Source organism: Ochotona curzoniae, unplaced genomic scaffold (assembly GCF_017591425.1).
Source record: "Ochotona curzoniae isolate NIBS_2020 unplaced genomic scaffold, NIBS_Ocur_1.0 contig_1014, whole genome shotgun sequence".
Classification (NCBI taxonomy): domain Eukaryota; kingdom Metazoa; phylum Chordata; class Mammalia; order Lagomorpha; family Ochotonidae; genus Ochotona; species Ochotona curzoniae.
In genome coordinates, this window is record NW_024464920.1 from 40,097,093 (window position 1) to 40,241,271 (window position 144,179).

Sequence of the window (144,179 nt, forward strand, 5' to 3'; positions counted from 1 at the left end):
GAAAAGAGAAAGAAAATTTCCACTTTTTTTCCTGTGTGCTAGCTGAAGAACACAGCTGGTATCACAGAGAAATTTAGAATCATATTGACTTTACCCAGTAATAATTAATTGCTCCTTTGTCAGAATCCAACGCAAACTGAATAACCCAGGAAGCTTTGAATATTACTGCTTGCATTCCTCATCCCAGAAACGCTGGCTTGGTGGTTCTGGGGTAGGGGCGGGCATTAGGAAAGTGTTTTAAGCTCCCCTAGGATTTTAAGGTGTAGCCAAGGTTGGGAATTCCATGCTAAAGGATTTTAAGAACTTCATCACCTGCCTTCACATTTAGATCTCTGGGTTAACCCCGGAGAGGCCTGTGAGGTTGGGAGAGGGTCAGAAGTCACTGGTCAGTAGAATGTGGTCCCGAAAGTGTGAGAAACTTTGTAGGGAAGGAACGATCCTTGAACCCAAGACCTGCTTCTGTGTGAGCTTCCTGGTCGTTACTGTCATGAAATGTTCCTTCTGGTACCTGCGCTGTTGACAAGTCTAGGTTTAATCCTTCCTAGTCTTCAAATGGACACTTTATTTTTTTTTTTAAGTCATGCATTTCAATTGGTCGGAAAACTCCACCTGCTCTTTCTTTACTCATTGAGTACTTACTGTTCTCAGCAATACAGGGGAGTGATGAATTGAGCTTGAATCGCCTTGTGACCTTGGATAAGTTCCATAACCTCTCTCAGTTTCTTCATCTGTAAAATGGGTATATCAATCCTTTTTCACTGAGCGTGAGGCCTAACCGGATAAATTCCTGGAGAAGTCTAGAATAGCGAGCAGCAGAGTAAGTTTTCAGCAAATGCTGGCTACTACTAATGTCTATGATTTCCTAAGCGCAGTTCTGCAGTTCTCTGCCTAGGGTTTGAGGAGCATAGAGAAGGGTAAAGCTAGGCCTCTCCCCTCCAGAGCGTCACAGTCAGGCATCTGAGACATACGGATGTCTCGTGAGGGGGGTGGCTGGGCTTTCGCCGTGTTATATGCAAGCTTCTGGGAGAGTCTTCAGGGAGGCGTTTTAGAAGATATGGCATTAGGTCTGGTATAAGAGTTAGATCGGACCTGCAGGCTTGGTCATTTGCTGCTTTAGTGACATGGGAGAGGAGAAAGCCCAAATATCCACAGCTCAAAGGAGACACGTAAGTAGATTCCCCTGACCCTCTGCCACCCACCTCCCGCAGGATAAAACCACCACATTCTTCCATGCCATGACCTGGGATTTGGTGACCTTCCTGCTGTGCCTGGGATTAGGCTTACTATGGGCAGTTCCACAACCATGGCCTGACAGCAATCCCAGCTGTACAGAAAGGCCTGTGGTGACTGCGGAAACGCCAGGAGGACCGTTGGTCAGCAGCGGTCAGGAGCAGAGGTGAGGTGAGCAGAGTAGTGAGGAGGCAATAACTGCGCTTGAGAGTTTCACAAGGCACCAAGAGCCAGGGTCATGTCTCTCCACCGCAGCCCTTTCAGGATATCCTGTCATTCAGCCAGGACATATATACAGTTCAGAGTGGTCCATTGCACCGAGACCCCAGCATCTGACACTTTTCCTGTCTGGGAAGGCAGCTCTCACATATCCTCTGGCTCAGTTCAGGAAAAGGAAAAGAAAAGATTTAAAAGCAGACATTGAAATGAGAAATAATTCACCAAGAGTTCATCAAACTGAGATAAAATAGCTAGACTTCAGACAGGTGCCTGGCACGGGGGAGGCGAGCTCGTCATGCTGCAATACCTCGCCATCCTTTCTCTTGGACTGGTCGCACAGACGCTCTGCAATGTGATTGTACTCAGACCGAAGGTAAGATGAGACGTCAATATTTCTATTCATTCATCTTCGTGGTGTGTTAGAAAGCCTTGGCTTTTCAGCATTGCTTGGGGAAAAGAGAGAACTTGTAAAGAAGAGATCCTAAATGTAGAAACATTTCCGCAGGTGTGATAACCAAGCGAGCTGGTTTTTTTTTTTTTTAAGTAAAAAGCTGGTTATCCTGCGCTGAAATCTGCCAACATCCCTCCTTCTATTGTGGATATTGGCATCTTCTGCCTGTTTCAGTCCTCTTTTCACGGTCAGTGCCTCCTCTCTCATCTCTCAGATCATAGAAAGTATCCAGAGCCACACTGAGACGTTTTTGCAGGAATTGCAGAGTGGATAATATCTTATAGAGGGACTATCAGAAGGGTCAGAAATAATGACAGGGAAGGCCAGACAGTCATCTAGTCCACCTGCCACAGGGTTGCAGCAAAGTCTCCAGGACAACCTTGTAAGTATCTGTACCTTTTCAGTCCTGCAGTGCAGTGAGCCCTTGAGCAGGTTCACCCAAGTTGTTATCACAAAGTGATGGCAAGCATTGCTGAGACCCAATCCGGGGTGATTTAGGTAAAATATATTTCACACTATCTAATTTCTATGCTACTAGGAATGAATTGTCTTTGCTTTTATTTATGTAAAGGGAACACATTTCATGCTGCTTATATACCATTTTGAGAACATAGTGAAACTTCCAAGGCTCTCCTCTCTCCTTCCCTCCCTACAACTCTCCTTCTCTCTCCTTCTGCCTTTTTTGTTTTGATTTTTTTTCAATGACCTACTTTATTTTTTTCAATTTAATTTATAATCATGAGTTTAACCCTCCACTGTATACAGAACTCGACAAGGAGCAAGCAGGAAAAAAAAAAAACCACTGTTCTTCAAGCGTATAGACAAGGACCATAAACAATGACCAGATCTCCAAATGATGATTTCGCTGACTTATCATTTTTTGGTACTCTGTGTATCAGTTACCACACATGAGTCTGTGTCTGTCTCAGGCAACTGTTTACCAATGCCAGTTTACACTCCAGTTGGCTCTATTCTGGTGATACCCATCATGAAAACACAGGCAGATGGCACAGTGGTTAACATCTCAGCTATGAAGTAGGCAGATGTGGACTTGAACTATGGCTGTATTTTGTGTTTTACAAACGTGTCTAAGACCCAGTCTCAGTGCTCCACAGATTATAACTGCTTAACCTTGAGCAAGCTACTTGAGCCCTTTGATCCTCAGTTTTCTCCTCTGACGGTGAGGGTTGTCGCCGCTGTCATCTCCATTAGTAGCCTCAGCAGGCGGTGCCTATGTTACAGAAACCGGGTCTTGGCAGGTGTTGAAAGCTGAGTTTACCATTCAGAGGGGACAGTGTTACCAACACTGCATGAGAGGCAGAATGAGTCATCTTGCTTAGAAAGGGCAACTTAAAGGTCAAGGAATTTCTTTAAAAGTGACGTTGAATTTGATCTATGAAGAAATCAAAGACAGAGTCAAGTCACCTTATACGCTTATCCAGCTGAGAGATTTTAATGTAAAGAAAAGCTGCATTTTAAAAATAAAGATGCATCACAGTAGTTAAAGGGGATTCATTCAATTCAAATTATACATATAGGGGTAGATTTTTATTACCCTATAAGTAATAACTATATCTATGTATATATAAAACTACACCTCAATATACTTTTTATAGGTTTTTTTAAAAGTTTTTCAAGGTCTCTTTTATTATTCCAAAAGGAGTAATAATACTGTGTTGGTTAATAACAATAACCAGATGAAAACCTTCTTATATGTTAATTGAGTGTAGGGAAGGGAAAAAGCTAATGAAAAAAGTGGATCAGAACCTCAGAGTGTGTCATTGGGCAAGTCCCTGCACCATCTTTCAGATCATTTTTCTCCCCCCTAAATGGAGACTATCCCTGGAGCTGAGAAAATTGGACAGAATGATGCGGTTGCACTTACATACAGCAATAAATTGTTCCATAAGTACAAGGCTTCTTGCTATGCAGATTTGACAAATCTCAATGAATGCAAATGTAATGGTGACACATCTACTGCTCTAGACCTGGGGCTGGGCTCTTAAGGTAAACTATAGGGAAACAGAACTACTGGACAGGTGTGTCTGCTTCTTAGCGGGCTTAAGTGAACAGCAAAATTTAAATGGGCCCCCTTGGGTTGGCCAGAGGAAGAATAAAAGCTTTAGAAAGGAGTGTGTTTTTGTGGAAGAGGTGGTGTGAAGCGGGACTTTGAAGGTTTGTGTTGAAAGGCCAAAGAGATGAGGGGCACATTCCTAGCAGGAAAGGCAACAAGCCAAGCACTGAGATGGTTGGAGAAGACCCACAGGAGCCAGAATGCCCTGCCTATGCTAGTCCAGACACCATGCAGGCAGTTCTCACCATTGGCATCAGTGAAAGGTCTTCATAAGCTGAACAGTGGCTCTTGATGGCTCCTTTTTCAGGAATTCATTCAAAATTTTGCACACTCAGCTGGAGTCAAAGTGAGTCTGGATCATTTATTTTAGAGCTGATTCTCTGCCTGATATTCGTCAGTCTGATAGCTCTAATTCTTCACTTGATGCTACCGTTCATCTACCACTATAACTACCACCACTGTTTCCAGGGCTTAGACTACAACAATGTACAAAACAGAGAAGATATCTGCTCTCACAGAGCCTACTTTCCAGTTGGATCGTCACCTAATATCTTTGTATAGCAATTAATATGGTGTTGTCTCCAGAACAGATACTCCTGTGGAATCAATGCTGAAAGATTTTTAAAAGGTGTTCATCTATAACCAATTGACTGGGAATAACCTGTTTTATTAGCTACCATGTGAAAGGAATATGCTGCAATATACTTCAGGTCCTTTATTTGGATAAGTGTAATGACTTTAGAAAGTTACCTTGTTGAGCACAAGAACCAAGACAGAGAACAGTCCAGACCAGGCCAGGTAACAGTACCACCAGCAGACATTTGGCCCAGGTCGGAGACATGCCAGGCTGGGCCAGCCATATCATCCACTGGCAAATCCAAGAACCAAAATGGTGTGTGGGTCATGCCAGGTCAGGCCACAACACAAGCCAGTTCACTTTAGAACTGGGACTGGGGGCTGACTGGGCTGGCCTCAACACCTATTGGTTTGCATAGTAGACAGGGCTGGAGATAGAACTGACCCTGCAATTGCAACCTCCAGTGTGTGTGTAGGCTGATTTGGACATTGGACTATGCCTGTATTAGCAAGCACACACAAGAACCAGATCTGGGATCACCTCAGATGAGGTTTCTTTAGGGATCCTCCCAACTGAACCGTAGACTCAGAACTCTAACCATGGAGAGAATTGAAGGTTCCATGGTCTGACCGTGGAGTGGCAGAGCTGAGCCTCCTCAGTAGCTTAGATGAAGCAGTGGACAGCATATTCAGTTCTACATGGAGGATATGGCAATTCATTGGAGCCTCTAGAGGACACCCAGTACCATAACAGAGGATGGAGGACAAAAGAAATTGATCAATTACCCCAGCCACGGGTTGGCAGTGAAAAATCTGGGGAAATGGAGACTGTAAGGTGGACTAAGTCAGCCAGTGGATTCTGGAGAGATTTCATTGTGCTTGGGGTGGTGAAATCAGCAGCAATTCAGAACAGTTGAACTATCAAAATCACTTGAACAGGACCCTTGGCGCATGCCCCACATCGGGGACCCTGGATGGTTGGGAGGCTGGGTGTGGCTTCTCCCCTTATCTCCCTCTTTCCCCCAAATATAGGGAAAAAAAGAGACTGTGGAAAGAATGATCTCGCCCACTTCCCTCTAGCCCTTGACCCTTCACACCCTAAGCAACTATGTAAAAATCATCACAAATAAAGTTTAAATACACATATATATGTATTATTTTTAAAAACTCAGGAAAAAGAGAAGAAAAGGAACACTCTTGTGTGCACTCTAAAATACAGAACAGGGATGATAAATGTGCAGTAGAAGCAGTGCTTCTCCCCTCTCAGCCCAGCTAGGGCGGACCCTGCTGGGGATCACAACCCACTTTCCCAATGAGGTTGCAAGTAGCATTCCATTCATTTCCATTCAACCTCATTGCCATCATTAATATTCTATTGAGGTGAAGCCCATGGAGAAGATTGACCAGAGTCAGAAAGTTTGCAAAGCTCTCATGATGAAACTGATGTTCTTCTCACTGTTTTCACAGGAGGGAAGATGTGATAGGCCAACTTTTCTCTTAGCAAAGACTGAGTGTCGATCCTGTGTGCTCAATCTTAACGTGAAGTGCCCGGATGGTTACGACAAGCTTACCAACGCTGAAGGATTTCGAGATTGCAGGTACTTAACAAAAAAATATGTTCCAGACTTGGAAGTCAAGGGGTAGTGAACTCAAACTGAAACTTCCAGTCTCAAAAAATTGCAAAGCATTGTCATGGTTTTTCACTTCTTCTGAAACTACACTGAGTCTGCACCGAAGTGACTTAGAAAATACAAACTTGGGTCAAAATCACATATTGTTACTGACTCACACCATAAGGCACAGTTGATTCATTGCAATGCATATATACATTCTCTCTTCAACCTGTATCTATTTATATTGACAATCTGGGTTACATCTGGGACTGTCAGCTCGAGCGTGAACATGCTTAAAGCACTGGGTCTCGTAGTCATCGCGTGAACTAGCTATAGACCACAATACTAACCAATTCAGCTCAAATATATGGGACATATAAATGATTCCACAGCTTGATTTTTGTAAATGTTGCATTCTTGAGGACTTGCTATGATTCAAAACTTTCATCATTTAAGATGAATCTCAACAGTGGGTTACAAGTGGCTTTGTCCAGTAGCTACGGAATGAAGTGAGACTCAAAGAAACTTTTTTTATTCCTTCAGTCTACTAATTTAGAAACTAGACATTGCTCAGTGAGTTCATTTTAATTTAGTGAAGAATTCATTTTTTTAGATTTTCTGTGGCAAAAAACTTGATGCTCTTCACACTATTTTAAATTATTAAATTTATTCAACATTATTTTATGTATCACTTTATGACAATTATTTTGAAAATCCACATGAAATGGAAGCCCCTTTTTGAGACATATTTATCAACCCTGACACCCACATTTCCTTAATTTGACCATGCAATACTATAAAACCAAAACTGTTATTTTTAATGGAAGTTTTTCAACATTAACTAATAGAATTAACAAGCACATCAACAGTGGTTACTGTCAGTCAGCTTCATTTCAGGGATTGGTTTGGGAGAACAAACTTGACCTCTGTTCTTAGTAGCAGTGCAGTTGAAAGAAATAAGATTGTCTCCAAATTCAGTAACATCTAACACAATATTAAGCTATGCCTACAGAGATCCCTGCAAATAGGCAATAGTGTTTGATCCCTGTAGAATTGCCGTTCCAGAACTGTACCTTAGCCAGTACTAGAAAATGTTCTAACTCCCAAAAAGATATTGTGATAATGTTGTCCACTACATTATACCACTTCTGCCACAGAAATCTCTACAGTCATAGTTTCTGTAATAAAAATACTAATCCTGGACAATGGGTTATTTTAAATCCATGGATATTATCCCTCTGTGCTGAATTTACTGCTGGGACAGTCAGTGACACTTTGCAATACTTCTAGCACGTGCCAAGATCTACCACCATTTACCTTATCCACTAACTCCTGATGTAACTTTAGATGTTTTCCCCCTTTTCATTTGATTCCTTTATCTAAGAATTAAAAAGTCATGGTGAAGTTTTACTCAGTCCTGAAATGCAAATGTGTTTAATCCATACTGTTGTACATGTGGGAAAGTACAAAGACTAAAATAGAACTCTCAGAAAATTCCGACACCTGGAGCTAACCGCGCGTCACCAGCCTCTCTTTACCCTTCCAGGTATACCTTCAAGGTCAAACAGTCCTCCCTGCTTCTCCCTGGATGCCGCCATGTCTGTAAGAAGATCTATGCGGAACCTCGGTGTTGCTCAGGCCGCTGGGGCCCGGATTGCACGGGTAAGGGATCTCACACTGGGCTTTCAGTCCTTGCTTCTTGATGTCCCTTTCCTCAGAAAACGGAATTGATGGAAGTCCAATAAAAGAAGAGCAGATGCATTTTCTAGAAATGTCCATTTTAGTCTAACTGTCCTTACCCTGTCAAGTTTTATAAAGAAGCCCACATTTTGCAGTTAGAGATCTCTTCTTAAGTAAGAAAAGGGAATAACGGAATGGATATCCTTAAAACACACACACACACACGGAAGAAAACTGGTTAGGGAAAGGAAGCAATCATGCTGGGCTATGATGATCCCAAATAGAGTTTTACTTAAGAAGCTATATTATTTCAGCATTTCTTTTCCTCTCAAAGACTGTATTCACTGTTTGGCAAACAGGACATACATTCAATCTTTTTTTTTTTTTCAAATTTTAGGATGGAAAGCAAACCGTAAAATGCTGGATTTAATATACCTTTGTGCAAAAAAAAAAAAAAAAATCTACAAAGTTACATGCAAAGACACTTACATAAAAAGCAATGTGTGATGGTCAGATTTAAAAGTAAGAAAACGTTTTTTTAAAGTCTGAACCAATGATATAATCTCCTGTGACAAAGGACACAATCTACCCTTGATCCTGAATCTATTCCATCCAAAATCTAGATGCTAACACTCAAACAGCAACAGAGTCCTCGAAAAGATACACAGGTTATGTGGGGGTTAGTAGGAGGTTAAAAACCAAATATTTTAACTCATGAATTTGCCATTTGTTTTCCATCTCCTAAGAGTGCAATGAAAACTCGGGGGCAACATTGGCACTCTTTTGCTTTTCTTCTTTTTTTTTTCTTTGTTTTTTTCTTTCTTCCTTCTTTTTTTTCTTTACTGATTAAACAAGCTAACATGCTGCTAAAACACTTGATAGATCAGAGAAGGCTTTCTATAAGATGCAGTACAAAAGCCAGAATGTTCCAAGAGTGAATGGCAGACCAGTGCGACAGGCCGAAAGAACACTAGGACTGCAACCAATAGTGTTAGGTTTGCACTTGGCTCCATCACGTGATGGTTCGGGCCAACAACTTTCTGATTACGCCTCGGTTTCCTCCACTATCAAATGAAGGTAGAAAGTGTAACCTTACACAACTGCTATAGAGATTTTAACACCTTAATCTAGGGGAGAGGATGTGCAGAGTACATGGCACCAGGAAGGCACCTTGTCAGTGACCTGTGAATGAGTGGACCAGAACCAAATAGTCCTCTGATCATGAAAGAAAACCACAATATTTTCCCTAAGTCCCCTCCCCCTCCTTTTTTTTTTTAACAGTGATAACTGATAAAACATGACTTGTGTGGGTTTCGTGCCATTGTACTGTGCTCCCTGCAGGTGAATATAGCAAGCTTCCCAGCCGCTCCCCCAAGAGTTTGCAAGGGATCCTGTGCTTTTGGATTCGTCTGGAGGGCAGAGAAGCAAAACTGACGACCACAGATCTCTGCCCTGCTTCTGCCGTCCTCCGGTGATGGCAAAAGCTTGCTTCGCTTTATCTGCACCTTCCAAGCACTCTGCATGTCATGAGAGGCTTCCTTCCTTTTGCTCAGGAAAAAACTAAATGCCCCAGCTGGCCACGAAGTTCACCTCTCCCATTTGGCGGTGATGACAAGCAAGACCTTGACTCTTGCTTTACATTTCCGCGAGGATAAGGCCGTTTGGGAGCTGCTGACACATGCCCGCCCTCCTCGGGAGGAAGCACATCCCCAAGTCCCAGAGGGCCTTGTTTCTAAGACACACAGTAGCCTCCACTTCCTTCCTGGTGCATCAACAAACACACCCAAAACCAACACCTCTAGATCCCTTCAAAATCCAGTCTAAAAGCACCTTACTCAAACTAGGAACCAACTCCATGGTCAATCCTGAAACTCTGGAAAACACAAAAAAGACATTGAGGAAAACATTACTAGTAATCTCAAATTAAGAACCAAGGCATGAATTCTCACACAGGGGGAAAAACATCACCCTGACATAAGGCAGGCGTCTCTAGCCAGATTGAACCAGACTCTCCCTAATTTAAACATTGCACTGCTTTCCCAAATGCACATATGGAAATCTTTTCTTGTCAGCACAAAAATATATTTCTAATCCTAAAACTTGATCATATTTGAACAGCCAGTATTTTACTTAAGATAAAACTATCTTTTTTTGATTTGAGCAAATTTTTGTATTTCACAAAAATTTCATGAAATTGAATAACAAACCAAAGTAATGGCAAACCAATGAGTGCCAGGGGGAAACCCTGAATTTTCTTACGTTCAGAACGTGATGAGCTTAAGGAGCACTGACAGTGTTTTTTCTGTGTTAGGTCATTGTCATTTCTATTTTTCAGATGTTATTTTCATTTGCTGCTTCACTTGTCTTTCCTATTACATATGCCTTATCATTTCCTGCAAAGGTTGTCAATAGCAGACCACAGGGGCTTGAAACCAATTGTTAGGCTTTTTGTTGGTAGCAGGGTTTTGTGGTTGGATTGAGGTGGGGGCGGTGGGGAGGCGGAAAGTTAGGCTTATTTTGCTTTGAGTGACAAATAATGCTGAGTTCATATGAAAAACATATATCACTTCAGTTTCCCGGACAGACAATTCCACAAGAGCTCTAAATAGAACGCCAGGACTTATCTCCCGCCACCACTGTGCACCAAGCTTTTAAACAAAGGTGGTGATTGCAACGGGCACCTCTAGAACTCTGACACGATAAGTCACAGGGAGGCCCTTGGCCTCTGGCAGGCAGGAAGCGAGTTACCTTCCTTTAAGGAGTAGACCAACTGATGATTTGCTGATGGTGTAATGGTTACTGCTCTTGCAAGGAAAGTCAGAAGCAAGAGACCACCGAGCAGGAATGCCAAAGGGAAATGTGATAACAACCTACAATGCCTTGTCAGTGCCTCGGCCTCCCAGTACATCAGACACACACTTAGGGCAAACTCAGTCATCTCATCTTCAAGCCTGGTGACTGAGAAAGTCACCATTTGACCATGGCATTTACTAATCAAGGTCTGAAGTTAGAAAACGCCAGGCGAGCATGGGAGGAGAGGGAGGGAGGTAAACTTTCCCTTTACAATCTTTATTTTAAAACCCGACACAAGTAGCTTGCACAAATTGCAAAAGTCATTCTATGAGGGCCATTCAAAATCTTCATAAAGGTATTTATGATGGGAGCCAGCTTCAGTTCTCCTCGGTGGGTAGCAAGGACAGATACACCTGGGCCAGCTTCCACTACTCTCCCAGACCTGTTAACACGGAGCTAGATAGAAGCAGAGAGGCCTGGAGACGGACTTTCTGTTAAGGGAATGTTAAGAGTTCTTCCAACTCTTTCAGAGTTAGAAGAAGCATAATTTACAGTTCCCCTCCTGAACTTCTTAACACGCATTAACCAAAGTTTCTCCATCCTTCCCTCCTCCCTGCTCTCCTCAACCTCAGACAAGCCCATTACACTCCTAATTGTGAGCTCAGCTTCTGTAGATTCCACATGATTCAGAACAGCTGGTCTAGGAAATCCCCTAACAGGAATACGCGCCTAAACTGTTAAAAGCAGACACAGAGGCCTGCTGGGTAGAAGCCTGACTCCTCGGTGGCTGGCCTGTAGCCTGGAATGCGGTCATTCTCCCTCGGTGAGTGGGCCCTGTTTTCTGCTGCCATGTGTGAAAGCAAGGCAGAGCTGCATGGAACAGACACCCAAGGGACAGCAAAGTCACTCCTGCCTCCCAGGGGGACTGGGCAGTGTATCAGAGGTGGGCAGGACACGCCTGGAAGAGGAGGAGGAAATTGGCTGGTGCTAGACTGCAGTAAAGAGGAAAGTGAGATGGGGAGGGGAGCTGGCTGCTTTGCTGAGAAAACCGGGGAGTGGAATGGGAACCTGGAATTCAGCCCTGCACATGTGGGCAGGCCAGGGAGGACAGTTGTGTGAGCTGCCACTCATAGCTGAGCCGGCTGGGTGTCTCCCAGAAAGCACCTTGCTCTTTAGGCTCTGAGGGGTGTCATGGGGACCAAGAGAAGGAACCAGTGGAAGGGTAGCTACTTCTTCACCTTCCTAGTACTTGCCATGGCTGCTCCTGGTCCCCAAAATTCCATCTCGCCCTGAGAAGGCCTAGTAAAAAACCAATGAGAGAAGAAGTATGTGATAGTAGATGATATAGCTAAAGGAAAAGTAAAGTTCTCTCCACACCCTGGCTCGATCCTGTGACCATCAAGGGGTTCAATTGCTTTCAGGTGAGCTTCGGGGACTTACCTGGCCTGAGCTGATGAAGCTCTTGGTCTTCCCCTTCATCCTCAACACCTGCTGCTCTCCCACACAGAAAGACCAGCATATTTAACAAAGCCCATCCTTAGTGACGCTGGTTGCTGCTATCTGCTAAGGCAAGCTCTAAAGCAACTTGGCCTTTTGGGCTTGGGTTATTTTTGGCAAATGTTGGGCAGCATCCAGTAGAGGGAGTCATGGGAATTCTAGCTCTGACAACCCTTATCCTGGTTTGTAAATCAGTTCTCTAGTTGGTCCCTGATCAGTGGCTCCCTCCTCCCTGAACTGGCAGGACCACGGAACTAGGGACCAGGTCTCTATGTTCACTCTTCTTCCTGAACTTTACACAGTGCTTGATTCCAACCCTGTGTCCCACAACATAGTATTGTGATCTGTTGCTTTATGGCAGTCTGAAAGAACAAACACAAGAGATGGGGGAATCTATCAGAATCAAAGCAGCTGTCATCAACTGTATGCCTAATATGAGAGTGTTTCAATACACTCGTGGAAATGGAATGCAAAGATGCTTATTTTGATACAGAATTAAAGTTCATGCATACGTTTTTCTTCACATGCATTTTTCATGAGCAGTTGCCATACCTCAGCTCCAGCTTTGTCTGACCAAGTTTCTCACCCTTCCCAGAGCAAATCATGCCTTTCTACAACCCTGAGACTTTACAGTGCCGTTCCCTCTACCTACCACGCCCTTCCCTTTAAAGCATGATCAACTCCTGCCACATCTACAAAACCTGTACAAAACCTGTAGAAACACCTGTTGGGTGTTTCTCAGACTACCCATGACAGCATGAATGCTCATGGCTTCCTTCATAAGACTCCCTTTTCTAGCATGTTGTTTAAGAGGCCTGAATTTAGAGTTTTGTGAAGGGCTGGGCTAAAAATTATCAGCTTTGCAACTGTGAGACCCTGGGCAAATTAAGACTATTATGAGTGCCAGGTTCTTTGCCTGTCGGCTACACCAATATCAACTACCACTGGAAGTTGCTGCAGGAATGACTTCATTCGTTGACAACAAAGCCTATGACACATGCTTAATCAAAGGTTGAGTGGGGATGGAAGAATGAGAGGAAAAGGGGAGAAAACCCCTATACTTACAAAAACTGTGTTAGGGTTCAAAAATGGGTTGATGCCTCCTGTGACAGGACCTGTCTGGATTAGCATTCACTCACTTACATGTATACCTCCATGACACCCTAGGCGGCCCCAACAGGTTTTCAATTGCTTCTTTTCCTTGGCAAGTAGCACACTAAATGCCACATCATAGGCACTGCATGCCTCCTGGAAGAATTTTTGTGTGCAGTTATCAATGAGTGATCCTGAGCTGTTTGACTCCCTAGAGTGCCCAGGAGGATGGCGGTCTCCCTGCAGTGGCCGGGGCACCTGTGCTGAAGGCATGGACGGGAGTGGGACGTGCTCCTGCCAGGTAAGCTCTGTCTATCCATCACCCCCGCTCCCCTTCTCCCCTGCTGAATCTCTTAAACCCACGCATGCCATGGGGGATATCTAAAAGGTCGTTTACAAACATAAGATGCGATCTGAGCAGTCGCCACCGGTAGCCTACTGCCCCTCAGCCTCTCCTCGGCATCCTTTGTGAACCCCTGGTCTGTCAATGGAAGAGTTTCTTCTTTGCTATCTTCTGAAAGTGGCTGTCGGCAAGTTTCAAGTCTTGGAGAGTTTAAATACAAAGAATTCCTTCTGAATGGGATTGAGCTCCCCTTTCTACAGAAATGCAAAGCTGAGAGTTTTCATGTCACCCTTGGGTGACACTGGGATGTAACTGGGTGCACCTGCTGTCTGTTTATAACTGGCTTTCCAAGCAGCCTTCTTCTGCACGGCTACAAAGCCTTCATGGGAAAGAGCGCAAAACCAGCAGGGACAAAGGAAGGCGGGGCGCGGGGGAGGATTGGCCCCGGGCACAGAGCAGTGTGTTTGAGAAAGACACATACTGTTCAGAGTATTGGTGGGAAGTTCAAGGGCTCCTTGAGTCACACAGATCCTGTTGGGTCTAACGTCACATTCCTGCGTGTTTTACAGCAAGGATTTGGTGGGACAGCCTGTGAAACCTGTGCTAATGACAACTTATATGGACTGAACTGTTCACAAGGTAGATGCGATTTCCATGTGATTAATACCTTTTTAAGGGGATGGGAAAACTTTTTAGCAGGGGGAGAAGGAAAGAGTCATTGAAAAGTTATATGTAATCAAGTCTACGCGGGGAATACAAAAGGTTGGACATTTGATGAAATGCGGTCAGTGGAGAGAGTCGGCGTGTGCTGTGGCTCTCAAACTCGCAGCCCAGCCCTCCCCCAGCAAGCCCTTCTGGCATGGGCAAGTTGGCATACTTGCCCAAGAGAAGGTTTCTTCTCTTGGGGTTTCAGGCCAGGGAATGAGTGGATGAAGGAAGGAATGGGTGAGTGGGTCAGTAATGGCTATTCATGTTTGCAAAAGAACCCAGAAACCTCTTCAGCCAGTTGTCCTCTAGGTGGCAGTGTTGTTTCATCCAACGTGATGGTAGCCCTAGCACAAGGCAGTTCTGCCTGCAAGTGGGACAGCTCTATTAGGTGTGGTTTGTTTCTAACAATAACTGCCCTGCCACAGGAGCAAGCTCCTCCCAGACTGTTTATTGGTTTGGAGACGACTGAGAGGTGCACCAGCCAATGCCAACACTCTATCCTAGCCCGTGCCCAGCTCCCAGTCAACACAGTCTGCAAAGCCCATTTTCTTTGACATGGCTCCCAAATCGGTCCCATAAAGGCACTGCTCATCCGAAGAGCTAGCATCTGCTGGATGCCTAGTGGTATACATAACCCCCTTGGGTGCTCATTATATCCTAAGTGAAGGATCCCATTCTCCAGACAAAGCAGAGGTCGCTCAAGGCTATGTGGCAGAAATGAGTGCAGAATCAGGATTGGCCCTCCAGGGGTCTGACTCCAGCTCTTAGGACCCCAACAACTGCCCTAGATGGCCTCTCATCGCGTGTCTGCCCTCAGACTGGTGATAGGAATCCTCCCATGGAGAGAGTAAGTCCTCATCACTGAGCAGTTAGACGTGTAGTCAATAATTACGCTACAAAGTCACAGACGGACCAGCAGCTCCCACGGTCACGAGACCCATCTCAGGGCTGCATGGTCCAGCCCTCTCATTAACATGACCATGACTCTAAGCATTTCAGTGTCACACATGTCTCTAGAGGTTTGCAGAGGCCAGCTCACAAAGTGCCAAGGGCCCTTTCAAGGAGACTCCGAGACTCTTTCTGCCGTTCTCCTGCCCAAGGACACGTTCTTGGCAGTGGCTGGCAGCCCTGCAATGCAGTGTAGTGGCACAAGCTCCCCAAAGCAGCCTGTGCCAGGTCAGCTAATCTGGTACAGAGGGTTTCCTGGAATGAAAAGGGGACACAGGCAGAGGTTTCTGCCAGAGTCTCTCAGCCTGGAGTGCGACTGTGCACTCCAGGTAACAGGTGCAGTCAGCATCCCAGCTAGGAGCAGAGCCCAAGTCACCTGGCAAGTCCCTATGGTACCACTCGCCCTCTTCCAATAGCTGTGGGACCGTATGTACTTAAGGCATCAAATGTCATTGTGTCTCTGAGGCTAGCCTCACCCCTACACTGTGGACTACTTTCATTTAAATATTGTGAGTATGTGTGTGTTCCTAAAACCTAAAACATTGTCTGCTGCTAGGAGGATCTAGGCAAGCACTTTAATATTTTATTTTCATTTGCTTGACTAGGAGAGAGAGACAAAGAAGGAAAGACTGTCTCCCATCCACTGTCCATTCTCAAAATGTTCACAAAGGCCTGGGCTGAGCCAGACAAAAGCCCAGAGCTCAGAACATCCAGGATGCACACACTGCAGGCAGGATCCATGTGTCCCAGGATGCAGTAGCAGGCAGCTGCAGGAGAGGAACCAGGACGGTGACCAGCATCCCAATATGGAATTTGGGGATCCCTAGTGGTGGCTTCACCGACTTGCCACAAAACCCATCCCTGCATTTTTAGTTGAATTGAATCTTGTCTGTTGAATCCATTCAGTGTGTCCCACTCCATAACCAACTTCTCTCAAAAATTTGTCATTTCCAAAAAGTTAGAGCTGTAGGTGGACCTCATAGTGTTTTACCATAATGGAAACCGTGGCAGTGGAGTTAGGAGAAAGAATGACAGTTAAAGAAAGGCTGACAAGTGCAAATGCAAGTTCATTATTGAAATACTTCCCTCATGGGGGTTGCGATCATTGAAGTAGGCCATACACGTGCAGCACCTGGTGAGAGGCCTGGGGGGTAGTAAATGTTGACCCTAAGGGAAGGGCCACTTCTGGAAAGAGGGCAGTGAGAGGCACACCTCAGGCGCAAAACTTAAGAAGAATCCAAAAGCCTCGATGAAGATAATTGTATGAGCTTCGTAGGATGGTTATAACAAAATATAGCAAACTGGGTATCTCAAAAATCTTATTATCTCACTTCTGGAGCTAGAACCTCAAAGTCAGCATTGCCTCTCGAAGCCTCTGGAAGGGAATCCTTCCTCTGGAAGGGAATCTGCCCTTTCCTCTCCAGCTGCTGGCAGCTCCAAGCGCTCCTTGGCTGTGGCGACATCACCCCGTCTGTCTCTGTGTCACATGGCCTCATTTCCCTTCAGTGGTTTTGAAATCTTTAGAGTTTTTTTCTTTTCATAGTGCATGTTTTCTATGAATCTGCAAAGACTTGTTATTTTAAAGGCAGAGTGAACAGAAACTGAGATCTACTAACGGCCAGAGCTAAGCCAAACCAAACCAAAACCCAGCACTCCATCTGGGCCTCTCGCATGAAGGGCGGGATCCAAGCACCTGAGCCATCTTCTGCTACCAGGCCCGCCTATGGGCTGCTGGCAGTTTAGGCAATGGCTCAGTCTGTTGTGCCATAATTCCAGCTCCTTTCATGACCTTTTTAAGACTCCTTCCAGTGGGTTTCAATCTAACAGGGATGAAAAGCATAAATTGAGAAAGTGCAACCACTGGTAGTTGATCTAGTTGCTGCCAGATGGAGCACAGTGTCACCCAGCTGAAGACAACCTCACAGAACATCACCAGGAGGCAAGCTCACAGCATCCGGGATGCCAAGAGCCAAAACCAGGCCACTGCTTAAGTGTGGCCACTGCTTAAGTGTGCCTGAATAGAGAAGAGATATGACAATGGAAAGCCATAAGCATAAAGTGTAATGCAGTCATGTGGCACTTAACAATGAGGGTCTGTTCTGAGCCATGCCCACATACACAGTTTCATTGTATGAATGTCAGAATGTGAATGTAGAGATGTGGCAGATGGGTTATTAGCATCCTGAAGTTATATCTAAAATACATTTAAAAACAAAGTGAAAGTGATAATGGACCAGTGTAGTGGCTCAACAGGCTAACCCTCTACCTACATGCTGGCATTCCATATGGATGCTGGTTCTACTGTAGTTGCTCAGTGTCTGAAATAGCTACATGCTTATGGCCTGAAAAGCAGTAGAGCATGGCTCAGGTCCTTGAGTCCCAGCACCCACGGCAGGGACCCAGAAGGGGCTTCAGGCTCCTAGCTTTGGATCAACTCCCGTCACTGTGGCTGTTTGGAGAGTAAAACAGTGAATGGAAGATCTTTCTGTCTCTCCTTCTCTCTGTAAACCTGTCTTTCAAATAAAAATAAATACATCTTTAGAAAAATTTGAGACTGATACAAGGATAAGCCTGAGTCTCCAAGGCTTCCAGCCTGTGATTGCCTCCAGCTCAGTAAGGGCATTGGAAAATGTTGCCCTTGCAGAAGCCTTAGAAGCAGACTCTAGCGGCTAACGAGTGCTCTCCATCCTCTGCCTGCAGTGTGCAACTGTGTGCATGGCGTGTGCGACAGTGGACTCCATGGCAACGGGACCTGCCAGTGTTACTCGGCATACACTGGCCCCAGCTGTGACAAGCGTAAGTACCATGGGTTCCTTAACACTGCACTAAGGACAGGTGCGCACATTTCAACCCTGTATGCATTGCTGGAGCTCTTCGGGGTCACGGCACTTTGGATCCACTGAAGGAAAAACAAAAGTCAAAGAGAAGGGGTGGGCTGAGCCCTTTGGTAAAGTGGTTAAGATGCCTCTTGAATCCCCATGTCCTATGTTGAGTCCCAGCTCCAATTTCAGTCCACGTCCCTGCTAATATATGCCCTGGGAGGCAGAGTGTGATGGATCAAGTTGTTGGAGTGGGGTGGAGAAGGGACAGCAATAAACATAGTGATGTGACCACAGCTGTGAAACTGTGACAGTGTGAAGGGTAACATGGAGAGACACTGGGGCTGAGGAGTCCCAGAAAAAGACACGATGGGTTACCACCTAGTGGATTAGACAAGGGATGTTCTTATGAGTCCCAGAGGCAGAACACATGAATAGCCCCTAGGAAGGTGGGCTTTGCATCAACAGATGTTCTTTCAGCAATGTATTACACTGGGTCCATGTACCAGATACCAGACACACTCAACAGAGAAATGTAGGTGACTGTGATAGAAGGGCAAATGTAAAGACGTAGATGGAAGACAGGTGTGATGGAGTGTGAACAAATGTTGAAGAAGCTGTGCTCAGGCCTTTCTGGGGCAGGTGTAGCGGCAGCTGAAGAGGCAGCAGAGAAGTTGGCTGTTTTTCCCAGCCCAGTACTGGACTACAGTCACCAAGCAAGGACAGGGCACTGCTGAGTGGAAGTTAGGGACTTTCCAAATGCATAACCTGTGGTATGCAATGATTGTGCAAGGAAGTTGGCAGGAAAGTGATGGGTAGTTCTGGGCCAAGGATTCTAAGTCATCCAGGGACGATAGGGCACCCTGGGTGCACAGCTGGGCAGAACATTCCTGGGCGTGTTATACAAGAACAGCAGTAATAACAGAACTGCCTTCTGGTTCCAGGAAGAGCCCTACCTCCTGCCATGGCCCTCTGGAGCCCTCTACTGGCAAGGTTTAATATCAGCCTCGTGGCAGAGAGCATCTGAAGGGTTAGGTTGGTGCTGGAAAGGTAGAGAAAATCATCATTCTGACCATAAGCATAGCCTCATTTAACTTGACCTCTAGATTTTAGTATAGGTAAGAAATTGATCCACTTTCTCTGTAATAATACCAGCGTCAGTCAATCCTTTTGGTTTTTGTCTCCTATAAAATAGAGAGGAGTAGTGGCTGAAGTTGTCATCTTGCATGTGCCAGGATCTCATGTGATTGCTGGTTTGTGTGCCAGCTACTCCACTTCTCAGCCAGTTCCCCGTTTGTGGCCTGGCAAATCAGTGGAGGATGGCCCAAAGCCTTGGGACCCTGCACCTGTGTGGGAGACCCAGAGAAGCTCCTGGCTTTGGATTGGCTCAGCTCTAGCTGTTGTGGCCACTTGGGGAGTGAACCAATGAAAGGAAGATCTTTCTCTCTCTTTCTCTCTGTAAATTTGCCTTTCCAATAAAAATAGATAAATTCTTAAGAGAAAGAAAGATACTGCCATGCTACGACCAGTTCAAATGCAGAGCGAGGAGGGTTTAGCCACTGATCCATCACACTGGGTCCCTCCACTCTTATTTCTTTATAATAACACTTGTCCTGTTCAAGTAATTCTCTCTCTTATCTTAGTTGTTAACAAACCTTTGCCCATTATAAAACATTAAAGTTCCTCCTCTAATAAAACCCCCTTCATGATCAGGAGTCTGCTTGGCTCTCTGCCTGGCTCTGCAGAAACTGGGCTTGGAAAAACAGGTAGCTAGACACTGACTGGCTGGCTACCACTCCTGATGTAATATCTGTCCTCCCCCCCGACCCAGGAGTTTCATCTCTCCCATCAATCCAACTGCTTAGCTTTGCAAGTTGGCTCTTTATAAACTTTTGAAAACTGCGTATGCCACACGTGTATCATGAAATGTCATGTAGTTCTTGGCCATTACGGAAGATGAAATTTTCTCTACTATTTTGTTAATTTAAAAAATCAGTTTAATAAAAGTTTTTACAGGATCCTATTGCATTACAGTATCATAAAAATTCATAAAAGATTTTCTATTGGTTGCCGACATGGTTACTTTGGGAATGCTATGAGCATGAGGATAAAAAGATAATTTTGCCTTACATACTATGTATTTTTGAAATCCTAATGAGTCTGTACTACTTGTATTAGAGTTAGTTATTCAAAAGGTAAAGTGACAGAGAAAGAGAAAGCAATCTTGCACCTGCTGATTTATTCTCCCAATGGCTGCAGCACCTGCGACAGGGCCAGGCTAAAGCCAGTCGCCAGAAACTCCATGGCAGCCTTCCATGTGTGTAGCGGGGACTCATGTACGTAGGCTACTTCTCATTGCATTAGCACGGACCTGAATCAGAGGCAGACTCGCTGGGACTCGAATAGGCATGGGATGAGACTCTCACTGCTCAACACCCACCCCTTGTATTTTAATAAAGGAGAATATTACAATTTGGTGGTGGTTTTGTAAAGAATTGGTTATTTTACTCATACAAGCACTTTGATGATATTCCTGTACAGCCATCCCCGAATGTGCCGCCTTGCTCTGCCCAGAAAATTCCAGATGTTCACCTTCCAGCAAAGATGCAAGCAAACTGGAATGCAAATGCCTTCCCAATTACAAAAGCAATGGCAAAGTCTGCGAGCGTGAGTAGAATGGAGAGCCTGCTGGGTTAGCTCAGTGAGACACAGCATTATGCAAGAGGAGGAAAAATACCTCATAACCTCCTTAGTATTAACACAATGATCATTTCTATTTCTCTCTATGTAGCTGAACAAAATACATGGTAATACTCACTAATTAACAGTTTGTCCTTCTGTAATCAATGCACATATGTAAGCTTTTAACATGTGCTTTTATAGCATCTTAACGTTCATTTCCTTTCCAAAATCTGAATTGTGTATTGATTAAGAAAATGAACTCTACATCCAGACCATCTGGATTTAAACCCAAATATGTCTTTTACTAACTTTATAGTCTTCATCGTGTCTATGCCTCCATTTTCTTATCTATCAAATGGGAATAAAAAGGAAAAGTACCTACCTTTGGGGATTGGGATGGTTATAAGGATTAGATTAGTTAATATATGGTGAATGCTTAGAACAGAACAGTATACATATAAGGAATCTTCATAATATTGATGTTTCATAGAATATGGTATTTATTTTCTTGGCCACGTGTGGATCTCTTTTGTAAAGGAAGTGGTCAAATGCAATGAGCTGAATAGTTCCTTTCTCTATTCCAACTGTTGACCTGCCTTGCCAGTTGTGATGAGCTGTGGCCACACAGATTTCCTTCTCCAGCCCTGAAGGTCCTAAAAGCCTCTGCTCTTGTCATTGTCCTTCCAGCCATCAACCCATGTCTGCAGAATGTCTGCCACCCTCATGCTCACTGCACATACCTGGGACCAAATCGGCACAGTTGCACCTGCCAAAAAGGATACCATGGGGATGGCCAAGTGTGCCTAGTATTAGACCCTTGTCAAGTTAACTTTGGAAACTGCCCTAAACAGTCTACAGTGTGCAGATATGACAGACCTGGACAGGTGAGCTAATGCATGATGCCTGCGTGCCTAGAACAGTGCATAGGAGGTAAGCTTGTACTGTTGTTACCATTCATCCTCTTTCTGGTCTCTCATGTAAGTGTAGAGGCAAAGCACTTGAGCCATTGTCTGCTGCTTAACCAGGTGCTCTGGCAAGGAGCTAGAGGAGAAGTAGAGCAGCCAGGATTCAGACTAGCTAGTGCCCAGTGGGATGCCAGTGATGGTTTTACTTGCTATGCCACATCGCTGGCCCCAAATTCTTCTCTGAAGCACCAGTTCAGACAGACTAGCAATATGGATCAAGAATTCCCACTGAAGGACTAACTGGGATGGTTTTTTATTTCTCTCCCTGCCTTGCCAAGTCTTTCTGTGAGTGTAAGGAACACTACCACAAGTTTGTGCCAGGAGTCGGGTGCAGTATGATCAACCTCTGTGAAATCGATAACCCATGTCACAAGAGTGCAAACTGTACCACCACCGCGCCAGGCAAAACTGAGTAAGTCCTTCTCAATTCTGCCCCTTTGTTCTCCGAGTGATGAAAGCAATAGCTGGTATATGCACAGCGTTCCTCAAGGAGCAGGGATTGGGGGAGGGAATGAGTACTAGTCTTTGTCCACTGCCATTCCATAAAATAGGAGTAAAGGGCACAGTAGGTATTTAATATGTCTGTATGTAATTGGTAACTCACTCAGCTACTATTTCCTTTATAATGATCCTTAGAACATTCTAGAATATTGATCTGGCCTCCACCTTGCTAAGAAGGGGTCAAAACATGGGAGAAGGAAACCAATATGACTGAGAAGCCAAATGGCTGCTGACACTCCACAATGTGCCTGTTCACGTTTTGTTACTGGTGAACTACTACTGCGTGTTGTTGGCACAAGCTAGATTTGGAAAAGAGGATTAAGCATAAATGCTGTTTCTTGGGCTCCAGGTTTCAGAGCAGGCGTCCCTCAAAGAGAATACATTCGTATGTGAAGATTCCTGAAGCAGACAGAGGCAGCTGATGTGATGGGAGGGGATCGTACTCAGAGCCTGGCTTGGTTAAGTGACAGTGGAGAAGTGGTGGCATCCTCTCCATGATCTTAGGCATGGATGGTCCGTTCCACAAGGCAGTGGTGGCTATTCCAAGGTAGAATGGTTCTGAAAACTGCTGTACAGGTGAATGTAGGTTTTGTAGTGATGAGACTAAGAACATGATTCTTTTGACTCCCAGGCTGATGTTTCTCTCGATGCCTTCCTCTGTCCTCACTGCCTTCAGTGCCTGCACAGGACTGAACCTGCCACTGTGAGCACAATTCCCTAGCAGACACCAAGCCAAGCAAACAGAACACCATTTCTGTGCTTCCACAGCCCCTTTCTACCTTCCATTTATGGCTGGTTTTCTGTGGGTGTGTTAGCTCCGTGGGTAATCATGGGGTGCCTGAACAAATGAGTTCATCTGCCACAGGTGGAGGAGGAAGAAAGTCTCAGAACCCCTGGGTTCAAATCCCAGCTCTGGCATTGACCTTGTGTTTCTTCAACCATTAGGGGGGGGATCATATCTCCTACCAAAACTCTGATGACAATCAGTAAGATTATATTCACTGATCCCTAGGCAGAATCGGGCATGCTGACCACTCCTTACCTGCTGAGTATACACGTGGTACACCTTGGCTTGCAGAGATGCTCAAACACCCATCACACGTGCACATACAGGCACATCTTCTCCCTACCCATACATTCTGGCAGAGCAAATGACTAAACAAGCCAGTGCACACATATTTTGCCATCCTCACAAAGAGTATGAAACATTCAACAATTTATCTTGACAAGATGAAAAAAATCAGAATAGTGTGAACTGCATCCAAATGTGTTAAAATATCATTGGGAATACTACTGGATTATAGAGATATAGCTATAAGCCTACAAACTTTCTTCCTTAGCTGGGAAGAGACCTAAGTAAAAATATTTGGAGCAGGCAAATGCCCTGGCAGTTAAAAATACCTATGACTGTATCCCATGTTGGAATGTTTGAGTATAAACCCTGGCTCCCCCTGTAAATCAACTTTGCAACTAACCCACACTCTGGGAGACGTTAAGTGGCGCCTCAAGCATTCGAGTCTCTGCCACCCGTATGGGAGACCTAGACTAAGATCAGGCTACTGGCTTCAGCCTGGGACTGCCCTGGCTTGTTTTTGTTGTTTTTGCTTTATGGGCATCTGGGGAGTAAGCAAGGAAAAGAGTAGTAATTTTGTGCATGTGTGTTTCTCTCCAGGTCCCTCTGACTTGATTTTTTTAAATAAGTTATCATGATAAACAGTGAAGCTGTCAAGCCTAGCCCATGGGAGATAGATCCTCCAGATGGCAAGTAGTGTGTGCAGAATCTTCAAACACATGCTGTGTTGGTCACTCCAGGCCACCCAATCAAGTACAAGTTCAAGTGTGCATGCCACATACCACTAGGGAGACCTTAGACAAGTCTAAACTTTTCAAAATCACAGTAACAACCCCTGACAAGTGGGACCAGAGAACAAACTGTGCCCTGGTAAGATCTGATAAGTTGCTGTATGTCAGCATGCATTGTGTGTAACTCCCTTCCACTTTGATAAAAAAAAAAATCTTTATGCTTTTACCAACTATACCCCATCTTTTTAGATTTATTTTCTTTTTATTTGAAATGCATATTTGCAGTGAAAGTTGGATAAACAGTAAGAATCTTCTTCCACCCACTCTTTCACTCTCCAAATGACCCCATCAGCTGAAGCTGAGCAGATCCACAGTCAGGAACAGGAACTTCTTCCAGGTCTCCCACATAGGTGCAGGGGCTCAGGTACTTGGGCCATCTTCCATTGCTTTCCAAAACCTTTAGCAGGGAGCTAGATCAGAAGTGGAGCACCCAGGACATGAATCAGTGCCCACATGGAATGCCAGTGCTGCAGGCAGCAACTTAGCCTACTACCTGCCATGGCTGTAGCCCCCCAGTTATAACTTTTCTGTGGGTTTAGCAAAAATATGAAGTACAGAGCAATATGAGGACACTTATAAAACCCCATTAGGAAAAAATGGAATGTAAAAATAAGTTCATGTGGGCGCAGAAGATTTTGATATATATGTAACTCCAGGATGCCTCTGAGCCAGGGTAGTTCACGGGTCCTTCAATGCTCAGCGCGCGCGCGCGCACACACACACACACACACACACACACACACACACACACACCCCCACCCCACCCACCCGGATGCCTCTCCAGTTCTCCAAGTCTACTGCTCTCCCTGTGAGTTCCTAGAAGATTCTAAAAATGCTTCCATATTAGCATTTATGGCTTAGAACTTGATGAGTACATTGTACAGGGTTGAGGGGAACAGGCACAGCCATTGACAGGCTCTCTGATCTGGAGTGAGACACTTCTTTGTGCCTTATCTAAAATGTTTCCTCATTGAAAATGTGTCAGAATTGACCACATAGGGTTCTTTTTTTTATTATTATTATTCTTAAACATACAATGATGAGGATCTTGGGAGAGTACCTCACCTGGGAACTATTGGTAAATGCTGGTTATTATACTCATCACTATTGTCAAAATAAAACTTCTGTGTGGTTCATATCATGATGGTCTTTGTGCCGACACCTGCTATCACAATTCAGACAAAAATTAGGTGAGAGTGTAGAGGGGCAAATGACTCAGTGAAGGAATGATGTGTACTATCTTATACTATTGAAGAAATGAAGGACACCAGGAACACTCTACATTTCATTGAGCATTAAATGCAGCGAATGCCAAATCACAACAAAATGGCTTTCCAGGGATTGTTAAAGTCTCCAGACAGCAGGAGACATTTATTCATGGTGTTTTTGTGTTTTTAATTTACACAAAAAGGCAAGACTACATGTGTGCCCAGGAACAATTGAAAATATTTTGGGGGTCAGGATTTGAAATAAAAATATTCTCATACATTCCACGTAGCTCTAACACCACTAAGATTTACTTCTCTCAGTACACAGAACAGATCATCGACCTTGTAACAACTTAAGGAACTTTAGTTTGTAAGGTTACTTGTTTGGCTATCAGCAGTTGCTTTCCAGGGAAACTTCTGTCATTCATACCAGGATATCTATTCAGTAATGACTACTGTATCACCTTTTTAAAAAGATTTATTTACTTTAAACACAAAGCAAGAGGGGGGAGATCTTCTACCTGCTAATTCACTCCCTAAATGACCACAATGGCTGAAGCCACGAGCCAGGAGCTTCCTCCAAGTCTGGGCACAAGTGTTCAAAAGATTGGACCATCTTCCTTGCTTTTCGGGCACAGTAGCAGGGAGTTAAATCAGAAGTAGGAGAAACAAGACTCAAACCAGTGTCTGCATGAGATGCCAACATTGCAGACGGCGAGTTAACCCTCTTTGTCATGATGCTGGCCATGTACCAGTTTTCAGTACTGCCGACCTTCTTAAATCATCAGGCACAGTACTTGCAGAGGAAGTTGAAGTAGGGAGCTGATTTCATTATTTTCATGTACTGTGGTTTCATCCTTAGGGCTATGTTAACATTTCCTTATCACAAGGTCTCTTGATGTTACCCTACTGATATTTGGGAGAAGAAGGGGCGGTTCTTTGTTCTTTTCTTGGGTCGGAAGCTATTGGGTGCAGGCTATAGGGTGTTTAGTAGCATTCTCAGCTTCTACGTACTAGAGACCAGGAATCCCCTGCTCCAGTCGTGACAACCAAAAATTACCCCCAGACGTTGTCAGATACTCTCTAGGGGGCAGAATTGTCCCTGCTCGAGAGCCACCACTTTATAAAATCCCCCAATTCTCCATAAGTAAATGTTCTTCCCATCATTTGTGCCACGAGGAGGGTTACCTTCTAGAATTAGCTTTAATGCTGACTTCCCTGGAAGCCACCCTTTGCTTCTCCAGGAGAATCACCCACCTTCTCTCCCACAGTGTACAACATCCTCTTCTGTCTTCTACTCTGGCTTGCTGGGTCCGCCCTGCTGTATCCCAGCACCTCCTTGTATCCATTGCCCTCAGACGCTCCACTGCCATCATTGCGGTATTCCTTGACGTGGTTGCCATTGTCAACTGAGTGCTGAACTCTTTTCCATGGCCTGGTAGCTGTGCTGTCTGTCTTCATTGTCTCTTCTATCACTGAAGTACTATTAAACCCATTTTATCAATAAGAAAACTGGGACTAGGATGATTAAGTGATCTCAGCCAGCTATAATTATTTGTTTTTAGATCTTCCTCAGCATATGAGAATATGAAAGGACAAGATTAACATTATCTTCACATTCCTCTTATCAAGCAAGTTTCCTTGGATTAAGTAGATTATTAGTAACCGTGGTAGCCACGAAGTGCTGTTCCAGCTGCTGGATGTGATGAAGAATAGGAGTTATCTGTGTTGTAGGACAGTTTCCTGTCTAGCAAAGGAGTAGGTGGGTGAGTTTTGCAAGGAAGGGTTGTAATGGTGGCAGCATCTACAGGAGACTCCAACAATGCTCAGCCCAGCCAGGGAGAAGGAGGCTAGATGACGCTGCCCCGATCAGGCCACCCGTGAGCCACCAGGTGAGGTTAGAGGGACAACCACAATAGGACAGACAACCAGGGAAAGCCTCAGAGTCTTCACAAGAAGGCAGCTTGGGGTGGCTGGAACTGGCAGTGGGCAGGAGGAAGAAGGCAAGGTACAAGCCCTCCACTTGCACCTTGTCCTGCACAGGAGAAGTCTTGAAGCACGCAGGTGAAGCTTTCTCCTTCAGAGACACCACTCAGCAACTGAGCAGTGCATCAGGCTGAGGGAAGAAAGATCTGTGAGGAGGCCAGGGCAGCAAGCCGGTGGCCAAGGGGAATTTGTTCAACAAACTGGCTGAAAAGACCATATTTGGAAACCTTGCCAGGTTAACCGTCCTTTGAAAAGCTCTCCTAACATGAGTCATAGCTGTGGTATTGTATGACCACAATAAAATTGTAATGTAGTCACAACCCATCATTGGTTCCCTGCATCCCTCCCCCTTCTGGAATGTTCTTCCCCTAACTCCCATTTGGTTCCTCACTCATCCTCAGGATCCTGGTGAGGATCACTTTCCTGGGTACCGTGTCAGCTTCAGCCAGCTGTCAGTCCCTTTCCTAGGTAGCGGTAGGATGCTGCCGCCAGGGGTTACTGTCTCACAAGAGGACAGTGTTGCATTTTAGGAATTTTACAAGCTCCCTGGAATCGTATGGGTAGTTTGAAATTGGCCAGGATTAGAGTTAGAAATTGGCAAAGCTTTCAAATTGGCTTTTGATCCCTCCAGGACAATTGGCTGTTAAATGTTGGCTCACACACCACTGATAGTAGACCTTTCACTATTTGTCTCTTACAAAAAGCTCACTGCTGTATAAACGTCTTATGACTTTGCTTTATGGTTTCCATATATTGAGATTTCGTTGTTTGATTTTTTTTTTAAGCTCAGTTTCTTCTTATTGTATAAGCAGCAATTCAGTGCCTGCTATGGACATAGGCCTGTATTCGAATTAGCTTCTATACTAATGAACTCACACAGCTTTTTCCTTCATTTACTTCTGAAATGAGATAGGGAAGCCAGGACAGAGCAAGTAGTCACACGCATCATGACAATTACAGCCGTGATGGCAGCTGCAGAAAAGGGCTTGCTCTCCCAGAGGAGTGTAGAGAGCCAACTTTCCTGACAGCCTTTGTTGTAGGGCTGTCCTTTCTCTAGAGAATGGTTTTGGCTCATTTGTCAAAGATTAGTTGGTTATAGATGTGGGGATTCATTTGTGGGTTCCCTAGTCTATTTCATTGATTGGTATGTGTATTCTTGTGCCAATACCAAGTTACTTTTTATTATAACTGCCCTGTAATATGTCTTAAAATATGGTATTATGATGCCTCCAGCTTTCTACTGTTTAGCATTACTTCAACTACTTGGGGTCTCTTGTGACTTGATATGAAATTTAGAGTCATTTTTTTTTCCTGAGATCTGTACATCACTTGGGGAATTGTGAACATTTTGAAATGAGACTTACAATCCGTGAACATAACGGTTTTTTTCTTATGTTTCATTTCTATTTCCTTCCTTAATGTTTTGCAATTTTCATTTTAAACATCTTTTGTATTCTTCATTACATGTATCCCAATGTATTAACTTTTTTTTTCAGTTATTGTAAATGGGACTGATTTTTTTGGAGAGGAACTTAGCTGAGTTTTTACTTTTTTGTAAAGATTTATTTATTTTTATTGCACAGTCAGATATACAGAGAGGAATAGAGATAGAGAGGAAGATCTTCCGTCCAATGATTCACTCCCCCAAGTGACCACAATGGCCAGAGCTGCGCCAATACGAAGCCAAGGACCAGGAGCTCTTCTGGGTCTTCCACACGGGTGCAGGGTCCCAAGGTTTTGGGCTGTCCTTGACTGCTTTTCCAGGTCACAAGCAGGGAGCTGGATGTTATCATCTCAACATTTGATGGCTTCAAGACTCTGACAATGTGTTTTCATGATCTCTATAGATGTACTTGCCAGAAAGGCTACGTGGGTGATGGCTTAGCATGTTATGGAAATATCATGGAACGACTCAGAGAATTAAATACGGAACCCAGAGGAAAATGGCAAGGAAGTCTGACCTCTTTCATTGCACTCCTAGGTATGTAGCTGTGGGTATAAATTCCCACACAGAAATCAGCCCTCCCAGAGATGAAGGCATCTACAAGACAGTCATTCAGAAATGAATAGACATGTGTTGTCTGTGGGGATCAGGTCTTCTAGAGAGAGGCTATACAGATCAGAAGGGAAGGTGTTCAACAGCTGTTTCCAAGGAGATGAGCAGGAATTCGCACCAGTGCAGTAACTGGTGGACAATGTCCTGGGATCACCATGGACTAACCAGATCTGCAAAAGCCGTAAGATAAGAAGAGCTACTAATGTAAGGATGGGTGCCATCTCCTTCAAGTGTGACTATTTAGTACCTTCAAGTGTGAACAAAGAATAGCTAGTGAAATTGGGAATGGGAAGTGACTGTGACCCTGGGGGCATTCTCCATGTTTCTCAGTGGAGGAATTATTTGAACTTAAGGACAAAGGACAGGCTTGCACACGTGTAGCCGTCTCAACACCCTTGTTGCCCAAACACTGATTGTCTATGCTGCTGCTGCTTCCTCCAGGCCACCTAGTAGGGAACAGCCTAAAACATGCTTGGGTGTGAGTCCTGAAGAAGAAAATATTATTCACCACAGCCTTAGCCAAGACTTCCAACTAAGCACAAATGTTTCCAGTGAACAGATAATAAAATATTGACTTGGTCAATCAATACTAGCCTTAAAATGTCAGCAACTATATTAAAATTTACCAGACACCAAAGTTGATGCCACAGAAAGAATACATGCAATGAAGCATATTGATGAGTTCTGGAAGCTCTGTTTCTTGCGTAAATGTTCTCCTCTTTCCAATGCATCTTACAGAGTTAAGCTGGCATTGCTGGGCTCAGGGCAATGTGAGCTCAGCAGTCTTCCTCTAAGGACTCTTAGACTACCAAAAAGGAAGCAACAGCAATGATGGATTGTCCTTTGCAAACCGGGACTTCAACTGAACAATCTTTTTTTGACTCTGCTTTTTGACTTTTTTAACTATCCTCATTGCAAGGTGCTAGTATGCACCACTTCCTGTGTAAGAGTACAGTGTGTCTTGCTGTCCCAGCTGCCCTGGGACTACGTAAAAAGCTCTGGCTGTGTAACCCATAGGACCTAGCACAAAATGAAAATGGGGGCTTTTTGCTAAAAAACAATTCAACATTTCGAGGTGGCAGCCACAAAGCCTTCTATGTGGTAGGGAGCCCTGCTGAGATGGTGTGGATGGAAATCAGGATTATGTCTTTTCTCACCAAAATGGTGACTGCTTGGAAAGTCAGACATAGAGACTGGGACCTTGGGGTTGTCAGAGGATGTTGTCCTGTGTGAACTACTCATCCCAGCATGTCCTTGAGATCAAGGCAGTGTCTTCATGGAAACTTCTAGAAGTATGTGGAATATATTGAGGCCCTGCATTCACAGGGTCTTTTCAGAGAGTTTCAATATTTCCAAAAGCCTGTATGCAGCAATTGCAGCAAAGAACACTTACAGGAGGCAACCATGACATAACACCACGGCCTGGTTTTGTTCCTTATATACTGATGACCATTTGGTGTTTTCTTTCTTTTTGTATTTTGACTCCTAAGACAAAGTTTATGCCTGGCCACTAAGTAACCTGGGACCATTTACTGTGCTGCTGCCCACAGACAAGGGACTAAAAGGATTCAACGTGAGTACTTGAAAGAACCCTCTACTGAGCGGTGAATGTAGCAAGTTTTAATTGGTGGCACCCTCTTTAAAGTGGGAAACTAGGGGTGAGCATTTGGCAAAGCAGCTAAGGTGCCACTTAAAGCACATGCATCCCACGTGGATGCCTCTGTCTCAGTCTGGTCTCCACTCCTGACTTCTACCTTGCTGCTAATGTGCACCCTGGGAGAAAGCAGGTCATGGCTCAAGTACTTGGGCTTCTGACAGTCGCATGGGAGACCTGGATGGAATTTCCAACTGCTGTCTCTTCAACACAGGCCCGGCTATTTCAGAGGATGAAGCATAGAATTCGAGATCTCTGACTCTCTCTCTCTCTTCCTCCCCCTTCTCTCCTTTCTCCCCTCTTCCTCCTCACTCTCCCTTTAGTGGTCTTCTCACTTGCCCTCTCTCTCACCCTGTTGCTCTCTTTGCCTCCCAAGTCTACCTTTGAAATAAATGCATTTTTAAGAATGTGGGTTATCTTAATCCAGGATATTTTGTGATAAATTTCCCAGCACTGAGTCAAAACCCAGTAAGTTTCATACTCTTTCACCCAGCATACCCATCCCACTAATTTGTCAGAGATGAGTGACAGCTAGTTCTCTGATCTGCCAGAGCTCATCCTGCCTACTGTACACCAACAGAGATGATCTTACAGGTGTCCTGCTGGGAAACAGAGCTAGCCAACACAGCTTGCCTTCAGGCTAGGCATTTTACTGTGGCCTCTTGTCTAATGTGTCAATGAAGGGTATGTCAAGTTTGAATGTTTATTAAGTTCTTCCAAGTTTAATAAAACATGGCTATTATCAGTGACTCTGGAGTTGTGTTAAAATGCAGTTTTGACAAAATCTGGCTTTACTAATTCAAAGTGCTGGCAGTCACTCTATCTGCTCTCTGCTCAAAGCTCCATATTTCCTTTCAGCCTTCTTGCTGGACTTTAGTTCAACTCCTGGGTGGCACTCCCTCCTCTCCCCACAGCATCAGGACCATTTCCCCCACTGAGCTGACTTCAGTGTATGAGCAACTTCCCATGATCCGAGAGTATGTCATGCGTCACTTCCCAAACTCCCCATTTCTGCTCCCTTTATGGCCTGCCCCAAAGAGGTGGTGCCAGGGAAAAGTTATCTGCAAAAAGCCCCAAACCAATGTAGGTCACACAGATTTGGATATGTCTGATGTGAAACAAGGCACAGCCTGCACTACAAAACTCATTTTCTCCTTTAAGCAACAGTCACACCAGTTCTCTTTCCTTAGATGAAAGCACTCCTGCTGGATAAGGAAGCTGCTGAATACTTTGTGAAACTCCACATCATTGCTGGGCAGATGAGCACCACAAGGATGAACGCCACAGACACATTCTACACCTTGACCGGGAAGTCAGGGGAAATCTTCATCGATGATACGGTGAGGGGTTGGATTTTTCACTCCCAGAACTGCACCATCCCCAAGCCAAGCTGTAGCCTCCTCTTTCTTTGTATTTGGGGTTTTTGAAAGGCTCCAAAGAACTTATTTTTCACTCTTTGTTTGCCAAAACTTTCCAACATAGGAAGAAGCAAATGAAACATGAGACAGGGTATTGCCAGGTGTTTAATTTGAGTCCAGTCTGATTTCATTTTCAGGGCAGCCATCACTCAGCTGCCAGCAGTAAGAGCAACTGCTGTAACCCATTTCCTGGAAATATCAGCACAAAACCACATCAGCATTCCTTTTAGTGAGGGAAATGGATGATGTTTGTTTTAGATTGCTTGAGGTAATCCATCTTCTCCGACTTAACATTCTCTCCCAGTGCCTCTCGTTCTGTTTGCTTTTTAAAACAGTCCTCTGCTCTCCTTGTGTGACTTTAGCTGGAGGCAAGTGATTAATTTCAGAATGTGTGTGGGGGGACTGTGACCTACACCGCTGTCTCAACAGATAGCCATAGTTCAAAACAAAGTCCTGAGATAACGGTTTGTGTTGTATAAGATGACAAACAATCGTGTGAAGGAAGTCCTATCAGCGGTCCCATTTTTCCCATGGGAAAATGGAGAGCTCGCACAGTAAATACCACAGCCAGGATTGAACTATGAATCTACCGAACTCCAAAGGCTGAGTTCTTAATCAGGGCTATTTGTATGTTTGAGGATGAATGTGTGGATGAAGAGGTGAGCTTTTGCAGAGGTGGGTGGATGAATGGGTCGATGGATAGGTAGAAAATCAGCAAATGAGAGGATTATATTGGATGAGTGTACTCATTCTGTGAATGAGTACACAGAAAAGATGATGAAAAGATGGGAATGAATATTTGGCCTCCTCTTTTAAAAGGATATACATGCATTTGCACATTCATTCAACAGATACTAAGTCTATAATTTACAGGAAATACTTGGGAAGAAGAGATTAGTTTTAACTATTCATTCAACAACTGTGTTTTTAGTTTTAATTATTCATTCAACAACTATGTTTTTGTCGTTTGCCCCTCTGTGCAAGGCACATGATGAATTCACAGCAAATTGAAGGGTTTCGTCCTCACAGATTCTGCAATCTACTGAAGGATAGTTTTGTACAACCTTGCGCACAATTAGATATGATACTCATTGATAACTTTCATCTGACCTTGATGAAAACCTATGAGGCCAAGCAAGCAAATATAACCCTTTTGTTAGATTAAATCACTTATCCAGAACCACATTGTCTTTAAGTAACAGGACCTAAAGACTCAGGACTTCTGACTTCGAGCTCAGTGCCTGCTCTTTCCAGGATATCACATGAGTTTTATTATTGTTTGGTGTTTTAGGGGAATCAACTAAAACTTTATGAGGCCAAGAATAGGGTAAAAATTATACAAGGAAATATAATTGCTTCCAATGGACTCTTGCACATCCTGGATAGAGCCATGGATGAGCTAGCACCCACACTGAAGAGCAACACTGAGGTAAGACACTCCAGACACAAGTATCTGGACCCATCTTCCATTTGCTCCCTGGAGAGTCACATTGTGCTTGCCCTTCCCCAGGAACAGGCTATCAAGCATTAAGGGATGGCATGAATGGCCTGCTTCCCATAGAATTCTCAGTATTTCTGTCTATTAAAAAAAAAAAAAGATACATAGTACTAATGTAACAAAGTGCTGGATTTGTTTTAACCTCTCTATGCTCTAGTAGACAACTCTGCCCAATAATCAATTGTCATGATAATGTGTTCTCTCCTGATTTATGGAGAAGGGCAGTCTTGATGAGATAAAATTTGTTCCTTCTGACCACATGGTGATGACCAAAAGCTCCGTCAGAACCCACAGGTCTGAACAGCACCAAACCTTTGTATAACACAACGCTGTAAAGCCTGATTCTTTAATACATGCCCTTCACTGACAAAACTCTGTCATCAGGATTTTAATGTTAGAGGATGTGTTTCCTAAACTACATTTTTTAACCTGTGCTTAAGCAATACATCTTTTTTTTTAAGCAAACCATAATGGAAATGCTACAACCAAGATATAGCAAATTCAGATCTTTATTGGAGGTATGTAATGTTCAAACATTCCTAGAAAATATCTGTGTCACATTCTTTGTAAGACAGGGAAATTAATTCTAAATATTCTGTGGGGAATGATTGCATTTGTCAAAAACAAGTTGGAGATGTGAAATTTTATTTCTCAAATGCAGGAAACCAGTGTGGGACATGCCTTAGATGAGGACAGATTTGGTGAAGCATACACCATTTTTGTTCCAAGTAATGAAGCCCTGGAAAACATGAAGGACGGCACTCTTGATTATCTCCGTTCCCCAGAGGTATTGTGGATCCCAATGTCTGTGATGATAGTGAGTCAGCATGGCTGCCCCAGTCTGTGGCTGCCCCAGTGTGTGTCCTTATAGGCTTTTCGTAAGCTGGGGACAGAAAATAAACAGCACACGTACCACTACCACACTCCCACTACCAAGGCAGACATCACTAACCAATCCCAGTATTCTAGCACTCATCCTAGATATGGCTTCAATCTCCTCAGAGTTCCAAGTGACTACTGTCAGTGTTGGCACAACAAATAAAAGCTACTTGCTAGTCCAGATCCATGCAGTTGATTTGATTTCCAATGTTCCCCCATAGTGAAACTAACATTTTAAGTTTTCTACATCTAAAACCACCTAGGAAATGAAACCTAAACTGGACCATCCAAAGCCAGGTCTTAGCTTAATTGTAAAGGTAATAAGTGATGTTTTTAAATGTTCTGAACTTTTCTTTCTGTGCTTCGGTCTGTCTCCATGATAACTCTCTCCTTATGTTCCGTGGGATTTCAGTTCCCACAGTTCCACTCTAAAAGATGATTGACTGCTTCACTCTAGGGTATAAATGACCGAAACCATTGAAAGGGCTTCTGCTCCAGGGAATAACGGCGCTTACACTCCTAGCTAATATTTCCTATACCAACCATCCCAGGGCCATGTTGCAGGCAATCCGAGCCTGCTGAAATTATTTAAGTTAGCCAATTGCAAACCTGCTTACCCTGCCACATCCATTCCTTCTTAAGGAAAACAAAATTAAGATCTAAGCAGAAGGATTTCCAATTAATGAACTATGTCGTTAGACCATACAACAAACAGTGAGATTATGTGAAGGGCTTAGGTTTATTAGGAATAAACCGTGGAGCATGTCCAATAGACAAATTCTAGACTTTTAGGCTTCCAGTTAAGTAGTGCTAGCAGCAGGCCCAGAAATAGATTTGCTCACCAGCACTGACCATCTAGGTCAACTAGCTTCAGGCCAAACTGGGGTATCTTGGCATTATTGCCTATTTCGTTTAGAGCTCACATATATATGTACCTTCCCAGAACACTTCTAAGTATCTACAAGAATATCTTGCTTTTGAAAATCTTTGAATTAAAAGAAACTTATCAAGGAGATAAATCAGAAGGTATTTCTTTTATAGCAAACAGATGTTCATTTTGTGAAAACATTCGCTATCAGTTTCTATTGAAAATTGAAAACTCCCAAGCTGTTCCAAATTAGGTGTGATTTTAAAGAAGTTTTCTGAAACATTGAGGAAAACCATTAAACTTCAGCTTAGAACTCACATTTAAGTTACCTAAGAAAATGATGTTGTTCTCTGGGTACTAATTAAAATCCTGAGCTGGTATGGCTTTCTTGGAAGCAAGCATTCAATTTGATAGAAATGATTTTAAAACAATAATACCAGAGTTTGGGGGCAACTCTTCCATATTTGAGGTTAAAATGAAACATTTTTATTTGAAAATTTTTACTCACATAAGGTGAACAAATTTTATGCATTTCGTACATATAGCTTTAAGAGCATAATGATATTTCCCATGCACCCACACTCCCTCTCCGCTCCTTTCCTATCTCCTTTGAAGTTTAACATCTTAAATTTTGACATCTTAAAATTAGCCACCTCCTTTTTCTGTCATGTGTCTTTGCATTCTTGTGCCCAGAGACTTGCTCTCCTGCTACAAAACTGCTTTTCTAGCTCAACATTGCTACTGGCTCTGTTTTGTTTCTCTCAAAAGGCTTATCTTTCTACCAGCAAAGACTCTGTAATTTGAAATCTCTGGTTCTGAGTCCAAACCTGCTTTCCACTTCAATTTCTAGAAGAGCAGTAGAGGGATCATTTCTGCCTTTCTGCCTGTTCAGAGCCTGTGAGAGTTAAAGCTTCCCAACCAGAATCAGCAGGCAGTTCCCTTCCCCCTCCATCTCCTACCATCACCCTTTAGTGCAATCTCTAGGAAAGAAAGGATCTCAATTAGAGGCTGTGGGTTCTCCAAGGAACATGCCTAGGAGTTGGGGAAGAAACTGGTTTCACTGGAAGGAAACCTTCCCCTTCTGCTTTCAGAACACCACGTTTCCTTCCAACGGTGACTTTGCCTGAGGTCAACATTCTAGTCTAGAAACCCGCTGGTCCCTGTAGAGACCACAAGCCCCAGAGTATGTCTTCATTACCAATCCATATAGAAATGCAAACAATGGGAGCAGCAGACCTCACTTTGCCAATTCACAGATAGCATGCCACTTAAATACGATGAGGGGATGTGGTTTTACACAATTTAAAGTCATTTTCACAATATGGCAAGAAAGCTCTCTTGTACTACCTTTTTGCTCAAGCTACAAGGGCAGGGAGAGATACATGTCCCCATAAGGAAAAGAATGCACTACACGAAAGGCTCTTCTGCAACGACAGCACCTACAAGTACATCATGTTGATGTGAGCCAGTCTGGGGTAAATTCTAACTGAATGACAGAGCCATGGCTCTTGGCCAGCCGAGGCTGTGGGCATGCACAGTGGCAGGGGGGATGGATTCCTTGTCCTTTCCATTTCCTCTTGTTGGAGTTGGGGGAGGGAGGAACCCAACACCAATTATTTTCGTAGGCTTTAGAAATATATTATTCAATGAATAAATGATTTGCTATTGGGCTTGAGGGCTAGAAGAGATCCATATCACAGCCTCTATGTGGCAGACCAAATGTGGTTCGGAGGTAGGTGACTTGCTCTGGATCACACAGAAATAGAACCAGAATTAGAACTCAGGCTCCTGACATCCAGCCCAGTGGTCCCCCCAGGATCCCCTCCTTCCTCCTCTTGACTCAGATAGGCCAGGAGGACCCACTCTGTGCTCGCTGGAGATAGTGATTAATAAGCCAGAAAGACCCAGAACCTGCCTTTAAGGATTTGTAGTCCAGTTTTTTTGTTTTGTTTTGTTTTTTGTTAGAAAGTCAGATATATAGAGAGGAGGAGAGACAGAGAGGAACTTCCATCCACCCTAGCAGCCAGAGCTGAACCATTCTGAAGCCAGTAGCCTTTTCCGGGTCTCTGACATGGATGCAGAGTCCCAAGGCTTTGGGCCATCCTTGCCTGTCCTCCCAGGCCACAAGCAGGGAGCCAGATGGAAAGCAGGGCCACTGACTAGATCCTAGATCCTGCTGCATGCAAGACAAGGACTTTAGCCACTAGACTACCACCCCAGACCCTTATGGTTCAATTTGATCTGACATGTCTCAGGAGTGCCCGCTTTGTTGCTCAGTGGTCCTGCATCTCAGAGCATATCCTAGCATTGCTTCTGTCTGCAGATCCCCGCTCTGGATGCCATAAAATTAGCATAGAGGCCAAGAACCTTATTCAAGGTCACATGATAACAGAACCACGGTTGCAGAAACAGCACTTGCAGAGCAGGCTGGTCAGTGTCAGCATTCTTTGAGAGAACTCTGTCCTGTACATAATTTTGTTGTTGTATAGATATGGTGGCAATAGAGTTAATCATCTACACCAGGATACTTTCAAAAGTGAGTATAATAGTCAAGACAATAGGTGTATACCAAGGTAGTGCCAGATATCTCAGCATATGTGTTTACCCTTCTTACTTGTGACTGGCAAAATGACCAAGGTCAGGTAGACAGGAGACTGAGAGAGGAAAGTTCAAGTTCAGCAGGGCTTTCTTTCAGTCCTAGAATGACCAGCCTACTGGCAGTTAACCAGCTGTGTCACTTAGGTAGCATTGTTCCAAATCTAAGTTCAGGCTCAGCTGGGAAAAGACTGCAAGTGTCTCCCACTGCCAATACCATTTTTCTCCAAGAGGGGACATCCACCTGTTTATTCTGTAGGATCCCTCCATACTCCAATGAGGTGTAGCCATGCCATATGCTCCAGAACCCTCATTCTCCCCCTTTTTGCTACTTCAGTTTTCTGCGCATGAGAAACTTAGAAATGGTATTGAAGGAACAATGACCTTGGAAAGGTTGTCAGGGTCCCTATAGCCATGTATCCAAAAATGACCAGTGTGTGCTTGACCAGCAAGTATTTATTTATGGAACAAGTGAAACTTAGACCACCTTTGAACACAGGTAACATTAGACACTCAGTAACATAATGAGCGCAATGGGCAAAATTTAAGGCACATATACATCATGCTTTTGGACATGAATTTGAAATTCAGTGTCACCATGCACAAAATAGGTTGATAGTACCCCCTATCCCACAAAGCCTTTGGGAGACTAGACAAGGTATGCATGTTGGGTTTTTATAAGAGCTTCTGCACACAGTAGGAATTTTGTGAAGGCTTGGCAATAGGATTTTACTCACTCTAGATTTCCCAATTAATATATTCTGAGTCATTTTTTTATTAATTGCCCAAGTTACTTGAAGAGACTCTGAAAGAAGGGATTGCTATGTTTTCTTCATTGACTAAAAGTCTTTTGGTTCCTTTGCAGGGAGCTCGGAAGCTTCTGGAACTTGTCCGATATCACATTGTCCCATTTACCCAGGTTAGCCCAACTTTTCCTGCTGTTACATTCCCCTGCTTTAAGGAAATCTGACCTAGTCTTCAATCCCACTGTTTTATACTAGGAAACTTGCGACACTTATTCTCTTCTGTAGCTTGGAGGCAAACTTTCAGCCATGACTCATAAGAAAACTGTGAGAAAGACTGTGACCTCCAAAACTGTGACCTCAGAGCTCCCATTATTTATTTTGTATATTTGTAAGGACAGTTTTTTTCTGTGAGGATTACAGGAAAACATTACTCTGAATGTCTCTGTTCTCTCCTTGTTACAGCTTAAAGTGGTTACTCTCATTGCAACCCCTCACATCAAGAGCATGGCCAACCAGATGATCCAGTTTAACACGATGGAAAATGTAAGAAAGAACCTTGCTATGGAAGTCATCACCCATGTGCACCCAGGGTGGCTAATCAGTTTAATCTGCCAGTCCACAAATGCAGACTTCAAATGCTTGAGGTCACTGCATTCATTCTCTACCTGTCCCAGCAGACATCTGCTGAGCAACCACTTAGGCAAGAGTCTGAGCTCCGGGCCAGGGTTAACAGTGAACAAGACAGACTTAAGTTCCAACAGGGAAAACCAGCTTTGAACAATTCATTAGGCATCAGTTAGGATCATAACAGCAGTGAATCCCATCAAGAAGTTCAGGGGTCTGGGTGAAAATGCAGATGGAGTCTCGGTAAGTCTGTGGGTGACCTAGGATTGAATTCCATGCTTTCAAAGACACAGATAAACTTGGGCAGAGATGAGTAAAAGAGAGTTGAGCGCAGAAGGGATAGTATGTTTGAATGACTGAAGTATGACTGACTTTTAAAAATGCATAGAAAACAGGGTTATTTAGTTAAGTCCCTGTGACTGTGATATAAGCAAAAGTTGGTGGTGTCAAGATTGTTTCCTGTTGAGTTGCTTTTGAAGCTTTTGATGCTGATGGTCTTATCCTCTCAACAGAGAGATACTGGGTCCCAGATACCAGTATATATCTTAAAAAGAGATCCATGAACAAACAGGTGGAAATCCTTGGTTGTGGGGAGTTTTTGTTCTAGTAGGCAGGGATATGGACAAAAAGCAATTTAAGTAAGTATGCACTCAGTAAATATTATTAACATATGATTTAGTATACAAGTACTAATATGACAGAATACCCAGAAGAAAAGCAGCAAAACTGGGAAGGGAAGTGGGAGCAAAGGTAGGGCTGGTCATCTAGCACAGCAGTTGGAAAACCACTTGGGACACCCACATCTCACACTGGATACCTTGATTCACAGCTTGGCTCCATTTCAGGTCCATCTTCCTTCTAATGCACTTCATGGGAGGCAGTGATAATAGGCCAAGTACTTAGATTTCTTCCATCAATGTAGGAAAATCAGATTGGGCTCCAGGTTCCTGTCTTTAGCCTGTGGCTGTTGTGGGCATTTGGGGAGAGGACTAAGAGATGGAATTCTGTTCCTTTTGTTTAAGATTGATTTTTGTTTTTATTTGAAATGCAGAGCTAGAGAATGAGAAGATTCAGGAAGAGAGCTCTTCCACCTGCTGGTTCATTCCCTTAATGGCTGCAATGGCCAGATCTGAGACAATCTGAAGCCAGGATCCAGGAGCTTCCTCTAGGTCTCCCCCATGAACGTAGGGGCCCAAGGACTTGAGCCATCCTCTGCTCTTTTCCTTGACCATAAGCAGGGAGCTGGATCAGAAGTGGAGCAGGACACAAACTGGTGACAATATGGGATGCTGGCACTATAGGAGGAGACTTTAGCCTACCACTCTGGCACCAACCCCAGATGGAATATTTTTTTACAGAAGGAAAGTGGGATAGGGCTCATATTTTAGATAATGTGCCCAGGAAGTCCTCACAGAGAAGAGAACATTTGAAGAAACTTGGAGAAACTGGGAGAACGAGCAGTGTGAGCATCCAAGGAAAGATCATGCTGGGGAGGGGGAAACAGCAAGAGCAAAGGCATGGAGCAAGCAGCAGAGATGTGAGAGACACAGCCAGGTCTGTGTGGCTGGCCTAGAGGTGACAAAAGATGGAGAGAGCAGGCAGATGAAGGAGGGGCGGGCCCACACAGCCCAAGACATCGAGGTAAGGAGACAGGCTCTGTCCTCGGATGAAATGAGAAGCTGTGGGAGCATTTTGAACAGAGGTGTGACGTGGTCAAGAGTAAGCCTTGGGAGAGCAGTCAGGAGTTTTGACTGCAATCATCTAGAGGAGATCATTTCTTATGTGGGGCTGTGCTGGGATGGTGACAGAGATGTGATCAGAGGTCACTGGAGGTATTTTAAAGGTAACCCAACAGCATTTGCTAATGAATTTGATGAGTGGTAATCACCGAGGCAGCCCGGAATGAACCCTGGACTTTCCATTTGAGCAATCAAAGATGACTATGCCATTCATGCTTTGGGGAGCAAATCTGAGGAAAGGGGCAGATTATAAATGCTTCTAGTGTAAATTCCTACTCCCTCCACGAGAACACAGGATCTTGCCTAATTCAAGGTCAATGAACGTGTTGAGTGTACCCCTGTTTTGTCACAGAAACATAAAACAAGTGGCCCAAAGTCACCTAGAAAATACATTGTGAAGTTCACATGGTTATGCGTTTGCCCCTGCCCAGCTCCTGCAAGGGCATCCTTGAGTGATGTCCACCAGGAAGTTCTTGAGCAGATTCAATCTTCTCCCGGCAGCCAACTCTTCTAACAGCAATCTTCCACTCAATAACAGGCCAAATGGCAGTGAGGACCTTGAGAGAGGTTGCCCTGGGAACCACTGGAGCTCCTGTAGGACAAAATAAAAAATGTTGTCACTTCTTTCCAGGGACAGATTCTAGCAAATGGAGTGGCAATTGAAGAAACTGAGATCTCTGCCAAAAATGGCCTGATTTACACACTGAGCGGAGTTCTCATTCCTCCTTCCATCATCCCGATTCTGCCCCATCGATGTGATGAGACGAAAAGAGAGATGACACTGGTAAGATGACTAGGAAAGTAAGGTGCCCCTGCAGCCCACTGCAGCACACAGCGTTCCAGTACTCCAGATTCTGAGAAAGCCAACAAGGAATGTCTGACTCCATGATTCTCATCCGTGAGGGAGGAGAAGAGACAGAGGACTGGAGGTCCTGGCTCCTAAGTTGTGAGCCAAGATTCCTTGGGGGAATTTCCAATGATAGGAGCTTTCCATGCTTCTCAGGAGCTTCTAGGAGTCTGTTTTCACCAGGCAGAGTCCAAAGATGCCTGTGGGTGTGTGTATTTGGATTTTTAACGGTTTAGTGCTAGTCCTGTGGGAAAATATTTACCCACAGTGGTTCAAAGGAAGAGACTTCAGTGAAGAAGCCAACTTGGAGGTCTAGGCAGGGCCAGGGAAACAAACAATTCATGCTGAATTTCGCATGGGGGTGCCACAGTAAGAAACCATTACTAAAAAGGACCATAGGAATCCCATGGCAGGGTTCAGACTTATTTGAAATCAGTAAAAGCCAGCGAACAGGGAGCAATGACACTACAGACCTGCAGAGTATAGTGTTGGAGCAGGGAGGAAATGGTGGGGGTAGTAATCCTGATGGTGCTTTGAGTTAGCAAAAATCAATCAGAAGCTGCAAGAAAGTCCAAAAGATGGACCAGAGGAAATGGGTCAGAGGAAATTTAGAGGCACAGATACCACTGAATTTCTTCCTGAACTTAAAACCAATGGAAGAAAACCCAAGAGATGGAAAGGCAGATACTCAACATTCAGCATTGTTACCACTGAGCTCGTGGGAGAACATAGCCTTCAGTCTATAGCCAGTGCTAATACATCACACCTGACACAGAGAAAGTGCCTCCCAGCAGAAAGCCAAGGCCTATAGACAGGCTCTGTTGAGAAAGACAGAAAGCAGTGCTCTGAGCAGGTTCCTCTCCTCCCACCTACCCCTGTCTGCCCGACACTAGCTTCATTCCTTCTCCCTGTAGAACAGTAGAGCAGCCAGGAGTGACACCATGGGGCAAACCTCAGGCCAGCAAGGAGCTGACTGCCCTGCTCTTCTTCACAGGAACACTGGTACTGACTGCTGCCTTTCCTTCCAGGGCTCCTGTGTGAGCTGTCACACGATGTATCAAAGCCAATGTCCCGCAGACTCGGAGCCCACAGTGAGTACAACACTTTCAGGGAACCAGAGATCACCCGAGCAGTCAACCGGTGTGATCTCTCACTAGTTCTATTTTCCTTCTTGAAAAGATAATTCACTGCAACTTGTTCAACATAGGATTAGCTCTTAGCCTACTGTGTGGGAGAATGGTAAAAAGAGAACTCAGAGGGGCTTGGTTTGAATCCTTGCTCGTTGATCCTGGACAAGTTATTTCACCTTGAAACTCCAAGTTTCTTCATATGTAAGTAAGAATAGCAGCAACAGAATTAGCATTGATTAAAAAACCCAACCACAATTCCAAAATCAAGCAGTCACTCAGAATACTTCTCTCCCACTTTTCCCTCTTCAGTAAAATCCAGTGTTTGTGTCTGTTCTTCCCAAGGGATACTCTGGAGAACGCAGAATGTGTCAGGAAAATGACACTGGGATAATGAAAAGCTCTTCAGTTTCACTGGATTCTGTACATGTGTGCCAGAGATTGGTCCTATGTTAGACATACTGTTTGATCTGGGGGACAGAGATTAATTCAATGTTTTGTTTGTCTTGGGAAGGTCAGTCTTATAAGGAAAATATTTTTTAAAAAGTGCAACGAGAATGGTCCTGGCCAGTAGACAGCCCACGCAGGTAATGTGGTATAGCAGTGGTACCCCTTTGCAAAGAAGTCACTGGAGACAGTTACAGTGAACATGTCTGATTACTGGTCATCAAGGACAAGCTTATATAGGGTGGGGTGAGAAAAATAAACCTCAGGGTAATAGCAACATTCCTCTGGGGTACAAATACACACCACTTATAATAAACCTAGCCAATAGCCTTAAGGTTGTATATTCCTCTGGGTGGCATAATGTGACCTGCCCACATCCTGAAGCGATTTTTGACAGGACAGGAAAAGGTAGTTGGGGGAGGGAGGTATATTGGGGGCTCTGGTCTCCTGCCAACTACACAGGCCAAGGCCATGGGGGCCTCTAGGCATGCACCCAGGCCTGAGCCAGGACCTGTAGCGCTTCATGTAGGCCAGGTAGGCAGAGACCCATCTGGGAACCAACTCACCAACAGCACAAGAGTCTATAACATCTCAGGTACGCAATTGGCAGCAAAACCTCTTAACCAGAAGTTTCACTTAAAAAAAAAAAGCCGGCAAGCTCTATAACACAATCCTGTTTTGAAGTATCTAACAAAGCAATACGTTGACATTAAATAGATGTTTGCAGGGGTTCAGAGCAATACTGTGCTTCATGAAGCTGTCCTTTACCGACTGTGAATGAGGAATTGGATAGGGAGGAAGGCATGTTGACTGGTCTCACAATGATTGCTGCATGTCACATTGTCATCACGACCACTGTGCAATCAGGGAACTGAGGCTAGGAAACATGGACCACCTTGCACAAGGTGCAAGAGCTGTGCTTTGATCCCTTGTCCACTGTGTTGGACTCTCACAGCACAGAAAATTGAAAGGCAAATGAGATGTAGGCAAGAGCCAGAGAGCCTCCAAATTACCCCTTCACCATCACGTAAGTCACAGCTGGGTCATTTTCTTGAGACCCAGCAAGAGAATGTTCTATACAAGGACACTTTGAAAAGTTCATGGGAAAGCGGAATTGAAAGCTAGTTTAGTATACCATGTCTGGCCCAGAGTTGAATTTTTGAACAATGATAGTTCTGGATAGTGATGAGTGTGAATCAGGGGGTTAACACGTTGAAGTCTACCCCAGCTCCTAGCAGAACACCTTCCAATGACTGCTATTTTCAATGGTGAATTTTTCCACAAAGTAGGGTAGCTTCTTAATGGGTTCCAAAGTTTCTATGTAAAAGGAGTTTAAGGATAGCTACAGATGGGAGGAGTATGGCAGGCCACAACCAGGACAGAAAAGGAAGTGTTCTCTGCACCACTGGAGAAGTCTGCCGTGGCGTGGGAGTGGACCACAGATAGCTGTACCTCAGCTCCTGCAAGTCCTGCTCTGTTTCTTGGATGCAGGTGTGCTGGCATGGCCTCTTGCTCTTTCCTGCCACCAGAGTTGAAAACAAAAGTGGGATGGCAGCAAGGTGAAGAGTCTGGGTGATGCCCCAAGGACCAGGACAGCAGGCTGAAACTATGTCTCGTTGGCTTTCCTGCAGTCACTCTTCAAACACAGATGTGTCTACAGCAGAATGAGGATCTTGAAGCTCGGCTGTGCCCGGTTCTGTAATGCCACCAGGAAGGTGAGGAGTGTGTGGCTGAGCCCTAGGCTGGGTCACAGCATAAGGCACCTGCAGGGTCTTGCTCTGCATTGGAGGCTCTGAAGGGTCACAGGTGGCCAGGGGTGGGCAGCTCTGATGGTGTCTTCGTACAAGGGAATCTCATGATAGAGCTGCCTTGATGGCTGCACCTTCATCTGTAAAAGAAAGGGGCAAACTCCTGAGGAATGGCTAAAGCTGTTAGTCCCAATGGGGAGAGTCAAGTCTGTTTCCTGAGGCAGGTGCTTGGCACAGGGGATAAACTACCATCTGAAAGGCCCATATGCCACATCAGAGTACCTGGGCCCTCATCTCGCCTCTGCTTCCAATTCTAGCTTTCTACTAAGGTGCACCCTGAGATGCAGAAATCACATAGCAAAAAGGTAGTTGGGGCCCTGTCACCCATGTGGGAGACCCACACTGAGTTGTCAGCTCCTAGCTGCAGCCTGGCCCAGCCCAGCTGTTACAGACATTTAGAGGTAAATCAGTAGATAGCATCAGTCCCCAGTCCCTCTCTCTCTCTCTTTATCTTCCCTCCAACTCTCGAACCCCCCAACAACCTTCCTTCTGCTCTCTGGTCCTGTACCCTGTATCTATCTTCAAAATAGATAAATAAGTAAAATGTAAGTATATAGACAGATTGCTTTGAGGAATGGGTGCTCAGTGTGGGACAATAAAGAACAATGTGCATTGTGCTCCTCAGGTGCTGAAGTGCTGCAAAGGCTTCTATGGACCTGACTGCAGCCAGTGCCCAGGAGGCTTCTTGAATCCGTGCTCAGGAAATGGACAGGTGAGCGGGACAATCCCTGATGCATGCTTTCTTGTGAATGCTGAAGGTTGACCTGTCATGAGCCAAGTCACACAGCCCTGTTTAAGACTGTTAAGCCCAAAACCAATATGCTGCCCATCGCTATCCTCAGGAATAGACCATGGGCATTTGGGGCAGCACTTAAGCCATCACTTGGGACACCCACTGCCCATGCCCGGGAACCTGGGATTTTTAGTCCTGATTCCACTCCCCAACCCAGCTTCTTGCTTGTGCACAGCATGGGAGGCAGCAGGTGATGGCTCAAGTGCTTGGGTCTCTGCCACCCACAAATGAGACTTTAATAGAGTTCCCAGCTCCTGGCTTTGGCATGGCCCAATCCTACCGACTGTGGACATTTAGGGAGTAAACCACCAAATGGGAAATCACTCCCTGTCTCTCTGCCTTACAAAAAAAAATAATAAATTCCTAATTATTTTTTTGAAAAGAGAAAGACCATTTGCTGAAAGCCAAAGGCAGAAGATCTCCACAGTAGGAAAAACCGTGGTCTAGGACCAGGCCAGGGCAAGCCCATGACTTCTGGTCTTTGCTCTCTAGATGCTGGAGCAGATCATGGGCATCTTGAGACTTTCTGAGCTCACTGTCCTGTGTGAGACATGAGAAGTGGCCTGCACACACCTCCAAGACCCCCTCCAGGGCAAGATTTTAATCACATGTAAAAAAAAAATGATTGCTTGTTTTTAAATCCATCTGTGAAACTTGGTGGAATGTAGATGCCGACATTGATTCACCTGGCTTGGAGGTCACAGCCATGCATTGGAGGCAAACATAGTCATGATTCTTCTGGGGAAATCATAGGCCTGGGCATTGGATAAACCCAAAGCTGTAACTGGGTTTTTCAAAAGGGACAGGAAACTACACAACCATGAGTAAGTGATACCACTTACTCGAATGGGGAGCAGCCAGCACTAATGCCTATGGCCAAGCAGCTGGAGGGACAGCCTTGCCAAACTCTGATGCCCACTAAATTACAGAAAACTGGCCTTGCTGCTTCCTGCTGCAGGAGTCATAGAGCATGTGGTAATACAGAGTGACAAGTGCAGACATTCGTTGTGCAGGTCCATGTCTGATCACCTGACATCCCACTGTGACTCTTAAACCATCTCCCTTTGAGGTCCAAATCCTGGCTTGGAATACCCAAGCTCCTCCCTATTCAGCATCCTACTTGGTACAATGACAAGGCCACTTGCTCCAAGGAATCTTTTTAAGGGATGTTTTCAAGTGGGATTGGGTCTGTGTTCTGGGACCCCTTTGCTGGTGCATGCGTGCTAATAGCCCACAGGGCCCGCCTTGGTTCCCAGTGTGCAGACGGCCTTGATGGCAATGGAACATGTAGCTGCAAGAATGGCTTCAAAGGCTCCCATTGTCAGTTCTGCTCTGACCCCAACCGATACGGACCTCGCTGTGACAAAAGTAAGTGGTGCCTCCAGAGCTTCTTCCCCTGGGGTCCTTCTCACCCTGCATCTGTGAGCTAGTTACCTAGGCAATGCCATTCTAACAGGGTTCTTGTGGACAGCTGCTCTCAGCAGCAGTCCACACCAGATGACTCTGCCCCATCCGAGTCAGGTGGCAGTGATGGGCCTAAGAATGCACATATCTGACAAGTTCCCTGGGGATGCAAATATTACTGGTTCTGGAATCACAATTTGAAAGCCTTCCTCTCCAAGCATCTACTTCTACCTGAAGTGACTGGGTTCTAATTCAAGATACAGACTCACTCCCTACATATTAAATAGTCTTGTTTCATCCCCTGCTGCATTTGCAAGATGTGTGACCTTGGGCAAGTTACTTCTGTAGACCTTGGTTGCTTCATCTGTAGTGTGGGTGTGACAATAATAACTACTTTGCAAAATTAGTTCACGTTAGACATGGAGAGCATTTGCCAGAGAACAGTGTCCAACACAGCATTTGCTCCAAGAAGCATGTAGATATGCAGAACGTTCCACAACATTTCAAACATGCAATTATAGACTCATTGGAAATGTATTATGTTCTCTCTCTTTCTGCTTTATTTATTCACTTGAGAGACAATTGTGTACAGAGGAGGAGATACAGAGAGGAAGATCTTCCAACCGTTAGTTCACTTCCTAAATAGCCACAATTGCTAGAGCTGGGCTTGGATGAAGCCAGAATCCTGGGACTCCATCCAGGTCTCCCACATGAAATCAGGGATCCAAGCATTTGTACCATGTTCTGCTGGTTTCTCAGGAGTATTAGCAGGGAGCTGGATTGGAAATGGAGCTGACCAGGATTCAAACTGGTACCTGATGGAATGCTGATTTCTCAGACAGTAGCTTAACCAGCCATACCAAAATGCCAGGCCCAGCCCCCACATTATGTTCTCTAGAATGACACTCTCTCTATATATATTTTTTTCCATTTTCTTGTGTCCTCTTTTTTTTTTAATTGTTAATAACATTGTATTATGTGATACAGTTTTATAGGCACTGGGATTCCCCCCACACCTCCCACATCTATATTTAAATATATGTATTATGTATATATGTGTGTGGTGAGTATATATATATATATATATGTATTATATGTGTGTTATGTGTTGAGTAAATCTATGTATTATATATGTATTATATGTGTGTGTGCTAAGTATATGTATGGATATATATGTGTGTGTATATATATATCAGATTACCTGCAGTTGAATTCCCACTCTGCAACTTCCTGTCTGTGCAACTTTAGACATAGTCTTCCATTTCTCCCTCTACAAAGGAAAGGTAACCCTGTTGCAATTTTCTTTAGGATGGGGGACATTTCCACCAGCCCACCCTCTCCACCACCAAAATCCACTGATATTTCAGTTCCTTATGTGGAAGGGTGCAGCATTCTCGTGTAACCTACACACATCCTCCCATATGTATTGTCACCTGTAGATTCTCTACTGTGTCTAATACAATGTTAAGGTTCTATTAATTGTTGTTATACTGTATTCTTTATGTAATAATGACCCTCACGGTATACACATGTTCAGCAATGATACAATGTTTTTCCAGATGTTTTTGATCCATCATTCATACCTGGAGCTGACTGTACCTACCCCACAGCTTGTTGACAGCATTAAATTAGATTGTAACTGGGTGCTTGCACCTAGCAAGTCATCAGTAAGAACCCATCACTGGGGTCTGGTGTGGTGGCCTAGCAGCTAAAAATCCTCACCTTGAATATGCCAGAATCCCATATGGGCAACAGTCCTAATCCTGAAAGCCCCGCTTCCCATCCAGCTCCCTGCTTGTGGCCTGGAAAAACAGCTGAAAACAGCCCAAAACCTTGGGACCCTGCACCCACATGGGAGACCCAGAAGAAACCCCTGGCTCCTAGCTTTGGATCAGTTCAGCTCCAGCCATTGCAGTCACTTGGGGAGTAAATCACTGGACAGAAGATCTTCCTCTCTGTCTCTCCTCCTCTCTGTATATCTGACTTTCCAATAAAAATAAAATAAGAACCCATCACTGTCACCACTCACTGCATGTACTTGTCACAAACACTTACCTTGTTTACTCCTCTCAAGAGACAGCAAAGTAGGGCACAGCAGTGACTTGTCTGCTGCATCCTGTTGTATTGTCCTTTTCCACCAAAGATTTCTGAGAGCTGTGGGTGTCTGACCCACATTGGAAGCACCCACATCCCACATCAGAGAGCTGTGTTTAGTTCCCACCTTACTGCCTGTAAAGACCCTTGTAGGCAGCAAGTGAAGGCTTAAGTATGTGGGTCCCTGCCACCCACATGGGAGACCTGGACTGAGTTCATGGCTCCTGGTTCCAGACGGACCCAAACCCTATTGCTGCCATGGTAGACATTTGGGAAGTGAACGAGCCAACAGGAGCTTAATCATCTCAGTGTGTCTGTCCACAGCCCCCTTTGCCAATAACTAAATTTTGAATAAATAAGATCTCTGAGACAAAAATAAAGCTTTATTCCATGGTTTCTCACATTTTATGCCCAGACTATGGGCAGGGATACTCTTCTGTTTCTAATGGCCTTTGTTCCTCACCTGTGGAACCCCATGAGCTCACACTGCAGCCTTGTCTCTTGAAACTTCTGTCCTGACCTACTCAATATTTTATGAAAATCTCTTGTGTTTAATCCAGCAGTGATCTTTCAGCCCCTTCACTGTGCCCGTCTTCTCTGTCCTGGACTTGGCGCCCAACCACCCGAATCAGTTCCTCTCCCATGATCAGCCCCAGCTGAAGCAATCCCAGAGTCCTTCGTTTCTGATCATTTTTCAAACCCTCAAGTCCTGACCCACCTTCCTTTGAGAATCTCCGTGTCCTTCCTACTCCTAGAGGTGTAAGAGCCTAAGTCTGACAAGCTGGCTATTGCAGTTGCCAAGTACCTGTAAACAGAGGCAAATCCCGCACCTGAAGTTCATGATGATGTTGAGGTGTGGAAATACCAGTTAATGGAAAGACCTATTATGTTTACATATGGCCACTGACAGAAATGGACTTTGAAGGTTCAAGTCCCTGCTTGGGACTCAGATAGTAAATTAGCTAGTTAACTTTACCTCCCTGGCACTCTTTTTCCTCATCTGGAAAGAGGGCATTATAAAGGTCTCTACCTCTGAAAAGCAGTGATTGTTACTGAGATGGCTGACCCAGTGGCTTAAATGAAGTCAGGGCCCAAATACAGGTCATTGGTTGTCATTGTGATTGAAAACAAAGAGCAAACACATTAGCTATACAGCAGGGTTCTGTTAGCATGAGAAGTAGCTTCTATTTATTCCAGCATGTCTTCATGAACACGTGAACTCTCCCCCCACAGAGTGTTAGAGCATTGAGTTCCTTAGCCTCTTTCACATATCACAACTCATTCCATTTTCATACATACAAAGCAACCCTGAGACCAGGTGCTCCCCCTGAGTGGGAAATCAAGCTTGCCAAAGGCTGTCCCAGGCCCTCAGAGGAAAGCTTGAGACCCTAAGAAGTTAGCAGCCCAAGACATATCATAGCCTGTTTTCCCAAGTGTGGAATTGGGGATGCCCAGAGGTGGCCATTCCCCTAACCCCGAACGGCCCTTTTCCTTGTCTTCCAGGATGCCTGTGTGTTAAAGGAACATGCAATAACAGGGTAGACAGTGATGGGTCCTGCCACTCCGGCACATGCAGGGACGGCTCTGCTGGGAGGTTCTGTGACAAGCAAACCTCAGTCTGTGGGCCCTATGTGCATTTCTGTCACATCCACGCCACCTGTGAAAACAGCAACGGCACAGTCAGGTAGGTCTGTGAGGAGAAGGCTTGTCACAGCCATGGCTCGACCAGGGCCTTAGGTCGAGCCAGTCCATACCTGGAGCCTGTAATTAGCAAGGATCTGGCGTTTTTCTGTGTCTGATTTTATGCACTCTCTTTGGCAGCTGTGTGTGCAAGGCAGGCTATGAAGGAGATGGATTTGTCTGTTCTGAAATAGACCCCTGCATGAGATCAACCCCAGGAGGCTGCAGCCCTAATGTGAGTGTTGACCTTTGTTTCTAAGTTGATTGGTGTTTCTGAACAAAGCCAGATACCAGGAGCCTACTGCGAGCTTCAGCTTCCTATATCCAGACAGGCAGGGGACTAGGAGTTCTTAAAAACCATATAGTTTGGGCCCAGTGCAGTAGCCTAATGCCTAAGGGTCTTCGCCTTGCATGCACCAGGATCCCATATGGGCACAGGTTCTAATCCCAGTGTCCCTACTGTCCATCCAGCTCCCTTCTTCTGGCCTGAGAAAGCAGTCGAGGACTTTCCAAGTCCTTGGGATCCTGTACCCACGAGGGACCCAGAAGAAGCTCCTGGCTCCAGATCAGCACAACTCTGGCCATTGTAGCAGCTTAGGGAGTGAATCAATGAATGGGAGGTCTTCCTCTCTCTCTCCTCCTCTCTGCTCCAATAGAAAAATAAAATTAATGTTTAAAAAAAGGAGTTCTTAAAAAAAAAAAACAGCCTGAGAACCAGAGCTAGGGACTAATGGCAACAACTCATTCCACCCGACAGCTGTTGAGAGACTCCAAGGCTTCAAGGTGCCTGATGCCATTGGCTGAAGTGGCTATTGTTGACCCATTTTACAGATTAGGAAATGGACTCGGTGAAGGTTAATTGCTTTGTCCTGAGTTCTGTATTTACCAGGAGTACAGCCAAAATTCACCACTGCTTTTGCTTATAATAGCTTTTAAATATTTGCACCACCACCTGAGCCTGTTCATCCTCATTCTTTTTTTTATTATTATTATTAATTGTATTGCATTATGTGACGCAGTGTTATGGGCACTGTAATTCCCCCCACCCCTCCCCGAAACCTCTCCCCATGGTGGATTTCTCCACCTTGTTGCATTACTACAGTTCTAATTCAGTTGTGGTTCTTTCATTGGAAATATTTACCAAGCATAAAGTCCAGTGTCTTATTGTCCTAGTGGGTTCAACGATTTCTTGGTGAGACCATCTCTGGTCTGAAGGTAAGTCCAGCTAAGCTTCATCCCAAATGATTAAAGGCCCCAACATGCCCTCAACAGCCATTTACAACCTCATGGCATCAATTGACATGACATTGATTAATAGTATGTTGATGGGGAAGATGTGGTTTCTTAACTACATCCTGTGACTTCTTCATAGACATTTCAATTTTGGTTTGTATTCAACCTGTTTCCATACAGTTATCAGTTTAGGTACAATACTTTTTTTTTAAATTTAGGATGGATGTGCAGAGAAATCCCCAATATCCCTCACTCTTAACCTGCAGTTCCCTTTGACTCCTCTCTTGCCTTTGCTACAGTGTGTTGCCCATCCCTAGCCAGGACAACATGAAATAAATCAGAGTCTGTGTCTGTCGGGTTTCAACCCCTTTGGAATTCAGACTAAAATCTAGACACAAGTTTGCTCAGCCCAGCCCAAGAGATTCACCTGGGGACAGGTGAATTTCAATAGCTTCATTTCAACCATGGACCTTGTGTCTTGCTTGCCTTCTGCCCCATCCTTCAGCCTCCTGTGTTGTCGCCCTGAGAGTTCTGGAGGTTGGTATAGTGGTTAGGAGCCTGTGTGTTGACTTTTTAAAGAAATACCTGGATTCCTGCCACTTTGTAGTGATGTGATCTTGAACAACCCCTTATTCTTACCTGTAAAAGTGGAGATGATAATAATGCCTTTCCTGAGATGATTATTTATAGCTGCAAAACAAAAGTGGTGCCTGGTTTTCAATGACACCGATGTGTGTGGTAATGGTTATCACCTGCACAGTTCCAAGCAATTTGGCTCTTTCAGAGATTGACCTTTTCATGGATCTCCATGCAAATGTGTTTCTACAAGACGCTCCAGGAAGTCCTCTTGACTTTTTAAATTGTGTGGCTAGATGGAGGTATCAGGAATCTCGTTTTTGCTTTTTCTCCTGCAGGCAGAATGCGTGCAAACTAGCTCCGGGACACACAGCTGTGTGTGCCAGCAGGGGTGGACAGGTAATGGAAGAGACTGCGTGGAGATCAACAACTGCCTGCTTCCTGGTGCAGGTGGCTGCCACAGCAATGCAACCTGTCTGTATGTTGGCCCTGGGCAGGTAGGTGGCTGTGTGGAGAACAAAGAGGAAGTGACTTTTTCTAGTACTCCAGTGCTAGACTTTGACTAGATCTTACTGCAGATTTTTTTAATTATCTGTGATAACAAGAATGGGCAATTGTCATGGCAGACTGTGACAAGCTATTCTCCCATCTTACAGACAGAGGAAATTGAGGCACTTTGAGGGCAATCATCTCCCATCGCAGAAAATCAATCATGGTGTGAGATTTGCACCAAGACACTCTGACTCAAGAGCTTTCTGCTTAGTCTACACTCTAGAACTCGCTGTATGAGAGTCTTCACAAAGTTTCATAGAAAATACACATTATAAAAATAAGCTCTTATTGGATTGCAAAAATGTTGGCACCAAAGTAAGCGTATCTTTTAATCCCATTTTTCACATGTCCCTTGGATGTGTCTGCAATACTCTACAGCTTATTTTTTTTATTTATATAAGCTGAACAAGCTCTGTAGTTTACTAAAGGCAAAGTGATCAGCTCTAGGAAAACGGATTCCAGCAGTTCTAGGACTGTGGCCATATGAAAGAAGAGGTGGTTAGTAAGGACCCCACACCCCATCTGTCCTTCCTGCTCACACCCCTTCTCAGAGAGAAGACCAACAGATGTTCTCTGTGAGTTTGAGGCATCAGAAAACACGGAAGATGAGAACTAGGCCATATAAATTCCTGTCTTTTGAGTCTGACTATAGCTTCTCATACATATACTTTAAGGGTGAGCTTATTTCAAAAAGCTCCAAGTTATTTTTTACCTGTTGGTGTTTCTTCCCATGGTGATGGATACTGTCCATGGCAAAGCCTAGCCTTGCTCACCCTGAACCTCTTGGTCTCCCCTCCCTGGGTCTCTTTGTTCTTTGACCTCTCATTTCCGTGCACATGCTGTTATCAGAGAGACACAGAGCTTGTGTGATGGCACATCAGAGCCCACCTGATGATGCCTTCAGAGGGGACTTCACCCAGAGCGACATAAAGCCCACTTAAGGGTGTCAGGGCTTGAGGTCTCCAGCACCACCCCACCACCACAGGTCTCCTCTGCTGCTTCAGCAGCAAGTGATTAAGCATCTGAGAGGCGAGATAGGCTGGCCTTGTGCAGCTGTCCATGGATGGCCGGAGTGTAGGGGCAGCTCAGGAACTATAATCACCAAACCCGGGGCTCTCCTTGGAGATCTTTCTAAGGAGCGCCCACAGGAAGGTCTATAGTAGTAAACATTAGGAGAAAGAATCAAAGGAAACGGGACCACTGACCAAGAACACAGTGTGATATCACCACAATCCCTCCCACTGCTAAAACTTAGGGGAGACTGAAGTACTTTCTTCTCTCCCGCAACCAAAGTCTCAAGTTTGAAGTGTATATACAGCTAAAGAATAATTGTCTTGGTATACCATAGAGGCATAATAAGTATATATGAAGTATATTGTTTGGGAAGTTACAATGGTCTTGAGGCAGGGATTGGAGAGAGGGTGAAATCTTTTATGTGCAGCAGGAAATCCAATTCTTATGCACAGTAGATTGTGGCAAAGCGGTATGGCCACTGTGGGAACCAGTCTGGAGGTTTCCCACAAATAAAGTTTAAAAATAAAATTATGCTATGATTCATCATACTGGATATACAGATATGCCAAAGTATTAATGAGAAATGGAATCAAAGTGTAAGGATTTCATGCAAAAAAATTTAATAGATGTAAATAAGAGAGCAATAAAATGTTTATGAGAACATAATTATTGAAAAAATTGTAGATTTCACTTTTCATGCCGAAATAAGCTATCCGTTAATCCCATTCCTCAACAAGCATTTTGAATATCGTTGAACATTCAAAAGACTAGAAAATGGGTACTCAAAACAAGTGTGTATGCCTTTAAGTGCACGGCAGCATTATTCACAGTAATCAAAAAATGGAAGCAACTTAAGTCCCTATAAACAGCTGTGTGGATAAGCAAGGTGTGGTTGATTCATGCAATGACATATTAATCAGCCCTGAAAAGGAAGTTCTGACATGTGGCATGCCATGAATAAACTTGAAGACGTCATGCCAAGGGAAATAAGATGATGATGGGAGGACAGATATTATGTAGCTCCACTTCTATGAGATCCCAGATATGGACCATTCACAGAAAACAAAAATAGCGCGGCGGGTTGAGAGAGAGGAGGGGTTACTGTTTGTTGAGTTTTAATTTGAGAAAATGAAGAGCATCTGGAAATACAGGGGATAGTTGTGGAGCCATATGAGTGTCCTTAATACTATCAATGTGCATCCTTAAAATGATGAGCATGACAAATGTGCCTGTGACTGTAAAACCCCCTTTTCATAAAAATCTCATCCATATTCGATTGATACATCAAGTGCCAACGTAACCTCATTCTGACTGACGGCTTAATAGCTTTCTTTCCAAATAAGGTCACAGTCTGGAGTACTGTGGGACACCATTTCAACCCAGGAATTTGAAGGAACACAATCCAGCCTAGGCAGTTGTGGTTGCTTCTCTGCTCTGTCTTCCTTTCTGCAAACAAGTTAGGACTGCGTATTGGGGAGATGAAGGAAGAGGAGCATCTCCTTATGGCACTGTGCATGAAACAGACTGGTCACATCTAGGATTGCCCTCATTACATAGGCTTGCAAACTTCTGGACACTCCACTAGGTGCAAATCCTGGTTACCATGTATGTTGCTTTAAGAAATTGTGGGGGAGAGAAGAGAGACTTTAGCCTAGTGATTAAGATACCTATTATATCTGCTCTCATTGCAGAGTACTTTCACTGGGTTCCCAGCTCAGACTCCCAACTCCAGCCTTCTGCTCTTACAGATCCTGGGAGAAGAAAGTTGATGTCTCAAGTACTTGGGTTCCCACCACACCCATGTGAGAGAGACAGATGGAATCCCTGGCCTCTAACCTTGGTCTAGCCTGTCCTTTGCAGTTACATGCATTTATGGGGTGAACCAGTGAATGAGAGCATTTGCCCTCACTCTAAAATAAACAAATATATTTAATAGTTAAGAACAAGGCAAAACAAGTTTAGGCTAAATGGGAGAGGAGATTGTCAAGGTGGGAGGTGCATGGCAGAACTACCCAACACCAGGTGAAGATGACTAGGCACCATTGTCAATAGGATCTCATCCTGTCGTGTTCAGCCATGTATGCCTGTTCCAGTGTAAAACACCCGTGCTTGTCCAAAACACACAAAGGCAACCTTATAAGATAAAAAAAAAAAAATCCCAAATAGAAATTCTGCTGAATTCTTCCCATAACTTAATGGGTTTGTTACAAGTCACCCCTGGGGTATCTGCATCTTGTTTTCAGACCAGCTCCTAAACAGCTCTAATCAAATACACATGCTTTCCCCACTCTGTGCCTTTATCCCAACATCCATCTTCAGCATAAATGCCTTCCCCACCTCTCCTGTCCTCAACCAGAGTCCATCTGCATCCCTTGCCCCTTGTCCAGAAGAACCTGCTCTGAGCAACCATGGCCCTCATTGCATAAGCACCACATGTGCCAGCTGATCCATAAAACTCAGGACATTGCTTGTTTCCTGGAGTTTGCTAAGGTCGGATCTTTTCTTGTTTACTTTATACTTCACATGTCTTGAGATTTATTATTAGTTCCATAGTAGTCCTTTTATTTAATTCATTTTATTTAATCCACTGGAGGAATTATTCCTTTTTAAATTTTCAAATTTCAAAATACTCAAAACTTTTAGAAAACACAGGAAGATGAAAATCACAGTGCCCCCACAATCACCATTTATTTTGTGTTAGGTTTTTTCCATCTCACCTTTTTGTTTCCTTTCCATTGCTGTAACCTGCTATATATTTCTTGGTTCCAAGATTGCACCCAATACAGACCTCCCACTGTTTTGTCATAGCATCATCATACTGCATAACTGCGTGGTCAGGGCCACTGCTGCCATGATTTAGTTTGTGATCAGCCTATGTAGAACGGGACTGACCTGCAGCCTGCTCAGTGTGGGCCTCACCCTTCACAGAGCAAGGGGCTGTGACGATCATGCATTCATCTGCTGAGCCATGTGCCTGTGCGTTGTCTGGTAAGGTGAACCCTGACCCAAGGTTCCCTGTTCAGAGGGGATACTTTTCTAAATTGAACCCTGTGCTTTCTAGAATAACAGTGAACTTGTGATTGGGTCTCCACCAAGTAGCTGCAACTTGGCTTGCTTGACTTTTTCTAGGGCAGAAAGATCAGCCTTTCCAAAGTCAAGGTTTTTAGGTCTAAGATCTCTGAGAATCCATCTCCTTAGGCTCTTCTGGGGTAAAGAATTAAAAGGAGCTGTCAGGTTGGAGAGCTTTATGTGGGACATGAAGACTAACAGCTCTGGATTCTAAATTGTAACAGACAAAAGACATTAACACTGCTTTCTGGGTAGGCTGAACAGGCCCACTCTTGACGGTCACATCAGAGGGCAAGGGGAATAAGGTGCTTGTTGTCAAGATTGCCCTCTGACTCTACTCTTGACATTTCCAGAATGCCTGTGAGTGCAAGAAAGGGTTTCGAGGAAGTGGCATCAACTGTGAACCGATCATTTCTTGCTTGGAACAAACTGGGACGTGTCATCCGTTGGTGAGTTCCCTCACTACTCTTTCATTACTTCTTTTTTGAAGTTGAGAAAATGAATTAGATTATTCCTAGCTAATTTGGGCTAGGCCATGAACAAAATCTCTCTTATCCCTAAAGGGAGTCTCCGAGCAGAATGTGAGAACTTCCCTCTGCTTCTACGCCAGGGTCTGCATCAACCATCCTATGATTACCCAATAAGACACAGCATATGATAACCCAATAAGATACAGTTAGATTTGACTGTGAAATAAAAATATTCCAGCATAAGTCAGTCCCAGATATCTCATGAGACTAAATATTATTCACCTGAAACTCAAATGTTCCTATGTGCCCTGTGTTTTTTTAATTTACCAAGTCATGCACAAATGAGAAGTGTTTCAATGTGATTAAATAAGAGTGCGCTGAGCACGCACACAGCAGAAGCCTATGGTTGCTGCACCTGGGCTCCAAGCTGCTCCCACCATCTTCCAGCCCTAAATTTGCAGCTCACACTGTGGAGGGAGCCCATGGCTGCAGGGTCGTGACAGCAGGAAAACAAACTGCATCTTCTCCCTTGGTCTGATCAGGCGACCTGTCAGTCTACTGCGTCAGGTGTCTGGAGCTGCGTGTGTCGGGAGGGCTATGAAGGCAACGGGCTCCTGTGCTATGGGAACGCAGCAGTGGTAAGTCGTCAGCCACAGCAGAAACAGGTGATGCTTGAAGGGAACAGGAACCGCTGAGCTGAGACGCTTGTCAAGTGTGTCTCAACAGAGCATTTGCTCTGAGCGGTGAGGGACTCTTCCCAGGGGGACTGGCACACTCTGTGGGCTGAAGGGGGCATACTTGGATCTGGAACCTTCTGTGTGCCAAGTCATTCTGACATCTCTTTCTAGGCACTGTACCTAACTAGCTCTGGGCTCTCCTATCCAGGTTTGGTGCCTGGATTCCCAATGTACCTTGTGCTTGCACCCACCTTTGAGAACATGTGTACACATGAAAGCGTGACCCAGACACACAATCGTATGTGTGCATGTGTGAACAGCTTTCTGTATGAGGAACACATACATGCATGTGTCCTTGTGTGAGGACTTTCTATACACCAAACACATGTTCGCATGAGAATGGCATTTGTGAACCAGGCACATGCATATGTGCATGTATGAGCACCTACTGTGTACAAAGCACAAACTGCATGCAAAGATGTATTTACAAACTCTCTGCACCAAGCACCTTCCATGCAACACAATTCGATTTAAACCTCACGACAGCCCTGTAATAGTGAACAAAGTGAGAAACCAAGTGAACTGACACACTTTCTCATCACTCACTCTGTCCAGTCCCCTGCAATTGGTTCCTGCCCCCCTTTCCTCTTGAAAGCACTGACCCAGTGATACCCCAGGATCCTAGCCCTGGTCCAGTTGAGAGCCTCATCCCCCCAACTGCCCGCAGCCTCCTTGGACGTCGTCATCTTGCCCATTCAGGCTCTCCTGCTCTCAGTTTTCACTGTTAACTGGTGTTTCTCACCACATCAGGCCAAGGAGCCACCATCTCCTCACACTAGAGCAAGGCAAACAGGATTGCCCCTTAATGCCTCCTAACACCCCCTAACACCTGCCTGCCCATCACCGTCTCCTAACACCAGATCAGGGCACACAGACTCCAGAATTGCTTCCCACCACCTGTGGGCCACATTTTCAGAAACACTAAAATTGCTGTGATAAACAAGATGGAATCCAAATGCTCAGCCTGGAACCTCACCTGCCTGCCCATCATATTCAATTCACTTTTCCAAACACCTTCCTCCTACATTAACTGTCACTGTCCCAGCTCCACACCTGGACCCAGTCTCCAGCCTTGCCCAGCTCAGTTCACACCCAACACAGGCCTCCACTCCCTAACCCGCCCCCTGCAAAGAGTTTCTCCACCATCTTGGCTATTGTACTTACTCGTTTATATAGAACTTGACCTCATAACTTGCAAGTACTAACTTATTTGATCATTTCAAGAACTTTCTGAAGGAATTAGATTGGTTCTCTGTGTTACTGTCTTTACGTATGGTTGCATGTAATTGTTATTGCCATTTATTGAGGCATTTCTTATAGCTTTAACATAATTTCACATACACTAATGGCCCTCATTTCCATAGCCCCAGGAGGAAAGCCTTATCTATTAACTTTTTAGACAAGGTTCTGGAGTTCTCAGAGAGGTTATGTCACCCAAGATCACACAGCCGGTAGCTGGCAGACCCAGGAACCCAACATTTTTTTACTCCAAGAACATCTTTATTCATTATTTCAACTCAATCAATCTTCAAATGCCATTAGTCCACTGGCAATGTTATCTTTTCAAATGGTGGGATGGTAATGGGAACCCAAGAGGTTGAGTCCACATCCCAGATTGCCACTCACCCTTGGCACTGAGAGGGATTGTTGGGTGGCCTGAACCCTGGTTTGGAGGGACTCAAGTCTTTGCTTCAGTTGAACTTTCTAGAATTAGTTCTTTGAATATAAGAGATACTTGAGCCACTTGCAAATGAAAGCATGTGAAGCTCCAGCAACACAGAAATTTGGTGCACTGGGCCTATGTACCCATGGGCTGATTCAGCAAGGCTGGCAGGAAGCACACCCAGCCTCAGGTCAGCAAGGTGCAGGTCACTCCGAAGGCACTACAATTCCGCTCCTCACTGTTCCTTCTCTCATATTTCTCTTGTCTCTCCACCTGCCGGCATGAATAAGGAATTGTCATCTCTCTCTGAAGCAGCTGCGTTTAACCAGTGGATATATGTGAGTATCTTCACAGGGATATATGATTGGGGATGCATAGCATATTTTAGAAATTTGTAATGCATATAATAGAAAGTGACACTGCATCTGGAAAGAGAGAGAGAGAGAGAGACTGTTCTCAACCCTGGCCATGTGTTGCAATCACAGAGGACATGTTTTTTATGAGTATCAGGCATAAGCTCCCACTCTGACACTCTGCTGGATTGGCAAGACATACGCCTGGACACTAGCATGTTTTGATAAGTTTCTCAGATAATTCATACCTGCATCAGGGCTGAGAATGTCTGGTTTAGGGTACGATGAGCAGTCAGCTTTCCAATCAATCAGATACATATATAGGATGCCATTTATCCCAGAAGTCTTAAGTCACATGATCCAAACTGTGATTCACTAAGTTCGATTTGAATGTATCATGGCCATCTGGGTGTGTGCTTAGCTCTCAGCCAGTGTGCCCAGTGCTTATGCTTAGCCCCTGGAAGTACAACAAAAAAATCCAAACCCTACATCACCCAGTTGTTTGAACCTCTGTCTTCTATGAATGATCCAAGGTGTCAGGCCCATGCAAACATGACAAATAATTTCCCCTTTCAATTAGCTTGTGCCAACTTAGGACAGACCTGCTCAGCTCCCACTCCAGCACTGCTCCCCTTCTTGACCCCTGGCATAAAGAAGGACCAAAGCTTAAGCCTGCCCACCTGGTAGTGGGTGGGACCGGGTTCCTGTTGGCTCAGTGGGGCCGATTGCATGTTCTTTTCTCCATTTCATTGTGCTCATCATGTTGGTGGTACAAGTATTTAGACCAGAGAAATCAGCAAATACTCACAGCCAAAGCTTTTTTTTTTTTCCTTCTGAAAAATCTTAAACGGAAGTATGTGTCTGCTTCTACACAGAATTGGCTTTCTCAACAAAAGCGAAATGTGGCTAGAGTTTGGTTTCTGGCGTCCAGTTTCTCCATGCTGCAGTTGTTAACTGTGGTCTCCCCAGAAAGCTACCCCAAAGTCATTCTTTGCACATCTCTCCCACACACATCCATCTCTCCCTTCTCTCTCTCTGTCTGTCTGTCTCTCTCTCCCTCTCTCTCTCTCATTACTCTGTTTTTCAAATACAAAGTAGGTGCAGCACCATGGTATAATAGGCTAAACCTCCACCTACAGTGCTGGCATCTCATATGGGTGCTGGTTCAAGCCCTGACTGCTCCCCTTCTAATCCATCTCCCTGCTCATGGCCTGGGGAAGCAGTAGGAAATTGCTCAAGTCCTTGGGCCCCTGAACCCACATGGGAGACCCTGAAGCTCTTGGATCCTGACTTTGGATCGGCTCAGCTGCAGCCATTGTAACCATTTGGGAGTGAACCTCCAGTGGATGGAGGATACTTCTCTTTGTCTCTCTCTCTCTCTTTCTCTTTATTCCCCTTCTCTCTTAACTATGCCTTTTCAAATAAAAAAATAAGTATTTAATTTTTGAAAACCTTCCTTGTAGCCATGAAATCATATCACAGGGAAAACTGAACTCTCCCACACCCATTTGCCCGGTTTGTCATCTAACACGGGCCAGACCACTTTGTCTTCCCTCTGTGTGTGATCCAGAATGCTTCTCTACAACCCATGCTGTCAACCACCTTGAACCTCACTCTTCTGGTGCCATCCCATCAAGCAATTGAGGACATGGACCAAGGTGCAAAGAGCTTTTGGCTGTCACAGAGCAATATTCCGGCCCTAATAAAGTAGGTATTATGTATTCTATTATTCATAGTATCTGACTGGCATCAGTGGGGCCATTCTGCAGAAGTTCAGGGGAGGAAAGTGAAAATGGACCTCTAGGCCATGGAATTGAAAAATGTCCTGGGATCCACCCCCTCCCACCACTGCCTCCTTGCTGCAGAACAGTACCCATCAACAATTACTGGCAGTACTGTTCCATCTGCTTTATATATATATATATACATACATACATTTTTAACAGATCTGTTTATTTGAAAGACAGAGTTATAGAGAGTCAGGGAGTGAAAGAAAGAGATCTTCCATTCACTAAATCACTCCCCACATAGCCACAGTGGCCAGAGCCAGGAGTTTATTCCTGTCTCCCATGTGGATGCAGAAACCCAAGTATTTTGGTCATCTGCTACTCTCCCAAGCCATTAGCAAAGACCTCGCTCAGAAGTGAAGCTGTTGGGTCATATACCAGCACCCATAGAGGATGCCAGCATCACAGATGGCAGCTTTTCCCATGATGCCACAATGCCAGCCCCTATACATGTAACTTATTTAATCCTCCGACCGCCAGAACCCCAGAGAACAATACTGTAATCATTCCCATATTACGGATGTAGAAACTGAAGCAAGGGTAGTGAAGTAGCTAACTCAAGTCAAGCTAACAGCTGCATGGGGAATTTGAGTTTTGAATATGGCTGACTGACCCTGAAGCCTATTCTCTAAGCTACTTCAGGGCACTGCCTCATGCATGGTATTTGCTTACAACCCTTGTGATGTGTCATATCAGGTACCACACACTTCTTGGCACATATGGAGTGGAAGACTTGCAGACCTTGTCGGCTTCTGAACAACTTGCCACATCCTTACAGGGCCACTTTCTGCGCCTGGAGAAGGTGGATGGGGTAAGAGAGCTCATGGTTTGCATGTTGCTGAATCATGACACGTTTTCTCACACTGCAAATTCCTAAATGTTTTCATCATGGATGCTTCCAAACAGGTACAAAAATAGAATGAAACCTTCATCTGAGGATTATACAGCTGCAACAATGCTCAATATATATACATGGAATCACATACACACATATTAATCTACAGAACTAATCGTATCAAATGTGACCTCTTCCCAAGGACTGGCTTCTCCCAATAGAAACTGACTGATCGAAAAAGGCTGAAGTTTGTGCACGTTCACAGCTTTTGTTCTGATACATAACAAACTAAGAAATTGTGTCTAGTAACCTATCAATTGAATCATCACAGATAACTTAAATTTTCTATTCCCTAAAGGTCATTCAAGTTTTTATTGGACACATATTATGAGGCAGGCATAAATGTGGGTGCTAAAAGCAAGGCAGTGCCCAAGAAAAAGTCCAGCCCTAGAAAAGATTCCATCCTCCTCTGGAACCTTCTATACTGAGTCAAATTTAAAATTCTATGCAGAAGTCCTGACTCAGTATAGAAGGTTCCAGGCTGAAGCCAAATCCTAGAACTTCATCCAGGTCTCCAATGTGGGTGGCAGTGACTCAAATGATTGGGCTATCTTCTGCTTTCCTAGGCACATTAGCAGGGAGCTGGATCTGAAATGGAGCTACTGGGACTTGAACCAGCACTCTAATACAGCATTGCAGGCTGTGGCTTGGTGTGCTGCACCCCAGCCAGTCCCATGTGTCTGAATTGCACAAGTTGAGAATGAAGCGTGCACTGGAAAGTGAGAACTGCTATGTCCATGGACCATGGGCCACAGTCAAAAATGAGAATTACACTTCTGTTCCCTTGGAATGAGCATTGTAGGAAAGATCGTGGATCATGTTGCTAGTCCCTATCTAAATGTGCTTCCTCAGACGATTTGCTTTAGAAAACAGAACAGTTACATATGCTCCCATGGGTTTTTTTTAAATCACATTATGATAATTATAGTGACATTGAGTTTCTTTTAAAATATACATATACATGTGTATATATAAATGTAAAGCATGTAACGTGGTTTTCATATGGGTGTTTGTAATGAGTACATTTCTACAATCATGCTAATCCACTGGTGTTTTACAACATTGATTCTCTTAGAATCAATTAACTGAATCATGAACTGAACACTCACCCCGAGAAGGTGTATCCCAGGTGCTATTGATTCAAAGCTAAATCAGATTCCTGATCGATATGAACTCACCAGGAAAGACCTCTTTTGTTAATCATTTCATTTGAAACACAGGCAGATGGCTCTCCCCTCCACTAGTTCAGTGCCAGAAGGCCCACAAGAGCTGGAGCTGGGCCAGGCCAAAGATAGGCACCAGGAACTCAATCCAGATCTCCCACATTGAGTAGCAGCGACCTGAGTACTTGAGCTGTCCTTGCTGCCTCACAAGGCACACATTAACAGGAATCTGGAATTCAGAGCAGAGCCAGGTCCTGAACTCAGGCACACTGACATCCCAGACAGTATCTTAACCTCTCCACCAAACACCTGCTCCCAGTGGTGCAAATTTTTTTTTTTTTTTGCATTTTGTTCTTCCTCTAATGCAAATATTTCCCATGAATCCAAAGCAATGTGCAAGCAGGCCAGGGATACTCTCAAGAGAGGCTCTAGAGCTGTGATTCAGGACTTGTTCAGAATGATACAACTGGCTTCTTCACTTAGGGTTCCTGATAGGAATTTCAAAAAAGTAGAGGTCATGCTGTGGAGAAGAGAAGGAAAGAAACCAGAGGGAGTGGAGGCCCATTGTTGTCAGGGTGGTTTGGTGACTGGGTGGGTACTGGGGCTTATTTAACCCCAATCCTTATCTAACAGTCTTGAAAGTGACTGAATTCTGACCAGAAAAGTCAGTAACTGTCTGTACTAGTTTGCTGAGCCCACCAAAACCAAGGACCACACACTCGGTGGCTTAAACAACAGAAATGTGTTGTCTTACTGCTCTGGAAGTTTGAAGTTCAAAGCAAGGTGTCGGCAAGGTTGGCTCCTTCTGACACCTATGCCAGAAAGAGAGGCTCCTGGCCTTTCTCCTTGGCTGGCACTTGATCTTCAAGATCCATGGTCTTCTTCTATTGCTGCCTCTGATAATATCCCTGGTGACCTCACTCATTGCTTCAATTTGACCACCTTTGAAAGGGTGTGGTTTCCAAAGAAAGTCACAGAGTGAAGTCCTAGGAGTTGGGGTACATGACTAATAGGCACCAGGGGACACACATTTGCACCACAGCCCTGACTCTGGGGGGCTTTTCATGCTGCAGGGGCACTTGAATGAACATCCGTCAGCACTTTTAGCAAAATAGAGTAGAATTGAAGATCAGAGGACCTCCCACATAGTAAGCGAGAGTTCTCTCTCTGTATCCCTGTCTCTCTCTCTGTGCATGAGAGACAGATCTAATGGAACACATGTAAAGATATTTCTCATGGTGAGTTGTGACCAAAAACTGTACAGACCAGTGCCACTCAAAATGAATCAGTCTCCGGTGCACTCCCCAGAGACTCACTTTCCCTTGTGGTCTACATTTACAGAATATCACAATTGAAGGAGCATCCATTGTGGATGGTGACAACGCAGCTACAAATGGCGTGATTCACATCATCAACAAGGTACGAACTCCACCTTCCGCCCTGGTGACAGCTCGGCTATGTTATTTACCCTGCTCAATAGAAAAGCATTGCGTATCCTTCCATTTATTTTTAAACCATTTAGAAATTCTATTATTTCTGTAAAATTCAGCAACCGTTTACCTGTCATATATTCTCCAACAGTCGGAATGTGGGGCTACCATTATCCATCATATCACTATTCAGTTCTCTGCATTAGTACACACTAAAAGCATGAGCTAGTGAAAGCCCTAAGGGAAAAAATGGAAAAATAGAAAAGTATGAGTTTCATTTTCTTGTATGTTCTAATTCTACATTGTCCAAAGGTAAAATATAGGCAGAATAAGAAGCAGGGTTGTCAGCTATCCTGTAATTTGCAGTTACTATGTTAGAATCTTTAGTTTAAAAGGATAGAATTTAGGAACTTTAGGAATGTCAAAGATTGGGAAAAGCAATTAGCTAATTGCATTTTAACTAAACATATCCTCACTTGGCACTTACATGTTCCCTTTTTTATTTTAAGCCTTCAAAAGGTCAACTGCTTCCTTTCAGAGAAAAGAGGGTATTTGTAAGACTCCTGTGTACCTGCTTTTGCAAGGGTTTACAATTCTCCTGCAGCACCAAGAGGCACTGAGAAACACAACATGTCTGAGTGAGCGATTGTCTCGCAGAGAGCCATGTCAGATTTATGACATCACATTATGTGACATCACATTGAATGTCATGGGCTCTTTTCCAATCCTGGATTTCCAACAAAAAATAAAAATAAAATTAACTCTTCTGCTCCTAGATTTTGAGGAACATGCTCTTCTTAGTAGAAAAGCACTTCGACCCATCTCTTACACTGAACATTATTTTTCCGTACATAAAGAAGTGTCGTAGATTCTATATATACAATTCAAAGAACATATTACTCCTCACCTCCCTCCCTCCTTCATGCACTCCCACCCTCTGTTCTGTTTTCTTCCTTCCTTATTTTTTCTTTTAATTTTTATGATAACATACATGCTTTCAGTTTATCACCACAAGCTTATCCTGCCACAAAATAAAGAATTCAACAATTACTAAGTAGAACACGTTATGTTCCACGGGAGCAGAGACAAGGGCCTATAAAAATAATCACCTCAGAAAGTCAACTTTGTTCATATACATTACATTTGTAGACTCTGTATATTATCACAAATCAGGGGAAATATGTATTTGTTGGGAACTGCCTTGTTTCACTAAGCATAATGGTCTACAACTGCAGCCATGTTATTGTTAAACACAGGATTTCATTCTTTTTATAACTGAGTAAAATACAGTGTTGCATCGTGTATATATACCATAATTCCTTTTTTCAGTCAATCATTTGGACATCCAGTTGATTCCATATCTTAGTTATTGTGAGTTGAGCTGCAATATATATAAGTGCACAGATAACTCTTTTATATACTGATTTTATTTCCTTTGGGCAATTTCCCAAGAATGGAATGACTGGGTCATGTGGTCAATCTATTTGAAGATCTCTGGGGGATAGCCATACTGCCTTCCATGACGACTGTACTAATTACATTCCCACTAAGACTGGATCAGGGTAACTTTTTCCAACACATTATTACCAGCATTTGTTTAATTTCAGGATGATAGCCATTGCAGCCAGGGTAACGTGAAACCTAATTGCGTTTTTTGGAGGTTTTGTTTGTTTGTTTGTTTGTTGCATTTCCCTAATGGCTAGTGATCTAGAACATCTTTTATGTTGGCTGTTTGTATTTCATTCTTTTTTTAAAAATGCCTGCTCATATCCTCACTCCTTTTCTTAACTGAATTGCTTATTTTGTTATTCCTTTACCTCCTTATTCACGCTGGATATTGATCTTTAATCAGGTGTATAGTTTGTAAATATTTTCTCCCATTCTGTTTGTTGTCTCTTAGTTGAGCATTTCCTTTGCCGTTCAGAAGATTCTTAGTTTAATGTAATCCCATTTATCTATTTTTGCCTCTGTTGCCTGGACATCTAGGAACTTATCCAAGAAGCCTTTCCCTGCACTAATGTCTTGCCCTGTTTTCCTCTAATGATCTGATGGTTTCAGGCCTTAGGTTTAGATTCCTGATCTATTTGTATTAAGCATTGTTATCATGGGGGTCTATTCAAGTCCTACTTCCTGTGTGGCAACTTCCCTGTCCTGAGCAGCCCACATCAGCATAAATGACAGAGGCAGGAAGGTGCAGTCTAGCAACAGGCATCCTGTGTAGCCAATGAGACAGAGTGGCTGGGTCTAAGCCTCTGTTCTGCACCCAGCCTCCTGCTAATGCACACCCAGGGAGGCAAAAATGGCAGCTCACACACTGTGTCTCTGCCACCCGTGTGAGAGCCCCTGATTGAATTTCTGGCTCCTACATTGATTTGGCCCATTCCTGGCTGTTGCAGCCGTTTATGGATTGAATAGCAGATAGCATATCTCAAAGTCTCTATCTCCCCATCCCTCTTTCTTTTCTCCTCCTTCTCTCTCTTCCCTCTCCCCCCTCCCCTTCCTCTTGACTTTTAAATAAACTTCTCCAGAAAAAAAAGAAAGAAAAGAGGCATTTTAGAGTTGCAGAAAATTTTGGATTAGACATTTAGTTATCTGTGTGACCTTGGGCAGGTCACCTAACTTCAACTTCTCTCTGCCTCATTTGTCTTCATCTGTAAAGAGCAAGCATCTCCTGTCTCAATGCCTGCTCTCTAGTGAACTTCCAATAAATGGCTTCATTCTCAATTCCTTGGGTTTTCTCTAAGTGAAACTTGTTTGATGTACTGTGCTCTCTTTTAATTTTTTAAAGATGTATTTTTATTTGAAAGGTAGAGAGGAGAGAGAGGTGGATCTTCCATCTACTAATTCACTTCTCAGATTGCCTCAAGAGCTGAGCAGGTCCAAAGCCAGGAGCCAGGAGCTTTTCTTCCAGGTCTCCCCTGTGGGTGCAGAGGACCAAGTACCTGAGCCAGCTTATGCTGCTTTCCCAGGCCATAAGCAAGGATCTAGATCAGAAGTGGAAGAGCAGGGACACGAACCAGCAACCATTGGAATGCTGGTGTTGCATGCAGAGGCTTGGCGTTATACACCACGGCACTGGCCCCAGATCCTTTCAATGCTGTCAATCCTATGCCACTCTAGAATGAATGACCTGGAAGCATGGGGCCGCATCTCTCTGTATCCCTCAAAAACATGAGTACCTCAACAATCATTGAGATGTTTGAGCATTCACCAGGAGCCAGAGTATACCAAGAATTATTAACTGAATTTTTCATTTGGTATTTGCAACACCCCTAAGTGTTTTCTGTTAGTTCTTTGAACTGTCCACAGGAAATAATGTGATTTCTGTGTGTATTGGGAAGCAGCAAATTGCAGCACCATGTGCTAACAGAATTTGGGGGCTCCCTTTCCTAGGTGCTGATCCCCCAAAGAGGTCTCAGCAGTTCCTTACCAAACCTGCTCACCCGGCTGGAGCAGATGCCGGACTACACCATCTTCAGAGGATACCTCATGGCAAGTAGCTCACGCTCTGCCTGCTGGCCTGGCTGGGCTGCCTGGAGCAGGAATCCCTCACCTGCTCTCCTCTCTTTCCACCACAGCATTACAATCTGGTGAATGCAATTGAGGCCGCCAGCACTTACACTGTGTTTGCACCCAACAACAACGCCATCGAGAATTACATCAGGGAGAAAAAAGTCACAGCTCTAGTAGGTATTGGGAAAGCCAGCCCGGGAAAGTTCAGACGCTCAGCATTTTCAATGTGTCAGTCATGTTCCTTTCCACCCTTTCATCTAACCCCTTTGTTCATATCCACATAGTTAACATAGCCTCCCACGGGAGTACCACCCCCACACTTGTACAACTCTCCCATGCCAGAGCTAGTGCGTCCTGAGTGGCATACTTGAACCCCCATGCACAAGTGTTCAGGCATGCTAGGAACCAGGAAGGATCCTTGGAGCCACTGCTCTTTCTGGTCCAAAGCAGCTGGTTCGGTGTCAGCAGCAGGGACCTAATAGGGATGGACTGTTAGTGCTGGTGGGAAGCTAGAGAGTCTAGTCCCTGAGTCAATTGTGGTCCATCAGGAGGCACAAACCACACCAGTTTCCAGAGCAGAGAGGTCTTAGGTGTATGAATTATTAATTGAGTACAAAGCTGTATGGGAGAGAGGTGGGGGAGGTAGCAATTGCAGGAAGGCATGTAAGATCTGAAGGCTAAATGAGCAAAGATTATAAGCAGTAAAACAATAACTTAGAGGAATGTTGAGCCACCCCAAGAGAAAGGGGGCTGGTGACTGAGTTTGGAGGAGGAGCCAGTATGCCCAAAACTCAGACATCTAAGGAGCTGGAACTGCCCAACTTGTGTCCCAACGGTTGGAGGGCATGACAAGGCTACTTCTGCTAGTGATAGGAAACTGCTCTACAACCCAGCTGCCAGTGCAAACAAGAGGGGCCAAGATAGCTGGAAGCAGCAGCCCCTGGTTAGACTGCTTATGCCCCAGTCAGACCCCAATCCTATAGGTCGCCCCAGTCAGACCCCAATCCTATAGGTCACCCCAGCAGAGGGTGGTGGAGCACAGCGGAAAGTCTTTGACACATCCTTTTGACACGTCCTGAGGAGGACCTCTCCTCAGGATCCCTAAAAAACTGGGTCATAGGGACACTCTATTCACAGCAGGTCCACTCAAAGAAATCATCTTCACAGCCCACCCCAACTTTCATACCCTCTATCTAGGTTTGAGAATCACCAAACAGGTTCTTGACCAAACTGCTTGGAAAGTCTGCAAGTTCTCAAAGTGATGTTTCACAGCTCCCTTTAGTGGTTAATAGCTATCGGTCTTGTCACCTCCATCAGAACTTCCACCCCAACGAGCCATTGATCCTCATCGTAATCCCCCAGTGCAGCCAGCGTAAAGCAGATCCCTAACAAACTGGCTCATCTCTTGATTGACTTTCAATTCTCTGTGTGGCCCAGGGGGAAGACATCATCCAATATCACGTGGTCCTGGACAAGAAACTCCTCAAGAATGACCTGCACCCGGGCATGCACCGGGAGACCATGCTGGGCTTCTCCTACCTCCTTGGCTTCTTTTCCCACAATAATCAGGTGTGATCCTTTTTCTTAAAAACCAGGAACCAATATCATAACTCATGTCAATCCTTGCCACTTCCATGCTGGAGAATCTCATCAGTGTTTCCCAAACCTTGCCAACACAAAAGAATTATCTGTTTTAACTATAATGCAATGACTGAACCATGTTGTCCTGCTATCAGTGTGTGTATGCATATACATATACATATACACACCCAAGCAACAAACCCAGGGAACTCACCCTAATCCCCAAGGAGTGGCACTGGCTCCAGGACATACAGAAGGATCCTAATGACAAACGTAACAGCCACATGAATTAGCCTTGTAATTGCATAACTGTAATGCTAGCGACCAAGTGAACACCATGCTGGCATCCCAGTTTTTATCTCAGATAATACCTAATATTTGTAATTCATTAAAAAATTAGTGAAACTCAATCATGAACTTAAGTATAAATTTATACTCAAATATTTTAAATATTAAGTTAAAATGCAATCTAAAAATTCAACATAGTAGTCAAAAAGTAATTCTAATAAAAATTCTCACAGGAAAACAAGTATTATTTGACACCAAGTACTATAGTGAAGTGAAACTTCAATCATAGAACTTTTTGAAACAATTTTATTTGGAGTTTTCTAAAAAGCGTAATCTTCTTTACTTGATATCATTTATTTCATAATACAGTTCCAAGATGATAACCACATTTTCCCCCATGCCCTCTCTCTCAGCCCTCATTTCTTTCTTTTTCTCTTATGTACACATATTTAATTTGCTGCCAACCATAATTTTCAGCAAGTAAAAATTAGGACGTCTACAGTTCCACAGTAATATAAGTGAAATGAAAACAATAATCATATCTTTATATAACCTTTTTTCTTTTTTATTTTACTTATTATTATTATCATTTTATGATACAGTTCCATAGGCCCTGGAACTTCCCTTACCCTCTCCCCAAGTCTCCCCACATATACTGAGTTCCCCTATATTATTACTATAGTATAATTCTTCATAAACAGTCATATGTCCATCATTGCGGACATGGACAATGGCAGGTTCCAGCATCCTATTGTCAAGATATAGTAAACAGTTTCATTGGGAGTCCATCATTAATCTGGAAGTACAGATGCATACTGTTATATCCTCACATCTGGATTTGATAGTCTCCCGTACACAGTTACTCTACATCCCCTTAAATGAAAAGCCACAATACAAAATCAACAACAGGAAGAAAAATAGAAATTTACAACGCCATGAATTTAAATAACATGCTACTAGATATGACAGTCCCCATTATACAGTTATGGTAAAATCCTGACTTAGTTCTGGGTCTTGAATGCTTCCTGATGCTCTAAGCAAAAACAAATCCATACACATCATTCTTTGAAATTCTTACCTAACTACTTCTATTCTTGTTAACTGTCATGTGGCCTTTTTTAAGGGTTGCTTAGAAATTAACCATGATGTAGAGATAAGCTGAAAAGGCAAGTTGCTTTTCCAGTGTCCTAGTTATGCCCGGCACCCATCCCTCCTGGCCTGCCAGTCAACAGCACACTGAGCATGTCTGTGGAGCCAGGTTGCTGATGGGAACTAACACAAAGACACAGTATTTTTCAAACAGAAATTAACTCATTTGAGAGATGGAGAAAGACCCTAGAGATGATCTAGATCAATTTTTGTTTTACAAAGGGGGAAAAAAATAATTCAGGAAGAAGCAATTAACTGCAGGTCACATGGCTAGGCAGTGCCAAGTATACTACTGTTACCTGGAGTCTGCCTTCCTGGGTTGAGTTCTTTCCACTGCGATGTGCTGCCCTCCAGATGGGTATGAGAGGATCTCCTAGGCAGTGACCACGTTGGTAGTCTCCAGTCTCACCTTCCTATATTCTTTCAAACCACCATGATAAAAGGTCACATTTAACCCTCTTGTTCACAGCTATATGTAAATGAAGCTCCAATCAATTACACCAATGTAGCCACTGACAAGGGAGTGATCCATGGCTTGGGGAAGGTTCTGGAAATTCAGAAGAATAGATGCGATAATAATAACACGACTATTACACGAGTAAGTTATATCCCACATTGATGATGGATGTTGGCATGTTTTTTTTTTTTCAATCATTATTTTTAACAATAAGACTTCTCTTTCAGGGTATTTCAGTTTACTTAAAAAAAAAAAAAAAAACAGTGTGTGAGCCAGGGAGTATGTCAGGCTGTGATTCTACAAAGACAAAACTAATCCCTGCACTCGAAGGATTCATGAGTTATGTAATATATTGCACCGTGATGAGTCCCTGGGAGAGCTGTGTTGAAATCCTGAAGCCATGACTTTTCCCAGAGAGAAAAGAAGCTTTGTCTAGCACGGGCTCAGCAAGAGGACTGTGGTACACCTGTGGCAGCTATTGGCCAAAACTCATCCGCTAGAAATAAAAATGGACAATTTCAGTGTAACATGTCATGCAATAATGGAGAAATTTCACTCTGGTCCATAGAATCTTTCAGTGAAAGTAATAACCATCCATTTATTGGGTACTGTGTGCACGGGACCACTGTAGACATTTTACATGTGTTAATTCAAGTAATCCTCACTGCACCTTACAAAGCAGGTACTATCACTATACTCTTCTTACGTATGGGCAAAATGAGCCAGTGAACCACAGAGAGAATAAGTAATTCACATGTTAGCAAGTGGCAGAGAAAGGGTTCAAATCTGAGCAATCAGCTAGAAACCTATATCATCTATAACATTGTCCAATAGTACCAAGTTCAGAACAGACTCCTTGGCCACCTCCTATTCTAGGGAGAATTTGTGCCATCCTTAGCATTTGCAGTGGTATTGTTATTCCTGTTGAGCACCTCTCCTCCATACGCTCCAGCTGGGCCAAGCGCCTTCCGGGGTGGAACACTGTATGTGGTTCAGTCATTTCTGAACTCTGTTCCAATTCATTAAATAGTTTCAATAAATGAGGGTTGTTGATAATGGAATTATGATTTAAATAATATAACACTTTCACACACTTTAAACGGTTAGTAGAGGCAGAAGAGTGTTATGGAGAAAAGTAATGTTCGAACATATACCACCCAAGGTGTTTCAAGGGTTTCTCTCTAAGAGCATGGACGTGGCTGAGCAGCTGACTAACTCTGCGTTCTGAAACCACTTGCTCTGAGTGCTTTAAAAAAAAAAGCTTTAAATTCTACACTAGAATTAATGTTAGGATGTTCTCTTTGTGTATTTCACCAAGGGCAAGTGTGGAACATGTTCTCAGAAACCCGTCTGCCCACTTGGAACGACACCACTTGTAAGTTTTGTCTGCTTTGGTGAAATTTTCTAGATCTGAGGGAATCCAAACTAGAAAAATGAGTCCCAAGCATATCTTATTTTCTTTGCCTTCATGGCTTCACTTCATTTAATTTTGCCATGTGACACAAATGCATCTTTGTGTAAGGTCTTATATCTGTTTGGACTCAAGTAAAATTTTATCCACAAATAGAAGTGGGTTTTCATCAGAGAGCACAGAAAAGATGTCTCACTCCTGTATTTCCAAATCCCAGTTGCCAGCTGGGAGCAGCAGCAAGAAATTTTATCAAAGAAGACACAGTCAAAAACACATCCAGCCTGGATACATCCCACCTGCCTGATTTCCTTTTATAGTTCAACTGGCAACTAACTTCCCCATGGAAGCAGGTGGCATATGTGGAGGAGGTAGACATATTAGAATTATTTGCAGTCCATATTTCTTGTACTTGTGTATTTGAAATGATAACCATTGCAAAAAATAAATATTTCTGCACCTTTCATAGCATGATAATTTATGATGATAACAAATGACAATTTTCTCACTTGATTTGTTATTTAATTTTACATATTATGAGTCTTTGCAAGTAGCCTTAATCATTTCCCAGACCAAGGTAGACCATAATCCAGTAAATACTTTAAATAGATATCAAGGTTTAGAACAACCCATGTTTATGGCTGAGAAGCAATATGATCTGGTTTATTCTGATTCTTCTAAATTTGAAGAATTCTTATCTTTCTACAGTATTTTTAAAGGATATTACTTTAATGTATAATCTTTCATATTTTGCCACCTGGATTTCTGACAGCCAACATTGTGATTTTTTTGGTTTGCATATGATGTAGCAGGAAGAAGCCATCAAACTCCCTTTCCAGAACATTCTAACCAGAAAGACCACTATGTGTCACCCAACTACTCACTTTTAGAGACTGGAGAACTTTTTTCTTGACTACAAAGCTGACAAAATCATTCTTCTGTCACAGGGTAACGAGACAAAGAGATGTATCTATACACTGTATTTCATGGGAAAACGTTCCATATTCATTGGGTGCCAGGCAAAGTGTGTGAAAACTGTCATTGTGAGTATATGAATCAGTCAGTTGGACATTAGACCCTTCAATTCCTTTGCTTGTGACCTTCACACCACCTTCTCTTCCCCATCATTATTTAAAAATGCAGCGTTAGCAGTAAAGCTCGGAAACTCCCTGTGAGTCAGAAATGGGTAAAGCTGCAATACTCAATTGTAGGATATAGAAATCAGGGGCCTGAAAAATGGGTGTTAAACTATACAGCTTGCCAGTGCACCATGTTGGAGTACCTGGCTTCCATTCTTGGCTCTGAGTGCAGACCCTGAGGAGTAATGGCCTGAGTGGTCGGGACCCTGCCACCTAAACTGAGCGCTCTGCTCTTGGCTTCAGGTCCATCTGTGGCCATTACACACATCTGGGGAATGAACCAATACATGGGAGGGATGGGGGAGGAAAGAAGGAAAAAGGGAAGGAGGGAGGGAGAGAATGCATGAAGAAATTGAGATCAGAGAGGCTAATAGGACCTCATGTTCTGACAACAAGACAGCTCTATGGCTGCTTATCAGCACAAGGGACAGAGGACGTGGCCCCCATTGAGGGAGCATCCCCTAGAAAGAAGCTCTGCAGAGCTAAGCACTTCTGGCCATTGCGTTGGCACCTTGAAGACCATGCTGTAACTTCCATTCTGCTTCTTCCCCGGAGGATTTACATGACATCTGCCTATCCTAAGAGAGCTGGGGTGGTGCAGCACTTCAGCTGGAGAGGATTGCATGCCTCCATGCATTCAAGAGTAGGAGCAGGCTAAAACACAGGCAGATGTTCAGGGTTCCCTTCACCAACTATGAGATAGATGTATATATATGACCACACTGTAGAGTAGTCAATGAAATATGATTCAGTGGTAAGTGGCTTTGCTTAGGCATGCTGAGGGTCCGCATCTCCCACACTGAAGCATCACTCTTCTTACTCGGTGTTTTGTCTGTATGTCCCTCTGCCTTTCTTTTTTTCTTCATCTACTTTTCTTACTTGCCTTTTTCATTTCTCTCTTTCCTGCCTTCTTGGTGGAGACCTCAATCTGTTCCTAGTAGCCCCAGAAGCTGCCTAGCCTCACACCATCCTCAGGGCAGGTTGCCACCATACCTGCCTACCAACCCCTAGGGATCAAAGACACAGGCACACACCTGTTCCCACCAGCAGTCTCTACACTGAGGCTGGACAAAACAGGAGAGTAGAGACCCATGTCTAACTCTGACCTTGTGTTTCAGACCAGGGCCTGCTGCGCTGGGTACTTTGGACCCCAGTGCCAGGCCTGCCCTGGGAAAGGACAGAATGTCTGCTTTGGAAATGGAATCTGCTTGGATGGCATAAATGGCACAGGTACCTGTGAGTGTGGAGAGGGCTTCGGTGGGACAGCCTGCGAGAACTGCGCCGAGGGCAAGTATGGTATCCACTGTGATCAAGGTATGGGCCCAACCACCTCCCCAGCTAGCCAGCCCCCCAACCTGCAGAAGTTGAGCTGGAATGCACAGAAACACTGTAATGAGGCATACACTCTCACACCAGCCTCTCTCCCACCTGCTGTGATCCTCATGGATTAGAAAAATATCTGTCATTTGCATAGGGCAGGGTTCCCAAACATTGTCAGTCACCAACCTGTACCTGCTTTATTCACTGACATTCCAACCCAACTAGGTTTCAATGCTCATATTTGTATATACTAGTCATCACAGTTAAAAGTACCCTTACAGGTGTTGTTCAATTATCTCCTTTAAGCTACACACGAGCCTTGTATCTGCTGGTATTACTACGTTCATTCTACAGAGGATGATACTGAGGAAGAAATGATAACTGACTCCCCCAGGGTCACACCGGAGAGGCACACCTGGGACTTTAATGCAACCAACTCAGCACTTTGAGTTTGTGCCATCCTTCCTATTGGCTTGTCATCGGCAAGCCATAGGCTTTTAAGTCATTTTTGTGAAGATTGTGACTTGTGTGAGCCAAGTCATCTGCATTTGCACACCCTCCCACCCTGCCCTCCTTGTGTCCAGAGACATTCCTGGGAGCAGGCAAACTTGGGAGAAGAGGCTTCCCAATCCATGGTGAGAAAACAAAATTTTGTCTTACCTAGTCCTAAAACCTGGTACAGAAACTTGACCTGGTTAATACCACTTTCTCACCAGCTGGTCAAGCCAGACAATTTTAATATACTAAAAAAATACTATAATTGGGCCATACATGATGGAATCCTATTGTCCTTTGCCCTGTGTTTTCTGGAGGAATTATATGCTTACATTTGTCCAGGAATTCCTAACACAGGAACCAAAGAAAGCTCCCTGGGATCCAGCTAACTCACAAAATGAATGCTGCAGAGGAAGGCTGGGGTCATCCTTTGCTTTCATCCTGTTATCAGCGTGACTCATAACCCTACTGTGAAGCAAAGAACCAACACTGCCATGCTACTGAAGCAGTGGTGACACACACAGTTGCAGAAATCCAGTGCCATGTGGGCCTCTTGAGAGTCCACTTAAACACCCGATCATTTCCAAAGGACCACATAACCCTCCTCTAACCCTGCCTGAGGTCACTCTTCTGCTTCGTGGGTCACACCCACAGTGGGTCACACCCATTGTTGCAGTGGGATCTGGTTTACCTGTTAGCCTGCTAGACTGTCTTCTGCACTCCTCCCCTCCCTGTGGCTCCAGCCCAAAGGTAGTGAGCCTACAACCAGGCTGCAGCATGAGATGCAATCACACAAACCCAGAAAATGAAAAATGACATGTAGACCTGAGTCAGGGTCTGATAACTTGTGGGGGTCTCTTCACTCAGCATGTTCTTGCGTCCACGGAAGATGCAACCAAGGCCTGTCAGGTGACGGCTCCTGTGAATGTGATGTTGGCTGGCGGGGGGTGAGATGCGACAGTGGTAAGAGCCAACCTTTTGTATTTAAGATCTGTTCTTGACCTTAATTCTCAGCAGCTACATATTTGTCCTTCTAAAATAAAACAGGTTAGAAACATAATTCATTTTTGCAGCAAAAAAGTATGCAGAACAAAGAAAATCATAAAAGAGGAAATAAAAATCATTAATGCTCCCAAGGCAGGAAAGAACTATTACTGATATTTTGTGCTAGCCTCCCAATACTTTTCTAAGAATACATATGTATATGTTGGTGGTCATAGTCAGTATACTATGTGTAACCACTTCACAATATGCAATGGATAATGGATAATAGTAGATAAAAGTAAGTAAAAAATAGATAATAGTAGGCAAAAAGATGTTTTAATTCCAAACTAATATTCCATTAGATAACTGTAGCCACCAGTTTTCTGCTTTTATAATATCATTTTTGATATTTTACCCCAAAGACATTTTACCCCATGTCTTTGTTGCATTTGTCTTATTAATTTATTTGATTAAATGTCTAGAGATGGGGTTTCTGAATCAGGCTGGTTGGTACTCCTGGAGAAAATTTGCTACTTGTAGCCAAAGTGGACCTTCAGAAGAAACATCAATTTATTCTCCAACCTTCAGGGTCTGTTAGCTGGACTTCTAATTGGAAGAGCCTACTGCTATATGAAAATCAAAGTCATTCAAGATGCTTCCTACCATGAGCCATTTCTAAACAGCAACAAAAATTTAAATGTTACATGTTTGCTTGCTTATAAAAGAATCAAAAACTGGACAGATTAACTAGAATTAATTGGATGGCATACATAAATAAAAGTGGAGAATCAAACCCAGCCAAGGGCCACGCACAACAAACCATTAAGGCTGACAGTCACATTTGAAGGAGGACACTTCTATCAATATATTTGGCCTTGAAATTTAGTTCTAACCTCACTAGAAGCCAAGTACAGAAGGACTTCCATGATCATGTAGTTTAACATATTGTTTAATCTATGGTGTATACCAGTTACTTCCAAGGGAGTCAATCTTCTCTGAGCACAAGTACTAAAAGGAAGCTCTGAAGTGAGATGTAGTGAAAGAGACTGACACAACAACTGCTTCTCTTTTTCAGCCATCACAAAAGACAGCTGCAATGGGACCTGTCACACCAGTGCCAAGTAGGTGCCCCTGGGCCCTTTTTGGGAATGTTGGGAAGAGGATCCTTTCCCCAAAGTGTCCCTTCCAGGCCCACATTTAGACTAGTTTTCTGATATTGTTCCTAGGAATTTGCAATGAATTTAAGTGAGAAACTAAAAATATCTCTGGAGAGGCCTCCATTGGCTGGCAAGATCCAGCCTTGTCAACAAGCTACTGTCTGACTCACCGGGCACGTTGACAAAAATGCCAGTTGTCACTTTCCATACACGCCTGGAGACTTTCACAGAGGCCAAGGCATCAGTGGACTCAACTTCAGCGAGCCTTGCTCACCACCTTAATCGAGTCTTACATCAAGTCTTCGAGAGATGCTTAGTGAATCAATAAACAAGCCACAGTTGGAGTTAGTCCTGCATTCTAAGTCAACTTCAGTCACTTCCACTGAAGCATGCACCTTGAGTCAATTGAGGAGGAGGGAGAGGGAGGGAGGAATCTCATTATAAGAATTATAACTATAAACTATGTTACTTAAAACGAAAGTGTAAATAAAAAATCCTGCTATGCCTCAGTTTATTCATCAATAAATAGGACTCATAGTAAGACTGCCTTGCTATAGCTGTTGAACAGGTTGCTAATGACAGGGAGTAATGTTGAAGGCTCTAGCCTGCTGGCAGCTCCTCTCCTTGGTCCTGAGCTGATGCTGTAGACGCCACTCTGTGGTCATGGCTGCAGGAAACACTGTGGTGGGGTTGCATCAACCATGTGCTGGGCTCCCAAGCCTAACACAGGCCCCCTGGGTGGCTGGTGAGAGCAAGATGCTGAAGATGAAGAAGTGTTGGGAGTCCCATGGAGAGGGGTTGACTGCTTTTCTGTTAACACCATTTGTCCTTCCTCCTCGAAGCTGCCTTCTTAATCCAGATGGCACGGGCTCGTGTAAATGTGCGGCAGGATTCCAAGGAAACGGAACAGTCTGCACAGGCAAGTGAGGAGCGAATTGGCGGGGCTGGGGGATGGGGGGGACATCCAGACTTTGCCTGACTGCTGAGAGAACTGTGCTCTGGATACCTGGTGCCCACAATGGACAGTGACATGTCCTGTCTTGGAGCCAGCGGGGATAGGAATAGCAAGGTGTTTGTGTATGACACATGTTGTTTTGGGGAGGGGCTGGACAATTGCACCTGTTTTTGAGGTACAATCACACTGCAGTCCGAGCAGATTCATAGCATTGACTGCGATGAGCATCATCCAGGCAGCTTCGAAAGCTCCAAACGTGATTGGCCTAGAGCACAGCTGAGGCATCAGAGCTCTGGGGTGGAACAGAGAAGAGTTTGAACCTTAGTCTATCCTCCCTGACCTGCCTGGCTCTCAGGAGGAGTCTTTTCACTTCTCTAAGACACATTAGCTCATTCATAATGAGCTCTCCATACATAACAACAGAGTGACGCACCTGCTACACAGATTCATGGTCATACTCCTCCCTCTTGAATCTAAGCTCTTGTCATTTTTGTTAGCTCAAGTATTTGCACTGGGCACCTTTTTTTTAAATTAAATTTCATTTATTTGAACATCAGAGTGTGTGTGCTATCATCTGCTGGCATACAGAGATATCACTGAAACCATCCCTCCCTCTTCCTCTGCTCCATGATCATCTCTCTTCTGCAGCAATTGATGCCTGTGAGATCAGCAACGGGGGTTGCTCTGCCAAGGCCTACTGTAAAAGGACCACCCCAGGAAGCCGAGTATGCATGTGCAAGGCGGGCTATACGGGTGATGGCATCGTGTGCCTGGGTAAGTGGCTGTTCCCTGACAGTGCAGTGGAAATGGTGGTCAGGTCAGAACCTGTGAACCAACTGTGACATGTAGGCTCCTGTTGCTAGGATCCAACCACCAGGCTCCTTGGCAGTTCACTGGGCAGGAATGCAGGAAGCTATGGGGATGTCCCCCAGGGAGGAAACAGGACTGCAGACAGTCATAATGAAGATGATGGGACTGAAGTTGATTTTGGTGTTTAAAAAAAAAAAAGCTGCATCGTAGTGCATTTTCAGGAATATTTAGAAGACCTCTCATGTATGAAGGCACATAATATCCCAGACTCACTTTGGAAGGGGAGCTGAGGTTGGATGTCGCAGTTCATTGTTGTGTGTCTTTTGTTCCCTTTTTTCTGGGGCAAATTTCAGCCTGAATCTGATCCCTATAACCTTGATGTTGGAGACTATAATTACTTCTCCCACTGGGTTTTTTTTTTTCTTTTCCTTAAAAGATTTACTTGAAAGACCAAGTTACAGAGACAGAGAAGCACAGAGAGATTGGTTTTCCATCTACCAGTTCACCTTCTCTGAATGGCTGCAGTAGCTAGCACTAAGCCATCCAGGACTCCCACGCGAGTGGAGGGGCCTAAGCACTTGGGCCACCTCCTGTTGCTGCCACCGATGCATTAGCAAGGAGCTGGATCAGAAATGGAGCTTCTGGGACATGACCCAGCACCCATATAGCATAGAGGAGGTGATTTTACCCACTATGCTGTAGACCCTGTTCCTGCCAACTGTTTTTCCCTTGGGTGGCTTGCCCTCTCCTAGGGGTTGGCATGGGGAGGCATCTGCTGTTTGGTTTTTTGTTTGTTTGTTTGTTTATTTCATAAGCAAGTTCAGTTTGTGCACTCCCATCCTGACAGCACAAGAAATGTTGCCACATTCAAACCTGAGACCTGGATTTCCATACCTCTCACTCGCACCCATTTGGGGTGTAACTTTTGTCCACTCAGTCAAGGCATTATCTCATTTTTCTCCTGTGTCCTTGCTTTTTCCATGCTGGCTACTAATGGGCAATGAGTGAGGAGACCCTTCAGCACCGAGCAACAGTCACGTCTTCCCCCAAATGTCTCCTAGATGTAGTGTCTGTTGCTGACCCTTCTCTGAGCCCTTCTGTGATGCAATGGTTGTTCACATTCCCAAACCTCTTCACCTGCAGTGCTAGTGGGAAAGGACTCCAAGATGCTCTTACTTCCTGGCCTGGGCTGTGCACACTGCTGTTCACCACCTGCCTGCCCCAGAGGGTCAGGTTTAAACCCCCAGGGGTCAATTTTAAGAATTCACCTCTATTGCCCTCCACTGCTGGGTTCAGTTTGTCATGGAGTTCTGTGAACCTGCCCTCCATGGTCACCTGGCCCTCCCCACTTCCCCACCCCCCACCCTGGAAACTGCCACTAGCAAACAAAGCTTGGCTCTTATACGAGGTTCCTGGCTGTTTGTTTTTAAAGAAATCAACCCGTGTTTGGAGAACAATGGTGGCTGTGACAAGAATGCGGAATGCACTCAGACAGGACCCAACCAGGTGAGCCAGCTGCACTGAGACCCACTAAGAGGACACTCCTGGGGTCTGGACACAGGCCGATGGGAGAGAGGCTGAGAACAGAGCTCTGAGGGGCTGTGACCACAAATAAACACTGCAGGGCAAATAAGAAAAGGAATAGAAAAGCAAGAGTGGCTTTCTGTTCTTTTAAAAAAAATATTTGTTCGAAAGAGAGTTTGAGAAGGATGTGGAGGAACAGATCTTCCGTCTGCTGGTTCACTCCCCCAAATAGCTACAGTGTCTAGAACTGGACCAGGCCAAAATCAGGAGTCAGGAGCTTCTTCCAGGTCTCCCACCTGGGGCATGGGCACAGGGACTTCAGCCATCTTCCTCTGCTTTCCAAGGGGCTCTAGCGGGGAGCTGGATTGGAAGCAGAGCAGCCCAGACTCAAGCATGTGCTCCTATGGGATGTCAGTGTTGCAGGCAGTAGATTAACCTGATATTCCATGATGTTGGGCCCTGGATGCCACTGAGGGTTCCGGGTGGGAAAGGGATGAGAAACAAATACCACAGGCTCTAAGAAGCACCTCGCTTGTCTACAGAATGCTCCCCTTCCTCAAATCGTCCACACACCCCAGGATCCCACACTGTTGTTCTCTGACTTGTGGCTCTTTCAGACATCTGTTAGGTTGCCAGTCAGTCATGTCCTCCCAAGCGCAGCAGCCTTGTAGGCCCCTCTGGAGAGCTGCTTTAGGAAGCGGAAAACATGTGAGATCATCAGTATCGGACAGTGGGGCTCACAGGAGATAGACACAGGCCAGGTAGCTGATGGCTTAAGACCCAAGGTCGGTCTCCCCCAGTCTCAGACACAGTGAACACACCAGGGGGCCAGGCAGGAATCCATGTACCCAAAGCTGGAGGCCACAATTCCATCTCCAGGGAAGGCTCTGTTGGCTTTGTTGAGCTGTTCAGGGACCTCAGTCCCAGGTCCTTCGAAGGGCACATCACACAGGTTCCTGAAGTACCCGAGTGTGGGTGTGTGTGCATGCACATATCATCAGGAAAAACCGCACAGCTCATGGCTGGCTGTCTTAGATGTATTGGGCTTCAGTAGCAGTTTTGTTTCAAACCACCTACGGAGTAGGAGTTGACTCTAAAAGAGTTTATGCCCTGAAGACCTTCAGACATGCACCTGCTGACCTACATGGCAATGATCTCTGACAGCAAGATTTTGGTTGGCAAGGGACAGCAGGTGAGTATCTTGGAGAAGATTTGGGCAGAAGATGGGGACTGTTGTAAAGGAGGAGAAAGAGGAACAGTGAGAATATGTCCCTGCAGCCCAGACTGGCCCAACCAATGAACTCAAGTTCTGAGTAGACATCCCAGCAGGGGCTCCGCTGCTACTCAGCACGCTCTAATGAGAATTAGAAAAACTGCCCCCTGGGAGCAGGTGCACCTTCCTCAGGATACAGAGCCAGTAAACAAAGGGTGGGCTGAACCAGCTGCTCCCAGAGCTGCTCAGAGAGACCCTTCAGACAGTGCACCCTCCCTCCCCCTGAAGCCCCACCTGCTTCCTTAGCTAACCCATGGCCTTGACTGGGCCCTCTTCTTTGCATCTCCTAGTGCTGGTGCCTTTGGGCTCAGCCTGGGCAAAGATAAGCAAGAAATGAGTGTAACTGGGAGTGGGATGAGGCTTCACTTGCTTGCTTCCTTCCTCTCTGAAGCTTCACCTGTCCAAGAGAAGAAGGGAGCACCTAATGGTGAGAAAAGCAAATAATAAATCAGAACACCTTCTTTTTCATAAAAGGAGGTTGTCTTGGCAGCAAAGACAAGACAGTTATGTGGGAGATCCCAGCGCTCGAAGGCAGTGTGCCCAAAGTGCTTAAGAGGACAGTTAATTGTCAGAAAATAGAGATGTCCTTGACACACACACGCTTTTGATATGACCATGACTGTTACAGAGCTCAAGTCAGCGAGCACAGAACTTTCGTGGGAAATGACTATGTTGCCTCTGCTCCTGGCAGGCTGCCTGTAACTGTTTGCCGACATACACAGGAGATGGGAGGGTCTGCACACCCATCAACATCTGCCTAATTGTGAGTATAGCCCTGGTCACACCCTCAGGGCTTCTGGCTGGGGGCCTCCAAGCCCCTCCTGGGGGATGCTTTCTCAGGGCTTCTGGGCTGCAAACATATTTTTTTCTTCATGATCAAATGTAAATGTTGGAGGAAGAAAGGGAATAGACAGTCCCCTAGGCTGCAGGCACCCCAGGGGAGCCAAGGAAGTGCCCTGAAAGCAAGGGTCCTAAGCCAGCTTGGGGGAGTCCCCCAGAGCAGGCCACACAGTCAGAGACGGAAGCAGCCCTGGGAGACTGCTAACCTGAACATCCAGTCTGAAATCTGGTTCCCTAGCCATGATGATTGGATGGTTGAATGCCCATGGCAATTGCCTGTGAATGCTTATTTGTTTTATTTACTTTCAGTGTACCTAATATAGAGGAAGAGAAAGCCCATGAAAAGCTAGCTTTGCAGAATGTCAGTTTTTACCCTCTGGAAGACAGAATGAGCACAGCCAGAAGATGAGTGAGGATGGGGGTCGGGGCGGACGTGGAGAAGGAACTCTGAGGGCTTTAGGAGAGCAAAGGCACTCTGCTGACACTGTGATGGGATAACATGTCATCAAAGATTTGACCCGCAGGACACACAGCATGGCCAGCCTGGGGCTGGAACAACCACACTGACCCATCAGCTCTGACCACGGTACAACACAAAAGGCAAGATGCTAATCAGAAGGGAACCTGGAGGACCTTACAGAGGAGTTTCTATAAACCCAAACTGCTCTAAAAACCAAGTCCTGGCTCATAAATGGTGCCTTTTCCCCATGTCCTCACTTGCAGGAGAGGATGACCAGTCCCTGGGCCTACTTTATCACAAGGGCACTAATACATTTCTGAATCACTTCCAAAAGTTCTACCTCCTAATACCATCACCTTAGGGATTTAGATGGCTCTTAAAACCATAGAGAGTTGGAAGACAAGTTTCAGAACACAGCAAATAACTCAGGCTAGTTGGAGCTAGAGAGTAGGACCAAAAATACATCTCAACACAAACTTGCTTGGCCAATTAACCGCTCTGGTCTCTGATTCCCTCAAACTTTTACCAGAAAAATGGAGGCTGTAGTGAATTTGCGATCTGCAATCAGACCGGAAAAGACAAAAGGACTTGCACTTGCAAGATAAATTACACAGGCGATGGATTTACCTGCCGTGGCAATATCTATCAGGTAAGACAAGATGTGTCTCCACAAAGCAAGCTCTACTTCCCGCTCCAAGCTGAGGATTGAGGTCACTCAGAGAGGTTCGAGATGTTTACTGCACAGCTCTGTTAACCTGTGAGTGGCTGTTTCTACAAAAACTAGCAACGGAAAAAAAAAATCGTGTCTACTCACGGGAATCCATTTGACCTGTGATGGAATGATAAAGATTGACAGAAAGTTCTGGAGCCAGGACCTTCTGCGATTGGATTCATTTTTGCCAGGCAGTGTATTGTGACTTGACGCCTATTATATTAACTCTGTGTGCCTCATATTTAATTTCTCTGAAAGAAAATAATGAAACTGAGGCTATCAATTTGTTATAAGCATTAAATGTGATCATGTATTCAAAAGGACACAGAATACATAGTAAGTCAAAAGTTTTACCATGCTATGGACTGATGTTCATATGAGTGTGTGTGTGCATACATACCTCACTCAGATACCTGCAATGGATATGGAGAACAAGGCAGTAAATACCTTCAGGTTCTTTTTTTGTTTGTTTGTTTGTTTTAGATTTTATTGGAAAGGCAAATATAGAGTGAAGGAGATACAGATCCATCTACTGGCTCACTCCCCCAGATGGCCACAATAGCCAAAGTTAAGCCAAGCTGATCTGAAAACAGGAGACAGGACACTTCTCCAGGTCTCCCACACAGGTGCAGGATCCCAAGTCTTTGGGCCATCCTCCCCTCCTTTCCCAGGCCACAAAGAGAGAGCTTGATGGGAAGTGGAGCAGCCAGGACAGGAACCAGTGCCCATATAGGATGCCAGCACTTACAGGAAGAGAATTCATGCATTTGAGCCATCATGCCAGGCTCTTCCAGGTTCATTATTAAGCCAGAATTTGGTTATTTGGTTTAAAGTAATCCTAGAGCAAACCAAATCTTCCATAAACCTACAACTTATATTTTTAAATATTTCAACGTTTTTAAATATTTGTCCAGCATTTAAAAGGCTCCTAAAACTCAGTTGCCTTTGGAAATGCTTGAGGCTTTCTTTGGTAAATCGAATGGAGATTGCAGAAAGGTTTTGGAACTTTCAAATGTACATCAGTGACAAGCCTGTAAGTGAAGCTCAGAGAAGACCCATAGGAGCAGTTTTCAGCTGAGAGGATACCTGTAACCTAGAAAAATCATCCTGTGATAACTGTGTGTTATTCCTGCATTGAGCAATGAACTTTCTCTTTCTTTATAGGAACTTCCCAGGGACCCAAAAACGTCACAGTTTTTCTTCCAGCTACAGGTAAGAACCGCAGGTAACGCTAGCCTAGGAGCAGACTTTGAAGCTAGATCCAGGACAACCTGTAGCTCTCAGAGTCGAGGAGGGTGGAACAAAGTCTAGGACCTCAGAGTTGTGGAATAGGCTTAAACAATTAGAAGGGAGGAGCTCCCAGCCTGCCACACATTGTATACATAAAGTGAAAAGTTACTCTGTAGCCTGTAAATACGTCTAATTATGGTTCTTTAAAGAAATTAGGAAATATACATTGTATATGAAAAAACTCCCAACAAACCAGTGGGAAAAACAAGTCTTACTGATGATAACTTAGATCCAAAAATGTGGAGTGTGTTCTTTCTGCACAATTCGGCTGTATATCCGAATTCAGATATGCTACACTGAAGAATAAAATGCCTAGAAACTAGGAGAGTCATGGAAAACCAGAAGAAAATATAGGTAACCTAGTTTCTACATAATCTTAGAATTCCAGGAATCTGATCCTAATAAGGAAGGTAATCTTGGCATTTTGTGTGATTATGCCAATCATGAAATATTGGTATGTGGAAGAGCCGCTGGCAAATAACAGCTGCTTCGAGGTGCCAGGATAATGGAATTTTTATTGTCTTCAATAAACTGCATGGATATCTTTAAAATCTTGTGTGTAATGGCATATGTAACTTTTCTAATTAAAAAAAAAAAAGACTTCAACACCAGAGAATCCAGGTTCTATTGGTATCCAGAACTAAAATCTGTATATTCTCAGCCACTTCCCCCCTGCCACCCTTGCTGGTGTGCATCTGAGCACTGCCCACATAGAGTGCATTTATGGTAAGCAAGGTCAATGGTCCCACCTTCTTTCCCGCAGGAGCACTCCATGCGGGAACTGGCTGGACCCGGTCCCTTCACTGTTTTTGCACCTGCATCTACTGCCTTTAATGAGGACCTGTGGGTAAGCATGAAGCAATGGGCAGGAGAAGGAGGTCTGGGGCAAGAGCATAGTTCGGTAGTCTCAAGCTGAACTTGACAATGTGGGCACTCGGGGCAGGGCATTTATGATCAGGTGCAGCCAGCCCGCATTAGTAAACAGGGAGCTCTGTTAGGGAACACGCTCTAAAGGACATTCCTGGACAGCACAGAAGGTTGGCAGAAGTGAACCATCCTCACAGTGATCCAAACCTCCCAGAGATTAGCAAAATAATAATAACAACAAATAAACAGTAGGGTTGGGGAGAGCCTGGGTTAAGGGCACTTAAATAGTTCCTTTTCTTGCAGGAATTATCAGAACCTTTATTACCCTATTCCTCACTAGGGTTCTTCAGTCTGGGTTGCCCATGAGTAATCTTGGTAGCCAGCAGGTGTTGAGGGCCTGTTCTAAGTGCCTGGCCTATGCTAACACAAGTGGTCCACACAGAACTAAGTGCTGCTAATTGTTCTTGTTCCATAGTTGAGGACATTGAAGGAAGTCACTTAGCAAAGATCACATGACAAGCGGGCAGGGGCATGACTTTTTTTTAATCCACTGCCCATACTGCTTCTGTCTACAGATATTTTGGATACCAGTAAAGTACAGGCACAAAAATCATTTTGAAGAATTTGACTGGGCCTGATATTGTGGCATGGGTAATATAAGCATGGTCTGTTCAAACTGTAGTTGTTCCACTTCTAATTTGCCTCCCTGTTAATGCACCTTGCAGAGCAGCCTGAGTTCTTGAACCCCAGTCACCCACATGGGAGACCCAGATGGAGCTCCTGGCTCCTGGCTTCCGTCTGGCCCAACCATCTTGGGGAGCAAACCAGCAGATGGATGATCAACAGATCAACTGATCAATAGATTGATTTTACTCTTCCTCCTGTTATTTTCATCTACCCTTATCGCATAATTCTGACTTTAAGATAGATAGTCTTCAAACAAAAGAATTTGATATTTGATAACTTGCTTTTGAAGCATCAAGAAAGTTATCTTGAAACAATGAGAATTTTGTGGGCTTTTTGTTGTACCCATGTTATGGTCCATATTGTTTCCGTTTTAAATACATTGAGGGGCAGAGAAGAAGATAGACAAGTAGAGTGCTCCCACCTGTTGGTCACTCCACATGCCCACATCAGGGAGGGATGGGGCAGACAAAAGTTAGCCGCCAGGGACTCGATCCAGGTCTGCCATATGGGTCCCAGGAATCCAGCTACTTGATACTTCACTGACTTGATCCAGAGTGGGCATTGGCAGAAAGCTGGGGTTTGGAGTGGAGCCGGAACTTGAAAGCAGGCACTACATAGTGGATATGGGCATCACAGTGTCCACCAAATGTCCACCCCAATGTTGTCAATTTTTTTTTATTTCTGGATAGAGCTGCATGGACTGTCTTCCAATACCAAAGCTTTACATCTGGCCCCATTATTGCCAAGCATAGGCTGTAACCCTGTTGGGTTTCCCAAAATATTTCACAAGAAAATGTGTTTTGGAGGAGCAGCTTACAGGGTTCAAGTCCTATAATCAGTGCTATGAACTGCCAGACCAGAGGGGCTATCATGCGCTTCAACTCTGACACTCTACCAAAAAAGGCAGGGAAGGAACCAGGGCCACTTCCTGCACAGCCTTGACCCTCTCAATCTGACCACAAACCAGCCCAACATGCCAGATCCTACAAGGGGACGGAAGGGTTGGGCAGGGTATATAGGAAAAGAGAGCCAGAGAGAAGATTCTAGCAAAAGGCTCCTGCCTCTGGCTGTAAACTTTACCCTACTTTTTCAGATTAAAGATTGGCACCAGCAGGGCCTGATGCCCCAAGTTCTTCGTTACCACGTGGTTGCCTGCCACCAGCTGCCTCTGGAGAGCCTGAAACAGACTCCAAATGTCACTTCCCTCCAAGGAGAGCCAATTGTTGTCTCCATCTCTCAGGTAAGGCACACCACCTCCAGAAGGCAGCTGCTTTTCTTAGGTCCTCTCTTTCCTGTTCTTTAAATGAATTGCCAGCAATTTTAATTAAAAAAATATGGAATGCTTTTATGTATTGGAATAAATGAATTAAATATTTAATGGGTACTAACTCAACCCTCAAAATAACCCCATATTGTAGATAGTACTATTATCATCCCCAAAATTAGGGAACTGAGTTCAGAAAGGTTAAGTAGCTTACCCAAGGTCACACTGCAAGGAAATATTCAAACTAGAACTCCAAGCAAAGGCAGGGAAGTTCCAGACTACAGGAAGTAGAACTGCATTGGGAGCACTGGTCAGAAACTGGAGAGGGATGGAAGCTTCTGACCCAGGCCACCTGCCCTGGATGGCCTGTCTCCCTGACCACAGAGAAACAAAGGGCAACTGCAAAACTCCTGCGAAGGGAAAGGGGGCTGGGGACAAGGGTGTGGAGCCTGCGTATTAAAGCAGCTTGTGTATTTGATATTTGAGAATCACGTTGAAATGACTGTTTTGGTAATGATCTGTTATTTGCTGTTAACTTCTCCATATGAAAACTGCATTCTTGTTACAGTTTTCTCTTTAAACTCACACAAAAATGTATTCAGGTAACCCAAATCTTTTAGAATTTTTTCCCCCTGATTTGATGTGGGGGTAAAGCTTCTGGGGAAAAGCAATCCTGTGCCTGCTTTTCTTTGTGCTCATTTTCTCTCTCAATTTTCTGGTTAATTACAGGGTGCGGTGTATTTAAATAAAAGGGCAAAGGTCATAGCCAGCGACTTCATCAGTACTAATGGAATCATCCATATCATAGACAAGCTACTGAGTCCCCAAAACCTGCTCGTCACCCCCAGAGATGCCTCAGGACACATCCTGGTAGGTGAAGCTGCTGGCATGCCCTTGGCCCGGAGGCATCCCGAGATGCTAGCCGCTCAGTGCTGAACGTCAGTGGCACCTTGAGAAATATTCATTTTGCTGCTTCCATTGTGGGAATCAGAGAGCTGGGGAGACACAGACTTCCCATTTGCTGCTTCAGTCCCCACCTGAATGCAGCAGAGGGCATGTGGCTGGGGCTGGGGCAGGATCCAAGTCTCCCACGTGAGTAGCAGGCACCTGACCTCTAGTGCTGCCTTCCGGGGGCTGCACTGCAAGAAGCTGCAACCAGGATCTGGAGGCAGGAGTCAGACCTGAGTATTCTCATGGGACATGGGCAGCTTAATGACCAGATTTATTTTAAACCAATAAATAGATTTTATGTGTTTTTCTTGAGTGTCTGCAAAGACAAAATACTCTTGCAAAGACTTGGAATCTATTTAGATGTTATGACAGATTTGACTGATGGCATGATTGATAGATACACAGATTATAATGAAGTAGAAAATGGTAAATAGATACAGTAATAATAGATGAGAGAACTCTTGAACTAAACCTAGAGTAAGGCTCCTCAACAGACAGAAAAGACCATTTTAAGATTTATTTCAACTTGCTAGCATTGGCATTAGCCAACATCCTACATTGCAGATGTCACAATCTACTCTAGCTTACTCAAAAAGAAGTTCTTAAGCTAGCAAGCACATCATCAAGTTTTTTGGAAGGCCAGAGCTCAATTCAAAGTGTTATGCATTCGATAACCACATAGCCCAGGAATACCTGCAAGGAGAGGACATCCAACCCCACTGAGGGGCTACTCTGCCTGTAACTGCTGTGCCCCTGCCACTTGTCTGCAACCTCACCATCCAGGGCACTGGAGAACTGGACAGCAGAGGTTTCTGCCATTGTGCTTGCCAGTCTGCTAGCAATCCCTACCACATCATGCTGCTTCTTCCCACCACCAAGTCTAGCACAAATGCTTCTGCTTGGTGGTTCCTATATCACCTATGGCACTCTAGCTGCAAGGCACTCTGCAAAAATGTAGAACCCAGACTCCTGGCTTCTGTAATGCAGAAACATATGGGCAGAGTTGAAGGGAGTGCTGATGAGCTAGTCTGCCATATCTGCAGTTACCTCGCTGCATCCAGCTTTTGTTAAACTGCTTTGTGAACTGGACAAGCAAAGCTTTCATGCCATTCTTCTCATCTTTGCAGCAAAATATGACAGCGGTGGCAATAAAGCATGGCTACATCAAATTCAGCAACTTGTTACAGGTAAAAGACCCAGGGTAACATTAACTTAGAGAATAGCATGCTTAGGGAAGCTTTGGATTTTGGCTTGGTTTGGTTGTTGTCTTAGAGCTGGCTAGCTGGTGGGTTGGTTGGTTGGTTGGTTGGTTAGTTGATTGGTTGGTTGGTTGGTTGGTTGGTTTACCCTTAGCAAGCAAACGGGCCTCCAGTTTCCACCTGTGTCACCCTTGAACTGTCTGGAGTCCTGAAAAGCAATGAGCAGGGCAAGGAGGGGACTCCACAGAGCGAGTCTCCACCACAAGGCAGAGCTCATTGATGCTTACACCCTTCCAGGAGCTGAATCCTCCTCCTGTTTCAGGACTCCGGTTTGCTGAGTGTCATCTTGGACCCCATTCATACCCCAGTCACTGTCTTCTGGCCCACGGACAAAGCCCTCCAAGCTCTGCCTGCTGAGCAACAGGATTTCTTGTTCAGACAAGACAACAAGGACAGGCTGAAGGAGTATTTGAGCTTCCATGTGATCCGAGATTCCAAGGTACTGAAACACCTCCCTCCTCCCCACCACCCACCACAGCTATGATTTCATTTTTCTTGGTCTCACCTGAGGTCAACTGCGGTCCACAAACATTTAAGGGAAAATTACAGAAACACATCAGTTTTAAACTACAACCATTCAGAGTAGCATGAGGAGCATCTCATACCATGGGCGCGTGCCATTCCTTTGTCCAGCGGATCTCAGCTGTATATGCTATCCACACATCAGTAACTTGGCTGTCTTGGTATTGTGTCATCTCAGTACTTGTCTTCAAGTGACCTTGCTTTACTTAACAATGGCGCTACAGCACAAAAGCAGTGATGCTGGTAATTTTTTTATATTCTTATCATTGTTCTAGTTTACTAATAGCTATCGTTAAGCTCCTACTGTGCCTAAAGGATAAATTGAACTTTATCCTAAGTATGTATAGATAGGAAAAAACATAGTGTTTACGGGTTGAGGGCTCTCTGGAGTCTCAGACACCCATGGGAGATCTTAGACCATTGCTCCCAGGAGTAAGGAAGATGCTTGTATTTTGTTTAAATGCAAAATACTGAGTGCAGAATGACCCAGAAAATAATGTTTCCAAAATCCAGAAACAGCAACCTAGAGCATCTCAGGGTGTCCTTGTCCCCACAATGAGATAAGGATCTCATCATCCCCGCTCCACCACATCCTCCTTAGACTGACCACAGTTAGTTGACTGTTGTAGCATACCACGCTATACTGCGTTCCTTGCACCTGCCAGTACCTGAGGGCATCCTCCCCTCTGGGACTGCAGGCCAGTTCTTCCTATCTCCTAGATCACACAGCAGAATGGTTGCTAATGACAGGCCCCAGGATTTTCCAGATGGATGCTTTCTCCCCTGATTTCCAGAATGTCTAGAAAATTGACTAGTTAATCCTGATGCTATGAGCTGTAAGCCCCTAACCCAGTCCACACAAGAAAAGCAAAAAGCTGGCAGGTGCATGGCAGCCATGCCCTGTCCTCAGTCCAGGATCATGTCTCCCTCTACATGTGAGTCTGTATACTCCACCAATGAAGATGCCCTCCCCTGGGTTCACTCAAGACACCTAGATCAGGTTCCCAGGGATGCTGGAAGAAATTGTCACAAGTTTGGGGGCTTAAAACACCAGATTCGGTCCTCTCACAATTCTGGATGTCAAAGATGCCAGGTTATGCCTTCTGGTGATTGCTGGCTATATCTGCTGTTCTGAGCTTGGGAGCTGAACTCTCCCACTGCCCACCCTTGTTGTCACATGGCTGTCTTCTCCCTGTGTATCTCAGTCATCATGTGGTAGTCTTTTTTTCCTGCATTCCTCTTGCAGCAAGAGCCCATCCTACTTCAGCATTCCCTCACCTTACCTTGTTACACCTGCAATGAACATATTTCTAAATCCAGTCACATTCAGAGGGATCTAAAGGACAAGGCTCCCACACAATCTAGCCAGTAACAGCACCCCAGGCCACACCCCAGCTTCACTTACCCTTCCTCCCATTGGTTTCAGACACATACACAGTATCTCCCAGGGAGGCCCATGCACAGCAGGAGAAACGGAGGCGTGAGTGAAACCCACCCTGGTGCCTACCTGCTGCCTCTTGATCACACCTTCGGTCCTTTTAAAGCTGAAATGCTCACAACCCACAGGAGGATTTTCATCTGACTTCGGCTTGTGGACAGAGCACCATCACATCCCTGTCTGGCCCTGCTGTGCAGCGCTCACATTTCACTGTTTCTCCTGCAGGTCTCAACTGTGGACCTGCCCAGTGCTGCAGCCTGGATGACCCTGCAAGGCTCCAAGCTGAGTGTGAAGTGTGGAGGTGACAGTAACATTGTGAGTGTTTTCCCACGTGAGGCCCTTCCCCAGCCACTGCCCATCATGCAAGTGTTCATGGTCCACCCCCATTGACCACAAACTCACTTCCTCTCGGTGCCTTCAGAGGCATTTTTTCCTGAGAATACAGAAGTGGACATGGAAACCTGCGTGAATTCTGACCAGTACCTGCTGTCCCAGCAGGTGGAAGGAAACCCCCTTACCTTGATAAGAAGAGGCTTCCCCCTGGTTGTCCCACAGATTTCGGAAAGTAGGACAGCGCACTGTGCTTCCATTTTCCCCCCTTTCCAGCCCCACTGGAGCCTACCTGCAGCCCTCTCCTGTCAGTCACAGCCACCTGGGCTCCACCTGCCCAGATGAGCAGCGGGGTCTGTGATGCTCACCTTTCCTGGCTGGTGCCTGAACAATCTCCCTTCCTGTGATTTCATGTGATGAATGGGTCTGATGGGATTAGTTCCACAGCCTAAAATAGAAAAAACCAAAATGACAATGGCTTAAGTAGGTGAGGGTTTATTTTCACATGAAAGAAATGCAGAAGCAGCCAATCCAAATCTGGTGTGGCTGCCCACGGTGGGGCTCCCTCTTTTGCTTTGCAGCACGTGATTAAGGCTGCACTCTCACCTCAGGGTCCAGCATGGCTGCTGGATCACCAACCACCAGGTCCACTTCCTAAGCAAAAGGAAAGGCCAAAAGAATCTATTTCCCAGTTGAAATAATTCACTTCAGGGGGCTTTCCTATAAGTCCCACACACATGCTGCTTTCTGTGGTGTTTGAAATGGCAGCTGTTGTATATACACTTATGTAAGTGTATCTTAATTCCACTTCCCATGAACTTTTTAAAAAATATTTATTTTTATTGGAAAGATCAGATTTATAGAGAGAAGGAGAGACAAAAAGATCTTCTGTCCATTGGTTCACTCCCCAGGTGGCCGCAACAGCCAGGGCTGAGCTGAACTGAAAACAGCAGCTTCTTCTGGGTCTCCCATGTGGGTGCAGAGTCCCAAAGCTTTGGGCCGCCCTCCATGGCCCTCCTAGGCCACAGGCAGGGAGCTGGATGGGAAGTGGAGCAGCCAGGGCATGAACCAGTGCCTATATGGGAGGCCAGTGCTTGCAAGGCAAGGGTTTAGCCACTGAGCCATCATGCCAGGCCCCAGGTGTTGTACTTAGACTGAGTTTGAAGAGTCTTAGCATGCTTTCCTCCCATCTCCTGGAAAGCTATCCCAACACACTCACACTTTAAAGTCACCTGTATTCTCTCAATAAAACAAAGTGGATGTTTACTAAGCAGGATGGCAAGGGTGTACGTATTTTTTTCTCCATGGTAAGGTAGCCTTCCAAGCATTTAGTTTTATTTAGTGCTTTATTTAGTTTTATCTGTACAATAGCCCAAACATCAGGAATCATGAATTATATTCCCAATCAGGGGAATGGGTTGGGAAATTGGACCTCAGAGAAAGTCAGTCCTACCCTGTATAAGTGAACCCCATAAGGCTTTAACCACAGCTTTCTGTTGTTCTTTCCACAGTATCACACTATCTCCCTCCCACCAATGGATGCTATGACTTAACTTTTTCCTTCCCACAGAACTTGCTAAAAGCAAGTTACATCTTGAGGGAAGAATCTAATCCATTTACCCACTGCATGATCTCAGGAAGGAAATTCCAGGATTATTCTCAAGCAGTAAATGAAATAACACATCCAGAGCTCGGCTTAGATAACACTTGCTATATATGTGAAACAGGGAGTATTATTACTGTTATAAAATTCAAGTCCATTAGCTGTATAACCTGGAAAGAAACTTGATGCCAAGTGAGAGAACTTGGTTATTGCACACGAAACAAACCCATCAGCAAGTTTTTCCTGAGTGTCAACAAGGCCACTGCAGCCCCACTCAACACCACACTGCAGGGGCTGCGCTTTGGGAGCAGCAGTGCATCCCAAGGCCCAGGAGTGCAGGCCCCAGGCTGACTTGGTGTCAACACAGACACTGCCACTCACTGGCTGTGTAACACTGGGCACATTACCCAGCTTTGCACTGCCTAGTGTCCTACCAGGAAAATTGGTGCTCATGATAGTAACTACATCCTAGGATTGCAGAGATTAAGAGTTTGCATAGGTAAGGCACTCAGAACAGCACCTGCATATAATATGCGCTGTTTTATAAAGATGAATGAATAGATAGGCTGACTTTCTTTTTGAGCTTTGTTTCGTTTTAGTTCTTTGAGTTTTGTGTGTGCTGGCCACTTTCTGTATGGCCTGGGAAAAGAGAAAGTCTAAGAAAGAATATTGGCTTTCTCTCTCTCTCAGGGCGAACTCTTTCTGAATGGTCAAATGTGCAGAATCGTGCAGCGCGAGCTCTTGTTCGATCTGGGAGTGGCCTATGGCATTGATTGTCTGCTGATGGATTCCACCCTGGGGGGCCGCTGTGACACCTTCAAAACTTTCACTCTCTCAGTAAGTCCAAGCCAAAGAACAACCCCAGTGATCCACTGTGAACTCACTGTGGTATCCCTATGTGGGCCTTGAATACTCACTGTGGTCTCCCTATGTGGGCCTTCAATACTCACTGTGATCTCCCTATGTGGGCCTTGAATACTCACGTGGGCTCCCTATGTGGGCCTTGAATATTTTTGTCCACCTGTCTGCCCACTCATCCATTTACTTCTTCACCATTGAGGACACAGTTCTTAGATACCAATTCTGTGATAGTTTTTCTGCCATTCATTTTACATATCCATCCATTCATTCAACACACACTTTTTAAGCTTCTGTCAGATTAAATCATATGAAACTGCCATACCTGACATTTGAGACCACAAAAATAGTAACTTTATTTGATTCAACTATTTTATAGGCCCCAGCCCTAAATATCTGTATTCATTTACCCATACATTGCTCTCATTACATTGACTGAACTTGGGATCTAAGCTATTCCAGGTGTTTTGTCATTCATGTACCAATTACTATGTCCCACCTCTGAGCCAATTGCTTTGATCAATACTCATCTTAATCCCCACCCCCACCCCCACCCCCCACAAAAATCCAGTCATGGGAAGAGTCATCCACTTCAGTATAGATCAGGAAACTAAGTCTCAGAGAGGTGAAACGGCTTCACACAACAAAGTTTACCATCAATGGATGGCAGTCCCTGATATCTCTTAGACATTCAATAAAGAACCCAAAATTGTCAGAGGAAGAGATGGAAGGGACTGTCCTTTCTGCTATAGATTATGATCTTCTTAAGTTCCAAAGTCTATTCATACACATTGGTTGAATTAATCATTGTCCCCATTCATCATTCATCCTCTGAAGATAAAACAGCAGCAAAAAAAATTACCATCCCTCTCTTATGCATCATAAAATTGAGAATCAAAGGGTACAAGTTATTGACCAAAACTATCCCATCTAATTTAAAATGGAACAGACTCTCACATTCACATTTCTCAGCCACATGGCCCTGTCCTACTGAATGGAGCAATTTTTTTCCTTCAAAAAACTAATACAAAGTGTCGAGGCCCCCAGCAAACCTTTAAAATTCTCCACTATAAACTAATTATTAACCAAAGACATTTTCTTGTGTTTTCCAAGATTCTTGATTTTAAGTGTTTCTTTTCTGTATACCAGGGAGGTTGTGGGAGCTGCCTCAGTACCCCTAAATGTCCATCATGGAGCAAACCAAAGGTAATTATGGATGAAACAAAAATAATGTTTGAAGAGCCAAGGATATTTCATTGCCAGACCTCAACCTCCTGGTGTGTATTTGTGGGAGTCTGTGGGCATGTTGCATAAATGAAATCTATGACATTCCTTAGATAGCCAAGCCAGTGGAGTAGAAGATACACATTCTTAGCCCAGGTAGCCATCAGTCCACTCTTCATCTTCCAGAAACTATAGAAGTAAGCCTAGTAGAAACTCCAATGATAAATATAATTATAGAAATAATGATTACGTTTCAGTAGCTGCTAGCCATATCCCAGGTATTACACTGAACCCTTAGTCATTGTCCCTATCCCTTATGTACTCTTTACATAGGAGAAAAGGAGCCTCGGAGAACGTAAGTAATCCCAGGACCACACAGCTGGTAATGAGCAAAAAGCTGGGATGAAAGCCAACCCAGACTGTCATGTAGAGAAATGGATGAGCCAATGAAGTCTGGAATCCAGTAACTTCTAGCAAGTCATAGCCATCTACTAGTTTTGCCATTTTGAAGAAGCTACTAGAAACTAGCATTATGCCATATCAGGTTAAACCACTACCTGTTAGGCTGACGTCCCATAGTGGCAGCATTGGTATTCCAGCTGTTCCACTTCTGCTCTAGGCTGTCTGCTGATACACCTGGGAAAGCAGCAGAAAACAGCCCAAGGACCCAGCACAGATCTTAAAGATCCAGAAGAGGCTCCTGGCTTCAGCCTGGCCCAGCATGCAGTTTTCAGGAAAAGTAAAGTAGTATAGCCATATATAAGTGGGTGGCTGGTACATAGGAAATTCTCATTCAATATTATTTTCTAAATTATTACAAAGTGAAGCCCTTTCTATTCTACCAATAAAAGCACTAAAAAATACTTCTATGATACAAATTATAACACACTTTCCTTGCTGAGGGTTGAGGATAACTATCCCATCCCTCCGCAAGCAGCCAGATGATTTGTAAATAGCACTGAGTCTCAGCAAGTTCTTCCCTATAAGACTGAGAAAAAAAAAATCTTCCATGGACTTTAATTCTGCCCTCTCCCCCTTCCAGTTGCTTCAACACTAGTAGCCTATCGACTCTCCGAAGAAAGAATTGGCTTCTATATTTTTGTTATTTCTTTAAGAGGCAGAGAGACAAGGATATCTCCGTTCTGCTGGCTCATTTCCCAAATGCCTGCAATACTCGGGGCTGGGTCAGGCTGAAACCAGGACCCAGGATCTCAGTCCAATGTGAACGGCGGGGGTTCAAGCTCTAGAGTCATCACCTGCTCCCTCCCAGAGTGCATGTTGGTGGGAAGCTGGGATTTTAGAAGCAGAGCCAGAACGTTAACGCAGTGTTCCACAATGAGAGGCAGGTGTGCCAGGCAACGTCTTAACTACTATGCCAAATGCCCAGCCCAAAAAGAATTGCCTTCACAAAATATAATAAGCTTGGGCTCCTTGAGAGTTCTGTTTTCTCACTTAAGCAGAACCAGCATCTTCTACCAGAGATTGGACTAGAGTCCAAGTCCACGTGAGTGAAAGTGATGGGCTCATCCCCGCTCTTCCTTAGGTAGCGAAGGAAAAGTGTGACTATCAGCTGCCACAGTTGAAGAGAACCGTGCAAGGCTGCAAGCATCAGTGCGCCCTGGTGATCCGGCTCCGCAGGTGCTGCAAAGGCTACTTCCTGCCAGACTGTCAGGGTGAGCATGCTCTCACTGTGCAGACTGGGAAGTCCCAAACACAGGAGAAATACCCAGACAGAACAATCGGTCTCTCCTTGAAGTGAGGGCCACTCAGAAAAACTGCTGTCATCCCTCAGGTGTGTTCACTGGTTCAGATTTCCAAAATTGTCCCAGAGTATCTTACGGATTCCCACCATAGCAAAAGGGTATGGTCAAACAGGCATGCTGTCATCCCCACTGCCAATTGTCATTCAGAGCTAAGAAAACTGAAAATCAGAGCAGGTTCCTTCCTCAGCCCAGATCAACTCAAATCCTGACCTCCAAATACAGTGTACATTCCAGTCTGTCCCCTGCCAAGTAGAATCCTATCAGATATATGGAGCTCCTCTCCCATAGACCAGTTTATCCTAAGGGAGCACCAATACCCACAGCCACAGTCCCTCCAAGGTAACAAATGTCAAAATCCACAGTGTGCTGTAAAGGGCACTGGGCTGCTCGGGGCCTAGGAGACTAAGTCACTGTGGTGTCATCTCTTCCAGCCTGCCCTGGAGGACCAGACACCCCATGCAACAACCGGGGCGTCTGCGTTGATCACTACTCACCCAACGGACAGTGTACATGCAACACTGGCTTCAACGGGACGGCATGTGAACTGTGCTTGCCAGGGAGATTCGGGCCTGACTGTCAGCGTACGTAGCACTGCCTCCTCAAGGTTCAGTCGGTTTTGTTGGCTGCACATTCCCTGTCTTCCTTCCCACATCACCCACTCCACCTGGAGGCATCTTTTTCCCTTTCTTCTGGCCACACACCCACCCCTATCTGCCCCATCTGCTTTCTCCTCCTTGGTTGCATTCTAAGTTTCTATCCATGGAAAGAGCTTTGTGTGCCCTCTGGTCAACAGGCAAGCTGTAGCTGGACAACAGCCATTCTTTAAGTCATGGAGCCAACATGTATTCATTGAGTCCTTATGGGTATTCCTAGCTAACATCTAGTGAGTGCCTCCTTCATGACATGTGCATATGTCATCCCATATATTCCTCCCAACAACCCTTTGGAGTAGGTCATGTTATACTCCCCAAGGAGCAGAAGAGACCACAGTCTGAAGCAGAGATATGTACTGTCCAGAACACAGTGATTGTTCTAAAGGCCAGGGATGTGGTGGTTTGTGAAGACAGAGAGGCTTAGGGACAAAATCCCAGTTATCAAAGAAGTTAAACAAATTTAAGTAGTTATATAGGATATAAAAACATACGAGTAGGTGGAGGCGTCAATAAGAGACCCTGTTGTAGAAGAGCTCTCACCCTGGGAGTATTTAAGTGTAAAGACCTAGCAGAGGAGGAGCCAGGCATGACAGATCATGCAGGCCAATCATACTTGGAGCCTAGCTGGAAAGTTTTGTAACTCCACTGTCCAGCAATGGTACCCACTAGCCATAGGAGCTATTAAACACTGAAAATGGGTGCTAGTGGGGCTGAACTTGAAATTAGTTTACACTTACATAGCCACATCTATCTACTGTACCAGACAGTTCAAACCAAAGGGTGAACAGGTGGTCAGGGAGCTGGCCAATGGGACCCCAGTATCCAGTAACTGGTGACGCTTCACTTGAATCTGCTCTACAGCCTGCAACTGCTCCGAACACGGACAGTGCGACGATGGAATCAGCGGCTCCGGGCAGTGCCTCTGTGAAGCAGGGTGGACAGGCCGCTTCTGCAACACCCAGACAGGTTTGTCATGGGAGGGCCCAGCCGCTGGCCACACTCAGCCACATAGCAGACCCCACCATGAGCACACACACACACTACATTGCAGGGGTAGGGCCAGGGCTCTGAGGGTTACCTGGGAAAAGAATGACAAAGCATCTGTTTCCATCTCTACATGGAAACAATGATTTGGATGCAGATTCTAGGCTACAGGAAGGTGGCAGCTTGAAAGAGAGCAAGGCAAGATTTAACTCAACCCATGAAAGCAGTATATCTTCTTGTACACTTAGAAAAGATCCCACCCAAAGCCAAGAACTGCAGGACCAGGCAAGGAGGTGGCTCACTGTAGTGGCTCTTTGGGCCCAGATGGAGATTAACATGAAAGCCAGTGATTTCATAGCAAACATAGCCTTTTGCATCCTCAAGACCATGCCTTGAGCTTGACTCTGCCGCTTCCTAGATGAACAGCTTAGATAGCCCACATTTTGGGAGCCCTCACTTGTCTCCTGGAAGGAAAGCTCATGCTACACACTCAGTAAGGGGAGGATGGACAAGATGGTTGAGATCATGGATGTAAAGCACCCAGGATATGCAGGTACTCAAGAGCAGGACTTACTACCATCATTGTCCCAACTTTGTTCTTTATCACACAAGGATCCTACCCTAGGCCCTGTGGCTGGGAGATCTGAGATGTGACAGTGACCCATCCACAAGGATCACTGTCATTTCACTTTCCCTGTCATCACCAGGCTCTTCCTCTGGACTTGAGCCACTGGAGGCTCCAGAAATACCACCTGGCACAATTAGTGTGCCGCCTCCTGCCTCATCCCCTTCACGCCGCTAGCCTCACCCTGCCCATGCACACAGTAGCTCCATCTAATCACCAAAGCTCCAGTCATCTCCCAAGTCCAGCTGTGAGATTTCTCCTCCAACTTGACCAGCTCAATGTAGGACTCCATGTCCTAGGGCCACAGGACTTAGCAAGTTCTTCCATGCTGGCCACATTTTTAAGGTGGAAGCTTATAGTTTGTTGCCATTAAAGCCTGCACATTTCCATGATCAGAGTAACACTGCAGAGTGATCCTTAAAGAGTCATTCTCACATCTTTTGAGATGGACTTTAGCAGACTGAGATGGACTCTAGCAACTTAGCCCATGCTCTGGAAAAATGGGGTACTTATACACAATGACAGGTCAGAGAGTCTTAGAAAAACACCTCACACCCACAGTGGGTACAGCAGGATTGTCACTCCCCTCTTTTCATTTTTTGCAGCTTTTCCCCCAGTGTGTACGCCTCCTTGTTCAGCTCATGCCACCTGTAAGGAGAACAACACGTGTGAGTGCAATTTGAATTATGAAGGTGATGGAATGACATGCACAGGTGAGTCCTCTTCTACATGTGTGAAACAGCACATGGCACAGGAGAGGAGCATGATGTGGTCACAGAGCCTGGCTGCAGTCTGGCTCTTCAATGCCCTGCCTGAGCCACTTCAACAATGAACATGCCTCCCCTCCTTCAATGAGTCAGCTCATGATTGGCCCACCACCTTCCAAATTGAGGCTTTAAAATTATTTTGCAAAAATAGAATGCACTTTATAATGGTCTAACTCCCCCAAGTAATTCAGTGTATAGAAATTCAGAAGGTGTGCACCATGCTGCTTTTTATTTTTTAGAGTTATTTATTTGAAATGATAAGGGATAGAGACAGGGAGAAAAATAAAGAACTCTTCCATCCACTAGTTCCTTCCCATTAGCTGCAAAAGCCAGATCTGGGTCAAGCCAAAGGCAGGAACCGAGAACTCCATCCTGGTTTCCTTTGTGGGTGATAGGGGCTAAAACACTTGGGCCATCTGCTACTGCCTTCTCAGGTGCATTTCAGCAGGGAGCTGGATCAGAAACAGACCAGCTGGGACACCAGTCAGCACTCTCATATGGGATGCCTGTGTTGCACATGGCAACATAACCCATGGCACCACGACACCATCCCTGCACATGGTTATTTGAAGGATTGGGAGAAAAGGGGAGGCAGTATGGCACAGTGGGGAAAGTCAGCCCTTTAGAACTAAGCCAACCTGGAAGCCCAAGCCCTGCCATGTCCAAGATCAGGTAAGCTCTGTGACCCTCCCTTTATTCATCTGTAGAATGGGATTAACAATGTATTTCACAAAATGTGTGATGAGTTTTTAATATTTGGATTATGTACACACAATATATATGTACACACAATCCAAATATTAAAAACTCAAATTCATTCTGTACACTACTACCAAGGTGAGGCTAAGAGGTAGGTGTGGACAGATATCATCAGGCCCAATCTGCAAGGGTGCCCCAGGACAACATTACCAGGGCCAGCACAGAGCCTGCAGAGCATGCACAGACAAGACACTGATATGGAGAGGTTCATGTACTCCCCCGATGCCACTAAGGCCGACACAAAGGCCCGGATACCCAGCTGGAAGCAAATAGAATCCTTGCAGTACTCTGGCTTTCAGTACTATAATGAAAAACCTGAGGCAGGCTACTTTACACAGGTAAGACCCCATTCCATAAATGAATAAACTGAATGCTCAATTCACAAAAGCAAAAGAACTGAAGGAAAGGGGGCTATTTTGGCTAGCAGATTTGGAAGTGACAGGTTGAGGGGCCCCATGTGGTAATGGCCTTCCTGCTGTCAGAGTCTCTTAAGTGGCAAAGAAAAAAACATGGCTAGAGAAAGGAAGCATGTGTTGCTGTGTCTGGTCTATGTGTCTCCCTCTGCTGACAAAGCTACCAGAATCCAGGCCCGTGGGCTTCACCCTGCTGAGCTAAGCCAAATCACTTCCCAAAGGCCTCAGCTGTAAACCCCAGGATGGCTGAAGCTCCCACCCTCTTGTTTCCAATCAATTAATGCCAATCGATCAGTCATCAATGCAGGAAGCCTGAGGAAGCTTTCAAACCACATCCAAATCACCACTTCTGCTCTTGCAGTTGTGAATTTCTGCAAACAGAACAACGGGGGCTGTGCAAAGGTTGCCCGGTGCTCCCAGAAAGGCACCAAGGTCTCTTGCAGCTGCCAGAAGGGCTACCAGGGCGACGGGCACAGCTGCATAGCCATAGACCGTTGTGCAGACGGCCTCAACGGGGGCTGTCATGAACACGCCACCTGCAAAATGACTGGCCCGGTGAGTCACTCATCCCCAGGGAAACGTGGAGCAGCCCCTGTGCCCTGCATAGCCTCACTTCTCCACCTGCCTGGGCCTGCCTACCCATGGATCTCTTCCAAACTTTCTTCCTACCTCAGGCTATTTCTCTTTCAAAAACATGGGCAAATGGCAAGGTGTGGTAGTCTAGAAGTCAACAGGATAATTCATGCCAAATCTGATGATGCCCATGTAAAACCAACTGTTCAGTTACTGGGCCTGTCCCAACATTGCTTTCCTAGTTTTGACAAACACACTGTAGTCCAGTAAGAGACTAACATCTGGGGAAGCCCTACCTGCTATCTTTGCAAATTTCTAAAAATCTAAAATTATTCAAAATAAGAGATTTATTTTTAAAATGTTGGTAAGAAGTGTCATGTAAAGTTAAGGCAAGGGCACTCATTCAAGTCTTGATAAAATGGAATCCACACTCTGTTTATCTGGCGGGGAGACATGATGATAGAAGAGAATATAACCACTGGCAGTTACAAGAATGGACTTAGAGTCCAAAAGCCTTAGAGTCTCAGTTCCGGACTCAGACACGGTTAAGGCTGAGGTCTAGCTATTTATTCTGAGCACATCATACAGCTATTGGGGGGGGGCGGCAATCATTGACCCAGGGGTCACCGAGCACCTGCTGGGGGCTATTAGAGGTGTCAAGAATAACACAGTGAAGAGATGGTAAGGGTCGTGCTTTCCAGAGCTGATGCTCAAGTACAAGGAGGGGCAGGACTCAGAATAAACCCAAGTGTCCATGAGGCTAGCAGAGCCACAAAGAGCACAAGTGAGGTTCACACACTAGAAGGAACCATGGAGCTGTGTTATGGGGTGGTCACTGAGGGCTCCTCTGAGGAATGACACTTGAGGCATGAAGGATGACAGACATTCATCGCCAACCTGTACAGAGGCAAGACAGGCAGGAAGTTGCCTTTCTGGTTCTTTTTGAACATCTGCTATGCTACCCAGTGGTCCCCAGGGCATGGGGTTAGAGAGGGGTGGGGTTCCTGGAGAGCAGGTTGTCTCACCTCCTCCCACTATTCCCACAGGGCAAGCACAAGTGTGAGTGTAAGAGTCACTACGTGGGAGATGGAGTGAGCTGCGAGCCAGAGAAGCTGCCCCTTGACCGCTGCTTACAGGACAATGGGCAATGCCACGCGGATGCCAACTGTGCTGACCTCCACTTCCAGGGTGAGGGGGCCTGGGGCTACTGGCCACAAGTGCCTTCTCCTTCACGCTTGGGAAAGGGACCTGGGCAAAAGAAGAAAAATAAGGCAATGCAAAACAGAGACCATGTGGTGTCCAAATCCACAAAGGCATCGATCAGGAACTGGGCCTTCAGCTGTTAAAACCAGGGAGGGAGCTCAAAGGGAATCCACTATGGCTTTCCCCCATACTTGCTGGTTGCAAGATGTTTTGTAACTCTTGTAACCACTGATGGAAATTAGATCTAGGATATTCATTAACTTAATATAATTAAAAATTGGAGTATTCAATAACCAAGTATTTCACTGAGATGATGGAAAGCCCTATTAGGGCCCACGTCGTGGTAGCTCAACATAAAGATTCCTCCTGTGATGCCAGCATCCCATATGGTCACCAATTCATTTCCCCAGCTGCTCTATTTCCAATCCACCTCTCTAACAATGGACTGAGAAAGCAATGGAAAATAGCCCAAGTACTTGGACAACTGCTACCTATGTGAGACACTTGGAAGAACTCCGGGCTCCAGATTTTAGCCCAGCTCAGCCCCACCTGTTGCCATCATCTATAGTGTAAATCAGCAGATGGAAGATTTCTCTCTTTCCCTCCACTCTCCCTCCTTTCCTTCCCCTTCCCTCTCTCCTTATTATTTATTTGAAAGGTAGTTTTTACAGAGTTAAAGAAAGAGAAGTGCTTCCATTCACTGCCTTACTCCCCAGATGGCCACAATGGGCAGACTTGAGCCGAGCCAATGCTGGGAGCCAGGAACTTCTTCCGGGTTTCCCACATTGATCCTGGGTCCCACATGCTTGGAGCATCCTCTGCTGCCTTTCCAGGCCATAAGCAGGGAGCTGGGTCAGAACTGTAACAGCCAGGAAACAAACCGGTACCCATATGGTATGCTAGCACCACCAAGCAAAGGATAAGCCTGAAGTGCCACCATGTCAGCCCTAAAAAAATGTATTTCTTCAGGTTTATTTATTTGAAAGGCAGAATACAGAGAGAGGGGGACAGAGATTCATCTGCTGATTTGGTCCTCAGATGCCTAAAACAACCTGGATTAGGCCAGACTAAAGTCAGAAACCCAGAACTCCATGTAAATCTCGCACATGGATGACACAAACCCATCTACCAGGGCTGTCAGCTGCTGCTTCCTGTATGAAATGAGATCAGAGCTGTGGAGTAGGCAGGACTCAAACCAGGCACTGTGATAGGGATACTGGCATCTCAAGCAGCAGCTTGACGCCCTGTACCATGGCACCTGCTCCCTTTTTAGTAATATTACTTATTCAAAAGGCAGATCGACAGCAATATATACATGTTTGAAATGCTGTGCTTTACCATGGCAGGAGAGTGGCTTCCAAACACACCCTGGAATAGAGCTTCCACCCCATCCCCTACTCTGAGAGTCCTTCAACATCCTTTGCTGGAAACTCTGCCAACCAGCAGGGCAAGTAGATGATTCCTCCCCCTTCCCCTTCTAGATATCACTGTTGGGGTGTTCCACCTCCGCTCCCCGCTGGGCCAGTACAAGCTGACCTTTGACAAAGCCAGAGAGGCCTGTGCCAATGAGGCTGCAACCATGGCCACCTACAACCAGCTCTCCTATGCCCAGAAGGTGAGTTGTCTGTTGTGAACACAGAGTGAGAGAGGCTGCAGAGGATGGGGCTCAGCCTCTTCTGAAGATGGGGCACACTTGGGCTACTCCCGTCTTGCGGGGCAAGATGCTCTAGAGCCACAATTCATTGTGTCCACTTTAGGAGCATCTACTGCCATGCACTGTGCATGGTGACTCGTTGTGCCACTATTGTCATTTTACAGATAGGGAAACTAAGGTTCAGAAAGCTAAAGTCATAAGAGTCAAGTGACGGCAGATCTAGTATTCAAACATCTTTGACTCCAAAAGTCTACCATTAACCATGATGCTCAACTCTCAATGCTAAGGCTGAGACAGGAAATAAATACTTCACAGATAAAAACCAGAAAGGGATCAGTAATGACAAGCCTGGACAGGATCTCCCTGAAACCTCAAAGCAGCCAAATGTCTCTTAACTAGTTGTAGATCTGTGGCTGGAGGGGCTGTCAAAGGAATACATGTGGGCTGGTCACAGCACAGCAGGTTAAGTTGTGTCCCAAGCACCACTTTGTGTCCCCAGTCCTCAGCCTGATTCAGTTTCCCAACAATGCACCTGGGAAGTAGAGCCAGTGCCAAGTCCTTGGGCCCCTGACATGTATGTGGGAGATCTAGGTGGAGTTCCTGGCTCCTGATATCAGCCTGGCCCTTTCCTGGCTGTTGAAGATTTTGGGGAGTGAACCTGTGGATGCAAGATCTCCCCCTCTTTTTCCTCTTCCCACATGGTACGATTTTAGGACTCTTCTCAAACTTCCATCACTACCAGCTCTGCCTTTCTTCACATCTGAAATTTACAAAGGAGCAAAGTTTTTGATTCCAGGACAAGCATTTGAGATCAGGGGAATCTGATTACCTGCTCCCTTGCTTGCTGCTTGGGTGTCTTCTTAATCAAGTCACTGAAACTGCCGTCCTACCTGGCATGTTTGTGTTAGGAATAACGGCAAAAGGAACAGTAGAAGCTCAACTCCTGAGACTATGATGAGATCTGGATAGATTGTCTGGGTTGGAATATGCTCCTTGCTGACTGTATGCCTTTGAGCAAGTTCACTTTTTGGATAAAGGTGTTGACACATCATATGCCCTTGTGAGAAAGTCTGAGTAAGCTTTCCATAGCTGTTACAATGATGGTGATGGATGGTGGTGGGGTGATATGCGGATGGTCATGATGATGCCTATGATGATGATAATAGTGGTGAAGAAAGTGTGGATGATGGAGAATTAGAATTCTAACATCAGTCTTTTTTTTTTAAAGATTTATTTATTTTCATTGGAAAGTCAGATACACAGAGAGGAGGAGAGACAGTGAGAAAGATCTTCTGTCTGATGATTCACTTCCCAAATGAGCGCAACGGCCAATGCTGTGCCGATCCGAAGCCAGGATCCAGGAACTTCTTCCAGGTCTCCCACACTGGTGCAGGGTCCCAAGGCTTTGGGCCATCCTTGACTGCTTTCCCAGGCCACAAGCAGGGAGCTGGATGGGAAGTGGAGCTACTGGGATTAGAACCGGCACCCATATGGGATCCCAGCGCGTTCAAGGTAAGGACTTTAGCCACTAGGCCATGCTGCCGGGCCCCTAACATCAGTCTTAATAACCACAAATAGAATTTGTATCTGAAGTAAATGGCTGATAGTAAATTCTTTGACAGAGAACAGAATTGAGTAAGAAGGACTTACACACCTACAAAAAAAAATACATGGTACTTTCATTCAAGCAATTACTGATTGATGATTCAATCAACAAAATTAGAATGCCAGGCACAGGGTTAAAAACAGGTCAAATGAAGCTGACCCCATGGAGCTTTTAGCTTGGTGGAGGAAATATACATCAACCAAATGACCCCAAACTTGAGCTGATCTAGCCATCATCTGTGTCCCTGCAGGCCAAGTACCACCTCTGTTCAGCAGGTTGGCTAGAGAGTGGACGGGTTGCCTACCCTACAGCCTATGCTTCTCCAAACTGTGGCTCGGGTGTCGTTGGAATAGTGGACTATGGCCCTAGACCCAACAAGAGTGAAATGTGGGATGTCTTCTGCTATAGGATGAAAGGTAACTGCCCAAGCTATAATCTAGGTCCTGGGTCATGTGCCACTGATTGGTCAGCCAATCGCGAACAGGGAAGCCTATGCCCCTGCATTACTGGGGTAGAACCCTGCACGTGAGTGTGTGTGTGTCTGCCCTCCAGATGTGAACTGCACCTGCAAGGAAGGCTATGTGGGAGATGGATTCTCGTGCAGTGGAAACCTGCTACAGGTCCTGATGTCCAGCCCTTCGCTCACCAACTTCCTCAAGGTAAGGATCAGACAGACAGACTGCTTGGGTTTGCCTCAAGCAGGTAGAGGTTGCCAAGGGCTTGTGTTTGTGACTGAGAGTGTGGGCACAGGACCACATGCATGAGTTCAAAGCTTGGGTTTCACACTCATTTGCTACATCATGCTAAGCATTACCTTCGTTGCTGTGATTCAGTTTTCTCATCTATAAATTGGGATGATGGTACCAGCTTTGTAGAGTCATTGTTGTACTTGGGTGGGGTAATACTTGTGAAGCACTTAGACCAGTGTCAGCACATGGAAAACCTATTTTTATCAATTATTTATGAAAGATTGATTTATTTGCCTGAAAGGCAGAGTTACAAAAAGGGAGAGACAGATTTTCAATCTACTGTTCATTCTTCAGCTGGCTAAGAGCTAGGCCAGTCCGAAGCTGTGGGCCAGGAGCTTCTTCTAGGTTTCCCACATGGGTGCAGAGGTCTAGAAACTTGGGTCATCCTCTGCTGCTTTCCCAGGCATACTAGTTAGGAATCTGGATCAGAAATGAAGCAGCTGGAACTTGAACCAGAGCCCTTTGGAACGTCAGCACCACAGGTGGTGGCTTCACCATCTATGCCACAGCTCTGGTTCCCAGAAAGCCTATTCTGATGGCACCTAATGGCACTGTGTCTGCATCCAGAATAGTTACAAAGGGGATCTGCAGGGATCCAACTCTTCTATCTTCATCAACAGCATGCCCAGGAAGTCATATCCATATTCAACAACATTCAACAAAATATGCCCAATGAAAAGAAAGCCCCATCTGGAGAAGGATTTGGTGCTGATTGCTCAGACCTGAACCAGTGGTAACAGCACCAGTACAGCCAAGTCTCCCTGCACACTGACAGTACTCAGGGTGCCACACCAAGTCCCCTGTGAGATCGGGCAGGAGTCCCTGGAGCGTAAGCACCACAGGGGAAGCAGTTTGCCTGCCTTGACCACCCCTGTATCCCCCCCACCTTAGATAATAGCTGGCACTTGACAGGTGCTCAGTAAAACTCTTACTAAAAGCAATAAACCTCATAGACCCTCATGAACTGCTTCTGCTACAATTCCAATGTTTTAGATTTTTTAAAATGAGGCATAGCAAGATCAAGGCCACAGCTGAACACCCCAAAGTTGAATTCAAACCCAGGCTATGTAGTGCAAGACTTCACGTCATCCTTCATGGAGGGGAACAAGAATAGCCAATGATGAAGCCACCATTCCCAGCAGAACCAATAAGCAAGAACCTTAGGGGAGGGGATGTGGAGGACTGGGCATGGGTATAGGACATGCAGGGTCCAAAAGCTCCAAAATAGTGAGAGGCCAAAGGTGACTCCTGGTATAATAAAATCAGGGTACCACAAAGATGCTGAAGATAAGCACCAACCCAGCATTTCTGCTGTCTGGGAGCATGGCCTGTGACAGTGTTTCAGTGCCAGAACAAAGCCGTTTGGCAAATTCTTCAGCCTCCCTGCACTGATGGCCTCATCTCCAAAGACAGCACTGACCTAGGCAGAGCAATTTGTTAACATTTGCCCCGTATTTACTGGGCACTTACTATGTGTGCAAGATGTGTCAGTGAACAAAACGAAGAACAAAAAGTAAATATGCAGAAGGCTAGAAGGTGATAAATGCTATGAGAAAAGACCCAGCAGAGGGCAGGAGCAGTACAGGGTCATATTTTGCATCACGATGGGGGAAGTCTTGTAAAAAGATAAATGAGCCAGATCTAAATGGAAAATGAGCTGGTCAAGCCGAGATCACTACAGGCAGAAGGAACAACTGAGCACAGAATAACCAATCTGAGTAGCAGCAAGGGAACCAGTGTGGTTGGAAGGAGAGGCTGGCCAGGCATGGGGCCCACAGAGGAGCAGGCCAACGGCTTGGGTCTTACAGGCTACTTGGCTTTTCCTCTGGAGAGGAGTCCTGCTTAGAGGACAGGCAACATAAGACTCAATTTACATCTCGCAGGATGGCCAAGGCCATCGCATTGAGGATGAGGATTTACTAGGTGTCCCTCAGACTCTGCCCAGGAGCAGCCAGAAAACAGCAGAGGAGTTGGGGCTGTTGTCAGAAGCAGCTGCAGTTGCTGAAGCCCTGCCCTCTCTCCAGCCCTCCAAGACCTTCACAGGCTAAGGCTGGGGTCCTGACGGTGTCCTTCATCCCCCCAGGAAGTGCTGGCCTATTCCAACAGCTCCATCAGAGGCCAGGAGTTTCTGAAACACCTGACAGACCTGTCATTCCGCGGGACCCTATTTGTGCCAGAGAACAGTGGGCTGGGGGAAAACGAGGTGAGTCATATCCCCTTGGCTGGGCCTAGACAGGTGCACAGCCTTTACTTGTTAAAGGAAAAAAAAATCCTCATATAACCTTTTGAGGTCACTTCTATATTCCATACTTCTTAAGGTTAAAAAAAAAAAAAAACACCACAGCCTAAAACCCCAAAGGCAAACCCAGGCAAAGGCAAGCCCAGGCATGCTCTTACCCTAAGAGCAGAAAATCAGAGTGGCAAGTGCAAGCCATAGTCCTGCACAGGTTTTCAAGCCTGTTGGGCCAAGAAGCTAGCATGGCATTTGTCAACAGGTCACATAGTTGAGTGGGAAGCTCTCAGAGGTACCTGACCAAGGGCAAGAACACAAGGAGGGTTAAGAACTGGGGCTCTTAATGTCATCAGTCTGTGGTGGTACCCCGGGTATTGGCAGCATTTATTCAGCCCACCTGCTAATGGCTGGCCTGTAGGCTGTTGGCCCCGGGTCTTACTCAACCACCTAAAGGGTAGGCAGAGGAATGTATCTGCCCACCTGCTCTTCCCAGGATACCACCTGGGAGCTCTGCTGGAGATAAGAGGTAACTTTCAACCCCATATGCTACTGTAGATGGACTGACACAGCAGTCTAAAGCTTGGGGGCACTTCACACTTCCAGCTACTCTTTGGTATTGAACGGCCATTCTTGAGTTTTTCCTCTTTTCTCAGACCCTTTCTGGACGAGATATTGAGCACCACCTCACCAATGTCAACATCTTCTTTTACGATGACCTTGTCAGCGGCACAATCCTGCAGACAAGGCTGGGAAGCCAGCTGCTCATCACCTCCAGCCAGGATCAGCCCCAGCTGGTAGGCCAAGTCTTCTGGATGTATTGATGCGCAATAGATGCCAACCATAATGTGAAAGTAAACTCTAACCCTTCAGCTAGAGGGTGATACCCACCACAGCATACCAAACCACAGCTAGGGAGCCCTTGCCCTTTGGAAATCCAGCCAGCTTCGAAACTAGTGATGTGGAATGACAATGAAGTTATCGATTTCCTCCTCTGATAGTGCTACAGGCAGAAAGGGTCTACCTGCTTACAATGGACAGCTGAGCCTGAGAATTAAACTGATTTAAGAGGAGAAAAGCATCAGAAACTTACTTAACATTTTACCTGTTCAAGAGAATCCTAAGGAAAATAAAGTCAGTTCATCAGCACAGAATGACCAGGATTTTCTGGGCCTCAGGCAGCAAGCAGGTGTCCTGTGAAGCCCATTGATGAGGGGGCCTGAACAACTCCTTCCACAAAAATGCTAGATGGCCACAGGCCTCTATCCCCCACTCTTCTCATTTCCCTAGAAGGAGACGAGGTTTGTTGATGGAAGAGCCATCGTGCAGTGGGACATCTTTGCCTCCAATGGGATTATTCATGTGCTTTCCAGGCCTTTAAGAGCACCGCCTGGCCCCAAGGTGAGTACCCAGGATTTGGGGGGAGTGGGGAGCTCTGTCTACCTTCTCCCTCCTCTGGACACTGGCAGAACCTCCCACACTCAAGGCAACTTTCAATGTTGCCCAGCTGTGTGTCATCCCATCCCCACTTCCGTGTATTAGCAGCTGGTCACCACTGAAGTTTGTTGAATGAAATCAGCAGAACAGGCCAGGGTAGCAAGAAATCCAGAGTTCTGGCATGACCTCTCCATTTACACTGTTTCTGAGCCCCAATAATGGCCTCCCCTCCAAGCAGAGGTCACTAAAACCTTCCCTGGGCTTGGAGGAGGAGTAGAAGTTAATAAATGTGAAATAATTTTAAGCCTCTGACACACAGTCTCTTAATTGTGATCACTGTGATTGGTATACTAACTTCTTCCAAAAGCCTGAAGGAGGAATGAGTAGCTTGCAGCAAGTCCCATAGCATGATGTGTGAGCACATAAGCTCCAAAACCAGACTGGATTCAAAGCTTGTTTCTGCCACTAAGTGGCTGTGTGCCACCAGGCAAGTGCTTAACCTCTCAGTTCTACCATATGAGAGTACTAACAGCTGTCCCCAGTTGTTCAGGTCACTAACTTATGTGGCAGCTCAGAATGAGCCCTGGCAAGAGTAATCACTACAGACATGCTAGCTTGTCGTTATTTTTATACCAGCAGACTCCAAGATGTCCTTTTGAGGAACGCACTAGCTTTATGAACAGGTCCTTTTCTTTTCTGTGTTCAGACTTCAACCCATACTGGCTTTGGAACTGGGATCTTCCTTGCCATCATCCTAATCTTAGGAGCTGTGGCTTTGGGGGCTTACTCTTACTTCCGACTGAACCTCAGACGAATTGGCTTCCAGCATTTCAAGGTAAGGGAGAAAAACAGGAACAAGATGTGAGGGTCCATTCCACCATCCAGCCCCCAGTCTGGGCTACTTTTGCTGCCTGGCTGCTCTAGTGACCTTGTCCAGGAACTGGCGCTGGACACAGCAGCAGGAGTAGCCCCATGCCACGGCATGCTGGGTGGGGTCTCCTGGAATAATGGCAGCTCTAGACCCCTCTTTCTGGGTGAAGAGGGTGAGGGACTGTCACCTTCTGGTCTACATGCCAGAGCTGTGGCCTGGAGGTAAATTCACCAAGTGCCAGGAGTTCTATCCACCAGACAAGCAGCCACCATGATCTTGGACTTCAAGACTGATTCTGAGGGTTGAGGTATGGTTCAAGGGGACCTGCAAAGTCAGAGGTCTCATGCTGCAGCCAGCCCCACTCAGTTTCCACTACTGGAAGAGCAGTCATCTCCAGGTGAGCAGCAGCCTCTGGGCTGATATAGCATGACCCTGGGAACTGGGGTGCATGGAGCACAGCAGTCCAACACCCTTCCTCATGTACTGTGGGCAGGCCTTCCCTGGCCCAGCCTCCCTGCTGTGGTCCACCTCCTTCCCCCACATAACAGCACAGTCGCAAGCCCCAAAGTGTCCAGTAGAGTCTATTCCTGTTGCCTTATCTACTCATCAGACTAACTCAGAACACAATGGAGCTTCATTCGGATCATGGTTAGGAAAGATGGAATAGTCCTTTTGGCTGCTGGGGACTCTTGGAGGAGGCCCAAGAAGGCACAAGGTTTCATGTGGCAAAACAGAGCATCCTAGCTCAGGTGTCTCTTCTTCATAGAAAGTCCATGGGACAAGGGCCCCACCTTTATGGCCACAATTATGGCCAAGGTCAGAGGAAGGTCCCACCTTCTTTTTAAAGCCTCAACATGGGGAATGAGTTCCCAGGAGAGTCTGACAGGGACACATCATTTTCGCCAAAGTGTCCAGACCCTATAATTCTTCTTCTATTAAGTTCAAGGGCAGTCTTCACCATGCCAGGGTGATAGAACAGTGGTTACCCTTGGTGGGCTGAAGAGAGAACAAGCAGCAAGGAACATGAGCACAGGCCCTACATACTGATATGGGCGGCTGCCACTCCTGGGTAGACCCATCACCAAGCTAACTCTTAAAACTGGTGCGTCTTGTATCAGTCACATCTCCAAACACTATTAAAACACAAGAACTCGCAAGGCACAGACCATGACTTGCCCCAGCTGCCAACCTGGGCGAGTCGCCCTCCACTTGAGGACACTCCAGGTGCTTAGCCCTTGTCTTTTTAAACAGTCAGAAGAGGACATTGACGTTGGGGCTCTGAGTAAGCGGCAGCCTGAAAATATCTCAAACCCCATGTATGAGAGCACAACCTCAGTGGCCCCAGAGCCTGCCTACGACCCATTTGTGGTAAGCAAGCATTTTTCTTTCCTCTGGGATGGGATCACCTGGGGTGCGGAGAGAGGTTGGAGCACAGTGTGCCCCCCCCCAAAAGCCATTTCTAGCAGGTGTCTCTGACACCAAGTCTAAAGAAAAGGCCAGTTTTGCAAACTGAAACCTTGTGGTTGTTCGGTTGCTGGTGTCTTGTGGGTAGAAGCGTCAAACTGCAGGTAGGGGAATGCTGGAGGTCATTGCCCCAATCCCGTAACCAGGCAAGCCATCACAACAAAAAACACCCCTAGGCAAAATTCTGCAGCAAAGAGAGGCAGCAGATGAACCGCAAGACACAGACCTTAAAAGAGATGCTTCCCCCACGGATGATGCTTTGCGTTTATGTTGACGTAGTGATCCAAGGCTCTTCTTACTGCGAGAACTCCAAGTCTTCGATGAGGCCCTTCATAGACATGGATGCCCTACTCTGGTTTGTGAAGGAACTATTGGTGCCCGGCTTAGTGATCCCTGAGCTTAGATGGGTGCCCCTTCAGAATGGTTATGGAAGAAGGTACACCTGCCTGTAGGTCATTACCAATTCTTGGTGCAGAAGTGGGCTAAAATGTAATTTTTTTAGGCTCCTGTAGCGAACAAAAAACCCGATGGCCAATGCACTGAGTGTCCCTGTTTGCCCAACAGTGAGCTGACACATTGCCCTGCACGTGCTTGCAGCCCTCGTGCAGTGTTAACCAAAGCCAGTCGGCTGCTGCATGCAATGGCTTCGTATACAACTAAACCATGCCCACCCCACCTTACACAGTGACTCAGTGGTTGTGAACTGGTATTGAAACATCCCAAAAAAAGTCACCTTACCTCGCCTTTGGATTTGGACAGTGCAGTAGACAACTTATCTTGGCGTACTTCAAAAAATGTTGTCCTATAGTGTCTGTGGCAGATTTAATGCATGAGTGTTTCTAACAGTTTGAAAAAATTAACCAGATCACAAACAATGTTTGTCTTCAAATCTAGTTTCTGGCCCAAATTTTAAGGTTAGGTCCAGGTAAATTACATTTATTAACTGACAGGAGCTTGTATTCTATTGCAACAAGCTTCCTTTAAAAAGCAGAGAACACTATCCAGCTTGTGGGAGCACCCTATGTTCCTGACAGCCGTCGTCACACAGGGGCTCTGTCAGAGCCACCTGACATGAGGAGCAGAGCACCCAGAGACAGGATACACCCACCTCTTCAGATCAGCTAGCACAAAGAGCCAGTAACAGGCGCCCCAACCCCACAGCATCAGCCTCACGAGTGACACACCAGCATCTCATGCTTTCTTTGCCCAGTCACCCTAATGCCCCTGAGTTTACCTTGGACAAACTTTTGCTAACACACAGCAGCCCGCTCACAGAGCCACCTAGCATCAAAGATGGCAAGTGGGCTGGAGGTGGCTGCCCCTCCAAAGTGGCTTCTGATGTATGCTCAGAAGTCAGCCTGCACCAGGATGTAAGTCCACCTCATACCTTGCTAAGCCTAGCATCTAACTTGCCCTTCACACAGCACCCAAGTGAAGGTGGTCCACCCAGAGCCATGAGCTCCAGGCAGCAGTAGCCAAATGGGCATCCACACCAGGCAGCTCCCACCACTCTACCAACCCACTTCCCAATGCAAGGTCTCCTGGCACATGTGTGTTCATGAAATGCTTAAGAAGCAGGACACCGGCCTCCATCCCTTAGCCATAGGAGTATTCAACCTAGAAGGATTCACCAAACCCTCATTAAGGGTGTCCCAGCTCTTTCTCTCACGCTCATTCTCTCTCTCTCTTAGGACTCAGACGAACAGCCACTGGAGAGCAGTGACCCCTTGGGGGCACTGTGAGGGCCTGCAATGAGCAGTGGCCTTCGCCCACCACCACTGGGCCTGTGGCGCCTCAACGAGAAAGCTGTCAACTGTGAACTCCTAGCACTATGGCCTTTGGGCACGTAAGGTCCCTGGGCATCTTACAGTAACAAGCAGGACCTTACCTCTCGTTCCATCTGGGGGCAGGAGGTATTTTGTTTCCATAGGTGAGGGATCTACTGAGTCCACACAGGGGTCTTTTCCCTCCTCTGAGCCTCCACAGTCCCGTCTGTCCCCCTCAGATGACCCTCACCACAGTAACTGTAACCTTATTCGTCAGACTGTAAGCTACTGAAGGCAGCAACTGGCCTCATTCACCCAGCACATGAAATGTGCTTAATAAATGTTTATGCAGCAATGAGATCACTCTGGTGTCTGGGGAAACAAAAGCTTTTAACACAGATGGGGTTCAATCTGAAGGTAAAAATGTCCTTATTGGGCCTTTCCAGTGAACGAGCATCTGCCTTCTGCATTTTGTTTTCTTAAACTCAGTTTCATTTGCTTGCTTGCTTGAGTGTCCACTCTAAGGCTTGGTAATCACAGGGACACAATACTGCATACCCACTGGGATGGCTGCAATCAAGAACACAGAAGCAGGGCCCAGTAGCATGGCCTAGCGGCTGAAGTCCTCACCTTGAACGTGCCGGGATCCCACAGGGCACTAGTTTGTGTTCCCGGAAGCCCCCACTTCCCATCCAGCTCTCTGCTTGTGGCCTGGGAAAGCAGTCGAGGATGGCCCAAACCCTTGGGACTCTGCGCCCATGTGGGAGACCTGGAAGAAGTTCCTGGATCCTGGCTTCGGATCGGCATGGCATCGGCCGTTGCGCTCACTTGGGGAGTGAATCATCGGATGGAAGATCTTCCTCTCTGTCTCTCCTCTTCTCTGTATATCTGACTTTCCAATAAATAAATAAATTTAAAAAAAAAAAGAACACAGAGGCATAACAGAAACATCAGAAAGGTATGGAGAAACTGGGACCCTCATACACCATTGCTTGGAATGTCACATGTGAGGCAGCCTTAAAAGGGGGCAGGCATTCGGTGGAGTGGGTGGGTTGCCACACCAGCATGCCCTAGAGGAGTGCCTGGTTCAGGTTTTGCCACTCCATGCTGGAGTCAGCAGATGATGGCCCAAGCCAAGCCCCTGCCATCCACATGGGAGGCCCACTTTGGGCTCCTGGCTCTGGCTTGGCCCAACCCTGAGTGTTGTGAGCATTTGGAAGAATAAAGCAGTGAATAGAGGATCTTTCTCCAACTGTCCTTTCAAAAAAAAAAGCTATTACTGATTTTATTTTCAAGTTAGCACAATTGATCCAGAAACCCAACTCCTAGTTATATCCTCACACCCACAGGGGCATCATTCTACTAGCCAGAGAAAGCCCAAATGTCCATCACCTGACATGGAAGATCAAATGTACAAGAGCAGAGCCCGGCTACCGCCCCGAGCTGGGATCCCGATGCGCAGCAGCAGACAGGCTGGGGCCTCCTAAGAGGAGAAAAAGGCATGCCATGTTAGGTTACAGCTTTAAGCAAGGAAAACAATACCTGGGTACAACCAAGTCACAGGCTTAAAAAGAAAGGTGCACTCAACAAAGCTCTTATCCCAGTTGATCAGGACCATCTTCCCTGTTAATTGTCGCAAGCTTCTGTTATTTGTGCCCAATGATCAGCAAGTCCTATTACCGGCAGGACCTTAGCCCTGGGGACACATAAGGGGGTGTGTATATGATAAGAACTAGGTTAGGTTCCACAATGGCTGAATGGGGTAAGTATATGCTGATTTGGGCTGGGGAGGGTTAGAGAGGGAGAGGCAGCCATCCTGGGTGACAGGTGTAGACAGCTGAGTGGCAAGGAAATTGCAGAGGGCACAAAGATGCTATGAAGTAGCAGAGATAGCTGGATGGTGCAGCAGGGGCTAGAATTACTACCTATGACAGGAGCTCTGCAGAAGGAAGGTGGTGAGGAGGGGGCAGCCATCAGAGCTCCAGTGACATCGCCTAACATAGCAAACCATGGAATCCGCAGTCTGTGTTCCAAACACAAACTGGAAGATTTCCCTTGCCTGGCAGAGACCTTAAGACTGCAAATTTGCCTCACATGACAGGCACCTGGCTAAGTCAGAGCACAACCCTGGCTCTCTATGGGCCTTCCATTTAATCTTACACCATGAACTCACTTCACAGGTTCCATCGGGAAAATAAGTCCATGTTTCCCACGGACTTAGCATCTCGCTAAGTCCAGAAAAAAAAAGTCCATGTTATCCACTGAGCTGGCACCACACTGGTACTGGCAAGAAAACAGATCTATGTTCCCCAGTGACTCAAAGTCTAGATCAGAGAACAAGCAAGGAACTGGATACTAACTGGAAACTGAGAAACCCTCCACAGACCTGAGAAGCAAGCCACAATGGAAAACTCACGCTGCCTCTAAGGGGTGGGAGTCTGGAGCTTCTTCTGGTCTCCCATGTGGGTGCAGGATCCCAAGGCTTTGGGCTGTCCTTGACTGCTTTCCCAGGCCACATACAGGGAGCTGGCTGGGAAGCAGGGCTGCCGGAATTAGAACCAGCACCCACATGGGACCCCGACAGGTGCAAGATAAGGACTTCAGCCTCTAGGCTACCATGCCAGGCCCAGAAAATACATTTTTTAAAATGATCATAAGGCTACTAAAAAACAACAAGCAGCAGAGATTCTTAAATGTGCACGGAGAAACAGATAACCTTTAGAGAATCTCCAATCAGACCTAGAGCTGACTTCTCATCAGAAACCTTGCAGGCTAGTAGAGAACAGACATGACCTACTGTTGGCATGAATGTAAACTAATGGAACCACTCTGGGCAACAGAATGGAGAGTTCTCAGAGATCTGAAAACAGATTTACCACCTGACCTAGCCACCCCATTCCTTGGAATACATCCATACAAAATGAAATCTGCATATGAGTTACCTGTAACACCCATGTTTATAGCAATGCAATTCACAGTAGCTAAGATATGGAACCAACACAGATGTCTATCTACTGATGACTGGATAAAGAAAATTTGGTATATTTACACTATGGAATACTACTCAGCCATTAAAATAGAATGAAATCATCATTTGCAACAAAATGGACCCAGCTGGAAACCATTATGCTTAGTGAAATAAGCCAGTCTGTAAAGGACAAATAATCGTGTGCTCTCTCATCTGTGACAGCTAATGCCCATAGTACACCCAAAGGAATCACTGTGGTTTTCTTTTTTCCCCTTCTTGCTGTGTCATGATACTTCTACATATTGGAAAACTAACCTTTTTATTGTGGAGTGAATGAATTTGCTAATGTAATAATTTGGAGGAAAAACCAAGAGATGGGGAGAGAGGAAGAAGATGGAGGAAGCCCTGTGATTCTAAATCTGTACCATGAATAACATGACATCTACTCATTTTATACATTTAAAATAACTACAGAATTGAGTTAAGCCATGGGCTCCTACACTTAGAAGTTAAGGCTGTAGAGGTTCAAATAGAAAACATACTTAGGGCAGCGCAGAATAAGCTTCCACAGCAAATGGGGGTACAATGGGGGGCAGGAGACAGACCCATATACCTAGAGGGGCTTCAGAGGGAATCCCCCTCTGGCTGTGACATCCCAGGCCCAGGGTCCAGTGGTGCTACACTGCTTTCTTGGAGCCATGATTTGGCCCTCTTGCTTTCAAGCCTCACAGTGGCATGGTATACTCAGAAAATCTCTCACTGAAGCTGGCCAGAAGTGGGAGGCTGCCTCCTTCCCAGAGTGTCCTTCTCACACATACACCAGCCAACTTCCTGCTGTAGTCTCAAAGTGCCACATGTGACTCACATAGGCAAATGGACAGGTTACCCAGGTGTCAGGCCCACATGACCAACCCCTCCTGAGCCCTGTCACCTGTGAGCCTCCCCAAGCCCAAGGGAACACTCTAGCCCCTCAGAGGAACAGGTCCTGGGGGTAGCTGTTCATGGGACAGAGTCTACTGCCATTCAAGGAGCTTACCTTCTCAAGCCTTGACCCCTAGGCCCTCTACTCTTGGGCCTCACAGCTCACATTTGCAGAGAACTCAGCTGCCATCTTCTGTCCCTCCACACAGCAGGGTCTTGGTTTGCTACATTTAGTTCGCAGAACAGCAATGAATACATAGTATGAGCTCAGGAAACATGGGTGCTTGTGAGGGCATGTCAGATGAGCCAAGCCCACCACACAGGGATGTGGTGGCCATAGTGCCACACTCCCGGGCCAGGGTCCTCTAGCTCCTACCCAGCTGGGGGAAAGCATGGAAGGAGATGGCCCACCAATGTTGGTCACTCCAGCTGTTGGCTCTAATGTCAAAAGTGTAACTAATGCAGGGAAGAAGAGGAGTGATAGGCCACTAGCCAAAACCTCCTCAGCTAAGAGTACAGAAGAGAAACAGAATAACCTCAGGAAAATACTTGCAAAGAAATTCTACAATGACTTGAACTGCAAACATACGAGTTTGCCAATTGTCATCATGATCTTAGGAGAGGTGGCATATGACAGCCGCCAACAGGCTGGCAGTTTGCCTCCACATCCTGTGCCTGGAAGAGCAGTAAATCAAAGATGTGCTGCCCAGGGCAGGGAGGGAGCACAGATCAGAGAGCACTAGGTAGCGTGTGAGGCAGCTGAGAGGCTGTTCTCCTGGCCTATAGGTGATAGAGTCCTTCGGCAACACCAGGCTGCATGATGCACCATCCACAGAGAACATGACCCGCCTCACAATCAGCCTTCCAACACCACCAACAACCTCTGCACACCGAGACCCAGCAGCTTCCCACTCAACAGGTCCACGCTCAGCTCCGATGCCACAGAAAGGCATAATGACAACCACAACGGCTTCCAACAAGATTGGCCTGTAGAAAAGATAAGACTCAATGGTATCTTTCAGAGACATTTGGGAAGGACTAAAGAACAACCCAAAATTCTTATGTTGAAATCTTAACAGCCTTCTAATGCCCATCAGGTGCTTGATAACTGGAGGCATGGCCTTTGCAGGTGATTAAGGCAGAAGGCAGGTCCTCGTGAATGGGATTGGTGCCCTTCACAAAGAGGCCTCAGGAGCTCCCTCATCCTCCCTCTCCATCCCAGGGCAGGGTGAGAACGCCCCCTCTGTCAACCAGGAAAAGGGCCTTACCAAATGTGCCAGGGCCTTGATCTGGGACATCCCAGCTTCAGGAACAGGGAGAAATAAGTTTCTGTTGTTTAGAAGTCACCTAGTCTCTTCTGCTCCAGGACACATACACATAGGAGCATCTTCCCCTAAAAAACACAGACTGACACAGACACGTGGGACTCAATTCGAATGCTCCAAGGGGTGCTGCTGTCTTTCAGAAATGCAGAATAACTCTTTATACATCTTGGAATAAAACGAAGCTAAACTCTTCCTTAACCAATGGTGGCACTCCTGAAAAATTCAGTATGTTAGGTCATATCCAAAAAATCATTCAGTGTGGTTACAGGTAAAACAGGTTGCAGGCTTAGAAAAACAGGAACAAGTGACCCACAGGTGTGCCAGGAACCTGAGCAGGCTCTGAGAAGATGTGGAGACAGAGGCAGGCCCTTGGCTGCACAGAGCTCCCAGTATGAAGCAGGCACTTACACCAGCCCACTCCCTGCCCTGAAGGGCCACAGATGCCCTCTCCAACCAGATGCCTGGGCTGTGAAATCCACCCTGTTCTCACACTGCCCGTCTGGGATCTGCTGCTCTGTCTCTGCTCCTGCTCAAATCAAACAGACCAGCAGGATGGACGGACAGTTCTTTGTCTGGGTTCACCTCCCAAGCTCCCAGTGAAAGTCCCTTCCCACCTGGCTACTGGTGGAGTTCAGATCGCCGTTAGCCTGAATGCTGCTGGAGTATCAGTCACTGCAACAGCACACCATTGTTTATGCTGCTCTCCTGTGACTGTCAGTCTCCAGGTACCCCTCTGTTGTTGTTCTATGTCCTGGAATGTTTCCTCTCTGCTTCATCCTGAATAAATGTTTCTCCGTCCACTTAAATGTCTCCTTACCCTACTCCACCATCTTGATTCTACTCCACCAGGTGGTCTCTATCCTACCCATCTGACATCCCGATTGTCCCTAGGGGGCAGTGCTGGCCAAAGAGGAGAATTCCTGCAGGGCACAGAGCCAAGAATCGGCTTAGACTGAGCACCCACTCTCCTGTCAGTTACCCTGGCTCAAACCAACTTTATTCACAGCCTGGAGACTTTTGCTGAGCCCCAGCTAAAGTTCTGGAAGTCCCCATGTGTCTGAAAGCTTTTTCACAACTCCAGGGAAGAGCAGCAGCTTATCTTTTCCTGGAGAATGACATGCCACTATGGGAACAGTGCCATGTTTCCATGGAATCACCAAGAAACAAGGAACCGGTTTGCTCCAGAGGGCACCATTGCAAGCTCAGCCAACCGTGATCCCAGCAGGAGGGAATGATGTGAAGATATCGTCTCAAGGAGTAGCCAAAAAATTTAAGATATTAACCTTACTCACACACCGTAAAAGTTTTAACATCAGGTCTTCAAAATATGAGGAACCTGTGTTGTGGCACAGGGGATGAAGGCATCAGCTGTAAATGCCACCCTCTTGTATGAGCACTGTTTCAGATCCTGGCTGCTCCACTTCTGACCCGGCTCCCTGCTCATATACCTGAGAAAGCAGCAGAAGATGGCCCAGGCCAGGCAGAAGAACTGAATGGAGTCCCTGGTTCCTGGCTTTGTCCTGGCCCAGCTCCAGCCATTGAGGCCATGTGGCTAGTGAAGATGAAAGATTTTTCTTTCTGTCTGTCCTTCTCTGGGATTTTTTCTTGCAAATATATGAGATTTTTTTTTAAGTTATAAATTGATCCAAGATCCGTAATGAGTTGACTTCACAATAATCTTATGTTTTCCTCCTCAAAGCCTTGTCAGTTTTGCTCTTCATCCAGTTACAAACATGCCTGGGTCCCAGCAGCGTGTTCTAGGAGGGAACTCCCTGGTACAGATATGGGGCCACCAGCTGCCCACCACAGCTGTGCTCCCCAACTTTCTATCCACAAACTCCACAAACAAATGGACCCACATGCTTGCTAGATGTTGGATGAGATGCAGGTTGTAAGAAAAACACATAACTTCTCACCCCTTTCTCATGAATACCTGGTGAGTCCACTGGAACTTTACAGTTGGAGACATCCTGTATTCCTTGTAAAAACCACCACAAGTCCTAGGGGAAAGGGCATGCTAAGAAAAGGACAATGTGGAGCCGTCATAATTGACCACAAGCACACAAAGCAGGTGCATCAACAATCCAACAACACGGTGCAAACTTTTATTGGCAATAAGCTCATTATCACAACACATGAAATCAACATTCAGAATAAATAGCAAATTCACATTCAGAATAAATAGTTCAGCTACCTAATCTGCATGTATTGTGCTGGATGTTGCACAAGTACAATCTGTCATTCCACCCAATGGTCAGGACAGTCCCCGAAGTCAGAGCCCACATCTATACAGACAGGAAGGCAGGGATGCCCACGCAATTGCACAGCGGGCTCAGTGAGGGCTGAGATGCAGCCGCTGTGCACGAGGGCTTCCAGGGACTGCTGCTCAGATCGCCACCTGGAAAGGGGAAAGGAAGGAAGGAAGGACAGCGGAGTGTAGGGGCTGGGCTGCAGACAGACCCCACAGGGAGCACTCTTAGAGCAGGCGGGGGTAGGGACTGGCATCCAGAGTCCCATGGAGCAGTCAGGGCTGCTCCAGGAAAGGGGCACAACTTGAGGTGAGGGAGGGCTCTTCCACCCAGCAAGCTCCCCAAGAGGATCGCCAGCTGCAGGGGTCAGCCAGCAACCTTCCCAGCAGCCCCCAGGAGCAGTACAATTACAAACGAGGACAACAAGAAGTTTATCCAATTGACAAAACCCTGGGCCCCATAGCTCAAGAATATGCAACCAAGCAAGAAGGACACACGCTGGAGACACAAAAGGTCACCACTGGCCACACACAGAATGTGGCTCTGAAGGGAACCTGGCACACTACTTTCTACTCCCTGCATCGCATCTGTGAGGTCATTCACCTGCACATGATCGTCAAAGGAATCTCGCTCAGCACAGCAGGCTGGCAAGCCACAGCCCAAGATCAAGGGCAGCCCATAGCCTGTCACGGTCCGGTCAAGTTGTGCTGGAGCACAGCACGGCCATCGCTGGAGAAGCAGCAGCAGCCAATGGATGGCCCACATGGCTTCCTAACTGGCCCTTTACAGGAACAAGTTTGCCAATGCCAATCCCAGATATGTCAGGAATTTTGCTCCCTTCCCCTCCCTTTCCGTAGCCCATTGGTGATGTCAGAGCTCAGCTGAATTTTGACCTAAGCTCCCAAATGCTAAAGCAAAGAAAAAAGAAGGTACAAAATGAATTAAGAGGACAAAGCATAGATTCTCTGTTTACTACAGCAATCACAGGACCCTGTGTCAGTCCTATTTAGTCCAAGAGCCTCCTAGCCAAGGGCCCCAAGAGGGTCTTTGGCAGCAAATGAGCGGGTGCCAAAGTGGAAATCAGTTTCAGTATTTCACATCCTCTCCGTTACTTAATAGGCCTTTGGAGAGGAGAGAAGAGGAAAAGCCATTCAGTTCATCCAAACCTAAATTACACAGCAGGCAAGATGGCTTTTTGTTTCTCCTCTGCAGTAATTAAGAGGCCCGATGAATTCAAAGCAACTAGCAATTTAGTCTGAGAGATACGCATGAGTCCAGCGCATGCGGTATATGCCACATGGTACGAATAATGATGAAAATTTTAAGAGATGTTAGGAAGAAAGGTGGAACACCTAAAATATATTAAAACTCAGGTTTCAGCATAAAAGCAATTTCAGAAAATCAGTCTGCAAGCCCCTGCCAAGGGCGCTAGACCATCATAGCTGGCAGGGACCACACTCAAAGCTTGAATGTATTCACACGATTCTTATAAAATCAGCCTAAGCAATGTTCAAAACAGTAATTTTTTAAATGGTCAAACCAACTGCATGCTTTACTTTCCAGATTGATATTGTTAAGTGGGAGAAAACATTTCTGTTACCCAACATACTTCCCCCCAGCGTGCTCACCACCAGCAAATGACCTGGAAATAATGTGGCATCCAGTGTGGTGGGACAGACGCCAGCTGAGGGGCCTGAGAGTGGCACACTAGGATGTCCTGACTACAGTCGGCCCCACAACAAGCGGCGCTGTGGCAGTGCCCGCTGTGGGGATGGTGCTGCTGGGCCCTGTACTGTTACCACACAGTAACAGTAAGGTGCCAGGCCTCTGCCAGGCTTCTGCTGAGCTCAGTGGCCTGCAGGCTGCAGTGCTTCCATTAGGGAATATATTGGAAAATCCATTCCTCATGCCTGGGAGTTGGCTGAGTTCACCCACCCTGAACACAGGTTTTCAAGGCAGTTCTACTTCTTAAAAGTAAACAAAACACCCTGTAACTGGCACAAAGCGAACCACAGAAGAATATCTAATTTAATACCAAACTGAGTTGGTTTTTAGGCAAAGTCTACACACTTTACACTGCTTCTCCAAAGAAGAAATGACAAGCCCAGAGCGCCTGTTGGACTATGCCACTGAGCAGCAACCCGCAACACCTGCACCCATGACATGTCAGCCTCCGACACCCTCCAAGGACTGGGGCACCCAGGAGCCAACAAGCAGCAAATAAGATGCCTGTTCAGTTCCAAACCCAAAACAGACCATTGGACTTATTATCCCTCCCTGGATTAGAAGAAAAGAGGGGACCTACTTGGGTCTTAAGAGTTACCTACTCCATTATAATTCAACACAACAAAATGCCACAAGGACACTCCCACAAAGAAGCATTATGAAGATGCCACAGCACTCCTCCAGCTGCTGTGTTTTGGCAGGTAGCCTGTGGAATGCCAAGTTAGCCTGACAACAATACATTTAGCACAATACAAAGGCTCAATAGGCAAGCACTCTCCATAACCAAGCCCCCTTTAGCTCTGATCATTCTTCAAAGAAAACACATCCCAGCAAAGGTTTAAAATGCAATTCAGCAACTGGAGATGAGACTCATCTGAGCAGAAGTATACACACAGCAAATGCAATGACAACATTATCAACAGCACCATAAACTGACAGCAGCAGGCACTCCACCGGCCCACTGAGAACACAGAAACTCTGTTGAAGGATACTGACATGATAAAGGATTCTTCTCTAAAATTGAAAACAAAAGGAACATTCACCACTTGCATGAGAAATGGGAAGCGCTCAGTCAGCTACATCAGATCTAACCATCGGCTTCAATGTCCCACATCCTCTCCCCAGCTCCCACAGAGCCACTTGCACCCGACAGGAAACAAAGCTGAGAGAAGAGGCAGAGAGATAGCTCCAGGTCGGCAGCCTCATTCCCTGCTTCCACGGATGGGAAGCAGGCCCCTTGCTTCACTTCTGGTTGAGGATGGTTTCAGGGAATGCCTGTGTTTTCAGGGAATGTGCCCCTTAGCTGCAGAAGACTCCAACTTAACCCAGCGGCTGCTGCAGGATGGTGCTGGGTTTCATCCCATTGATGTTTTCCCGTTTCATTTTGCCTCCTCCAATAAGTACATGAAGCCAGCACGTGGGAGGGAGGTACAGGTGTGCTAGGCATTGGGAGGCTTCATGCAGGGTTTCTGGCTCTGCTGAGTCTCACCTCCTCCATTCCCCTGCCTGGGGAATGGGTCAACCTGTACCCCTGGTCCCACCTCCCCGTGTGGAGGCTGGCACAGAAAGCACACGCTGAGGACAAAGGGTTCTTGCTTTTTCTCGAGCAAAGTCCTTCCAGGGACGTAGAGTTCTCTTCATGTGATGCAAAGGACCACAACACCTTAGGGTCACACAGCATGGAGCTCACCTCTGCCACCTTCTGGGGCACGTGCCCATGGTACAGCTCACTGGCTCTTCAGCATTTAGAGCACCCACCGCACATCTGTGTAGCCTTGGGACCCTGCGGGCCCTCATGCACCGCCTGCAGATGTGCAGCAGTCATTCCACGGTGGAAGTGAGAACAGTGTTCGCTCTCGACTTGCCGGAATACACAGATGCAGCGAGCGGGTTCAGCTCACCCAGGTAACCTGATGTCCGTTCTTGGACCCTGGTGAACCAAAAGGCTGGGTCAGGGTTTTCCATGTGAAGTCTGCCCTTCAGCCTCAAGAGTGGAGGGAGATGCAACCAGCACACTGAGAGCTCCTGTCTGCAGGGTATTCTCCATAAGGTACCAAGTCAAGGTCAAATGGCATACAGGTATCTTTTCCAAAAGCAACTCAGACCCACACAAAGCCAACCTGGTCATGCCGTCCCAATGTGGGGTCACCACCACTTCTGGCCCTTTCCAGAAGGCGGGAGTGTGGTTACTTGGCCTGGGCCTCGTGCAGGAGCGGGGCTCTGCAGGCAGCCGGCATGTCAGACCAGGCGGGGATCTCATGCTGCAGCGGAGTCCGCCGGGGGTAGAACGTGTGGCTTACATCGTAGTTCAAGAGACAGCTCAGCGAAGCCATGTAGATGTCGGCAAATCGGGACAGGCGCCTCAGAAAGTAGGTGGGGTTCTGATCTGTGCGAAACAAGCTTCCAAACTGGGCATTGAAAAAATTCTTGGTCATTTCTCTGCAGCAGGGGGGAGAAGACGAGAGAGTGATACCAAGAGGTTTATTTGTAAATGACTGAAATCTAAATGTTCTTCATTAAAAACATGGAAAAGACAAATTATCCTGCAAACAATCAAGGCAACGGTATGTCCAGCCAGCAGGACAATGCTGGCCACAAGCTGTGAGCACACTGCTGCAGGCTCTGGCTTTGGTGTCATGCCCCTTTAATTTGTCATTTTTATTGTTTTTTGATACAGTTTAGTTGGCAGTGGGCTCTCCCCTCTCCTTCCCCAAATTCCCTCCTCTCCCCTCAGTTCTCTCTAGAATCATAATGTGTGTCCATCATGAATTTTCCCAAGTCCATCAGGCTTCTACTGGAGTATCTTCCAGCCATGTAGAGTAACTTTTCGTTGTAGGTTAATTCTTGTATCCTGGGGCCCTAATACAGGATTAGGATTAGGCTTTCATTGTTTATGGGCCATACCAATAACAGTTATATGTAGACAATGACAATCATAGGTGGTTATAAACAATCCACCTGTTGTGGATTAATTAATGAATTACATCACATGTTCTTGTTACATTAGGTTCAAGTAAGTGATGTCATGCCCCTTTAAACATACATATCACATTCCCTGCAATATCCAAGGCTGGGCCAGACCCTGAGCCAGGAGCCTGGAATTTTATCCTGGTCTCCCTCATGGATGTCAGGTCTCAAGTGCTTGGGCAATAATCTTTCCTCTTCAGGTATACTAACAGCAAGCTGGATTGGAAGTAGAGCATGTGGGACTCAAACCAGTACCCATAATGGGATGCCAGTACCACAGGTGGCAGTTTTTATCCACGTCACAGTGCTGGTTAGCCATTTAAATAAGTGAGCAAAAATCTTTAAATAAAAAGATGGATTCACTCAATCATTTGAGGAGCAGAATGAATGGACAGGGATCTTCCATCCATTGGCTCACTCTCCAAATGGCTGCAACAGACAAGGCTTGGACCATCACCACCACCTCCTAGGATCTGCATTTGCACAAAGCTGGCTAGAAACACAGCCAGGTTTCGAACCCAGGTACCCTAATTTGGAAGTGTGGGTTTCTGAGTGGAAGCTTAACCCCCTGGGCCAAATGGCCACCCCTCATCAACACTTCTATTTCAATGAAAACCGAGTTAGTCAGCCCTAAAAAGCCAACACCCTGAGAGGAAGGGGGAAGAATAGAATGCCATCCAGTCTGGGCTTCTACAGAACCTCAGGAATGGACTCAAAGCTGGGTAGACATACCCCAAGACACAGCTACCCATCCATACGCAGCCCTCAAGCCAGACTGCAGCCATGGCTTCCAGACCTCAATGAAGCTACACCCAGGATGTGGACAGGGTCAGCCTGCTTACAGAGGCATGGCTGTTAGTGCCCACGGCCCCTGGAAACAAGTATTCCCAGAGCTACACCTGGCTAGACTGTGCCCAGAGCCAGCAGGCTCCTCTAGCCACAGACCTGACCACTGCGTAGTACAGATTCTTGAAAGAACTTGGTTACAAATAAGCACAAGCTGGCTGGCAGCCCCAAGAGCTCACTCTGGGCTGCTCAGCCCTGGGCCATCCACCATGCTGTCCTAACAGCTGCACTGCCACCTACTGTCATCACCCACAACTGCACCACTGGCTGCCCAATAGGAAAGTCAGGGTGAGGAGGAGAGAAAGGAAAAAGCCGCCTTGTCCCACAGACAGACTGCCCATCTCTGGGAAGTGTCATGTATCACCAAAAGCACAAGCCAATCCTGGGCGCTGCGGGAGTCACACTTGCTGGAAGCTAAAAAGGGATGTTTCCAAGTTGTTTTCCTGGCTCCCAGGGAGCAAAGTATACTCACAACAGGCTACCCTTACCTCATCTCCTTACGCTCCTTCTTCCACTCCTGCAGAACCAGCTGTGACTCTGCATCTCTGTAAACCTGAGGGACATACACCAGTTAGGACCCATGCTCTGAGTTTTTCTAAGCAGGCAGGAATTTGACTCTTTTAAGCTTCACAGGCAGGTATCTATATGCGGTAACACATTTTCAGACCCCTCTGGTGCGACCCTGCCTTCTTCACTAAGAAACAGTTTTAAATGTCCATCAGCAGCAACGTGATTTAACCAATTAAAACAGATGATGCTAGTAGACTCTTCATAAATGCTATGTATAAACATTACACACATGTATCCTCATAAAATATATGTGAATTCATATATTTATGTATTATATATGTATATGTATTACATATGTAAACATCACATATACTACTCTTACACAGATGTATTTATAACTGCAAGCCTGTGAAAACAAATACACACTCTTGGAAATGAACATGGAAATATTTTCTTGTATATGTAAGGGTAGTAGGGTTATACAGAATTTTAAGCTTTCCTTATCATGACCTCTGAAGTGCTACACAACAAGGCAAGTAGATACCACACCGTAATGAGAAGGAAAAGCAGAGAATTTTCTGGTAGGCCAACTGTCAGCAAAGGGAACAGGAAAGTGGCAGCTGCCCATGACCTAGCACGTGGAATCTCACAGGTCTCTCTCCTGGAGCCCCATGGACAAACAGAAACAGGGAAGCCAAGTCACAGGCACATGCCTGGGGAACAGGTGTGGCTCCCTGAAGTGCATGAGCAATGGGGTAACCTTAGAGCCCAGGGAAAAATACCAATGGCACACCATCTGCTTTCCGCCAGCAGCCAGAGCCCTCGTGCAGATCACATCCGCCCAGCTCCTCAGCATGACTCCAATGGTCACCTGCCAAGAGCCTCTGCCTCCTGGACAAGAACCCGGCGTCGGTGGAGCTCATGATTTGGATTTCTTGCTTAATGCCACCGGCCGCACTGCCAGGAAGCGGCTCCCACTGAAGGACCCCAGGCTGTGTGGGGCAGCAGCACCAGTCTCCTGCTGGCCCAGCACTGCTGGGAGTCACTGCATACAGGTGCCAACAGCACAGGCTTCATTAGCTTCCACACTTTAAACCATCCAGTAACCACAGAATTTAGATTCCACAAAGGACATCACCAGATCAGAAAAGTAGACCTCAGTAGAGTATCACAAAGAAGTATTTTAGACATGTGCGTGTGTGTGTGTGTGTGTGTGTGTGTGTGTGTGTGTGTGTGTGTTTTCACTCACTGGGCATCTACGATGTGCCAGGTAAGTCACTCTGTAAGATGCTAAAGACAAGAGAGCACAAGAATGGAGGTCCCTACAGGTAACAGAACACAACTAAACAACGTGACACCATCTGGGATGGAGTGTTCCTCACTCTTTCCTACCCTGCATTCTACCCTTATGCCTTTTTTTATAATAATAATTATAATTCCAGCAATGGAACGGGGACTCCACGTCCCCTGCTTTGATATGTGCCTCCATTCTCCACCAGCCCTGAAGTCAGAGCGCAGCCAGGGAAGCCAGGTCACCTACGGCCTCCCCTGACCGCTAGGCTGTGCATGGACATGCACGGGAGGAAGGCTCCAGAATCCAAGACCAGAGAAACAGTCCCAGAGCAGGGACCACCTGTGCTCTGGGGGCTGGACCCAGCTCCCGGCCATGGTTCCCTCCTGCTTACCCTCCCAGAGTCCTTTCTCCATCATCTGCTATCTCCCACACCAACCACCTGTGCACCTGAATCGCTGCCTTCAGCACTTCAGACTCTAGTCTCTCCCCTTCCTAAAGATCTGCTTCTTGGGGGTGACACCCATGACTTAGTGTGCAAGACCCCCACCTGCAGCACCAGCATCCTATACAGGCACCAGTTCAAATCCAGTCTGCTGCATTTCTGATCCAGCTCCCTGGTAACGGCTTTAAAAAGCAATGGAGGTGGTCCAAGCGCTTGGACCCCAGTACCCATGTGGGAGACCCGGAAGCAGCTCGACTTCAGAGTGCCCCAGCTCCAAACACTGCAACTATTTGGGAAGTGAACCAATAGATCTAAGACCTTTCTCTGTGTATGTGTATTTTGGGATTTTTGGTTTCTGTTTATTTCGACTTTATTTTTATTGGAAAGACAGATTTCTAGAGGACAGAGAGAAAGCCAAGAGAAAGGTTTCTGTCCGCTGGTTCACTCTCCAAGTAGCCACAACAGCCAGAGCTAAGCAATCCAAAGTAAGGAACCATGAGCTTCTTCTAGGTTCCCTGCGTGGGAACAGGATCCCAAGACTTCAGGCCAACCTCTACTGGTTTCTCAGGCCATAAACAGGAAGCTGGATGTAAAATGGAGCAGCTGGGACGTGAACCAGTGCCTATATAGGATCCCAGCCCTTGTAACACAAGGATTTAGCCTCTGAGCTATTGTGCTAAGCCCTGTATCTCTTGGTAATTCTGTCTTTCAAATATATCTTAAAACAAACAAAAAATCTGATTCTCCATGAGCCATCCCTTCCCCACCATCCCTCCTACAAAATCTTAGTAAACCAGCAGTCTCCTGAAGTCCATTCTAAAATACTTCAAAGATAGTATGCAGAGATGACTAATCTTTGAAGTGAAGTCACACACACACACACACACACACACACACACACGAGAGGCTAGTTGACGTCAGAAAAGACTAACCAGAAGGCTGTGTGAGCAGAAGAAAAGATGGACCATGTGTTCCAGCCGGGCACCAACAACAGCCCAGCAGAATCCTGAAATTAAAAGCTTTACTGAACATAATGCTGGTGTCACATGAGTGCTCAAGTAGTTCTGGATTTTTGCAGTAGCAATGCTCAACTGATAAAGTCTGTGCCAACGCTGCAAAAATTCGACAAACTGAAATCTGAACACTTCTGGACCATCGCATCTGAGATAAGGGACTCTAGTGCTTTTCTGTACAGGCCTTCCCCCCTGGGCTCAGCAGGACACCTGTAAGCCCACACTGGGTAGGCTGGACCCAGCCACTAACTGGTGTCTCCATCAGTCTACGAGCTTAAGAATGGGCTTTCCCTTTGATGTGGCTTGTAAAGAAAATCCAATCAGTAATAATTTCACGGCATGTGAATACCCCAGAAAATTTATACATCTGCATCTAGGAATATACCTGCCTCAGATGCAGCAGCAACCACCGGTCTGTGTCTGTGTCTGCACACGGCTTGCATTTACAGATCTGAGCATCTGCCAGGGACACAAGCCACACCACCTGGGGCCAGTCAAGTTTCAGGCTCCACCCACAATTTCTAAACCAGGGAAGCACCTTAGTGCAGTGCTCAAAAGCTTAGACCTAGGCATCATGAAGCTAGGCTCAAATCTTGCTGTCATGTTAAGATCCAAAATATGTTGCCTTACCTCTCAAAACCCCAGATGACCAATTCTAAAATGGAACAGGCATACCTATCTGCATTGGACAGCTCTGAATAGGAAAGGAGTGACATGTGCCCAGCGAGCTCTCAGCACAAGGCCTGGAGTAATTCTTAGCCCAGGATGACACAGGCACACGCTCCAGCCACATTAACTCTGAATTCATGCCTGGTATTTTTAGAAAGCCATCTCACAGGCTGGCACGTTAAGGGAAACAAGACCAGTCCTCATCAGTGAACAAGGGTCAGGACCTGTGTGGTCAGAGCATGCTGGACGTGGGGACGTGCAGGACAACACGTTCCAGGAGAGAGCTTAGTGCCCAGCCACCTCCACACAGGCTGCCAGCTGGGCCAGCAAGTCAGCTCCCAGTCTACTTCCAAAGCCACTGGCTGGCTGTGGGCGGGAGCCCGGATCAGGTATGCTAGCAAATGGGGCACCCTTGGTCCTATCCTGAAAGAGTGAGCACCTATGTTGATGGCAACAGCCTAGGCAGACTGGTCCACCAGAGAAGCCTCTGAGGTCTGGGGGAGTACTGGGTGTCTATCTGCAGCAGAGAGGCAGCATGCAGGGCTGTAAGCATTCAAGGGCGTGACATCCCTTACTACTTTCCCAACATACAGAGACAAAACTGCCAGTGGACTCCAGTTTTGTCTTTGTGAAGGTATTAGCTTCAACATCTCACGGAGGCGGCTGCACCTGTGGTGCTTGACTCTGGCTTTGGGTCTTTAGGACAAGCCATGGGACTGGAGCTCCATGACACTCACCTTTTTACAGATGGGAAAACTGAGGCCCAGACAGCCACAGCAAGGCTAGGAGCACAGCTGCTCCTTCACGAATCCCACCATCCCACGAGACACCTCCCACCCAGACCTCAGCATGGAGGCGAGCACACCAGGAAGCTGGAGTTCAGACACAAAAACAGCTGCATTCCAAGGTCCCTTCTAACTGCAAAGCTGCCCAAGAGCACTGAGCCCCACTGCTGCTCAACAGGACACTCAAATCTCATACTTCACAGCGAAAACTAATGATGCTGATGAGCCAATGTACTGCAGGCTTAAAAAAAAAGCGAACGAGGAAACAGCGCAAACCTGCATCTGCTCCAATAACCCAGTCAAGGTCTGCAGCCAGGTCATGGTCTGCACATACTGCTCCGTGTTCATGATTTTGAGCTCGGATCTTAGCTCCGGGATGATGGCGCCAGTTCGCCAGCCATGCTTCAGGGTCAGGTCCTGATCACAAAGATCACACAGAGTCAACATCCATGTCAACACAACACCAGCCGTGTCATTACCCCCTCCCAGATACAAGCCACATTCATTTAATTACTTTTTCTTCATAACAGCTATTTATTAACCAAACTGAATTCAATGAGTCCCATGTAATTAAAACCAATGTGCTCCAGGCCTTAAACATGTCACTTCCATAAAGTTTCTGTTCTGGAATAACTGCTGCAAATCAAAACCTCTCTACAAACACAGGGTCTGGGATCATTAACCATGGGCTGTAAATGAAATAATGAGGACCAGGAAACAAGAAGCTCAACTAAACACTAGCAAAGTTTGCCAGTGGATTCATCCAGAGGTCTCCAGGAGGGTCTCCGCATGCCAGGCCCCCCAAGTTAGGGGAACCCTAACATCAGACTTAGATATTAACAATGTGTCTGAAATACTCTAGTTCTGCGATGCGACAGGTCAGTGACAACCTGGGAATGCTGCACCACACAGTCACCAGACCAAAGCTCTGCCCTTGGTGACTTGACTTGGCAAGCACTTATCAAGCACTACTACTAGCAGACCCTACTCTAACACTGATGATAAAGCAAAGAATGACAACTGGCAAATCCTTGTTCTCGTGGGGAAACAAACAAGAAACAGCCAGCAAGCAAGTCAAAAGCAAGTGGTGACAAGCACAAAAGAGCTAACAGAATATGGAGGAAAGAAGATGTGGGAAAGGTGGCACCATTCGTGGGGTATTTAGAAAAATCAGGTTAATAAAGGGACAGCCGAGCAGAGAAAACTGAAAGTATGTCAAGATGTAAAGTAAGATTTTGGCTGGAACAAAAGCAGCAGGTACAGAGGCTGTGGGGCAGGAACATGCAGGAGCATTAGAGCAACAATGCAGGGAACCTAGGAGCAGTGCAGGGCCTGGGGCCAGAACAGAAGTTGTCTTGGAGCAGGTGAATTGCGGGAGGAAATCAAGAGAGCACTTCAGGAACTTGGCTTTTACTCAGAAGGAGAAAGGAAGGTTTGGGGGGCTTTTAAGCGAAGTGACACCTGCTCCTTTCAGGTTCTCTCTGGCTACTAACCTAAAGCTCAAACCTTTACCCTGTAAGCCCCAACATGCCTCCTTTCGTCACTGATTCAATTCCCCTAGGCCCCTAAGTGTCTCTCCTACAGTACACGAAAGCCTGCAGCACATTCTCAAGGAACATGAACTTCTTAAAGGGCCCCTGGCAAAGCACCAGAGCACACACCTGCAAGCGAAGCCACGCCCAGTGCTGGCCAAGGCACTGACAGAGCAGCAGCATGGCCCCTGGAGTCTCCTCCCCAGAGCTGACCTGGGATCAGATAGGACTATAAACTCAGACCACGGGGATGAACACGAACAAGTCAGTCTCATTCCATTTACAAACGAAAGCCCAACCCCAGGCCTACGACACTGCTCTGGTCATTCCGAGCGGGACATAGTAGCCACTTTCTGAAAACGCCAGGTCATGAGCAGTACCTGGCGGGGAAGAGAAGCCTTGGCCAATGAGCTTCTTGTTGTATTTGTGTGCTTTCTGATGCACTGATAAAAGGAAAGCACACTGGCATGTTCTCTGAGCTTTATTTAAATACAGAGATGTCCCTGATAAACTCTTCAAGTAAACTGCTCGCTCATTCCCACCACTCCCCACAAAATGTTTTATAACGCTGATCCTTCTTGTCCTACAAAAAGTGACACACATTAAAAAAAAAAAAAAAAAAAAAAACCTACTCCTAGTGTCTATGGAACATAAAAATGAATTTAACCAGAAGACAAATTCCTTAACTAGCAGGACCCACACACTTAGCGCCCAACAAAAAGGCAAGACAAAGATTCCTCACCGCCAGGTCACTGTATATGTGATCTCCAAAATACAACACCTTGGAGCCTCGCCATCCGGTGAGCTTCAGAAACTCATATAAATTGCCCTGCAGTAAGAGAAAAATATCAGCATTCAATCACATGGCAGATAGAAACACCATGCAACCAAAACAGATTCCTTTTTTAAAACTTCTTAATTTTTTACAATTTTATATATATATATATATATATTTAACTTACAGTTTTCCTGAGCTGCCTTCCTAGAATCAGAATGGTTGTAGCAAAACTTACTTTTCAAGAAAATCCAGCCAATTCCAACCAATTTTGATAGATCCACCAAGAACATATCAAAATTAAACAGCCCTAACTTTAGCCACATGGTAATGGTGGGCCATTCAATCATTCCATCAACAGGCAAGAGCCTTTAGACACCAATATACAGGTAAATCATACATAAAACGTATCTCACCAGAAATAATTACTGATTAAAGTGAATAATATTCCATGGTGCAATGTTCCTTAAAGAGATAGCTCTAAGGATTACTCACAGCATCTTAAGCAATATGACACGAAATTAACGTTATAAATTTTTCTTTAAGAAATTAAAGTCCAAGTTCACTGAGATCCTGGCCACTGAAAGCGTATCAACTTGAGTCCTTGTCTGTGCACCCAGCCCAGGCAGGCCTCAGCATGAGGCAGGCTCTACAGGCGTGAGCCCTGAATGCCGTCACTCCTGACCACAGAACAAAGATACACCAGTCACCAGATACCTGCTTGTAAATCTGGCCCTTCTGCAACTTGTGGATTTTATCCCAGAGTAGGACACCTTTCTCATTCATTTTCCGGAAAGGTCTAAACAACAGAAACAGAAACCTTATGACATGTAGCTGTGGAAACAGTAGCAACAGGTAGTTGATATGCTCCCCCCAAAAAAGCCCAAAAACCCCAACTCCGTCACACTTCCCTGCCTGGGACAGTATTTCTCAAATTGTCCCAGGATCCCAAAGGTAATTTAAGGAAAACAGAATCCCAGGGTCAAATACATCCAGAGAGCACTGGGTGTCATGAACACTCTGTCACCAAAGTTAGTAATGTGTCACAGAAGCCCTACTGGAAAGACACTTCCTTTAGCATCCACATCACAAAATTACATGATCATGAAGAAAACGATCTTTCACACATATATACACACCAAAAAATTCTTGTATAAACAGTGGCACAGTCCATTTGCCCAGCTGCAGGGCTGAAATTCAGCCACTCCAGATCAACAAAACCAGGGAAGCAGAGGTGACCTGATGACTGATACTGAGAACCACAGAAGGCCCAAAGGACCCTGGATTAGTTTACCTTTTTTTTTTTTTTTTTTTTTTTGATGACCATGGTTTGAGATAATCTTTCTGAATACAAACTCACTGTAGGAAAGCTGAGAAAGTAGAAAAATAAAAGAAGCAAAGGAAAATGACCCACAGCTCCAAGACCCAGGCACAAGCACTTGACACTGCTGTGCATGTCTTCCAGTCTTGGCTTTGGTTTTTATCTGAACAGAAAATGGAAACCACTTGGTATGCACCGATCACTGCCTATCTCCCAGAGATGACAGATTCCTAAACTCATCCTTTTTATGCTAACACAACCTACTACCCTCTTTCTCCCCCCAGATACATCAGCCCTCAAGCCTCTCTAACATCCCCTGGAGGGAGGTCAGAAGTGAACCACTGGTCCCCACAACCTTATTTGTCATCTCTCACTGTAAAACACACAGTGACACACACTCAGGGTGACATCAGCTAGCTCATCAGCTCATCAGCTCCATGGCCAGCCACTCAGAATAAAGGCAGAATAAATGGAGAAACGAAGGGGACAACTAACGTCTGCCCCTCTCCAAACCACACCTCCAGCTAGGAACAGCTGGCAGGGTACCTCCTCAGGGACAGAGTGGCAGTCAGGAATAGTCCTATGGTTTCTCCTGCTCTCTCTCCCACCCAGTACTGCTCAGCCTCTGCCCCGTCCCCAGGCCTGGGTTTGTCTCTTCTCCCAAGTGTCATTATGTCACCTGACTACTTCCAGCACCCACCATGTCATGATGCCTTCAGTCACCTAATGGGGAGCCACAGGCTGCCTGCACCCCAACTGCAGCTGAGATACTAGTGGGTCAAGTGTCCCCACATGGGCCCTTGCACAAATCCAAGCTTGTGGGAGAGCAACTGTGCAGTAATTCTCTGTCCTATAGAAGTGGGGACAGTTCAACAAGCAGGCCCATTGGGAGGGGTGACAGACAAGGGGGCATCCCTAATCGCAGCCACTCAATGCTCACAGCGGCGGGACCCCCTCTTCCCAAGGCAACTATGGCAGCAAAGCATCACATTCAAAGTGACCAGGGCAAAAAAAAAAAAAAAAACAAAGTGACCAGGGCTTACTTGCCCTCAACACAAAACCTGGGCTGCAGAGAAATCAGTGCAAATGCACCGACCACTTTAAATGTACCAATGGCATTCTCTTGAAAGAACCAAGTCACTCATGGTTGCTCAAGCTCAACGAAGCCTCTCCAGCCACACAAGAGTCAGTGCTCAACCCACAATCCTTGCAATCGCATACAGGAAGGGGTCAGAATCCTATTCCATCATCACAGATGCTCGCGACTCTGTAAGTGTTGTCAAGTCACCTACATATGCATTCATGGCCACAAAGGAAAAACAAACAAACAAAAGAATCCCATAGACAGGGACACTCACCTCCGCTTATCATTGAAGAAGTTGGGCTTCTCCGCCTGAACTATGACCACATCAAACAGGTCCCTCCAGTCCTTGCCCACGATGTACCTCATGCCTTTGTCCCTGCAATGGCGAGTCAGCTGTGTCCACTCAATGCAGCTTTATTGGTGAGGAAGCAATCTCGGGTGTGTGGGAGGGGATCAATATTTGCTTTCCAACCACAGAAACAAACGGAGGGCAAGCCAGCCCAAAGTAGGCCAGGGATCACAAAGGCACTTACACGAAGCTGCTGGGGCTGTTGGTGATGAGGAACATCTTCTTGCCATGGTCTGCCAGCTTAGCCAGCACAGCACGGGTCTGCTCAGCATAGCAGATATACTTCTCTAAGGATGAGAGAAGAATGCACAGCCAGGCTCAGCATGAAAGCAGGCACGCATGGGCACTCACCACGCAGGGCACGTTCTGCCAATGGTGGGGAACAAAAGGGAATGAGGACTGCTGGGCAGGTGGGGACAGGGCACGGGGAAAAACAAGTGGCTGCAGCTGCCAGCTCCTCTCTTTTTAAGACAGAATGATGGCAAGTTCTGGGACGCAGAGGAGGGGGCCCTCCATGAAGGCAGCAGAGCCCCAAGCATGCAGAGTCCAAGGCCCACATGGCAGCCCAGCAGGCAAACATGACCCAGAACCTACCAATATCAGCTTCTATGGCCCGGTACATGATCCCTTTGGTGTGCACATCCCGGATGGAATCCTGCCCAAAGACACATTAGCAATTGGTGAGGGTGGATTCAGCGTGACTGCAGCACCAGTGCAGGTGACAAGGCCCTGGTGATGGTCAGCTTCAGTGTCTAGGAAGAGTCTGCCAAGCCAGACACGATCTAAATTCTGGACCATTTATCAGAGGCAGCTCTTGGGAAAAAGTCTAAGTTTCCATGGTGATACTGGCAGTGTGCGATGCAATTTTCGAAAGGGTCACCCGGAAGAGGTATGCTGCCTGAGTAATTCTGAGCAAGGCTTCAGGTGATAAATGATCATTTAGAGGCAACACGAAGAAATGACTCCAGCTCATCTGCACACAGGAAGCCCCTGCCCTTGGCATCTTGGCACCCTTCCCCAGGCCCGCAATGGCAGGTCCTGCCACCTAGCATGAGACAGCAGTACACGCGCACACACACACACACACACACACACACACACACACACACTCAAGACCCTCCTTTTCTCCCAGGTGCCCATATGGTAAGGAACTGCCAACGAGGTCATCGCTCAGCTACAGGATGCGTCATAGTAGCTTGGTGTCAGTGTAGCATGATTTCAACTAAATTTAAATCTTATGGAAAGTTTCCACATCCAGCAGGGCATTGGGCTGTAAGCAAAAGCAGCACAGACCTTTTAGCTACATGTGGCAGATTTCTGCTGCGAGTGAGCACGTCTGGACTGCCATCTCAATCTCCATGATCTCTCAGCACAGCCGGCTTCCGGCAGTACAAGGAAGTGGCTAAACACAAGCAGCACTACCTGGATGAAAAAGCCAGGCTCTGCTGCTTATGAGCTGTGTAACCTGAGTCAATAACCCTTCCAATCTGTTCCTTAATGACCTTACTTGTAAAACAGGACAAACATAATTGCAAGAACTGTTGTGAATGTTTGCTAAGTTGATAGGCATAATGTACTCAGAACAGTGTCTGAGGGCAAAGTAAGCCCTACAAAGTGTCTGCTACTGATGCTGGCAATATTTGTAGTAAGTAGTGAAACATAAAAAAATCTGAGACAAGGGGCCCTGCTCTGTGGCATAGCATCAAAATCCATTGTTTTTAACACTAGCATCCCATAGGGCCTCTGGTTCAAGCCTGCGCTGCTCTTCTTCCAATCCAGCTCCTTGCTAATACATCTGAGAAAGCAGCGGAAGATGGCTCAAGTGCTTGGGGCCCCTGTACCCATGAGAGATGTGGATTCAGCCTGGCCCATCCCTGGTTACTGTGGCCATTTGGAGAGTGACATAGTAGATGGAAGACCTCTCCATCTCTCCCTCTCTGTAACTCTACCTTTCAAATAAGCCTTTCAAATAAGAAGTTGTGACAGGATGTACAACAACATTTCTATGTGCACTGAAAGGAAAAAACAGAAACACTAAAACTGAATTCATATTAGACTGATGCTTAGAAACTAATTCACTCTTTATGTTCCTAAACCCTTGATTCAAATTTAAGATTACTCTATACATGCACAAATTTTATACTCAAAATTTATACTTCAATTTTGAATTTAAAATTAGTTCTGAACAATAAAAATACTCTGGCATATAAATACATTCCTTTTAAAACTATTTTAAATATACAATACAGATAGGAAAAATATGTAAGTATTCTATATGATAAATATATACAATATGCATCCATCAAAAAAGTTCATGTAGCTTAGAGGATGCAAATAAACACCAGGGTGGGTGTTCATCTCAGTAGTGAAAATCAGGGCTAGATTCTCTACATCCCATTACCAGAGGACCTGGGTTTGAGTCCCAGCTCTACTTCTGATTCCAAGGCTCACATATACCCTGGAGGATCAGCACATGTCAGCTCAAACTGACAGTCCATGCCACCAATATGGAAGACCTGAATTGAGTCCCAGGCTCCAGCCATCAGTTCCTGACCTGGTGCCATGGCAGGCATATGGAGAATGTGTCAGCCAATAGAGGCACTCTCTAGGCCTATGTCTCCCTCCCACTCAAATAAATAAAGCAAAATCTAAAACTATTATCTATAAACTCATGTGAATGAGTATGGATTTAACCACATGTGAATAAAAATGTTTGCACATCAATAATGTGTACACCGGCATGTAAACGTACAGCTCTGTCTCAAGCCTCTCCAACCAGTTCCTTCCAGGCTTTCATAGGGAACCCTATGGGCATCAGGACAAGGAGCCCTTGAACCACTCCTTTCTACCCATGCCTCATGAACATAGTATCTGTCAATTAAAAACCAAATTAAGAAAAGACACAACAGGTTCCTTTGTGGGAAACTTCAGTGGTGAAGACCACAGTCAGAGTGCCATTGAAACAGAGACCACACCACCACCATCTCCACCAGCACAGGCCGGACCTCAGTCCCATTCAGCCCCAAATCTGAAGAGCAGGTGACAGGACAAGCACCAGCTTG

The 144,179-nt window shown here is 45.6% G+C and overlaps 2 protein-coding genes across 2 annotated transcripts in view; one reads left to right on the forward strand and one right to left on the reverse strand.

Annotated features, from left to right (window-relative positions):
• Positions 1-1,744: 1,744 nt before the first annotated feature.
• STAB2 (stabilin 2) lies at positions 1,745-118,703 on the forward strand. Its single transcript, XM_040988004.1, has 69 exons — positions 1,745-1,822; positions 6,018-6,148; positions 7,710-7,825; positions 13,441-13,526; positions 14,138-14,207; positions 17,925-18,020; positions 20,585-20,710; positions 21,413-21,609; positions 21,969-22,102; positions 29,096-29,229; positions 30,795-30,877; positions 32,149-32,298; positions 33,668-33,805; positions 34,336-34,392; positions 34,536-34,661; positions 39,082-39,135; positions 39,425-39,505; positions 41,957-42,109; positions 43,201-43,263; positions 45,378-45,461; positions 46,180-46,266; positions 47,604-47,715; positions 51,349-51,529; positions 51,667-51,760; positions 53,673-53,831; positions 58,323-58,418; positions 58,982-59,077; positions 61,130-61,177; positions 62,763-62,899; positions 63,676-63,790; positions 66,379-66,456; positions 69,861-69,959; positions 70,046-70,153; positions 71,418-71,549; positions 73,468-73,596; positions 74,774-74,830; positions 75,811-75,906; positions 77,121-77,316; positions 78,685-78,780; positions 79,877-79,922; positions 80,801-80,877; positions 81,562-81,687; positions 83,156-83,229; positions 85,212-85,283; positions 86,350-86,469; positions 87,697-87,744; positions 88,586-88,669; positions 90,470-90,616; positions 91,370-91,510; positions 92,719-92,778; positions 93,113-93,289; positions 95,036-95,125; positions 97,434-97,580; positions 98,751-98,807; positions 100,369-100,498; positions 101,020-101,169; positions 102,103-102,207; positions 103,456-103,563; positions 105,151-105,344; positions 106,409-106,550; positions 108,047-108,180; positions 110,076-110,241; positions 110,378-110,484; positions 112,658-112,777; positions 113,461-113,601; positions 114,098-114,205; positions 114,948-115,076; positions 116,364-116,480; positions 118,268-118,703. Exons 1-69 carry the CDS (start codon positions 1,745-1,747, stop codon positions 118,316-118,318), a joined length of 7,641 nt encoding a protein of 2,546 aa, XP_040843938.1. The 3' UTR covers positions 118,319-118,703.
• Positions 118,704-125,641: 6,938 nt separating this feature from the next.
• The window catches only part of NT5DC3 (5'-nucleotidase domain containing 3), a 53,219-nt gene continuing 34,681 nt past the window's right edge, over positions 125,642-144,179 (reverse strand). Inside the window, exons 8-15 of the mRNA XM_040988018.1 lie at positions 141,712-141,772; positions 141,302-141,404; positions 141,043-141,144; positions 139,081-139,162; positions 138,331-138,417; positions 136,333-136,473; positions 131,832-131,896; positions 125,642-129,969 (exon numbers count right to left, since the gene is read on the reverse strand). Coding sequence (XP_040843952.1) covers positions 129,717-129,969; positions 131,832-131,896; positions 136,333-136,473; positions 138,331-138,417; positions 139,081-139,162; positions 141,043-141,144; positions 141,302-141,404; positions 141,712-141,772 — 894 coding nt within the window. The 3' untranslated portion in view covers positions 125,642-129,716. The remainder of the gene's footprint in view (positions 129,970-131,831; positions 131,897-136,332; positions 136,474-138,330; positions 138,418-139,080; positions 139,163-141,042; positions 141,145-141,301; positions 141,405-141,711; positions 141,773-144,179) is intronic.

Coding starts and splice junctions, on each gene's coding strand:
- STAB2 (XM_040988004.1), top strand. CDS start 1,745: ATGCTGCAATACCTCGCCATCCTTTCTCTTGGACTGGTCGCACAGACG. Junction 59,078..61,129: donor GCTATGGGAACGCAGCAGTG/GTAAGTCGTCAG, acceptor GGCATGAATAAG/GAATTGTCATCTCTCTCTGA. Junction 92,779..93,112: donor AATTCAGCAACTTGTTACAG/GTAAAAGACCCA, acceptor CTCCTGTTTCAG/GACTCCGGTTTGCTGAGTGT.